General features: G+C 45.0%; 1 protein-coding gene and 1 long non-coding RNA gene across 6 annotated transcripts; both read right to left on the bottom strand.

Annotated features, from left to right (window-relative positions):
* Nucleotides 1–1234: 1234 nt before the first annotated feature.
* Nucleotides 1235–2846, bottom strand: LOC130277542 (uncharacterized). The gene is made up of 2 exons (XR_008845466.1): nt 1818–2846; nt 1235–1707 (listed from the first exon to the last, which is right to left on the bottom strand). It is a non-coding gene; the product is annotated as an uncharacterized LOC130277542 (long non-coding RNA).
* A 968-nt stretch (nt 2847–3814) lies between these two features.
* PFKFB4 (6-phosphofructo-2-kinase/fructose-2,6-biphosphatase 4) lies at nt 3815–98839 on the bottom strand. 5 transcript variants are annotated; one of them, XM_056524059.1, is made up of 15 exons: nt 98595–98839; nt 53317–53433; nt 48288–48384; nt 46253–46319; nt 43895–43969; nt 39358–39414; nt 37797–37918; nt 36174–36381; nt 29264–29410; nt 26891–26995; nt 17828–17957; nt 14728–14790; nt 13604–13668; nt 12022–12091; nt 3815–7446 (listed from the first exon to the last, which is right to left on the bottom strand). In XM_056524059.1, exons 1-15 carry the CDS (start codon nt 98632–98634, stop codon nt 7439–7441), a joined length of 1371 nt encoding a protein of 456 aa, XP_056380034.1. In that variant the 5' UTR covers nt 98635–98839; the 3' UTR covers nt 3815–7438. The 5 variants fall into 5 exon arrangements, with proteins under 5 accessions (XP_056380034.1, XP_056380035.1, XP_056380032.1 ...); XM_056524060.1 differs by lacking the exon at nt 98595–98839 and adding an exon at nt 84679–85412; XM_056524057.1 differs by lacking the exon at nt 98595–98839 and adding an exon at nt 60549–60735.
* Nucleotides 98840–121896: the final 23057 nt, after the last annotated feature.

The raw sequence follows: 121896 nt of genomic DNA, 5'->3' as shown, positions 1-121896 counted from the left end.
TGCATTTGGCTTTGGCCGATGTCGGGCATTACCGTTGAGTTTTATCTGCTGATACTCTCTGGGTATGACGTGTGCTCAGCTGGTGAGTGTGCTTCATAGACTTGGCTTCTTCTGCCCGCCCCACCAGCCTTGATTGACAGATTTTTTTTCTCTCTGTTTGCATAAAGGTAAAGCTCTGTCAGTCAAGGCCAGAGGGACAGGAAGAAGCCACCAGGGGCCACCCTGATTACTAATGGTTCAGGCAGCATGAAAGTGATGACAGGTCCTCTTTAACCCCTTAACGATCAGCAGGTCTATTATGAGAGTGCAGGAGCTGAGCTCGCTTCATATCCGTTCAGGCCTGGCTGCTAACAGACATTGGCAATGGGGCAGATGGCCGGTCTTAACCCTATAGATGCTACAATCAAAGTTAAACGTGGCATCTAAAATGCCAAAAATACACTGGCGGTAGCTCATCATGGGAAATTGCAATGTCCCGATCATCACAGCAGGAGGGCCTTTACCTCCCTTGTCGTCAGCAATGGCAGGCTGGAGCAATGGAGTACCGATAACACTGATCTATGCTATGGCATAGCATCAGGGCTCAAATTCTGCAGGCACACTTGGGAACGGAGTTCCTGCACTTTTTCCACAGCGGGAACACCATTCCCATTAGCAGGAGTCCTGCAGGACCAGCCATTGAGTGGAAATCTTGGGTGAGTGCCCTCACTTGACCCCTGCATAGCATTGAACAGTGTATGCAATCTAAGCATTGCATGTACTAGCCGCTTCTCGGGACTTAATTGTGGGGGGAAAAAAAATAAATAAATGTGAATCAACCCCCTTCCCTAATAAAAGTTTGAATCACACCCTTTTTCCACTACGAAAAAAAAAAATGTAAAGAAAAAGAAACCTGAACATGTGGTATCTCTGTGCATAAATGTCTGAACTATAAAAATGGCATGTTACAATTTTTTTGGTTTCGCCATAGATTTTTTTCATAAAATGATTGATGTCATTACAAAGTACAATTGGTGGCACAAAAAAAACAACTCATTTGGGTCGGTAGGTGGAAAATTGCAAACCCTGAGTCCTTAAAGGGTTAAATACCTGCACCCTTGTGAAACGTGAGAAGAACCAGGTCCTTTTTGTGCCACATTTTACTCAGCCTCTAACCTATAAACACAAAAAATACACTATTGTCCCAATTGTGATGCCGTTCACCCCCCCTCTTCCAAAATAAAACACTGAGCGGTCACAGTAGAAGATTTTATTGTATTTAACAGTTTCATTAAAGTTCTAAGCAGCATTATCATTACATTTATACAAAGCAAGTGATGCAGGAACCGGCGCTACAATCCCAGAGATCTGTTGTGTTCAGAGGATCCTTTTTAGCACTGAACCTATGGCTCTTGAGCAGTTGTGGTACTACAACTCCCAGAATGCCCAGATTGGGAGAGTTGTAGTTTTGCAACGACTAGAGACCATGGGGGAGATTTATCGCAACTGGTTGCACATAGCAACCAATCAGATCGCTTCTTTCAATATTCAGAAGAAGCCATCTGATTGGTTGCTAAGGGCAACCACACCGCTCTTCTACACAGGCCTTGATAAATTAACCCCCATGGCTTAAGTGATTTAACACCTGCCTTACTGTACACAACTTAATCTATCGGCCTGTTCCGTGCTATTTGATTGTTTTATACCAGTGGTCTTCAACCTGCAGACCTCCAGATGTTGCACAACTACAACTCCCAGCATGCCCGGACAGCCGTTGGCTGTCCGGGCATGCTGGGAGTTGTAGTTTTGCAAAATCTGGAGGTCTGCAGGTTGAAGACCACTGTTCTATACAGTATATTATTATTATTATATTTTCCCATCTCGCACATCATTTTGAGGGCCAAAACTATATTTTAGGTGGCACAAAATAAATACTGGTTAGAATGACAAAATAGCCTCTGCTACTCCGCATTTTACGTCCGCAAGGGCATTTGTCACCAGAATTCTAATGAGAGATTATAATTCTTCATAAAATTTACACCAGTGTTTGCCAACCAGGGTGCCCTCAGCTGCTGCAAAACTACAGCTGCCAGCATGCCCAGACAGCCTTTGGCTGGCCGGGCATGCTGGGATTTGTAGTTTTGCAACAGCTGGAGGCACCCTGGTTGGGAAACACTTGCTCACAGTATATCCTAACCAAAATGGTCGCTCATGCATTAGGTAGTTGTGCCCATGCCCAACCCTCGTACTCTACACGCCGGCAGCTGATTGGCCTCTGGTCACTGCTGAGCAACAGTAAAATGTAATTCGACAAATCAGTTGCTGAATCGGAGACGTCCCTGAGTGAGTCTAGAGCTGCGTTCCAGCCCATACATTTTTTTCCTTAAAAATATAGCTGGAGATTAAAAAAAATAAAAAAATACAACAAAACAAAAAAAAAAAAAAAAACATTTTCAAAAGCTTTTTAGGCGTTGTAACTCAAATCTCAACACGTGGAAAGTCAGTGAGGTTTTAATGAAATGAAATATCCAAGGATAGAAACACTTGTCTGCTTTCTTTCAGAAATAGCGCTACCCCAGTATGTGGGTTGTATCTGGTATTGCAGTTCACACACACAACTTGTGCATGGATGTGTTGCTGTTTTTCTATTCTAGGACATCCCCTTAGATTGGTATCCCTGAACTTGCGGCTCTTCAGCTGTTGTAAAACTACAACTCCCATCATGCCCGATAACCAAAGGCTGTCGTGGTATGAAGGGAGGGGTAGTTTTGCAATAGCTGAGGAGCCGCAGGTTGGGGAACGCTGCCTTAGACCAGTGGTCTTCAAACTGTGGCCCTCCAGATGTTGCAAAACTACAATTCCCAGCATGCCCGGACAGCCGTTGGCTGTCCGGGCATGCTGGGAGTTGTAGTTTTGCAACATCTGGAGGGCCACAGTTTGAAGACCGCTGCCTTAGACCAATCCATATCTATAAAAGGTCGTTGCTATACATGGAAAGACTTCTCTAAGCGACCCAGACAGACACATGTGAAGAATTAAACATTCAGTACTTAAAAATCTTTAAACATCATGTTCCCATTGAGGGTTATAAGCAGTAGAAGATACAGGCTTTCTGTGCATTCGCCCCCATGATAACACATCCTGTCACAATGCTCAGACAGTCCTATGTTTTGTGCCTATGACAAGCATTCACATTTGGACCAGGTCTACTCTTGCCTGTGCTAGAATTGGGAAGGCAAAATTCTGTTTACATGTAATGAGGCCCAAATGAGAATCCTAAACAACCAACACAGACAAACTATGGGGCTGGGTGCATAAAGAGTAACCGGAGCACTGAAATAGGACGTGTGGTTATGGAGAGATTGTATTAAAAGTTAAAACTCTATAATTTCCCATCTACAGCACCTGTGCAGACTCGTCTCCATGGAAACAGACTACAGACAAACCCTGTGTAGTCTGATTCTTCTCTAATAAACCCTTATTAAACTTCCTTCCACCCAACGTGTTTGTAGTCTGTTACCATTAGAGATTAGCGAATTTATAGTAAATTCAATTCGTCACAAACTTCTCGGCTCGGCAGTTGATGACTTATCCTGCATAAATTAGTTCAGCCTTCAGGTGCTCCGGTGGGCTGGAAAAGGTGGATACAGTCCTAGGAAAGAGAGTCTCCTAGGACTGTATCCACCTTTTCCAGCCCACGGGAGCACCGGATAGCTGAACTCATTTATGCAGGATAAGTCATCAACTGCCGAGCCGAGAAGTTCGTGCCGAATCGAATTTACTGTAAATTCGCTCATCTCTAGTTACCATGAAGACAACTCATAGGAGCTGTGAACACAGTACAATATATTTTTATTTCACAACATTTGCATTATAGCTGTAATATAACCTTTTAAATATTTTTTTTTCACATTTACAAAACACACCACATGGTCTTGAGTGTAGATCTTCCATAAGTTCTCGAATATCTATATACAACTCAATACTTTATAGTAAAATCTTCTATACTGTATCTGGGGGCTAAGGATATAACGCGCTGTCTTTAGGATCAACATTGTGCCAATTAAAAATAAAAGCTACATAAAAACAAAAAAAACGTTTTTCACCCCTTTATGCAAAGATTGTGGTAAATCGTCTTAAAGAACAGTACTATACGTATTGCACATTGCTCACTATCCCCAATACCCTCATCACCCAGCAGCTGAAGTGTTAAGCCATTTCAATCATAAAAATATAAAAAGTTACAGATGAACAATCGTGTGAACCTGCTGTATCAGTGCTCAATGTGTGGACGGAGTTTATATGTGAATAGTTCTGCAGTCGTGTTTTATTAGGAGCCCATACACCTTCAATAGCGGTTGGACAAAAGGTAATTGTGCCGAAAACTCGCTCACTCTCTCTCTCTCTCTCACGTTCACCTCACACATGAATGTTTGGCAGTGGCCTACCTCCTGTGCAGAAGCCAGACAGTGTTGGTGGTAGCTTGGAACATGGAAAACAAAGGTGTAGACCAGTTGAAATCCAACATGCCACATACCCTACCTCATCTGCCCCCCCCCAATATAGTTTAGACAGTGATGAAACTTCATGACCCATCAATTTCAATTGGACTGGCTTAGATTCATTTGTTAACTAACTAACTAACATGTACGGTAGCCTTCCGAAGGCAAGTTTTTGGATACAGTAGGAGAAGGATGAGGCGTCTTAGATTTCAGTATGAATGATCTTTTCGGTCTCGAGAAGATAAGCCACCACCAGATGTGTCAGGCGGTGGCGTTTTCCCATCTTCCCATACAGAATATATGCATGCTGGTCTTTGACAAGGATAGGGGACAAGTTATAGCTAGCGGGGGTGGGGTGGGGATGAGAGGTGGTGAGTCTGGTCCAAGCGCTGGGACACCCCGTGATCTCCTGAATGGGCCCCAACAGTCTGCCGTGATCGGCAGTTCCGACCCCCACAGGAAGTCACGTCCGACAACCCCTCTATGTATCTCTATGGGATGCATGGAGGGGGCAAGTCGGCCGGCGCTCCGTGCGGGGCTCAGCATGCCCCCTTCCAGCAAACTGCCGGTTCCCCATTCATGAGATCACGGGGAGATGGCGTAGTGTATAGTGGTGGTCTCAGTGCTCTGACCTCCCCACGATCTATATCTTATCCCCTATCCAAAGGATAGGGGAGAAGTTATTTTTCACTACAGAACTACTTTATCCGGACATGTACAAAATCCAGAGCACTAATGCCCTATGGACATGTCGAATATTACTGCGGCGGCCAGAATTTGAACTTCTGCACCACGTTTCTGGCACTGAAATTCCACTTTGTGCGTGGTGCAGCAGAATCCCATCAAAAACACTGGGAGTCTGCTGCAATGGAATTTCCAAACGGAATTTTACCTGCTGGATAATGCAAATAGCAGGTTAGGCTGCTTTCACACTATGAAAAAGTACCCGTTCTATAACGCCTGTTATAAAATCGTGGGGTTAAACGGCCATTAGAAAAATCCCATAGACTACAACAGGATTTTCTAATAGCCGTTTTAACCAGTTATCGCCCGTTATTCATAACGGACATTATTTTATGACGGGAGATAGTAACGGGAGAAATAGTGCATGCACCATCTCCATTCATAAAATAACGTCCGTTATGAATAACAGGCGAGAACGGGTTAAAGCGGCCATTAGAAAATCCCATTATAGTCTATGGGATTTTTCTAACGTACGTTAGGGATTTTCTAATGGTGTTATATAAGGGGTACTTTTCATAGTGTGAAAGCAGCCTTACAATTTAGTTTTCTTCAAGCTGAAAATGTGCCCGGTGGATGAAAAAAAAAAACAAAAAACAAAAAAAAAACAAATGGGTTGCCCTTCCCTAGACCCGTACCATCCAACTCTTCCTGACTGCCCCTCACTACTCCCAAATTCTCTTTAATGCCTTGATTTATGTGCAGAGGGTATAAACTAACAACACACTGCTATTTTCATGTACACCAGTGTTTCCTAACCAGGGTGCTTCAAGCTGTTGCAAAACTACAACTCCCAGCATGCCCGGACAGCGTTTGGCTGTCCGGGCATGCTGGGAGTTGTAGTTTTGCAACAGCTAGAAGCACCCTGGTTGAGAAAACAATGACTTACGCAGGGATCACAGTATATCCTAACCAAAATGGTCGCTCATGCATGTTTATTAGGTAGCTCTCCCTTTGCCCAACCAACATACTCTACATGCCGTTTTGTAGTTTTGCAACAGCTGGAGGCACCCTGGTTGGAGATACACTAGTGTACACACTACATGATTCTCTGCACAGCACAGTATAGTGTAATATTATAGATATACACACACATACATATACACACACACAGTGGTCCCTCAAGTTACAATATTAATTGGTCCCAGGACGACCATTGTATGTTGAAACCATTGTATGTTGAGACCATAACTCTATGGAAACCTGGTAATTGGTTCTGAAAATGTCATCCAAACATAGGAAAAAGTGAGGATTAAAGAAAAATAAGCAAATAACTAATACAGATAAAGCAAATTCTTACATATAAAAGTAAGAAAGATCTGCTGGAGCGGTAATCACTGTCTGTGTGGAGGACAGGAGCTTCTTCAGGGTCCTGTACAGTACACAGTGTCCTAAAAAAGTAACATGGAGCCGTCCTCACCTGGAGCAGATTTCCCTGGTACAGGTAAAGAGTAGTACAGAACATGTAGTGCCTCCTGTACTGTACTGTAGGGGGCGCTTCCAGACAGCCAATCAGTGCATACACTTCAGTAATACAGGTGTTTTACCAGTGAAGGCCCATTCTGATTGGTCAGTTCTTCCAGCCATTGACATACTTGACAGATCTGGACTGTCTGTACATTGTATGTTGAGTCTGGTTTCAAGTTACAATAGTCCGGAAAAGATCATTGTAAGTTGAAACTATTGTATGTTGAGGCCATTGTAAGTTGAGGGATCACTGTACTGCAGTTGCACAGACTATAGCTTACTATGCACACTGAAAGCCCCTGGAGGAAGAATGGCGGCACAGCCTCAGCCATCCACCGGCTACACAACAGTAATGAGTCCTACGCTGCTTGCTCTTAGATTACACCTGAAGATCAGAGGAAAAGAATGCATTGAAATGGCCAATAAACAGATAAAAACAACATCGGTATGATCCCAATATAAAAAAAGAGGAGTGTTAAAACGGAATCTATAAATCACAGTATTTCATGAGACGTTAAAAACCAAGTATACCACCCGACACTAAAGACGGAGTCTAAAGTTCTATTGATAAAATAGAGACCGTTATGATAGAGCTGCTAAATGTCCTAACCCCGTCAGCTGCCAGGGGGGGTTGGGGGGTAACACATTGCAATATGAAACAAGAGGTTTTGGGGGGGGGGGGGGGTCACAACCATGGCTAAAGGTGATTCGGTACGGTCTGCAAAGCTTCTTCACTGGAGCGATGTACATCAACGTTCTGAAAGCAGAAAGAAATAAGACTAAGTTATTCCAGTTTTAATATGTAATTTCTTCGAAGCGATACCCTATTCTGCCGAAAGATTTGGAACAGTTTTTCCTCACATCTCCATTCACTCCTCTACTACTATATATTGGGATGTATAGATGTACAGGCTTTTCGTTCTTAGGTTAACACAGTGCCAGTCTCCGGCCAATGCAATGCCCACTGCTAACTGTCGTCCTGGGTACTACCTGGAAAACCTTAAGGGTGCGTTCACACATACAGGATCCTGCACAGATTTGATGCGTAGGATTCGTAAATGCATTCCAGAAATTAAAAAACAGTTTTTTTTTTTTGTTTCAGACTTCTTGCTGTTTGTCTCCAGGTTGGTTGCGGTTCTGCAGCTCAGTTCCATTGAAGTGAATGGAGCCAAGTTGTAATACCACACCCAAAGTGGAGACAAGGAGGGCGCTGTCTTTAAAGGGATATTCCAGGAATCAACAGGCATTTTTTCTTTCAAAGGGGGTACTCCAGTGGAAAACAAATTTTTTTTCATCAACACAAAGTTAAAACAGATATATAAATTACTTTTATTAAAAATATTAATCCTTCCAGTACTTATCAGCTGCTGTACACTACAGAGGAAGTTGAGTTGCTCTTTTCTGTCTGACCACAGTGCTCCCTGCTGACACCTCTGTCTATGTCAGGAACTGTCCAGAGCAAGAGAGGTTTGCTATGGGGATTTGTTCCTACTCTGGACAGTTCCTGATGCAGACAGTGGTGTCAGTAGTAGCACTGTGGTCAGACTGAAAATAAATGTAAAAAAAATTAAAAGAAAAAGCAGCTGATAAGTACTGGAAGAGTTAAGATTTTTTTTATAAAGAAGTAATTTACACCTCTGTTTAACATTCTGGCACCAGTTGATTTAAAAATAATTGTTTTTCACCAGAGTACCCCTTTAACCAGTCCCATACTGCCAGCAGTCATTTCCAGTACTGGAGATTACATTACTGAGACCTTCACATTTCATGGATAGTCTACTGCTATGGTTATTCCAAAAGCTGCATTCCTGACTATAGGCCCAACAGAGAACATCTCCTTCTTGGATGCTAAAGTCTTCACCTTGAAGGTACATTCACACATACAGGGTCTGCTGCATATTTTGTGCAGCTGATTTTGCTACCCATTGAAGTTAAATGGGTAGCAAAATCAGCTGCACAAAATATGCTGTAAAAATATGCTGTATGTGTAAACATAACCTAAGGGTGTGTTCACATGTGCATATTTTTGCTGCAGATCTGCTGCTGATTTTGCTGCCTATTGACTTCAATGGGTAGAAAAATCTGCTATAGCAAACCTGCAGCAGAAAATATGCACGGTGTGAACATACCCTAAAAGTAGGGTCACACGTAGCGGATCATAAGCATATTTTACACTGAGGATCCACTGATGACCCGACCCTATAGTGTGTCTCCAGCTGTTTTCCACCCTGTGTTTTTCTCGCAGCTGCAATCCGCCTCTACAAGCAGCCACACAGGGATGTGCAAGTCCCCGCGCACACATGCAGTGTACTCAGGCATAGAGGCGCATGCGCACGGTGACTTGCACGTCCCTATGTGGATGCTTGTAGCGGCAGATTGCTGCTGTGAGCAGAACACGGGAGAAAACAATTGGAGGCACAATTGGATGGGTCATCAGCGGATCAGCAGCATAAAATATGCTGCTGATCCTTTGCGTGTGACCCTACCCTAAAGAGCTATTCCGTCCTACCTTCCGGTCCTCTGTGTGCTCCGGCCCCCATCTTCCTGGATACGAGTAAGCTGTCACTAGTCACTTTGTCCAGGAAGGTGGGGGCCGCTCTGTTCCGAAGACAGATAAGTAGGATGGCCCTATACAGGAGATCATGGGGAATCTGACCACTAGATACGGGATAAGAGTCTAAAAAGTTCAATTCTTTGGACTACCCCTTTAACAAGAAAAAAAATAAATAAAATCTATCAGCACTGAGGGTGATCACCACATAGAGACCATTGAGGTCAAAGGGAACTGCATTAATCCCTATTGACAGCTGTGTGGTATTACACCTTGGTTCCATTTAATGGAACTGTCCTGCCATGTTTTTACAATCCTGGATAACCCGCTTTAAATAAAGTCAGCATTTTTTTTGATAAAAATCCAGCAGCTACTGTTGGGAACAGCGGTCTACCTGTGTATATGTACGGATGCCCCCCAATACACTCCCCATTATAGAGCCCCTCTATAGTACACAATCACACATACCCAGCACAGCAGGCAGATTCTACAGAGTTTAGTGTAGTGATACGTCACATATATGCAGCAACTTGATCAGCTCCAGATTGGATTCAGAGATTCGATAAAACTTTAGACGCTTCACAAGATTGAGCATAAACCCTCATAGTCATACAATCCACAAATTATTGATTTCCATGGAATGGTTTAAATGGGATTATCCAGGATTAGAAAAACATACAAAGGAGATTTATCAAAGAATTTAAAAGGTTTTTTTTGCTTATAAAAGTCGCACAAAAAGTTGCAAGTGCGCCTAAGCAAATTTTTTAGCGACTTTTTTAGGTAAGCAAACTTTGCAGTGGTCAGGAATTTATCAAGTGCGAGAAGTCACATGTAGGGAAAAAAAAAGTGGCAAGTGAAAGACAGGTCAGACCTGGCTTACAGACTTGACTGACAGCAAACTTTTAGAAGTTGCAACTGCGACTTTTGTGCGACTTTTTGCGCAGCGCCGCTACTCGGCCAACCACCCGCTAGCTATTGCAGGACTACAACTCCCAGCATGCCCTTACAGTGAGGACATGCTGGGAGTTATAGTTCCGACAGCTTGAGGGCAGGTGGCCGGGGAGCAGTCAGCCGTCAGGAATATGAAATTACAGCACTGTAATTTCATATTTCCCGGGCAGACCGTGATTGGCCCGGACCACCTGGCCAATCACAGCTGCCAGCGGGAAATATTGAGTTACATTGCCATAACTTTATTTTACCCACTGGGAAGCCAGGGAGCGGAGCACAAGCCGCCCACCTCCCTGGCTTCCTTGTCACCCGCTCACACCGCATGACTACAAATCTTAGCATGCCCTTACAGTAAGGGCATGCTGGGAGTTGTAGTTGTGCAATGCTGGAGATGTGCTAGCTGGTGACGCTTCCCTGGCTTGTCCCCTGGCACTGGCTTTGTCAAGGGTTAGCAAGGCTAACCTCTAGTTGGCCTAACTAACCCTGGACAAAGCCAGTGCTCTGGCAAAACGTTGGGGAGGCAAGCGATTGATTTTAAGCCGTGATCTCTCTCTCTAGCGGCTTATCAAGTAGATAGATATATAGGAGGCACTGAGTGTTCATATTGCCCAAGAGGTGATGGAATGAGGGATTATAATTGCCTCATGGGCAAAGGATGGTGTGAGAGACCTCCAATTGTGATAAATTCACTCCAAACAGACAATATACCTATCAATATAAATAAGTTGTAGAAAACAGCAAAGATACTAGCCAGCTAATAACACTGAGATCACTGATATTTATAACTATAACTATGCGTTTTCGTTCTCTCAGTGATTTTAATGTATACCAATAAAGAAATATTTTAGTGTGACCCTAGTTGCAGGGTTTTTCCCCCTTAGGGGGGCTCGTTCTCTAAAGGGTTTAGTGTTAAATGTATATTGCCCTGCGACTCACATGGGATGAGTTGTGTTAAAGGGTACCTTTCATCAAAAAAACTTTTGATATATTATAGATTAATGTATGCAGAATAACTTCCCAATTGCATGTTATAAAAAAAATATGCTTCTTTCTATTTAATTTTCCACTTTGAAAAAGTCACCACTAGGGGTCTCCCTACCAGTCCTTTTTTATAGATTTCAGACTCCTAAATCTCAGACTGTATCCGGAACACACACAAACTCACCACTGCTCACTGCCAGGGAGCAATGTTGCGCTTGTCTGTGTCCCGGCTGCAGTCTGAGATTTAGGACTCCTGCATGAGTCTGAAATCTATAAAAAGGACTGGGAGGGAGACCCCTAGTGGTCACTTTTTCAAAGTGGAAAATTAAATAGAAGCATATTTTTTAATAACATGCTATTGGAAAGTTATTCTGCATACATTAATCTATAATATATCAAAAGTTTTTTTTGATGAAAGGTCCCCTTTAAACTTTATGGGTTTTTGCTTATGTGAGGCAAAATTTATCAACCCCTTGTGATAATATGATAAATATGTCACACATAAGCAAAACAAAAAAATAAAGAAAGAAAGAAAGAAAAGAACGACTACAGAACTCGCATACCAAAGCAAACAATAATATATGTCCCTCACCTTCTTTACTTTGGAAACAGCACCACTTTTGTCAGTTTGTGTGGTATTGCAGCTCATTGAAGTGAATGGAGCAGAGTTTTAATACCACACACAACCTGAGGAGAGGTGTGGCGCTGTTTATGGCAGAAAGCAGCTATGTTTTTCTAATCCTGGAGAACCTCTTAAAATTAAAACAGATGAAATTAACCAAGGATTATGATCAGTTCAGGCAGTGGGAGATTACATTGGGCATCAATAATAAAAATGAATACAAGCACCATCACTGGGTCCTCGGTGGTCAGGAACAGTTATCAGGGCTGCCTCAGAAGGCCGGGAAATATCTACGTTCTAAGAAGCAGAACATCAAGCAACAGGTTGTAAAACATTAAATTCTTATAATCTATACCAGTGTTCCCCAACCTGTGACTCTCCAGCATCGCAGTGACTGCCATGGGAGTTGTAGCTTTGCAACAGCTGCAGAACCACAGGTTGGATGCCACTAATCTATACAATGAATGTTATTTAGCACCACTTAAAGGGGTATTCCATCTTGTAAACACTTTTGGGGGAAAAGTGTCGGAACACAGTTATCTGTCCACTTGGACCCGTTGTGATCTTCAGAATGGGGGCAGATTTTCCCCTCTGAATGCTCCGGCCCCCACCTTCTGAGATGGTCTCGGTAGTGACAGCCCAATCACTGGCTGCAGCCATGTTCCTCCTCAGTTGGTGAATGGCTGAGCAGGTTGTCGAGACCAACCTGTCTCTGAAAGTACCACGGAGAGCTCAGCAGGAAGAGTCTAGCACAGTTTTCGAAGATCGCAGGGGGTCCAAGCGGTTGGTACCCCGGGATCAGACACTTATCAGAAAATTTTTTTTACAAGCTGGAATATGCCTTTATGATAGGGTCAAATCTAGCGCATAGGCAGCATATTTTACACTGCGGAAAATCCACTGCGCAGATGGAATTACACTGTGCATTTTGCTATGTGCAGACATATAAGGCTTACCCACCACAGCCCTGTGTGTGCAGTAAGGTTTGGAGGCAGGCCCCGCAGGTCACAGCCTCCAAACCTTACTGCACACACAGTGCTGCGGAGGGGAAAGCCGTGTGTGTCTGCTTATAGCAAAATGGGCAGCATATTTCCCGCCACACAACAGATTTCTCAATTAAATACGCTGCATATGAGCTATATATGACCTTAACCTTAAAGGGGTACTCCGGTGAAAACCTTTTTCTTTTAAATCAACTGGTGGCCGAAAGTTAAAGATATTTGTAAATTACTTCTATTAAAAAATCGTAATCATTCCAGTACTTATTAGCAGCTGAATGCTACAGAGGAAATTCCTTTCTTTTTGGAACACTGATGACATCACGAGCACAGTGCTCTCTGCTGATGTCTCTGTCCATTTTAGCAACCGTGCATAGCAGATGTATGCTAAGGGCAGCATGGTGGCTCAGTGGTTAGCACTGCTGCCTTGCAGTGCTGACGACTTGGGTTCAAATCCCACTAAGGACAACAATAAATAAAGCGCTATTATTATAATAACGTCAGCAGAGAGAACTGTGCTCGTGATGTCATCTGAGAGCATTCCAAAAAGAAAATAATTTCCTCTGTAGTATTCAGCAGCTAATAAGTACAGGAAGGATTAAGATTTTTTAATAGAAGCAATTTACAAATATGTTTAACTTTCTGCCACCAGTTGATTGAAAAGAAAAAAGCTTTTCACCGGAGTACCCCTTTAAAGAATATAAACATGATAAAGCAGAGTGTGAATGTATCCCCTCTCTGCATTATTACTGTATATATTTAAGGAGTGGGATGTGAATGTACAGATAATCATTGACCCCAAGTGTCTTACCTCTGGTTTATCCCTGTGCGTGTTCACTGCATCCACATTCAGATTGACTGTTTCCACTTTACAACCTAAGAGAGACCAGCAATTTAGTTGTACAAAGGCAAAAAACTGTTCATTGGTCTAATAAGATTAAGCAATGGGTCACGACACAACATAACTCTATAATATACTCTACATTAGTGATCTCCAGCTCTTGGGAAACGACAACTCCCATCGCTGTCGGGGCATGCTGGGATCTGTAGTTTCGCAACAGCTGGGGGTGTCACAGGTTGGAGACCTCAACTCTGTGTTATATTATACCATACTATATATAAAAATTAAAAAAAAGTTTTTTTTTTTTTTTTTCTTGCCAATTTTCCTCTTATGAAGGGCTGATATATTTGACAATCTGAAGGACCAGATCACCTCTGCAGCGTCCAAAAATCCAGAAGATACTCATCGGAACAGGAGCAGGAAGCCTTAGGTCTGGTTGGCAGTACTTTCCAACCAGGGTGCCTCCAGCTGTTGCAAAACTACAACTCCCAGCATGCCTGGACAGCCAACGGCTGTCCAGGCATGCTGGGAGTTGTAGTTTTGCAACAGCTGGAGGCACACTGGTTGGAAAACGCAAAACTAGACAATGCCTTTATTACCCATTCAGAACTTGGATCAGAAAAAAAAAATCCATTTACTTTTCTAGATTAAGGGAGTATTGACACATACAGTATCTTGCGCATATTTCATGCACAGGATTTGAAGCTGCAGATTTCAAATCTGAAGTTTCACATCCTGCACATATTTGATGTGCAGAATATTGTAGACCCTTAGGGTCTATTCACACGTATAGTATTCTGGGCAGATTTAATGCGCAGGATTTCAAGCTGTGTTCAGTCAGTTTACATTGAAATCTGCAGCAGAAAATCCTGCGCATCAAATCTGCAGCAGAAAATCCTGCGCATCAAATTTGCGCATCAAATCTGCGCAGAATACTGTACGTGTGAATAGACCATTAATGGTCGTTGTCTTCCACTCACAGGATCAAGAAAAGTTGCTGATGATCTTCACAACCCATAGTCCTTCCATAAAGCTGTTGATAACTATTAATCCCACTAAGTCATGGAAAAAAAAAAAAAAAGTGAGCGTCTTACCGTAAGCTATAGGCGTAAGCTTCAGAACAGTATGTAGGGGGCACTTGAGGTAAGGCAGCTCTTCTGTAAAATAAATACACAGTATTCAGTAAATTTGACCTAAAAATGATCTTTCAAAAGTGATCGCTACTATTCCAATTACTGTACCCTTAAAGGGGTAGTCCAGTGGTGAAAAACTTATCCCCTATCCTAAGGATAGGGGGATAAGTTTCAGATTGCGGGGGGGGGGGGTCCGACCGCTGGGGCCCCGCCTCGCTGGCCAGATAGCGGGTGTCGACCGCCGCATGTAGCAACGGCTGACACGCCCCCTCAATACAACTCTATGGCAGAGTCGGAGATTGCCGGAGGCAGAGTTGTATTCAGGGGGTGTGCCAGCCGCCGCTTCGTGCGGAGGTCAACACTGCGGGCTGTCGGGGCCCCGTACAGGAGATCACAGGGGGACCCAGCGGTCCGACCCCCCGCAATCTGAAACTTATCCCCTATCCATAAGTTGTTCACCACTGGATATCTCCTTTAATAACAAAATGAGTAAGTGTTCACGCCCTTCAGTATGTGGCTTAACACCACGGTTAGTCCCCACTGTTTTCTATCAGGTTTTTTACTCAAAATCGTATTCCTCAAAACCGGACCAAAACTGTATGCAACTGTGTGCTTAAAAAGAATCCATATTCGGTTTTTAAAAGTATGCGGTTTGAAAATGTTGTGTCCAGTTGCATGGGGTTTCATATGGTTTTTAACAATTACATCAAATCCAGTTTTAAGATTTTTGTTCTTTTTTTAAATAAAGTTTCAGTTGTTCTATTTGCAATACTTTAGAATCGAAATGTGCATGTGCAAAGTTAAAAACCGTATAGGGAAAACCGGATTGAACCGTAGAAACACAGTTCTCATTGAATTCCATGTTACAAAAACCGTATAAGGTTACAATACGGCTTTTCACTCGGACCAAAAACAGTGGTAGAACATGGTTTAGAGTACAGGGGGGAAAAAAAAATTATATATATATATATAAATCTAAATATATATAAATCTAAATATATATAAATATAAATATATAAATATATATAAATATAAATATATATATAAAAATATATATATAAAAATATACATATATACATATACATATATACATATACATATACACATACATATATATATATATACATATATATACACATATATATATACATATACATATATATATATATATATACATATACATACATATATATACATACATATATATATACATATATATTTACAAACAAACCGCAAGCCACCGGATGCATCAGGTTGCATACGGTTTCCAGTGCATTGTCTATGGATACGGTTTCGGATACGGTTGCATGCGGTTTCAAGTATGAAACCGTACACTGAAAACGTGGGGACAAACCGTTGGGTGAACCCACCCTAACAAAGGCATCTTCTCAACCATGAAAGTTTGAAATTCCCTTCCTTGCCACTAGGGGTCATCTGTGTCCCAGTTTTGAAAGACTGCTGCGAGTCCCATAGACATGAATGGGATTATAGCCACCATGATGGGGTTTGTATCATTCTGTTTACAATACTGCAGCAATAGTGCAGAAGTTTTTTGAGAAAGTGATAAAACCTCAATGTGTAAAGACAGTCTTGCTGCTACACTGTGGAAAAAGGGGGTTTTTGAATGGGGGGGGGGGGGTCGACTGCTGTTACCCCGTGCAATCTTCTGTACGGCACTCTGGCTCTCCTCGTGCACGGTGCGGGGAGAGCCAGAGATAAGCAAGTACAGCGCTTCAGCTCTCCCATTGCATGGAAGGCGCATGCTAAGCCTCGCTCCGTGCACGGGGAGAGCCAGGGAGCGTCGGGCAGGACGCTCCCTGCGGTTGACCACCCCGCGATTCACCTAGGGGATGAATTTTTTAGGGTCTATTCACACGTACAGTATTCTGCGCATCAAATGCGCAGGAATTTCTGCTGCAGAAACTGAACACAGTTTGAAATCCTGCGCATCAAATCTGCGCAGAATACTGTACGTGTGAATAGACCCTTAATAGGATATTTTAATCAGCCGCTACAAAGCTAAGGCTGCATTCACATCACGATTTCTCCATCCAACTTGAGTAAACGATTTTATAGCTTAAAATCGTATGAAATCGTATAGAAAGTTGGATCCATTGACCTCCTTTAAAAAATTGGATCCATTACACACATCCGATTTGATCCGCATCAGATTTCACAAGATTTTTGTTCAGGTCTGAAATCGTGGTCAACCCCGATTTCAGACCCGAACAAAAATCGTGCGAAATCGGATGCGTAAAAAAATAGTCGTTGTGATGATCAGCGACATAAAGGATACACTTACATGAATGGTTTACTAGTCCTGGCCTCTGCAGCCACTTATCGCTACAGCCGGAATACAAACACATGGCTTCCATCCTGAAACGGCACCACTCCTGCCCACAGATGGGGGGAGATTTATCAAAACCTGTCTAGATTTTTGAAAAGGTCTCTGCATGGTTGCTATGGGCAACTGGTCAACTTTTCCTCTGGACAGGTTTTTATAACTCTCCCCCCATTGCGTCTGGTAGTGCATCTTGGCCCATTCAGCTGAGGTGAAATATCACTAGTAATCTGTGGACAGGTTTTGAACTGTTATGGGAGAAAGTAGCCACATTTAAATTTAATCTTTTAAGCCGGCGTTTCCCAACCAGTATGCCTTCAGCTGTAGCAAAACTACAACTCCCAGCATGCCCGGACAGCCAAAGGCTGTCCGGGCATGCTGGGAGTTGTAGTTTTGCAACAGCTGAAGGCACAAATTTTGGTAAACTCCGCTATCAGCTGTTTCAGCAACAGAACATTATTGGGGGAGATTTGTCAAAACCTGTCCAGAGGAAAAGTTGCCCAGTTGCCCATAGCAACCAATCAGATTGCTTCTTTCATTCTTCAGAGGCCTTTTTAAAAATGAAAGAAGCGATCTGATTGGTTGCTATGGGCAACTCAGTAACTTTTCCTCTGGACAGGTTTTGATAAATCTCCCCCATTGTGTTTAGTTTCTCTACTACAGCCATTTGTGTAATGTAAGACATTTTTTTTTAATTATTATTAGATGTCCTGTTCTTACCTCCAGTCTTGTCTAAGAAATAGGCCAGAAGGCAGCGCATGATGGCTTGATGGCAGATGACCAGCACGTTCTCCTGCCGCTCCAGCTCCATAATGACCGGTTCAAGACGTTGCACCAAGTCTTCATAAGACTGAAAAACATTTCCTTTTATTACACAGACACCTTTTGTTTTCTATAATCTTGGCTGATAATGTCAGGAGGGTAAATGGATGAATTGTCTGACACTGCTAAATAAACTACAAAGGCTTCATCTAAACTAAATATGTCCAACACGGGTGGATCTCTACCACCACAGAAACACCCTGGTAAAAGCAAGTAGCTGTATTGTCTCCCAGCGTAGAAGTATATCTATAACAGATCACAAGCCAGCGCTGACTACTCTGCTTTGGGCACAAAGACAGACGCAGCCCAAAATGTATAACATTTTTTAAAGGTCTATTCACTAGGGATGTAAGAAAAAAAATCGATTCCCGCGATTATCGCGATTTTTCACTTTGCCGATACTGAATCGATTCAAAATATTTTTGAATCGATTCTTTTAGTGATGTGGAATTTGTATCTCCTGATCCCCGGAACAGCATGTCCCGGGCATCTGGAGATATAAGTTCCACATTTTGTCAGCCGGATCTGACGCGGCGGCGCTCTGGGTGTACGGAGTGGGCTCCGACTCGTGCCCGCTCCGTACTCTGCGACCCTCGGCTGATTTCAGTAGCCGGGGGCCGTTGATGCATCACCGCCGCTAATATCCAGCATGCGGTGCTCTGCAGTGTGTATGGAGCGGGCTCGGGATTCCTGCCCGCTCCATACTCTGCAGCCCCCGGCTGTTCTCAGTAGCCGGGGGCTGCTACTAATAGCCAGCATGCGGCGATCACCGCGGCTGGCTATTAACCCTTTAGATCTCCGCTGTCAAAGCTGACAGTGGCGTCTAAAGGGACATACGTATGCTCCCTGGTGGGCTAGATCGCCCCCCCCCGCAGCGCGATTGCGGGCAGGCGATTCACTGTGGAGGCAGCCGGAGGACTTACCTCTGCTTCCCTGCTCTCCGTGGCTCTGTCACTCTATTCATCTGTCTGAGGAATCTAATGATTCCTAAAAGACTAATAAAGTGTATAAAAAAAATAAAATAAAAATAAAGTTTTAATAAAAGTGTAAAAGACATTGTTTTTTAGACAGAATAGGGATATATCGCGATGTATCGCGATATATCGAATCGCCACACTGGTATCGCAATTCGAATCTAATCGCCAAATTCTTGGCGATTCACACCCCTTCTATTCACACATACAGTATCTTAAGCATTTTTGAGGCGCAGGATTTGAAGCTGCAGATTTGAAGCTGTGTTCAGTCATGTAGTTCACATTGAAAGTAAAGTGTGTTCATTTTCTATCTTCCCTGTCCCATTCCTCTTACACCTAAGGTTCACCTGATACTGTGTCACATGCATGTCTATGATGGATGCCACTGAGCGGCATCCAGAGTCCCAACCGTGAAGAATAAAGAAATAAAAAAAAAAATATATATATATATATATATAAAAATAAATATCTATCTCACAGTATGTCTAAGTCTATGGATCAATCTATCATGTGCCAGGACCTATGCCCAAGCTTACATTAAGTGGACACTGCTGGACATTGCTTGTAAAGTAAAAATAGCCTATAATACTGTATTGATTTTGTAGGAAAACCCAATTTTCAAAAAAATTTGGAGTAAAAATCACAGCAGATTTATTGCAAATTTCTTTGTCTCTTTAAATGCTAAAATGAGGAAAAGGAAAGAAAACACAGTGCAACCCTATTGCACTATTAGGACATGTTTAGACTGCGGAATTTCTGTGCAAAATTGCGCCAGAAACTTAGTCGAAATTTACTGTCTATTGACCTTAACAGGATTCCGCTGTCACATTCACACAACGAAATTGCTGTGGTGGAAATTGTGCATTTTGCATAATTTAAAAACCAAACTTTTTGCAGTATTTCATAGCAGAATCATGTAGAAGTCAATGGGGCTTTGAATTTCAGCGGAATTCTGTGTATTGAGAACACAGAATTCGGCAACAATTCCGTTCATCAACCTTTGTGGAACGGAAATTGTGCGGAATTGTAGAAATTTGTCTGTTTAGGGTGTATTCCCACATACAGTTTTGCTGCGCATATTTGATGCACAGGATTTGATGCTGCAAATTTGAAGTGGTGTTCAGACATTCAGTTTACGCTGAACTCTGCAGCATAAAATCTGCAGCTTAAAAGCCTGTGCAGCAAATATGTGCAGGTTACTGTACGTGTGAATACATCCTTGGTAGGTAAATGCAGAAAGATAAGTGATAGGTACGTTTACTGGGCGTTGTTGCACTCAGAACACAATATCTCAGTCGGCACATAGTACATCCTGATAGGGTCAGCAGCCTTGGATCTTTCAGAGTTCCAATCTGGATTTGGCAGTGATATGGTAAGTAGGCCATGAGGAAAAAAAAAAAAAAAAAAAAAAAAAAAAGGGATCTAATCAGGGCGCTTCTCTCAGAAGTAGAATTTATTGGTGTACAATATAATACACCCGGTAAGCAAGAATAAAGGCACTTAACGCATTTCTGGTTCACACAGAACCCTTTCTGCAATGTACTTAAAGGGGTACTCCGGTGGGAAAAGGAGATTTTTTTGTAGCCTTCATTGGGGGACACAGAGACCATGGGTATATGCTCTTGCCACTAGGAGGCGCTGACACTAGGAGAAAAAAAAAAAGTCAGCTCCTCCCTGTCAGGATATACCCGCCCACTGTAAGTGAGGTAATCAGTTTTGTCACAAAGCAGTAGGAGAAGCCAACCAAGAGACAAGGCCTAAGGACCCGAGAAACGAATCCCAGAGTAACACTCAAGAACTGGAAAAGGCTATCCGGACAAGAATGAAGACATGGGTGGGTGCTGTCCCCCCCCCATACCAAAGCAGTCCCTGTGGTGGGAAGAACAACATCAAATAAGGTATATGTAATTGTAATGGACCATATAAAGAACCAAAAAGGTTATATCCCACAGACTCAAGAATATACCAAAAATTATATCAAGGCGAAAAAGAGATATAAGGGGTGTCGCTAAAACTATAATATTTATTGTTACGTATCTAAAAGCCACCAGACAGAAAAAAAGTGATTACTAAAGTAGTATAGAACCCACATACAAGTGTACAAGCCACGTGAGACCTAATGGCCCAATATGCTTGGCCACATGGTGTCACATGAAGAGCTACACACTGCTTTATACAGGCAGTGTTGGTTCATTCATAATATGATGTTAGTATTTATTTTCTTGTTCCCAACGCGTTTCTATCCACGTGCCAATAACAGTGCACGGGGACGTTCTCAGGGGAACCTATTCAGGGTAGTGTAGCTCCATGAAATGTTAAATATTTGTATGATTTAAAATTTAAGTATTTTCCATTATGCGTATAAAAGGTTCAGAATGCTGTATAGATGGCCGTCCTCCATGCAGGTAATCCTTAGATATTATCAGGAATCCTGTGTAGACATGGGGAAATCCAGCCTGCAGCACCTATCACCTATCACAGGAAGGCCTGAGGTACACCCCACCAAAAAGGAGGGGAGGAAGGCTCTACATGAGCAGGGTGTCCAGAGCATATGTAGGGACACAGGACTTGGGTACCTCATGATAGTAGAGGGGTAACAAGACTGCCACCATAAAAAGGGAACAACAGACATCCAAATGTCCGGAAGCATGTAAACTAGACTCAGCACTCAATGACGTGCCACAACCATGCCCTGAGAAGACTAACATTACGCTGTTAGAAAGGGGAACCAAGAGTCCATAGAACCTGCAGGAAATGCCCACACCCCATCTCTTAATGGCACTACACACCAGAACTGCAGTTGCAGACTAAAGAGATAAAGGACGAACGAGGTGCAGGAAATATGCAGACACAATCTGACTTACCGGTAGAAAGGTCTAATGAAGCCACAGAACCACTTCTTCGGAACTTCACACTGAAAGTCAGTCACCGAACGTCTGCCGCTGGAGTGGAAGGAATGGGGAAGCTGACCTGGTGGATGAAAAAATCGTGCAGACAGTCTGGCTGATTGGCATAGGGACCGTGGACACACCGATCCCATCATCGGAACCACACACTGAAAGTGGCTTACCAGCTCTTATCAGTGATAGCAGCAGGCCTGTGGAGAGGGACCTGGGAAAGTAGGGAATCCTGCGAACCACTATGTGGTGCATTGTGAAAGGCCAATGGAGAAACATGGGGTCCCTCGCTCAGAACTACACCTCAGCAGTGGGATATCTGACCCTCCTGCCAAGGTGTGGGAAGTGTAGGTAACCCCGACGTAGTAGTAGTCGTAGTAAACCATGCAGACCACCACCTGGTTGACTGGTATAGAGTTCCTGAATGCACAAAGTCACTTCTGCGGAGCCTCCCACCGAAAGTGGGGCACTGGAGTGCAGCCGATCTGATGGGCGACCCTCAAGCAAAAAAACGGCTGACCCCTCAGTCCCATGTACCTGCAGGGGACCCTCTTCCAGATTTCTCCCACCAGCAGTGAGGTACTGAAAACCCCAGCCATGCACGCGGCAGCCCAGAGATGGGAGAGACTGCTTCGGAAACTGTGCAGACAACAGTCTAGCTGAACGAGTACACCTCCAGGTGCTAGCGAAAAAGGAACAACAGTCATATCACCGATCACTGTGCCCCCTTGGTCGCAGGTGGGAGGACGAGGAGGCTTAGGAGCCATGGATAGAATCCCGGCCACCCTCTTTGGAGATCGGGGAAGGCTGAGGTGCCATGGACGTTATCATAGTCGCCCTATATAGGGTCCATAGGACACGTAAGGGCACTTTGGACACCACGCACTGGTAGTGGGGTACCGGAACTCCAGCCCCAGAGACATCAGGCATGTGAGAAAAGACAGGCAGCAGAGGAACCACACAGACCACTGTCTGGCTTACTGGTATGGGTCCATAGTATGCAACAGGTCACTATGTCAGACAGCTCGCACTGGCTGAGGGGTACCGAAATGTCAACAGCGGACTCTGCAGATATGAGATCAGCGACCTGTGGAGGAGGGAATCATAGTGTATGCACACGCCAAGAACCCTCCCCTGATAGATGACCGTCGGAGGAAGAACACCAAAAAGGCCCTACGCGTCTCCCAGGAAGGCTAAAGCCCTGTAAGGGCACCGGACTGGAGCCATGCCCCAACAGGGAGGGACTAGGACCAGCCGTGGGCACAGTAAACATGGCATGGTACGCAGCGTAAGGGGAAACCAGGCACGGAATGTAAACCGCAGTTTGCATATGCTCCCTCACAGAATGAGAACTCTGCATAATTAGGTATGGCAGAGGCATAGGACAAAAAACATTGTGCCGATGAGCGCTATCTGGAAAAAAGGTGGACCCCCATATACAGTCCCAGAAAAGGACCCAGCAGATAATCTGATAAAAACAGATATTACAGGCAAAAAACAGCAATAGCTATGAGCTGCAACAGAGGGAGCCACAAAAAACACAATACCATTAACAGCCGCTAGAGGGAGTTTTCCACGACAAGCACCACTGGAAATCTGTGCCGATGCCTGAGCAGTAAATCGTCCACCCTGGCAGGTCGACGCACAGCTGAACTAAGCCAGCAGCTGTGTACAGCCAGCGGCGACTGTGAGCACAGGGAGCCGCGAACTAAACAGGAGCGGTGATGCAGCGTGCTGTAGGAGCGCTTGTCGCTCGGAGGCCGGGGGGTGACAGCAGTGACCAGCTAGACAGGCTTCCGCTGAGCAGGAGAAATGGCCCTGAACCAGGGAGTAAGAGAAGGGAGACAGCCTCTGACATCCCTGGTAGCGTGAACAACTACTGCAGAGCCCTAAGCCTGGAGGGCTTGCTGTGGAAGGAGGGGCGGAGCCAAGCTCCGTTCATGAGAGGCACAGAAAAGCGCTGGGCTATTCCTGTCCGGTGCTCCCAAAACAGTGCCAACAGAGGGGGAAGAGTCCTTCCTCAGTCTCCAGATTCCCGCGCAGAGTACGGGGAGAAGGGGGGCGGAGCTACCTGCCGCCATAATGGGTCCCACTGTCCAGCAAGCGTTTGAGGAGATCCGACCAGCTGAAGAAAATCAGCGGCCGCAGAAAGTCCGGGGAGCCGCTGCAAAAGCCGGCGGCTGCCCTGAGACAGAAACGGCTGCAGTTACCGTGAGTCCACTGGCGGGTGGGTGGAGGGGGAAGGGGATGATCTACTCCCTCACGGTCTTAATATACTCACCCAGACAGATTCAACCAGCTTATGGCCATGCTGCATCATACCAGGCTAAGATAGTGGGGCGAGCAGGGTTAGTGGGGGACCCAGACCCAGGGTACAACCTCCAATACTCTATGTCTGTGCCCCTTTGTCGCATATGGGGGGGGGGGAACAGGCTGCGCCATGCTCCTGAACCCCCACCTGAAAATGAGAAACAAAAGGGAGGAAAAAGCTAACTAAACAGCCCTTACTAGAAAATTATAAAAAAAAAAGACCAGGTCTGGGGAGCTCCCAGATCCATGTCTTGCCTCCTACTGACACTAGCTAAAACTGATTACCTCACTTCCAGTGGGCGGGTATATCCTGCCAGGGAGGAGACTATTTTTTTTTTTTCCTAGTGTCGGCACCTCCTAGTGGCAAGAGCATATACCCATGGTCTCTGTGTCCCCCAATGAAGAGCGACCGAGAAAACACTTTTTTTTTTTTTTTAAATAAACTGGTGCCACAAAGTTAACTTAATTTGTAAATAACTTCGATTTAAAAATCTTATTCCTTCCATTACTTATCAGCTGCTGTATGCTCCAGAGGAAGTTCTTTTCTTTTTGAATTTCTTTTCTGTCTGACCACAGTGCTCTCTGCTGACACCCCTGTCCATGTCAGGAACTTTCCAGAGTACAAGCAAATCCCCATAGCAAACCTCTCCTCTTCTGGACAGTTCCTGACACGGACAGAGGTGTCAGCAAAGAGCACTGAGGTCAGACAGAAAAGAAATTAAAAAAATAACTTCCTCTGTAGTATACAGCAGCTGATAAGAACTGGAAGGATTAGGATTTTTAAATAGAAGTAATTTACAAATCTGTAACTTTTTGGCACCAGTGGATTAAAATAATGTTTTTTTCCACGGGAGTACCCCTTTAAGAAAGGGTTCTGTCTGAAGCAGAAACGCGTCGGTAGGTGCCTATATTCCTGCTTACAGTTGGTTTCATTCTTTGAATGGGGCTTGTTGAAATAAACTTTTTCAGATGCCTGGAACAGATTTTACTCCCCCCCCCATTACGGCCATTAGTCAGGTCACTTAAGGGAACTAATGTGCGAATGTGTAGAGATAACACAACAAGCAGCTGTTACCGTGTCCTAATGGGCCCCAACATGTTATACGCTAAAGGACATTTAAAGAAGCTTGCTCAGCATTTGTGAATTATGTGAAGAGTGTAAATCACAATGTAAAAGAACAGACTGTCCCATCTGACATCCAACAATGGCACTGCTATGTCACCGGGTAATATTCACGGTACAGTAAAAAAACGCAGCGCCTGAGGACATCACATACTTTGGTTTCATATAAATGACAGGTTGATAATTCCAATGTCAATGTGTTAGGGACAAAAACAGAACTGACAGCAGTGTTTCCCATCCAGGGTGCCTCCAGCTTTTGCAAAACTACAACTCCCAGCATGCCCAGACAGCCTTTGGCTGTCTGGGCATGCTGGGATTTGTAGTTTTGCAACAGCTGGAGGCACCCTGATTAGGAAACAATGCTATAGGGTTACATTAGTGTGACAGATGCCAAGAATGCTTCCTTTAGTCCTCCATCTTGCCCCCTTACATGAATAAGTGAAAAAAATTTAAAACAGAAGAGGATGGAATAGTTCAGTAAAGGAAGCTATCTTATTCCATGGTATCCAGTAATACACAAATAAGGCTAGTGTGTCAAGTTATACACCTCAGGTTTATATTCAAGAAATAAAAACACATGTTCCCACACACTCACACAAACATTATTAAAAATACATGTAGCACCCTGGAACTAAGAGCGCTCTTAGGGGAAAAAATAAATAAATAATTAAATAAATATAAAAAAAAAATTATATCATATTTTATAATTAAAGGGGTACTCCGGTGGGAATAAAAAAAATAAATAAATAAATAAATAAATAAAATAAAATGTTTCCAATCAACTGGTGCCAGAAAGTTAAACAGATTTGTAAATTACTTCTATTAAAAAAAAAATCTTAATCCTTCCGGTACTTATTAGCTGCGGAATACTACAGAGGAATTTTTTTTTCTTTTTGGAACACAGAGCTCTGTGCTGACATCATGACCACAGTGCTCTCTGCTGACATATCTGTCCATTTTAAGAAGTGTCCAGAGTAGGAGGAAAATCCCCATAGCAAACATATGCTGCTCTGGACAGTTCCTAATGTCAGCAGAGAGCACTGTGCTTGTGATGTCAGCAGAGAGCTCTGTGTTCCAAAAAGAAAAGAATTTCCTCTATAGTATTCAGCAGCTAATAAGTCCTGGAAGGATTAAGATTTTTTAACATATGTAAATAACAAATCTGTTTAACTTTCTGGTACCAGTTGATTAAAAATATTATATATTATAATTATATATATATATATATATATATATATATATATATATATATATATATATATATATATATTATATTATATTATAATATAATATATATATATACATATATATATACATATATATATACATATATATATATATGTGTGTGTGTGTGTGTGTGTGTGTGTGTGTGTGTGTGTGTGTGTGTGTGTGTGTGTATGTTTTCCACCGGAGTACCCCTTTAATTATTTTATAGTCATCCTCTATATATTTTTATTATTAATAATAATAATAATAATAATAATATTTATTTATTATTTTTTATTTTCATCATCAATCATCAATCCATCATCATCATCATCCACAGTGTAACCTACATTAATATGTCGCAATATACCACATCATAAAATGAAGTAACCATAACTTTTACTCTATGGACTAGTTCTAAACTGTGCTCCACCTCTTCAGAGCCACTTACCTCTCCTTTTGGATAACGGTATCTGTATTTATCTTGGTCTCGCAGGGCAAACTCCAGAGGAAAGGATTCCTGGATCTCTTCATAGCGCATTTCTTCACACACGCCCTAGAAGAGTCCATTAGAATAACTGAATGCCAATGGCACACTAAACACGGTATATCAAAAGAAATCCTAGGAAGTTTAATGTACACATCTGTATTCCTGGTCAACGCTTCCCTGAACACCAATAAAAGGAAGAAAGGTAAACGGTTCTATTGGGGGTGTTTTTCTGCTTTCCCTCTGCTGGGATCTGTTCCAATACTGTCAACCCATCATGTTTCTTGCACATAAACGCTCCCTTTGCTGGATTTTGTAACATCCAACACTAGGAGGGTAATTGTTTATCTATAGAGACTGAACGGTGACGGCACCATCGATCCAAGCCTGCTCTAGGTTCTTCTTTAATTTCCATAAAAGCCCTTTAAGCCGAAGGAAAGAAAGGAGGATGCTCCAGTATTACAGGCTGTCATATGGACACTAAAACGCAATCCTAATCTATGTTGTCAGCACCGTTATACATTGGCGTCCTCACAGCTTTAAAAGGGGTACTCCGCCCCTAGACATCTTATCCCCTATTCAAAGGATAGGGGATAACGTCTGATCGCGGGGTCCCCCACAATCAGTCTTGCAGCACCCACTTGTCATTAGCTGCACGGAGCGAAGATCGCTCCGTGCAGCTAATAACAAGTGGGTGCTGCAGGATAGTCCCCAGCGGCGGGACCCCCGCAATCAGATATCTTATCCCCTATCCTTTGAATAGGGGATAAGAGGTCTAGGGGCGGAGTACCCCTTTAAACTGTCTCTAAGCTTTCAACACACTTTTTGCATTCGGCTCCTTTCACACTATATTATTGTTCCGTTTAGGAACTTACGTCAGAAGTTCCGTCACTATATCGGGGAAAGCCGGCCATTACAAAACCCCTGACGGCCGCGACTAAATCGCATTGCAGCCTATGGGGTTTTGTAACTGCCCGTTTGCACCCGTATATGCCCGTAATTCTATACGGACGTTATACAGTGACAGGACATTGTGGTGGAAAAATTAGTGTTACGAATGCTAGAGCCGAGAGCTCGTGACATCATAGCCCCGCATCCTCATGACGTCACGCCCCGCACCCTCAATGCAAGTCTATGGGAGGGGGCGTGACAGCCGTCATGCCCCCTCCCATAGACTTGCATTGAGGGGGCAGGGAGTGAAGTAATGAGGGGCGGGGCTATGACATCACGAGCTCCCGGTACCAGCTCCAGCATTCGGAACAGTTTGTTCCAAACGCTGGGCAGTGGAGTACCCCTTTAAGTGGGTCACTGCGCTGAGGCTCACGACATAAAAGAGGAATTCCGTTACAGGATAGGGGATAAGTGTCTGATCGCAAGGGGCCAGACCGCTTTGACTCCACATGATCTCCTGCTTGGCACTCCAGCTCTCCTCGTGCATGGAGTGATCTCTGCTCCATGCAAGGAGATTGTTGACCACCGCACAAAGCTGTGGTCAACACGCCCTCCATGTATCTCTATGGGAAAGCCAAAGATACACGAGCACTGTATTTCCAGATCTCCCATAGTGATGCATGGAGGGGGAGTGTTGACCAAGGTCGCTCTGAGCGACAGAAGAGCTGATGTTCTGAACACAAACGCCCAGAACACTGGGGAGCCAGGCACGAGATCACAGGGGGCCCAGCAGTCGGACCCCCCCCCATATCAGACACTTATCGGGGGATAAGATGTTATGTACAGGAGTTTCCCTTACACACTATATACAGGAGGTTATCTCTATTCCTTGGCTTGAAGGTGTCAAAATCTCCAAAAAACTTAAGTCCTACCTGACAAACTCCAACCTGGGACTTGTCCTCCTTAAAACTCCTAACTTTTTAAATTGTTGTAACTATGTCTGCTACATAGAAAAGAAGGATTGTCCAGCGCTGGGCTTGCAGGTAAAAGCTTGCTTTTATTTAGAAAATCTGACAAAAAACACTTGACAGAGGACAATGTCTCAGAGACATTGTCAAGTGTTTTCTGTCGGATTTTCTAAATAAAAGAAAGCATTTACCTGCAAGCCCAGCGCTGGACAATCCTTTTCTATTGTTGCACAAAGCCAAGGGCGGGACCAGCGTGTCCTTGCGATTTGGTTGAAGGAGTGAGCGTTATTACTTGTTGCTATGTCTGCAGTATGGATCAGTGAATTAGATGTACTCTTATACCAAGATCTATATTTTAGAGACCTTGGGCACATCACAATAATCTTCTTATTGATTTATGCAAAGTTTGTTGAACGCCAGTGACCACTGAAAGGTTTGGTGTGCACAATAAAGGATTAACTGGTGACAGGAAACTTACAGCATCGATCTCATTCAGGGTTTTCCACTGCTCGTAAGGTACGCCCAGAGCTTCGGCCGTCTGAATCGTCCTCTTCATCTGACTTGTCCATACTTTAAGATCATGGATGTTTTGCTCATGGATGTACTGACTCAACCGCTTGGCAAACTACAAATAAAATAAAATGTTAAGATCGGAGACGGAACCTTGAGTGAGATTTGTCAGTTAGGGGCAGGGACGTGCACAGGTTGACCAGAAAGGGGACATGAGCCCCTGCCCTTTTGATGTTCCTCCTAGAAGTGCTCTGGGCAGACTGGCATCATTATGTGGACATATATGAATTGCCCTTTTTTCAGTTCAGCTCCTGCCCCCCAAAATGTATGTGCACATCCCTGGTAATGGTTTTTCTAGTTTGATACATAATTTATAGGAAGTTTCAGAAAAGTCAGAAATGAGCAGCTTAGTTACTTTAGATTTGGTGAAACTCAGAAGACATCAACATTTAATACTCTGCAATAACATTTCCTAATGGTGTCGACGTCATCTAGTTTCTGCATTCCTACTCCGTGTGTAAGTCTCCTCTTGTGTAAGTATCAATCTCACTGAACAGTAACGGGCATCACATTTTACCATAAAACATGACAACGTGTTATATGTGGCAAAAATCTGCCAGCAGCAATGGATAAGATACAAACTTTAAAAGGTGTCCCTGCAGGCATGCAAGTGGTCCCCTGGGCAGGGAGCCATCCTCTCTTAGTCCAGTCAGAAAAATCTTGCAGAAAACTTTACAGCGCACATATCAGGGTTAGGAGCGAGAAGGGCGCCGGCAACCAGCAGCCTTTTGTACAATCTCGCCGAAATCTGCAGGAACTGGCTCTCCTTGCTCCTCCTCCCCACTCTATGCCTCCAAATTTTTGGGCTAAATTGTACAAAATGCTAATAGGTTTCAGTCCCCTCTTCCCTGCTACCTGCACTGTAAAGTTTTCTGGGCAGGAATGTTTTTTGGGCACGGTAAGGAAGAAGATTTTACCATATTTAATGCTTGTCACACGTTATATATGGCAAAATATGATGGAAGGTTCCCTTTAATACAATCCAATAGTGAAAAATGCCTAGCTGAGCAATCTGACAACATGGAGTCGGCGCGTGATGCATGATGAAACTGCTGCCCTACCCTGCCCACTGTCCCTACAGACACATTCGCTCTGTCTGTAGCCTATTAGTCACCCATAATGTACTATCATGCAGAGAGGAGCGAGGGTTGCACAGGTTGCATTCATTTCACACTGCATACTTATGCAAATGTAAGAGGACTACATGCAGAGCATTGCACCCTAGTGTCTGTACATTCCTATATAAGGGGTAGGGGGATGCAGAGCATTACACCCTAGTGTGTAGATTCCTTTACATATGGGGGTATGAGCAGAGCATTGCACCCTAGTCTGTACACTGCTATACCCATATAGGTGTATTATACCGGATGGTGAGGTGACAATGGGTCCTCCAGGGCAGGGTCTGGAATGGCCAATGTACGTACTACAGCGGAGAGGAAACCGCAGAACGAGAAGCTGTGCATATGCATTGCAATAAGCATGATGTTGTCTGAGTGCTGGGACCTAACTTAGAGGTGGGGTTCGCAGTGTGGAAGTGCGCAGGATTTTCGGGACAAAAAGGCATAACATTTGACCGCCTGCAAGCTTTGAATTTCGTGCTGTGGGACCCGCGGCATTCCAATCCCAATGTAAATTCCCCCAGGGTGTGCACACAGGACAGCAATACCGATGTCTCAACCTGTTGAAACACTGTGGTTTCCAAAGATGTCTTCATTCGATTACTCAAGCTGCCTGCACTTACATAAACCAGTTTTGTTGCGGCTCGGTTGGTAATAGTCATGCCTGACTGGGTTTCCCAACATTAATATCACAACTGCTTCCTTCTCTATAATATTATGAAAATGAATTTGTTGAGCGGATACAGGAAAACCTGTAATACGTTCCCCTTTCATCAGTCATGTCACAAGACGCAGACATATGAAATACAGAATGCGGTGAGGCAGGGCGAATATAAATCATTCCCCTCTTTATTATCTGAAGACCAGACTTGCCCAACAACTTCTCCCTTGAAATAAATCTAAAATTCATGCAGACGTGAATAGGCTGCTATACATCGGTGCACACCTCAATACACACATGGATTCCAAAATATATAAAATAAAACAGAAAATGGGTGGCCACACACTAAAAAATGTATCCAAGTTCAGACCGAGAGTTGCATTATACCCGATGTGCCGAAAAGAGAGTAAAAGCAATAATAACGGAAATCAGACCTCAAGGAATGAACTGATATAATTGTGTGTAATTAATTGAAAATGTAACTAGAGAGAAATACGATGATAGGATTAAGAAAACAAATATAGGTATAAAATAAAACAAATGAAGTACATAAGGAATGAGAATATGTCACCTTAATGGATTGTCTCTGATGTTATGCTGAAAGTCAATTATTAGCGTTCGTTATGTTGGATCCAATATACAGCGATAACCAGGATGACTGAATTAATATAATCAGATGCCAGTCACAAAACTTTGTTGAATAACAAGTTGATTTATATAGGTAGTTTCTATGCAAGATTGAGTAATCGCTGGATAACCAGAGATAGCAGCGTAGCAGTATAGTAGCGATATAGTCTGTCCCGCTGGATGAACTATACAGGATGGCACAGGCTACGCCCGGCCTGCAGATACACAAATGCCTGTATAAAATATGAAGATCGCAGCTTTGGTGGTGTGTGAGGTCGGGATGTGCTGACTCCGCTATGCGAGGGATTGTCTGTTGTCTCCACTGTGATAAGGCACAGATCAGTATCCAGCTCACTGCTGCGATGTCCGGGCAGCAGGAGTCACAGGTACAGCCTTCAGATGTGGCGTCCTGGTGCAGCAGTTCCTTGAGTTCTGATTTCCTTTATTATGGATTCCAAAATTACATACCAACCTGAAAAAGACTTCCATGTACCACATGTCTACAAAATCAAGGGATGCCAGGGGTTATACAGATAACTTCCCATGCACCCTTCTTCTTGCAAATTCTAGGAAACTGTATCCTATGTCATGGGGTGCCTTTGATCCACCCTTAAAGGGGTATTCCAGGAATTATTTTTGACTATGCTACAGGGACTTCAAAGTTGGTGTAGTTCATAATATAGTGTGACGGTTTTATCAATTCTGTGATTTTCACCCTAATATTTATTTTTAACAGCATACAAAAATGACTTGTCTCAGATTTTTCCCAGGTTGCAATGCGGCCGAGACCTGACTCACTAGTCAGCAGATGACAGGGAGCCTGTCTGCTTCAATGGGTGGAGCGATTGCTTGGTGGGAGAGATCAAACTGCAACTAATGCAACAGCTGTAGGCACCCTGATTGAAAACCACAGGTCTTTTGAATGGATGCAGCTCATTTATGTTTCAATGGGTGGGAGGAAGGAAAATGGAATTATGGGATTTGTAGGCAAAAAAAAAAAAAAAAGGCTAACAGGAAATACCAGTCCACAAAAAGCTAGCCACAATGTTATGGTAATCTCACAAGATCCGCATAGTCATTCAATGGAGCTATCCCTCTGCATTTCCACAAGGAATCTGTGACAATACATAGCATGCTACTGTTTTCAGTGGCACATTTGTTTCTGCATTGGTGCCATAAATCCACAATAAAATATTTTATAGCAGATTTCGGCACAAAATCCACACAGGAATCCGTGTTAAATGAAATTCAAGCAAATGGGCCCAAAAGCTCATTCTAGCCCCCACATGATACCCCACAATCACTCACCATGATTCATGTATCCAGGCATTCTTCTGTGTAATCACTAGTTTCCCCTGTGTCCCCCATCACATATTTTGATTAATAAAAATGGGGAAGTGACAAAATAGTTATAAGGACTAGCCCCATTGTTTGGACACCACCTATACATCACGGGCAGCAAGTATAAAATATCATAGAATTTACAGTGTAAATTCTGGCTGCCTGCAGTGACCACTAGGTGGAGCTTGTGATCTCACTGCATACTGCTTTATTAAATGACACCATTGTGATGACACTCCATATGAGCTAGAGCTTATATCTAGGTAATAAAAGAAAAATCATAGAATCTTTAGAAGCTTTTAAATGATACTGGGCTCCTCATTCTAGGTGCAGTATTCCTGGTACACTACTGATCTGATGTCCGGGAGAAGCATGGAAAGTTTAATTTCCTGTTTCTGAGATACTATAATGGAGGGGGAAAGCTGAAAGTGACATCAGGAAGGGGCGGGAGCTCTACCAGGCATGCTGGGAGTTAAAGTTTCGCAACATCTGGAGGGCCACAGTTTGAGACTGCTGCTGTTTGATACAATACTTTGTCTACATACACATATGTCTGCTAGATCTTTTGCAGCAGTGGAGTCACTTGCAGCAGTTGTGGAATACCTTAAAAAAGTGAACAAAAATAGTGAGTGTGGGAGCATGCAAGGTGTTTTTTTTTTATCTAAAGTGTATTTTTTTTCTTAAAAGGGTTTATTCAGCTATTACAATATGTATCCCCCCTCTCTCCAGAACAGAGCCAGACTCTCCCCACTAAACGTTCTGGCCCCCACCTTCCGAGACGTACTTGTTTCAGCAGTGACAGCCCACTGAGCCAATCACCAGCTGTAATGAAGGTTTCTACACCAGCACAGATGGGGGTTCTTTACTGTAAGAGCAGTGAGACTATGGAACCCTCTCCCAGAGCAAGTGGTCATGGTGAACTCACAATAAAAGGTCAAAAAGGGGCCTGGACACATATCTGGAGAGTAATAGCATTACAAATTATGGCTACTAGATTCATGAGGTGGGACATTGATCCAGAGATTTATTCTTATTGTCAGATTTGGAGTCAGGAAGAAAGTTTTCTCCCTAAAATAAAGAATAATGACTTCTACCTCATAGGGTTTTTTGCCATCCTCAGGATCACCATTATAGGGTAATGATTTGAACTGCACGCACGCATGTCTTTAAAGGGTTACTCCGCTGCTCAGTGTTTGGAACAAACTGTTCCGAATGTTTGAGCCGGGAGCTTGTGACGTCATAGCCCCGCCCCCCTCATGATGTCACACCCCGCCCCTCAATGCAAGTCTATGGGAGGGGGCGTGATAGCCATCACGCTCCCTCCCATAGACTTGCATTGAGGGGGCAGGGCGTGAAGTCATGAGGGGGCTATGACATCACGAGCTCCCGATGCCGGCACCAGCATTCGGAACAGTGTGTTCCAAACGCTGAGCAGCGGAGTTCCCCTTTAAGCCTTACAAACCATGTTTAGATACAAAGCTATATCAATACTCATTTGCTCATATGTGCATTGTATGTCATATGTTTTCAGATTACTGATTTTGTTGTGGAATGCAGCCATATTTTCTGCAAGGTACTCTGAAAATATTAAAAAATAAATACATTTTATAAACTATAAACACCTCATGCAAATAATCTGATGTATAAGAATAGAGACTGTATGCACAGTGTTCATTGCTGCAATGCAGAGGGTTAATCCAGCAGTCTTGGTTGGCAGCCACAGAGTTCCACGTTGCAAAACAAACTGTACTATCTCCTTAGGGCGTCGGAGAAGCAAAGAGGAAAATTCTCACTCCTTGTGTACAGACGTAAAAAAATAAAGAAAAAAAAACTCGCAGTTTTGCTCCTATCAGTCCCCTTTGTGCTGGGTAAGAAAACAGAGCAGGGTTTTCCCAGGCCACTGATCAGTATGATAACAGCCGGCTCTGGAACAAAATCCACACTTGTCTATAATTCATAGCAGATCTTACAAGAAAAGGGACACCTCTGATACAGACAAACACAAAACTCAGGTTTTACTATTCTGGTCCTAAGTGACAAGAGCCTAAAAAGTCTCAGACCTCTAGTATTCTAGGAGAGCAGCACTGGGTAACTTAACCTTCTGTTACCTCTGTTTACCTATTTTCAGCCATTGACTAATCTAGACTGATCAGTCATTGTAGCCAATGATTGTGGATTAGACCCACAGCAATCCAAAACCAATGGCATACCCCAGGAATATGCTACTAATGTCTACTAATGAGTACTTGTCATTTTGAAAGACTTGACACGTCAGAGATCTGCCAGAAGTTTTGTTCGCTTGGTGTCTCAGGATTAAAGAGGTACTCCGCTGCTCAGCACTTGGAATAAAAAAACTGCTCCGAACGCTAGAGCCTGCGCCGGGAGCTTGTGACGTCATAGCCCCGCCCCATCAATGCAAGTCTACGGGAGGGGGCGGTCTATGACGTCACGAGCTCCCGACTCCAGTGTTCGGAACAGTTTGTTCCAAACGCTGAGCAGCGGAGTACCCCTTTAACGCAGATACCCCCCACCGAACAGGAGAATGAGCGGGAAAACATGCAGTAGCGCCATTCACTCCCTGGCTCATAGCGATCTCTGGCCTGCATAAACCTATGGGGCTGTCCAGAGAAGCTGGATGAAGATCCCTGTAAGCCGGGGAGTGAAGCACATAACTGGTGGCTTCTCCCAGCTTGTTCTCCTGATTGGTGGGGGTCTCAGCACGGAAAGGCCTGACCAATCAAAACTTTTGACATGTTAAAATGTTTTTCTAAATGCCAAGTGCACTTTAAGGCATCCTCTTGAAATCAATAGTGTTAATTAAAAATACATCAGGTGACAACAGAGATCACTTTGGAAGGCAGAGGAACAAAACAAAAAAAAATTATAAATAAAAAATAAAAATATATTATACAGATCTAACCAGAGCCGAACAGAACATGACCGTGAATGGGGCCCGGCTAGGTTTAAAGTTGTAATATTTTGCAGCATTATTTTTAACAATCTTTCCATTACATTATATATCTAAAGAGTTTACATCCTTTTGAAGAAGAAAACCAAAACGTCCACATTACCTCTTTCCCTCGGTTAGACAGGCCGGAGTCTCCTCCAATACGCCCTTTGATATTAAGCTCACTCTCCCCATGTCGGCACATATAGATAGAACGTGGGGTCACATGAATATTCATGAGGTAGTAAACAATCCGACTCTGGACATGATCCATAACACGGTTAACTAGATATCTACGGCCAACGTCCATGATTTTGATGTAAGAGAGTTCCCTACAAACAAAAAAAAAACATCAACTTTACATACAACCGCAACGCCAACTGTAGAGATCCCCATATATATATATATATATATATATATATATATATATATATATATATATATATATATATATATATATATATATATATATATATATATATACACATACATATATACACATACATATACATACATATACATACACATACACACGACTCAATGCAAACCTATCAGCCAGAGGACATGTGTTCTACTGACAGGTCCTGCAGGGAATCAGGGGGTATGCTTTCCTATCAGTTCATGGAAAAACAAACCTTTGATATCGTACTCCGTACATTCTACCTTTCATTGGTTAAAGCAGTTTGCCGTGTCCCAATTGAACCTGCATGTGTGAAAGTACCCTAAAAAGGTTTTTAGGATTTTTTTTATTTATTCATTCATCGCCTATCTTTAGGATCTGATTACCAGGGTCCCATAATTGGCACCACCACCATTCTGGTGTACAGAGAATGGAGCAGGAAGCAGACAGCGCCGTACTTTGCGTAGTGGCTGGACTGGGTTACTGCAGCTCAGCGTTCATTCACTTTAGTGGAAGGTACAAACAATATATAAGACAGTTCATGGTTCTCCAGCTGTTGTAAAACTAAGTCCCATTATCCCTTGACAGCCTTTGGCAGAGATTTGTAGTTTTTGCAACAACTGGAGAGAAACAGGCTGGAGAAAATACTGCTCTATAGCAGTGGTCTCCAAACATGGACCTCCAGATGTTGCAAAACTACAACTCCTAGCATGCCAGGACAGCCTTTGGCTATCCGGGCCTGCTAGGAGTTGTAGTTTTGCAACATCTGGAGGGCCACATTTTGGAGTCCACTGCTTTATAGTATAGAATATACTGCACAGCTATTCAATATAGTGGACTAAGCTGTTTTACAACCATTTGTTAAAGGGGTACTCCGATAGAAAACAATTTTTATTTTAAATCAACTGGTGCCAGAAAGTTAAAAACAGATTTGTAAATTACTTCTATTTAAAATCTTAATCCTTCCAGTACTTAACTTCCTCTGGAGCATACAGCAGCTGATGTTTTCTTTTTGAATCTCTTTTCTGTCTGACCACAGTGCTCTCTGCTGACACCTCTGTCCATAGCAGGAGCAAATCCCCATAGCAAGCCTTTCCTGCTCTGGACAGTTCCTGACATGGACAGAGAGCACTGTGGTCAGACAGAAAAGAAATTCAAAAAGAAAACAACTTCCTCTGGAGCATACAGCAGCTGATAAGTACTGGAAGGATTAAGATTTTAAATAGAAGTAATTTACAAGTCTGTTTAACTTTTTGGCACCAGTTGATTTAAAAAATAAATAAATAAATGTTTCCACAGGAGTACCCCTTTAAGGAAATATAGTGAATTGGTGTGAAAGAGACCTACTTGTCATAGTTCTCATCCAGTGTCTCATAGGAATTCTTGTAACACTCTATCCTCTTCATGAAATCCTCTGTAGCCTCATCATTGGTGCAGTTTAAATAGTCTGGGCTGCTCAACTTCACTTGCTAAGATAAGAAGGAAAGGAAGAACAGACAGTCTTTTCAGCAATTCAGAAGTATATCAAGTGACACAACATTAATTCTTAAAAACAAGTACAGAATAAAAAGTTATAATACACACACATTTTATATATATATATATATATATATATATATATATATATATATATATAGAGTGATGACTCGCTCTTGCATATGGGTGCGGTTGCAGTATAGAGGCAAGGAAACAGGACTTTCCAAATCAAAGTTCAGTGTTTTATTCCCACTTGGCACACAGCAAACAGTCTTTAAATGCAGAACAAGAAAAAACGTAACAAAAGTCAACTTGTTTTCCTTAGGCGTTTGTTCACACCTCAGTCCATGCCCTGCGGCATCAAGCAAGTCTTTTCCAGGCCTCCAGACAGGCTGCTCACCAGCTTCCAACCTTGGAGCAAACACAGGGAACAACTCCACATTCAGCTCTCTCTGGCAGTGTGAGCTGCAACTAGCCAATCCCCCTCAGCTGGTGTGGTGTAGCAGGCCAACAAAAGGCGGTCTGGATTGTGGGGAATGATCCCCACCCGGCACTTGACCATTCCCAGTAAGAGCCGTCCCGAATTGGCCTCCCAGCCATACTACGGCCACAATGTCAGTCTGCATCGCAGCACAGACACTGGGAAATTACCGGCTCTTACTTCACCAAATCCAGGAACCTTGGTGACACATATCTCCCATCAACCACCATGCCTTTCACCTTCTCACTATAAAATGTATATAAATTCAGGTAGAAAACAGACATGGTGCACATCTACAATCTTGCACAATGATCTAGTTGCTTCTCAGCATAATATCAAAAACTAACAGGTTGTTAGTATACGTTTTGATCAAAAAGTACAAGCCCACTCGCCACGTCAAGGCCACCTATTTAGAGTGGGTCCCTAACGTCCCTAGCATAAAATGGCGTAGCACTGGGCGGCGACCACCAATGCCGCGACACTGTCCTATAAAACTGCTTGCCCACTGTTGAAGGAAACAGATATGGTGGGAGGGGCAGTCTAGCATCTGCAGGGAAGCCAGGCCCCAGCACGTGTGAGCTCTCAGTACCAACAGGTTCGTGCTGGTGATGCTGCTGACAGATTCTCTTTAAAATCAATCAGAAAGGGAGTTGCTCATAAAGATCAAACATAAATTTTGACGCTTATTGTTTTCTGATATGATACTGGGAAAATATCCCAAACTACACTGTAGCATAATGATATTCTGTACAAGTAAACAGGCCTTGCTACCTTGCAATGTATTGCTGATCCCTTTGTGCATACACAGAATGGCCCAACACCCCCCTGTTCCCTGGTAACCCCAAAACAATGAAAAGCTTACATATAAAACGTTTTAATACTACTGTATTAACAAGCAATACTATTAACATACATAGCGTATAATCGAGGGTTACCAAAGCAAATGCTTACCACAACGTTCTGCGCTACAACCTCTGGATCCACGCACACAGATTCCACAAAGAATGTCTGGTAATACATAGAATAAAGGAAAAGTGTTACAAAACATGGTTGGTATACCTAGGTAAATACAATACACCAACATCTGTCATTGCTCCTCCTCCAGTACAGGCTATTTCTTACATATTGTACAAAGTTCATTTTACACATGCAAATAAGTCAGCCACAGATCTTGGTTATTAAACCTTGCCCCTGAGGATAGCTGTGTACACAGATAATGTATATTGTACTAATAATCTGGTATTGAGAAAAAATATATATATACAGTATGCTATTTTATCACTTTTCTGAAGATTCAGATAAGTAGAATAAGAGTAAAGACATAGATAGGTGCAAAGATCAATAACCAGAAATCCTTCTGAGAAATGTATCTACAGATATTCACAGTAACCTCATCTAGTCACTAGGATCACGTGTAGGGTCACCTTAAACATATTTCAATTTACATGTAGACAGAACTAACATAAGAGAGTTGAGTCATTCCAAAAGCATGGTCTTACAAGTGCTGTACTTCACTTCACTTACTTCACTTCATTGCATGTACGACGGCCTATTCACAATCTAAGACGGATACAGAATCCTACAGGCTGCTACTGAAATTAGTGGAAACCAAGCTGACAGCAGAGCTCCTATAATCCTATAGTGGAAACCAAGCTGACAGCAGAGCTCCTATAATCCTATAGTGGAAACCAAGCTGACAGCAGAGCTCCTATAATCCTATAGTGGAAACCAAGCTGACAGCAGAGCTCCTATAATCCTATAGTGGAAACCAAGCTGACAGCAGAGCTCCTATAATCCTATAGTGGAAACCAAGCTGACAGCAGAGCTCCTATAATCCTATAGTGGAAACCAAGCTGACAGCAGAGCTCCTATAATCCTATAGTGGAAACCAAGCTGACAGCAGAGCTCCTATAATCCTATAGTGGAAACCAAGATGACAGCAGAGCTCCTATAATCCTATAGTGGAAACCAAGCTGACAGACAGCAGAGCTCCTATAATCCTATAGTGGAAACCAAGCTGACAGCAGAGCTCCTATAATCCTATAGTGGAAACCAAGCTGACAGCAGAGCTCCTATAATCCTATAGTGGAAACCAAGCTGACAGACAGCAGAGCTCCTATAATCCTATAGTGGAAACCAAGCTAACAGCAGAGCTCCTATAATCCTATAGTGGAAACCAAGCTGACAGCAGAGCTCCTATAATCCTATAGTGGAAACCAAGCTGACAGCAGAGCTCCTATAATCCTATAGTGGAAACCAAGCTGACAGCAGAGCTCCTATAATCCTATAGTGGAAACCAAGATGACAGCAGAGCTCCTATAATCCTATAGTGGAAACCAAGCTGACAGCAGAGCTCCTATAATCCTATAGTGGAAACCAAGCTGACAGCAGAGCTCCTATAATCCTATAGTGGAAACCAAGATGACAGCATAGCGCCTATAATCCTATAGTGGAAACCAAGCTGACAGCAGAGCTCCTATAATCCTATAGTGGAAACCAAGCTGACAGACAGCAGAGCTCCTATAATCCTATAGTGGAAACCAAGCTGACAGCAGAGCTCCTATAATCCTATAGTGGAAACCAAGCTGACAGCAGAGCTCCTATAATCCTATAGTGGAAACCAAGCTGACAGCAGAGCTCCTATAATCCTATAGTGGAAGCCAAGCTGACAGACAGCAGAGCTCCTATAATCCTATAGTGGAAGCCAAGCTGACAGCAGAGCTCCTATAATCCTATAGTGGAAACCAAGCTGACAGCAGAGCTCCTATAATCCTATAGTGGAAACCAAGCTGACAGCAGAGCTCCTATAATCCTATAGTGGAAACCAAGCTGACAGACAGCAGAGCTCCTATAATTCAATGCATTCGGCTGCAAAACATTCGTTCAACTAAACAATTTCTGTTCAGAATGATCCAGAAGGAGAATATTTGAAGATATGAGGTCAAAGATACGAGGGCAGCTCCGAAATACAAATAGTTCTCCCAACTCCCTGCTACAGTACAGTCCTCTTGTATCCCCTCGATGGGTCAACCATTTTGCTAGGCAACAGGTGAACAATATTAGTATCAGGAAAGACGGTCCAGTCTCCATGGCAACTAGACACAATTTGATTAAAAGGTGCTGTAATAAAGCAAGAAAGGGCCTCCAAATTTTTGCCCAAGTGTCATGTCACTGCTGTTCCTGTTCCGGTCTCTGTTCCTGTCGTTTCTTCCCATCACCTAGATCTTATCTCCTGGACCCGGACTTATTGCTAGACTCCTGCTTCTTACTTTGTCTTTTCCTGGTCTACATCTCACTTTCTGGACTGGTTCCTTAGTGTCCTGAGGCTTCTGGTCCAGTTTCATCTGACCAGTCTTGTGCTTTTGGCTGTGATCTGATCTAACCGTATACTCCTGGTGCTGACCCAGTTCATCTGACCCCACTCCACTCTGGTCCTTTGTCCTTATAGTCCACACTGCATTACTTTCCTCCAGTTTCTGATCTGGTTCTGTCAAACCATGCTCCAGGGCTCTCCTCCTGGTTTTGATTGGGTTCCAGGCCTGTTGGTGCTGCATCCAGCTGCCACTGGAGACCATTCAAGGACCTGTAGCCTGGAGATCATCCTGCAGCATAGTAATTACCACCTTAAAGGAGTACTCCGCTGCTCAGCGTTCGGAACAAACTGTTCTGAACGCTGGAGCAGGCTCCGGGAGCTCGTGATGGCATAGCCCCGCCCCTCATTATGTCACACCCCACCCCCTCAATGCAAGTCTATGGGAAGGGGCGTGGCGGCTGTCACGCCTCCTCCCCTAGACTTGCATTGAGGGGGCGGAGTGTGACGTCATGAGTGGTGGGACTATGACGTCACGAGCTCCCGGCTCCAGCGTTCAGAACAGTTTGTTCCAAATGCTGAGCAGCGGAGTACTCCTTTAAGGGATTAAAGGTGAAACCCCTACCTTTCTCACTGCTGTCTAGCCAGTACAAAACTGGTTGTGACCTTAAAGGGGTATTTCAGGAAAAAAAAATATTTTATATATCAATTGGCTCCAGAAAGTTAAACAGATTTGTAAATTACTTCAATTAAAAATGTTTAATCCTTCCAATAATTATCAGCTGCTGAAGTTGAGTTCTTTTCTGTCTGACAACAGTGCTCTCTGCTGACACCTCTGTCTCGGGAACTGCACATCACATAGCAGAATAGGCTTGCTATGGGGATTTGCTTCTACTCTGGACAGTTCCCGAGACAGGTGTCATCAGAGAGCACTTAGACAGAAAACAACAACTCAACTTCAGCAGCTCATAAGTACTGAAAGGATTAAGATTTTTTAATAGAAGTAATTTACAAATCTTAAACAGTCTGATAAAGAGTAGTTCGGCACCACTAAATTGTATCCATAGGATGGAAAACCCGTAGGCACCTGGTAAATCTCCTTGCAACTGCTGGAGGTACTAGGTTGGTGCTACCACGCTTAAAGAGAAAGAATCTCATATATCCACAGAAGAAAGAGAAAGCAGAGCACTCACCAGTGTCCTCTCTTGCAAGCAGCTTTTATTTCGGTGTGCAGATTACAACCATCAGGTCTCGAGTACACATCGGGGGGGGGGGGGGGGGTACAGACAGGGGAGTGCGACAGTGGGACGCGGGGGTATCCTCTAGGTGATGGGCCGTTGCACGCCGAAGAGCTTCCCCAGACCGGGAATGATGAATTCCCAGTCTGGAGAAGCGCTTCGGCGCACAACAGCCCATCACCTAGAGGATACCCCCGAGTCCCACTGTCGCACTCCCCTGTCTGTACCCCCCTGATGTGTACTCGAGACCTGATGGTTGTAATCTGCACACCGAAATAAAAGCTGCTTGCAAGAGAGGATGCTGGTGAGTGCTCTGCTTTCTCTTTCTTCCGTGGATATCATTTACAAATCTGTTTAACTTTTTGGAGCCAGTTAATATAATTAAGTTTTTTCCCTGGATAACCCCTTTAAGGATCAACTAAGTCCAAAAGACTAACAAGCATAGACTTACTCTAATTCAAGACCAGAACTGTTAAGTTCATAAAAGTATATACTCAGACACACATATAATGACCTGTTGGACCTATATACTTAGCACCAAAACATAGTTCATATCCCATGAGGAGAATGAAGGAAATCCTTCCATAAAAGTGTTCTTTGAAAAAGGTTTCTTTCTTCCTGACCAGTATGAGATCAAATCAAGTAAATAGTCCCAAACGGAGCTGCAATAAGTACAACATAAGTCTACTTCTAATACTGACCAAGCATTACATCTACACGACTTCTGTAATATGATCAACAAAATGACCATTGACTATTCCACTATTCTGAGGTATGTAAAAGTACAGGAAAAAATATATATATTTTTCAAAAATATAGTAAAAGCAGATCTTATTCTGACTTCTATAAAATATAATTGCCGTGTTTCAGGAGATTGTGGTTTCCAGCTGCTGCGCTGGAACATTTACTTTGTATGACGCATTGTTAGTAAGGCTCTTACTTTGAAGCCATGCTGATCCGCAAACTTAAGGATGGTTTCCCGTCGCTCACGAGTCGTGTTTGTTGCATCAAAAACCTACAATGGAAAAAAAAAAAAAGGTAAATGGAAAGTAACCAGCGGTTGTAATGGATTTTACAGAATTCCTCGGGCAGGTGTACAACTAGGATTCAAATATTTTCCATAGTGTGGAAACTGGACCATTGTCCTCTAAACTGCAACCTAAGTATACTGTGTACAGCAGACTACAATGCACATTCGTTTACATTAGAGGGGTATAATCAGACGATCACGATATAAAGCTGGAATACACCATAACATGTTAACCCAGGGGAAGGGGTCTGAACTCTGGGACCCTGACTGTTCCTGAAAACCCTTAGGCATTACCTGTTGTGCAGAAAAATGCAATGCAGATCCATTCAAGGCACTGGGGTTGTGATGCAGTTTTATGCACAGTGGGCGGTCAGGAACACTGCTGTGCAGGGAAAATCTGCAAGGAAGCCTTAAGAGTGCGCTCCCACCTGGCGTATACACAGCGTATTTCACGCTGCGCAAAATTACAGCAGCAACGGGAAATACGCTGTGTATTCCTTGCTCACGATACACACAGGGCTTTCCGGCGGCAGCCCTATATGTGCAGTGAGTTTTGGAGGTGCAGCCGTGCGTCACAGTCACGCCAGCACACGGCCCCGCCTCCAAAACTCACTACACACATAGGGCTGCCGTCGGAAGGTGAGCAAGGAATACGCAGCGTATTCCCCGCTGCTGCCGTAAATTTTGCATAGCATGAAATACGCTGCATATACGCCAGGTGGGAACGCACCCTAAAGCTTACAGTGACCGCTACTGCGGCTTCTGCATTCAGAGGATCATAGGGGGTTCCAGCCAGTTTGACCAAGTGGTCAGATATCCTAGCAATATGTCCTCACTACATATGGTGGTTAGTAAGGCCCTCAATAAGAAATGAATACCGGTCATCTAGAGCAGTGGTCTCCAACCTGCGGACCTCCAGATGTTGCAAAACTACAACTCCCAGCATGCCCGGACAGCCAACGGCTGTCCGGGCATGCTGGGAGTTGTAGTTTTGCAACATCTGGAGGTCCGCAGGTTGGAGACCACTGCTCTAGAGCAACATAGTCTATGTAGTGCCTAATAGATGAAATGGCAGAATAGTATATCACTCCCTCACACCTATAACCTCCACATGCCCAAAGCATTCCTAATTCAATGCTTTCATATTAGATACATAGAATTAAAAACCATATTTATAATATATATATATATATATATATATATATTTTATATATAGCAACAGGAACAGGAGAATACAGCAGCACACCGCCAGCACAAAGATATAGATGAAACATGAGTATATAGATAAAACATGAGTATATAGATAGAACATGAAAAGCTATACAGCTGTAATGCAATAAATGAAGATATGAAACTATGAAATTATGAGGTACTTAGCTTGCAAATTTGGCACCAAATAGCGTGGACCGTCCCACCACGGTAAGGTGACCTCATTCTGCAAGCTAAGTACCTCATAATTTCATAGTTTCATATCTTCATTTATTACAGCTGTATATCTTTTCAGGTTCTATCTATATACTCATGTTTCATCTATATCTTTGTGCTAGCAGTGTGCTGCTGTATTCTCCTGTTGCTGTATATTTGGCACAGCAGCCTGCACCTGCAAGCCAGGTTTTTACAATAGTTTGGATCAATAGTGCTGACCAATTTATTCTTTGGTTGTATGTATGTATATATATATATATATATTATATGACATGTGGTTTAACACCACGTCACATACTCATTGCCCTGGAATTAAAGGAGTACTCTGGAGCAGACTACTCCTGCTCCGTCCTGCCCGGGCAGATGGTTTATGAAAATAAACCATCACTCACCTTCCTGGGTTCCCGCGGAGCACCACTACAGCTGATCGGTCCTCAGGTCCATCTTTTTCATACTTCCGTGTGAACGAAGCGTCACATGGCGCTCAGCCTATTAAGGGCCAAGGCAGAACATCGCGGCGGCCGGCGATAGGCTGAGCGCCATGTGACTCTTCATTCACACGAAAGTATGTAGAAGATGGACCGGAGGACCGATCAGCTGTAGTGGCGCTCCGCGGGAACCCAGGAAGGTGAGTGATGGTTTATTTTCATTTTGTTTTGCAGCCCGGGCAGGACGGAGCAGTAATAGTCTGCACCAGAGTACTCCTTTAAGAACACTCTAAAAATAAATAAATAAAAAATAAGTAGTAATAAAGTTAACAACAACAGTCTAATAGATTACATTTTCTTCTGTTAAAGATAAAAAAAAAAAAATAAGTGATTGGAATAGCCATGATATACTTACAGCAACATGTCCACCTTCCTCTACAAGATATTTCTTGACATCATTTAAAGCCAGTAAGGCACATTGTCTGCAAAAAAGTACAGAAAGTTATATGTAGGTCTCTAGATCAGCTGTACACAACTGGTGGACCACGGTCCAGATTGGGACAGCGGGCATCAACCATACGGACCACCAGCAGATTCCCTGAGGAGGCATCTGCTCTCTCCATACAAAAGAATAGCTGAGCGCGTCCCGAAGCGCAGGAACACTGTTCCCTGCCCCGCCACTTCTTCAATGATGCCGGCGACACGGTTAGCACTGCCTGCACCATTCTGCTCTGGCCAGGCCTGACTAGAAGTAACCAGAGCAGAGGATCAGTGCAGGACCTGGGACAGGGAGCATTCTCGGGTGAACAGTTTCTCATGTTCCACACCTGTGACTCTCCGGTTGTTGCATCAGCTGGAAAGTCACAGGCAGATTTAGGTGCGCAGTTCATGTAATGGGGCAAAGTGGCAGTACACTCTGTGGTAGAGTGCGTGGCAGTATTATACTCAGGGGCACAGAGTGCGACAGTATTATAATAAGGGGAACAGTGTACCACAGTATCATAATAAGGGGCAGTGTGCAACAGTATTGAGAACTAGAGAGGAGCAAACTTACAGTAAATTCGATTCGTCACAAACTTCTCGGCTCGGCAGTTGATGGCTTTTCCTGCGTAAATGAGTTCAGCTTTCAGGTGCTCCCGTGGGCTGGAAAAGGTGGATACATTCCTAGAAAAGAGTCTCCTACGACTGTATCCACCTTTTCCAGCCCACCGGAGCACCTGAAAGCTGAACTAATTTACGCAGGATAAGTCATCAACTGCCGAGCCGAGAAGATCGTGACAAATCAAATTTACTGTAAGTTCGCTCATCTCTATTGAGAACATACAGGCAATAGTACATCCTCCACACTCATGCTCATTTTACCCCGTGGATTATCATTAATTTAATAATAATGTTCTTTTATAGGCAGTGCCTTTTTCATGCATGGCACTGCAGCGGTAAGGTGTGAACCAGGTCTTAGGGTTCAGCGCTAACTTTCACCGGATAAGCAGACCCTTACTAAAAATAGTGGTGTACCCTGCTCTAGATAATACAAAAAAAAATTAATAATAATAATAATAATAATAATAATAATAATAATAATAATAATAATAATAATAATAAATATATATATATATATATATATATATTATATACACACACACACACATACATACATATACACACACACGTATGCAATAAAATACAAAACACATAAGATGACAGGCTAATAGACTAGCAAAGGTTAGTTTAGTAAACTGTCCCGGCCCATGTAGATGTCCTCAGAATCAGGACAGAGGCGGCTTTGAGTGTATCTGGGTCACAGCACAGGGGGTTCCTGTAGAACACATTTCTGGCATTCTCTGGCTTAAGGTCTAGTAATCAGTACAAAGCCATGTTTTCCTGTTTAATGAGTTCTATAAAGGTTGCACAAAGCATATAAATGAAATACAACTGTATAGATAAATCATATTCTCATAGGTGCACCGAGGGCATGCCGGTTTTACCATACAATAGCCAACAATAGTGGACAGGTTATTCCATGGTCCACAATTAGATAAAGGGTTTCACTACTTCAGACAATAAATTATCCTAAATAAACTAGGAGGGAGATTTATTAAAACCTGTTCAGAGGAAAAGTTGCTGAGTTGCCCATAGCAACCAATCAGATCGCTTCTTTCATTTTTGAAAAGGCCTCTGAAAAATGAAAGAAGCGATCTGATTGGTTGCTATGGGCAACTCAGCAACTTTTCCTCTGGACAGATTTTGATATATCTCCTATGTCTAAGAACATGCTGTATGTACGTGGCATTGTTTCCTGCACAACCCTCTCCTTCAGTTCCACATTTTGCCATGTACACACCTCAGGCTCTTGGTTTTGTTGCTGAATAATCTTCTCATAAACCATTGACTGTAATTTTACCACACTCTTGTTTTACAGTTTATAAAAAACCTTTATCTCTTGTACTCACTTCCGGATTTTCTGGCCTTCTTCATTATCTGGAAGGAAAAACTCAAAGGACCTGAAAGACTTGACAAGATCCCTGCGGTACTGCCCGACATTAAACTCTGCAAGAGAGAAAGAGGAAAAAAATAAGAGGAAGCGATTACCGGACACTACGATAATACATAAGAGATGTCACCAGGATATATGACTTCAGATGAAACAACACCCACTGCCCGCAAAACACTCACGATCTGGGATCATAGATCCAAAACATTGCTATTGTGTCCTAAGAAGTCCAGCTATGGGCATATGCAGCACAAAAACATCACAATTTGAATAATTCAAGATTGGGATACAATCATAAATGGTTAATAAAGCACAACAATAGTTATGTCTCGTCCAACAGGGCCAAACACTTGGGCATTCAATCTACGGATTTGGCAGAAGTCCCACAGACTTGCATGAAAATAATACATAGTTTTAACACTGTAGTCATGCGGCGCAAGTCTTGGGCCTGAGCCATCAGTGCGCAGTATTTTAGACCCCCCCAATGTCCTACACTCGGTTTGTGAGGATATAATCAAGCAGGCCACACAAAGATACAGAGATCCTACACAGGAAGATTAAGTTAAGATCATGGCGATTTCCCTTAGCCTCATCAGTGTTATTGGTCCCTGCCTGATAAATAAACCTTGATATCCACATTAGAGACAGCAAACATACAGACAAGAGAATTATTTGAGAGATTACAGAAACTTAAAGCAGATCTACAGATTGTTCCAAAGACCCCATACCTCTCTTATTTCTGAGAAATGATACTTCATGATAAGGCTGAGAAGATGCATAATGCCTACGAACCACGGTGCACATCGAGCCAGATACATAGTGGCATACCTACACTTTGGTGCAACCGGGGGGGCTATGGTGGTGTTGGGAAGGTTGCGCAGGTTGTCAAAGTTTAGGTCCAGCACAGCGGCTTGCTCACTGGTGGGGATCTAGGACACTTGTGCCGGATCCCCAGGCAAACAAGCACCACTTTCAGCTGTATATGTGCATGTCAAGTAGGTAGACTAAAAATAGGAAGATTGTGTAGAGGAGGCACAAAAAAATAAAATAAAAATAAAATGTGGAGTCTAAGATGTTTGTCCTGCAGATGCTGAAGAGATTAATTATTGGCTGGAAGAAGACGACATGGCGGTCTGAGGCGGACTGAGATGAAAAGGAAAATGGACGACACCGATCAGAAACTGCAATAATTGAGAGTCACTTGATTTAAACTTTTATTTAAAAATCTTGATCCTTCCAGTACTCAGCTGCTGTACGCTTCACAGGAAGTTCTTATCTTTTTGAATTTCCTTTCTGTCTGACCACAGTGCTCTCTGCTGACACCTCTGTCCATTTTAGGAACTGTCCAGAGTAGAAGCAAATCCCCATAACAAATCTCTCCTGCTCTGGATGGTTTCTGATATGGACAGAGGTGTCAGCAGAGAGCACTGTGGTCAGACAGAAAGGAAACTCAAAAAGAACAGAACTTACGGTGGAGCATACAGCAGCTGATAAGTACTGAAAGGATTAAGATTTTTTTTTATAATAGAAGTAATTTACAAATCTGTTTAACTTTTTGGCAACAGTTGATTTTTAACAATTTTTTTTTCCCAGTGGAGTACCCCATTAACTGTATTGGGGGGGGGGGGTAGGGTGGCAACACAAGCATGCGCACCAGCGAGGGAAAGGGGGGGGGGAGCTAATACAGGGGCGCAAGGTAAGCATCTGCGTGCGCAAACACACACACACACACACACACACACACACACAATAGTTTTATACAAAATAAAGCAACAAAATAAAGCAAATATCCAGCATGGACATCTAGGAAAACCAAATGCCTGTCGTGCAGCCATCACCATATGACAGATATCCAAAGAGAGAAGTAGCATGCAGGGCTACATAAAAGGATGTCTAACAATGGTATTAGATACTCTCTGGACAGCTGCTCTCTATAGGGGTCTATAACATCTTGGGTGCCAAAATTCACTGAATGCCCCATAAAACAGGACAGCGCAGAGCATTCCCGAGAGGCCCTGCATGTATTCTTGCCAAAGTAAAATAATGCGTCAGAAGCAAATGTTCAGGGACAATGCAGACTCCTTGCCCACTTACTAGTCCTATCTGATGGTCACTTGTGATTTGTCAATCAGGATGTCTGAACCCACATGACAAGGTCTGGTAATGTCGCATATAAGCCCGGGGGTAGGTAACAGTCTTGCGCACACATCACATGCAGAACTGCTTACAGCGGCTTCTCCATACAGTGACGCAGGTACTAGGGGGGCTGCACATAAGACATCTTTTGCCTGGGAAGTACTCTCTGTCATAGGCTTTCCAAAATGTAACCTTTACCCTAATAAACTCTACAAATCCTGAATATCCGAAACTGCTGACATATGGGGAGGCGAGCGCCTGATTTCATTCCACTGAACCCCCTCCATATTTTATAATCTGGTGCTTCTGGTTTAGTGGCCTTTATATAGAACAGCTTTCAATACAGTAGTCATTACATAGGGCAGTGTTTTCCCAAACAGCGGGTCTGCAGCTATTGCAAAACTACAACTCCCAGCATGCCCGGACAGCCAAAGGCTGTCCGGGCATGCTGGGAGTTGTAGTTTCGCAATAGCTGGAGACATACTGTTAGGAAAACACTGGCATAAGGAAAGGTTGAACAAGCTGTTGGGCACAGGATTTGGATGATATGCCCCTAAGTCACCTGCGATGCCGCACTTTCAGAAAGGCAACCTTAAAAGGAGAACTTAACCCTATACGAATGATAGAGGATAGGTTATAGATCGTGGGGGGGGGGGGGGGGGGGGCGACTGCTGGGGCCCCCCGCGATCACCTATATGGGGCTGCGGCAGTCTGCAGGAAGCACCGCGTCACCCCCAGCAGGAAGCCGCAGCAGACATGCCCCCCTCCATGTATCTCTATGAAATACATGGAGGGGGCCTGTCAGCCGCCGCATCATGCGGGGACAGAACACCCACTTCTAGCATACTGGTGCGGCCCCGTACAGGAGATCGCAGGGGTCTGACCTTCGGATAGGGGATAAGTTATATTGCACTACAGTTCTCCTTTAAATCCTCGCTCCAAGCATGTGTAAGTAGGCATGGGGGCGGAGCCGCAGAAGCATGTCATCACACTGCCCCCCCACCCACTCAGGCTTCATTGACACCCTAAGTGCTGAGGACTTCATGCAAAGCCCTACACTCAGAGTGTCACTCAAGCCTGGGTGGCTGGGAAGGGGTGGAGGCAGCATGACAACATGCCACTGCAGCTCCTCCCCCATGACTATTTACTGGGTGTCAGGTGCAGGGATTAAATTCTGAAAATGCGGCATTGCAGGAGACTTAGGCTATGTTCAGACGGCATAATTTCCGTGCTTCTGCCCAGACTCCGTTCTGCCGAGCTGGCAGTGTTTTTTTTTTTTTTTGCAGTTTTGCAGATTCTGTACTGAATTTGTGCAGAATCCCGCTGACTTCAATAACACTCAACCCCCCCCCCCCCCCCCCCCCAAAAAAAAAAAAAATAAAAAAAAAAAAAATCTTGTTCATTCTTTTTGCAGAATCTGGAATGCATAATTTCCACAGGCAAAAATCTAGCACGTAAATGGGACAGCGGACCATTCACCACAATTTTAAAGGGGTATTCCAGGAAAAAACACATTATATATATCTCAACTGGCTCCAGAAAGTTAAACAGATTTGTAAATGACTTCTATTAAAAATTCTTAATCCTTTCAGTACTTCTGAGCTTCTGAAGTTAAGGTTGTTCTTTTCTGTCTAAGTGCTCTCTGATGACACCTGTCTCGGGAAACGCCCAGTTTAGAAGCAAATCCCCATAGCAAACCTCTTCTAAACTGGGCATTTCCCGAGACAGGTGTCATCAGAGAGGACTTAGACAGAAAAGAACAACCTTAACTTCAGAAGCTCATAAGTACTGAAAGGATTAAGATTTTTTAATAGAAGTAATTTACAAATCTAACTTTCTGGAGCCAGTTGATATATAAAAAGTTTTTTCCTGGATAACCCCTTTAACTTCATGTAGCAGAAGTGGTCTACTGAGCAGAGTGTCCGACAGCTGCAAGGTACTAGGGAGGATTTCTAAGCCATAAGGGAGCTGACTGATTTCTCCCCCTAACCTTTTTTTATTTGTTTTTTTGGAATCAGGAAGTGTTTTAGAAAATAGCTGCAGTAATGTAAACATGAAGTATCACCTAACTATATAAGTAAATGATAAACAGGGAAGAAAAAAAAAGGTAAGACAGGAACAAGACTCCCTGCAGCTACTAAACAAGACATCGTAAATACACCTAGAAGGCTTAAATAAAGAGCTATTAGAACACACTACTATCTCCACTAGAAATCTCGGCCCATGAGTAACCAAGAACAATAGAGGTTTTCCACAAGATAAGTGTATGGGAATTAGAAGATCCTTTAACCCTCGAGGACTCAAGCTTATTCCATAGGGGAGATTTTTCAATATCTGAGCAAAAGTTGACCCGTTGCCCATAGCAACCAACCAAATTGCTTCTTAAAATGTTTCCCTTTGCATAGGTTTTGATATATCTCCCCCCCCCCCACCTCACCACAGTTAAAAGCAGATACACCAGAGGGTACTGGTCAGGGTATAACGTCTGTCGTGTATTCCAAGTTTGCGAACTGACTGGTTCCCATAAGGAGCTCTGCAATAGAGATGAGCGAACTTACAGTAAATTCAATTCGTCACGAACTTCTCAGCTCGGCAGTTGATAACTTTTCCTGCATAAATTAGTTCAGCCTTCAGGTGCTCCGGTGGGCTGGAAAAGGTGGATACATTCCTAGGAGACTCTTTCCTAGGACTGTGTCCACCTTTTCCAGCCCACCGGAGCACCTGAAAGCTGAACTCATTTATGCAGGAAAAGGCATCAACTGCCGAGCCGAGAAGTTCGTGACGAATCGAATTTACTGTTAGTTCGCTCATCTCTACTCTGCAACTTCACACTCACATTGGATAATGCTTACCTTTGGTTGGAACTCCAATCCAGTTGAGATAGCGAGTCAATTTCTTGGAGATATAAGTCTTTCCTCGGGCAGGGAGACCCACCATAACAATAAGAGTGGGGCAGTTGGTCATACATACTGCAAAGAAACAAAAGAGGCAGTCAGTGTGATACCCTATAAGAAAGTGGTTCCTAACAAGTGTGCCTCCAGCTGTTGCAAAACTACAACTCCCAGCACGCCCAGACAGCCTTTGGCTGTCTGGGCATGCAGGGAGTTGTAGTTTTGCAATAGCTGAAGGCGCACGGATTAGGAAACACTGCAATATTACAAAATACAAGCTTTACATTATAAACATGCATTCAATCGTCAGTCATGCAGAGGGAAATAGCTTTTTTGGTTTATAATTTGTTAGGGATACTCCGGTAGAGTTTTATTTATTATTTTTTTTATTATTATTATTTTTTTTTTTATCAACTGGTGCCAGAAACGTAACCAGATTTGTAAATGACTTCTGTAAAAAAAAAAATTTTACCCTTCCAGTACTTTTTAGCAGCTGTATGCTACAGAGTAAGGGGCGCAGGCAAGTACACAACATATGTCCAGGCAAACGGGGGTCTGTGGCAAATCATTTCTATACAGTGATCCCTCAACATACAATGGCCTCAACATACAATGTTTTTTTTTTTTTTTTGGACCATTGTAACTTGAAGCCAGACTCAACATACAATGTACGGACAGTCCAGATATGTGATACCTGTCACAACTGGAGGAACTGACCAATCAGAATGGGCATTTTACGGGTAAAACACCTGTATTACTGAAGTGTATGCACTGACTGGCCATCTGGTTGCGCCCCCTACAGTACAGGGAGGAACGACAAGTTCTGTACTACTCCTTATCTGTGCCAGGGTTAGCTGCTCCTTTGGACACCAAGTAAAGGTGGCTCCATTTGGGACACTGTGTGTACTGTATAGGACCCTAAAGAAGCTCCTGTCCCCTACATAAACCATTGTTTCCCAACCAGGGTGCCTCCAGCTGTTGCAAAACTACAACTCCCAGCATGCCCGGACAGCCGTTGGCTGTCCGGGCATGCTGGGAGTTGTAGTTTTGCAACAGCTGGAGGCACACTGCTTGGAAAGACAGTGATTTACAGCTCCCAGCAGATCTTTCTTACTTTTATATGTAAGGATTTGCTTTATCTGTATTAGTTATCTACCTATTTTTCTTTAATCCTCACCTTTTCCTATTTTTGATGACATTTTGGGGCTTCAGAACCAATTACCAGGTTTCCATAGAGTTCTGGTCTCAACATACAATGGTTTCAACACACAATGGTCGTCCTGGAACCAATTAATATTGTAACTTGAGGGACCACTGTACATCTGAATGGCGTCGATTGTGAGCATGTGCACGTCCCATTCAGATAAATGGAAAGGTCTCAGAAATTTCTGCAACAAATCTGCTATGTGTAAATATGCCCACGGGTGTCAGCCAATGGGTGCCCTGGTATGCTGGGAGTTGTAGTTTTGCAACAGCTGTAGGCACACTGGTTGGGAAACGCTGCTCTAAAAGCTGGAGGCACACTGGATATTCCCTAAAAAGGTAAATGCTGACTCAACACTTCCACTTACAGGAAGGGAAGGGATTTCCCTTTGTGGTTAAAATGTCACTAAACCAATTTTATATAAAAGCCAAGCAAACAAGGAAAACACAGACTGGCATGACGTTCAGCACTGACCATTCGGAGGCAGTGCTCTCAATTGGAAGTTGAATCATATTTTTTGATCGCCTACTAAAGAAACACACGTGCAACATTGTATCGATTCTTAAAATATTTACAATAATTGCGCCCATGTGCGTTCTTTAAATGGGTATTCCAGGAAAAAAAAAATGTTTATATATCAACTGGCTCCAGAAAGTTAAACAGATTTGTAAATTACTTCTATTAAAAAAAGCTTAATCCTTTCAGTACTTATGAGCTTCTGAAGTTAAGGTTGTCCTTTTCTGTCTAAGTTCTCTCTGATGACACGTGTCTCGGGAACCGCCCAGTTTAAAAGCAAATCCCCATAGCAAACCTCTTCTAAACTGGGCGGCTCCCGAGACAGGTGTCATCAGAGAGCACTTAGACAGAAAAGAACGACCTTAACTTCAGAAGCTCATAAGTACTGAAAGGATTAAGCTTTTTTTTAATAGAAGTAATTTACAAATCTGTATAACTTTCTGGAGCCAGTTGATATATTAAAATAAAAAGTTTTTTCCTGGAATATCCCTTTAATTGGTGGTTATTTGCAATTGCAACATTGTATCAATTATCAGAATATTTACAATAAGGCTGTGTCAATCTAGACCGGTCCCGTTCTTCTCCCGTCAAAAATAAAAAACAGACAAAAAAAAAAAAAAAAAAAAAAAAAAACACATTAACGGATGATATCCCTTATTGTTCAGTTAATAAACCAAAACATTTTTTTTTGTCCTGAGCATGCTCAGAAGTAAAAAAACGGATCAAAAAGATGGATTGAAAAAACGGATGAAAACGGATGACATTAAAGGCTCATCCGTTTCCCATAGACTTAAATGTTAAAATTTACTGTATCGTTTTTTCTTCAGTTTTTATTTTTTATTTTTTTTTGACTGGAGGAAAAATACTGCATGCATCGTCTTTTCTCCCGTAAAAAAAAAAAAAAAAAAAAAAAAAAAAAAAAATGAGTGAAGACTGGTGCAAAAGGATGTGAAAGGATTGTAAAAAAATCCCATTGACATCAATGGAATTATTTATTTTACAACCTGAAATGGTCGCACATCCACAATTTGTATTTTGATCTACTTGCTTCTCAGCATAAATTCAAAAACTAACAGGTTGTTAGTATACATTTTATCAAAAAGTACAAGCCCACTCGCCACGTTAAGGCCATCTATTCAGAGTGGGTCCCTAACATCCCTAGCATAGAATGGCGTAGCACTGGGAGGCAACCACCACCGCCACAACACCAATGCCCACAGGGGGAACGACCCACTGGCAGAGCAGCCCCAATGCCACTCAGACCAGTCCCAGGGCTGCACCTCCACATAGACACTGCACCACGGCAGTAACAGATGCCGCACAGCACCGCACCAGTGTGAACTAGGTGTAAAGGCTCACTTACCATGTGCCCCCAGTCAAGCTGGGAGGCTAACAGAAAGGAAGGGGCTCTGTGCAGCTTCCTGCTCATTTATATAGGGCTCAGCTGAGGGGGAGAGGTAGAGTGCAGACCAAGTAAAAACAACAAAAAAAAAGAGGGGGATAGAAAACACAAATTCAAGTAGAGAAAACAGCCATGGTCGCACATCCACAAATTGTATTTTGATCGAATTGTTTCTCAGCATAAATTGAAAAACTAACAGGTTGTTAGTATGCATTTTAATCAAAAAGTACAAGCCCACTTGCCACGGCAAGGCCACCTATTCAGAGTGGGTCCCTAGCATAGAATGGCGTAGCACAGGGCGGCGACCACCACTGCCACAACACCATTGCCCACAGGGGGAACGACCCACTGGCAGAGCAGCCCCAATGCCACTCAAACCAGTCCCAGACCAGTCTGTTTTCTCTATTTGAATTCACATTGTGTTTTCTATCCCACTCGCTTTTTTTGTTTTCACTTTGTCTGCACTCTGCCCCTTTCCCTCAGCCCAGGCATATATAAATTAGCGAGAAGCTGCTCAGGGCCCTTTCCTTCCTAGCAGCCTCCCAGTCTGACTGGGAGCACATGGTAAGTGAGCTTTTACACCTTGTTCACAATGGTTCAGTGCTGTGCGGCGTCCATTGCTGCCACGGCGCCGTGTCTATAGGGAGGCACTGCTCTGGGACTGGTTTGAGTGGCATTGGGGCTGCTCTGCCAGTGGGTCGTTCCCCCTGTGGGCACTGGTGTTGCGGTGGTGGTGGTGGTGGTGACCGCCCAGTGCTACACCATTTTGTGCTAGGGACATTAGGGACCCACTACTTACAGGTGGCCGTGACGTGGCTAGTGGGCTTGCACTTCATGATCATAAAGTAAACTAACGACCTGTTAGTTTAATTAATGTTGCTGAGAAGCATTAGATCAAGGTGCATGTTGTGGATGTGCGACCATGTCTGTTTTCTCTATTTGAATTCACATTGTGTTTTCTATCCCCCTCCTTTTGTTTTTACTTGGTCAGCACTCTGCCCCTCCCTCTCAGCCCAGACCTATACATGATGTTGTTAGGGACCAACTACTTACAGGTGGCCATGACGTGGCTAGCGGGCTTGCACTTCATGATCATAAAGTAAACTAACGACCTGTTAGTTTAATTAATGTTTCTGAGAAGCAATAGATCAAGGTGCATGATGTGGATGTGCGGCCATATCTGTTTTCTCTATTTGAATTCACTATTTTACAACCGTTTGTAATCGATTTACAAGCAGCAACACTGGAACCTAAATGGGGGGGGGGGGAAACACAGTGATAGACGGCCGTGTGAACGCACTCTTAGCCATGTTTGTCAATTGGTGGTTAGTGGCTTTATAAAAAGAAAAATAATAAATAATAATAATAAGGCTATTCGGTCATGCTGGGAGTGGTAGTTTTGCAACAGCTGTAGACATTCTAACACTAAGGTAGGGTCTCACACAGTGTATAGGCTGTATATTTTCTGTAGCTGATTTTGCTACCCATTGGCTTCAGTTGATAGATAGAAATTAGAGATGAGCGAACTTACAGTAAATTTGATTCGTCACGAACTTCTCGGCTCGGCAGTTGATGACTTTTACTGCGTAAATTAGTTGAGCCTTCGGGTGCTCCGGTGGGCTGGAAAAGGTGGATACATTCCTAGGAAAGAGTCTCCTAGGACTGTATCCACTTTTTCCAGCCCACCGGAGCACCGGAAAGCTGAACTAATTTATGCAGGAAAAGTCATCAACTGCCGAGCGGAGAAGTTCGTGACGAATCGAATTTACTGTAAGTTCGCTCATCTCTAATAGAAATACGCAGAATATACGCTTCATGGGACCCTACCCTGCGGGTGTATTCACACATACAGTATTCTACGTTTATTTAATGCTGCAGATTTGAAGCTGTGTTCAATCAGTCAGTTTACACTGAAATCTGCAGCATCAAATATGCGCCGTATACTGTACATGTGACTACACCCTTAAAAAGGTAAATTAAATGGCAGACTGCAACACTGTATCGATTATTAGAACCCTTTGTGTATTCTCTAAAGAAACTAACCACCAATCTAAAGACAAAACTTATTATAAATATTCCAATAATTGATACAATGTTGAAAGCCTAATTAAGTACCATATAAAAAATTTTTTATATTATATATATGTATATATATTATATATAAAAAACACCTTGGCTTCATTATAAATAAATCTAATAACTGATACAATGTTACGAGCACAAGTAACCACCAATCATAAAGAACACACACCTGAGCTCAATTATTGTAAATATTCTAAGAATGGATACAATGTTGCAACTCAACTTCAATATGAAACCACAGCCTAAGGGTAAAGGCCATGGACACCGGCCATTAACCCTTGTGATCATAACTGGGGAGAAGGTTCAGCACCACGGAGCGGGACACGCCGGTCCAGTCAGCATCTCACCTACTGCGGTAAATGACAGGAGCAATAATCAGTGAATCTGCTGAAGGGAAGAAGTTCCGCCGCTTGTCGATGGGTAAAATTGGCAAAGTTGACGTTATTTATAGACTATTATAAGAGGAGCGAAGCTTTTCATTGTGACTGTAGTCCGAGAGATGCAGATGGTGCTGAAGCGGTCCTACTGCAGTGTGACACCAACCCCCACCCCCTTCCCCAAAATGCTCAGATACTGCGTCACCAGGAGACAGACAGGCATTTAGCTTTATTATAGGCTGGCACCTTTACCGATGCCCTGCTGCCCCATTTATATACACATGCTGGGCATAGTCCTCTCTGTATATACTGTATACCACTTTATGCTCCATAGTCACCTTCCTATATGTGTTATGCATTATACCAGGGTGCCTTCAGCTGCTGCAAAACTACAACTCCCAGCATGCCCGGACAGCCGAAGGCTGTCCGGGCATGCTGGGAGTTGTAGTTTTGCAACACTTGTTGGGAAACGCTGCATTATACATTCATCTATGTGGCACAATCTCAGGGTGCATATTAATTATTGTACCATCTCTGAATGGGCACTGTTGGCACATGAATGTGTAGTTATGCCAGCCGTAAGCAGAGATCCAATACCACCCTGTGCCACTTCAGTATGGGCATAGCAAGGGTTTTTTAATGCCCCGACACTGTTGTAGGCAACCTCAATCAATACCCTGCTCCTCCATCCTCATACAGATGTATATACTGTATATAGAACACATGCCAGGGCATAGGCACAGGGCATTATACATTCATCTCATCATACATAAGTTATTGTGCCATCTCTGAATGGGCACTGTTGGCACATGCATGTGTAGTAATTATGCCAGCCCTAAGCAATCAGAAATCCAATACCACCCTGTGCCACTTCAGTATGGGCATAGCAAGGGTTTTTCATGCCCTGGCACTGTTGTGGGCAACCTCAATCAATACCCTGCTCCTCCATCCTCATACAGATGTATATACTGTATACAGAACACATGCCAGGGCATTGGCACAGGGCATTATACCAGTTATTCATTATACATTCATCTGATCATACATAAGTTATTGTGCCATCTCTCTGAATGGGCACTGTTGGCACATGCATGTGTACTAACTATGCCAGCCCTAAACAATCAGAGATCCAATACCACCCTGTGCCACTTCAGTATGGGCATAGCAAGTGTTTTTTATGCCCTGACACTGTTGTGGGCAACCTCAAACAATACCCTGCTCCTCCATCCTCATACAGATGTATATACTGTATACAGAACACATGCCAGGGCATTATATATTCATCTGATCATACATAAGTTATTGTGCCATCTCTGAATGGGCACTGTTGGCACATGCATGTGTAGTAATTATGCCCGTCCCATACAAAGCGATATATAATGCCAATTTAATATGGGCACAGCAAGTGGCAGTGGTGTGGGCTACCTGTCTATATACATGACATGCCAGCCCAAGTGCCAGCTGATGGCAGAACAGTTATAAGTTACCCACATGCCCCATAGACTTCGCTTCACTTGTTCCCATCCCATAGACGGAGCGATCACGTGACCACATCACCCTGATACATTGTAACAACAAGGCTGTAACGCCCGCCACGGGGCACCTGTATTACCTCTCCTCTGGGCGCTGTGCGGCACCGGGTGCCCATTGTTAGAGGGAACCCAGATCTTTTTCAGGGGGTTCTGTGTGAGCTCCCGGGGGGAGTCCGCCATCACCGCGTCGGGGGGTGGGGGGGCAGCGGTCGGGTCGGGCAGCACGCGATCTGCAGTTCGGCTGCCCCGCACACAGCGAGGAGTCCGACCGGAACGCCCCGCCCAGGGGGAGGAACCAGCTTACCGCACAGGCACGAGTACGTGCGCACCACCCACCTGCCGTATTGCACCGAGATGAAGCACACTCTCTTTACAACCATCTCTACAGGACATAACTAGAAACAAAAACACATACAAGGGGAAGTTTATCAAAACCTGTCCAGAGTAAAAGTTGCTGAGTAGCCCATAGTAACCAATCAGATCGCTACTTTCATTTTTCAGAAGCATTTTTCAAAACTGAAAGAAGCAATCTCATTGGTTGCTATGGGCAACTCAGCATCTTTTCCTCTTGACAGATTTAGATAAATCTCCCCCACAGTATCTACTGGCATCAGACTTTTCCTAAAGAAGCCCCATCTAGACCATCCTTCATTTATAGTGAAGGCCCCTAAGGCCATGTTCGCACTGATGTGGTACCCGGGAGGGTAATGGTGTCTAGGGTGTCGCGGTGATAGTGTAGGTTATATTGGTGTTAACCCTTAATTGTCGTGATGCCAGGGTGAGGTTTCCTCAATGTAAGGCTGGGTTCACACTACGATTTGTAACTACGGTTCCCGTATACGGCTGGGAGCAGAGGTGGCGGGCTTAATTGCGGCGCCTGCACTCAGCCGTATAGGGGAACCATATTTAATGCATGTCTATGAGCCGACCGGAGTGAACCGCAGCCTCCGGTCGGCTGCTTTTTCGTCCGTATGCGGTTTCCCGACCGCAGGCAAAAACGTGGTCGACCGCGTTTTTGCCTACGGTCGGGAAACCGCATACGGCCGAAAAAGCAGCCGACCGGAGGCTGCGGTTCACTCCGGTCGGCTCATAGACATGCATTAAATATGGTTCCCCTATACGGCTGAGTGCAGGCGCCGCAATTAAGCCCGCCCCCTCTGCTCCCAGCCGTATACGGGAACAGTAGTTACAAATCGTAGTGTGAACCCAGCCTAATGGTCCTACCACCAACCGTCCCACAAACGGCAGGGCGAAAAAACGGAATGTCCACAGCAGATTTTATGAAGCAAACTAGAAGTAACTTTACTGCGTATTTTATGCAACGGCATGGAACATAGCAGTCTTTTTGAGAGAGAGAACCGTGGTACAGGTTCCTCACAGGTTTGCTGGGACTCCGAGATCAATGAGCTTTGGTGCTAGCCACTGTGCTACTATTTTTAGAAGAATTGGATTTGTAGTAGTCACACAGGATTTAGTAGATTGAGCTTGGATAACTCACAGTTTTGTGGCTGCTAGGTATTAGGCTTCAGGCATAGCTTGAATTGATGCTGAAGATATGAGATTAGTGCTGCTTGATAGTCCGGAACTAAGAGCGTGCCAAGAGAAGAGAATTGAGTGGCAGCAGCACCTAATGTTAAGGGGGTGGGACAAAGCTCATCAGGTATCACATGACCCAAAGGTCCTTAAACCATAATACAAATTTAATTGAAGGCACGTGACCTCTAAGGTCCTAAACAGAGGTATTCCTATACAACATATACACACACATATATATATATATATATTATATATATTATATATATATATATATATATATATATGATCAAATTCAAAAATTCCGCAGCACACCAAAAATAGATGCAAAAGGTGGTGGATTTATTAGCCTGACGGCATAGCGACGTTTCGGCTGCCCATTTGCAGCCTCTCTCAAATCCAACACCTTTTGCATCTATTTTTGGTGTGCTGCCCGGTCCTTTTTTTTTTGGTTGTGCTGCCCCACAGAGATATATAATATTATATATATATATATATATATATATATATATATATATATATATATATATACACACACACACATACATACATACACACACCCATTAAATACCATTTATATGAGGCGACTAGGGGTTAGTCCTACAGAAGAACCCTATTGACATGGAGGGACTCTGGCTGAGGGGACTTTAGACAAAGGGACAGGACCAGGTCCTGTACCGGGACACCACACTGAGAAATTACCAAGCAGAACCTAGCTTGGAGATTCCGTTGCAGCAGAGTCCAATTGTTTTCAATGGCATTCTGCTGCACCGTACAGACTGAAGAATTTCCGCGCCTAAATATAAAATTATATTCCGTCCTCCCAAGAAAGAAACGACATTGAATCCACCCAGAAATGCATCGCCACCTATGGAGACGGCGCACTTCCGAGTGGTCCTATCACGAGCATGTTCAGCAGTTATCCGCTCGGAAATATTTTGAACGGACATCCGTAAAAATTCTGCCATGTGAACATAGCCGAAGTTTATTTCTGGTCTAATTCTACGGAACTGACTGTCCGATTCCAAGCAGATTTGGGTTCCAAAGTGGCGAAACTGCTCTGAACAGTTGTTTCACCTGTATCCAATCGGGAACGTGTCTTCAGAAAATGAACTGTTCACTAAATAAAGCTTTTATATGTTAAACATTTCTTTATTTATTTATTTATTTATTTTATTTAAAGAATTTCCGGTGATGTTTTTTCTAATTTTCCCCATTTTACTATCTATATTTCATAATAATACTAAAATCATGCTGTTTCCATTTTGGCCACTAGGTTTAAATGGACACTTTCGGGGAGATTTATCAAATCCTATGCAGAGGAAAAGTTGACCAGTTGCCCATAGCAACCAATCAGATCGCTTTTTTTAGTTTTTCAGAGACCTTGTTAAAAAATAACAGAAGCAATCTGATTGGTTGCTATGGGTAACTGGTCAACTTTGATCCGTCAGCCTAGCTAGTACTAGGCAAAACAACAAAAGTAGGTCTGTGGGATTGTCTGCGTCAGCCGCGCTTTTCTCCCCACTTGTTCTAACAACTAGTTGGGGTCTAATCATTCTGATCCCGACCAATCAGAACTTGATATGTCTGATATGGCAGCCAACGGCTAAAGGATACTGAGGGTTGTAGTAAATATAAAACACCTAAATAAGAAATGCACTACATGATAGGAGTAGCCGTATATCTACTAGGCTGTCACAGGTTCTTACTAGAGCATCTAGAACAGTGGTCTTAAACCTGCAGACCTCCAGATGTTGCAAAACTACAACTCCCAGCATGCCCGGACAGCCAACGGCTGTCCGGGCATGATGGGAGTTGTAGTTTTGCAACATCTGGAGGTCCGCAGGTTGAAGACCACTGATCTAGAGCATACTGGTTTGTATAGTCCAAGCATAGATGTGGGGGCAGTAGTAGACAATAAGGCATGCTGGGGCTTCTAGTTTAAAGGGGTATTCCAGGCAAAAACTTTTTATATATATATCTCAACTGGCTCCGGAAAGTTAAACTGATTTGTAAATTACTTCTATTAAAAAATTAATCCTTCCAATAGTTATTAGCTTCTGAAGTTTTCTGTCTAACTGCTCAATGATGATGTCACGTCCCGGGAGCTGTGCATGATGGGAGAATATCCCCATAGGAGCTGGACAGCTCCCGGGATGTGAGTCATCAGAAAGCAGTTAGACAGAAAACAGCAACTCAACTTCAGAAGCTAATAACTATTGGAAGGATTAAGATTTTCTAATAGAAGTAATTTACAAATCTGTTTAACTTCCCGGAGCCAGTTGTTATATAAAAAAAGTTTTTGCCTGGAATACCCCTTTGAGCACAGATAAAATGGGGGGGGGGGGGGGGGGGGGGGGAATAGTGACAAAATGGAGAGATAGGACATGGGGGGGGGGGAATTGGTTATAAAATGGGGCGGGGGAATTTCACCATTTGTTTATCATATTGCAATCGCATATTGATACCACAATATTTTTCCCCATAAATGCAATAGGAAAAAATGTCCTCAAATTGTGCAGCCCTAGAACATACCCAAAGGGCTATCTTTAACTCTTCCCACCTATAGCGAGAACAACACTAAGGCCATGTCCACACGTTGGAATTTTAACAGCATTCTGCTGTGATGTGCGCACGACAGAATTCCCGTGTCCGCAGAAAGAATGAACACGTTCATTCTTTCTGCAGACACAGCACGGAATGCATTGCCGTCTATGAGAAAACGCTTGTAGTTTAAGCAAATATCGTGACATGAAATGGGGGGGGGGGGGGGGGGTGGTTTAATAGTGATAACGCAGAACAATCCTGTTAAATTCAACGGGACTCTGCTGCAGCGGAATCTCCGTCATGAATTCCAATGCAGAATCCGGTTCGGAAATTCAGATGTGTGAACATGGCCTAATACTGACTTTATACAGAGGCACGCACAAGATTTCTTTCTGTCGCATTCTGCATCAGAGGCTATATGACTAGGGGGCTATGTACTGCCCTCCAGGCCCTGCCATGTGCATGATGCCACAAGCTGTTAAAATGTTGCTAGGATTCAGGGAAAAGCCTGTGAGTCCTGTTCCTCCTGTTCACACAGAATGAATGGCAGCTTACCCTGTATATAAAACTCAGACGGGAAAAGCAAGACTGCAGCAGGGATAAGGTAATGACAGGGCTTCCAGCTAAGGGAGACAGAGTTTGTTTTCTGTAAGCAACATTGTATGGAGTAAAAAATAAAATAAAAAAAAATATATAATAATAATAATAATAATAATGATAGTATTGACACCGTTTAAAATGTAAGTATATGCAGATGTAGCGGAATTCCACAAGTGGAAATTCAGAAGTGTGAATGGGAGTGTGCGGAATCCCATAAGAGTCTATGGGCTTTAATTTGAGGCGGAATACCGGAAGCGGAAATTCTGCCGTGTGAGTAGACCCTTGGGCTGAGTTCACACTGCAGAAAATCTGCAGGAGATCAAGCTGGTGGCGCTAGGACTGAGCAGACTGGATTGCTGCCCCCATAGACTGCAATGCATTTCTTGGTGGATCTTTTGGGAGATCTGCTCAGAAATGCATTGTCATCTATGGGGATGGCAATGTAGTCCCCGCGGTCCTAGTGCCGACGGCTTGATCTCCAGCAGAAATTCCACAGTGTGAACCTAGCCTTAGCAGTGGCACCATAATAAGTAAATGTCATAACTTCACTGGATTATTTTTGTTACAGAGTATAAATGACAACGATTGTTCCTTGCTGCTTCGCGCACAGCTGTCTGTCACCAGGCAGAAGGGAGGTTTCTTGCTCAGTAAGTTCTTACTGCTAATGTGAACAGAGCCATAAGGGCCTTTATCTCTACACTGTGCCCCTTGCAGGACACATCCTTGCATCATATTTAAAGGGGTACTACCGCGGAAATTTTTATTTTTTTAAAATCAATTAGTGCCAGAAAGTTAAACAGATTTGTAAATTACTTCTATTAAAAAAATCTTAATCCTTCCAGTACCTATTAGCTGCTACTACAGAGGAAATGGTTTTCTTTTTGGAACACAGTGCTCTCTGCTGACATCACGAGCACAGTGCTCTCTGCTGACATATCTGTCCATTTTAGGAACTGTCCAGAGCAGCATATGTTTTCTATGGGGATTTTCTCCTACTCTGGACAGTTCCTAAAATGGACAGAGGTGTCAGCAGAGAGCACTGTGGTCATGATGTCAGCAGAGAGCTCTGTGTTCCAAAAAGAAAACCCATTTCCTCTGTAGTATTCAGCAGCTAATAAGTACTGGAAGGATTAAGATTTTTAATAGACGTAATTTACAAATCTGTTCAACTTTCTGGCACCAGTTGATTAAAAAAAAAAAAAAAAAAAAAACGTTTTCCATGGGAGTACCCCTTTAACACACGACTACCTCATTACAGAAAGGTGAATAGTCTGATGACTTTATCCTGACAAAACACACATAGTACTGTCAGCCTTGTAAATTGCATCAACCTTTGTCTACTATTTAGCAATATCCTTGGCAGTGCTGGGACATATTACAACACACAAATGATACTCTCATAGCTGGCAGACCCAAGTTTACACGTTGGGCTTGCATGCATTCAGGCAGCTTTCATGTCATTGGAACGGCCAGATATTATGTAGTAATTAGCCGAGTACCCGGCGTTGCCCGGTTTTTCCTTCCTCATCCTTGTTGGGGAGGAAAATCAACAAAAGGAGGAAGTTTTTGACTTCATATCCAATCCTCATAAATTGTTGTCATTTCCCTACCCCATATCCCAACCTTACATCCCATCCTCCTATCCCGACCTCCCATCCCCGATCCGTAATTTGTGACCAGGTATTGAAATATCTCCAGCTGTACGGAAGTTATGCGAGAACATACATTTCCCATTGATTTGCATGTGACATTAAACAAAAACCCTGACCCTCACAAATGGGGGTAGTTAAGGGTTAAATTAACTATCCTTTATTTTAAGTGGATATATAAGTAACATGTGACCCAGTATTATTGAAATATCTCCAGCAGTTTGGAAGTTATGCGGTAACATATATTTCCCATTGACTTGCATGGGACTTTAAACATAAGCCCCGCCCCTGGCAAATGGGGGTGAGTAAGGGTTAAATCACCTATCCTATGTTTGTTGTTGACATAAAAGTAACAAGTGTGCAAGTTTCATGTTAATATCTTTAGCCGTTTGGAAGTTTTTGGGGAACAAACATACAAACATAAATACGTTGGAGAGATAGAGAGATAGAGATATATATATATTATATATATATATATATATATATATATATATAGTTACTATAGTCCAGTGGTCTCCAACCTGCGGACCTCCAGATGATGCAAAACTACAACTTCCAGCATGCCCGGACAGCCAAAGGCTGTCCGGGCATGCTGGGAGTTGTAGTTTTGCAACATCTGGTGGTCTGCAGGTTGGAGACCACTGGACTATAGTCTCTTCAATTCTGCAATATTTGAAAGCAATGGCAAACATTACTCCTCTGTCTATATTACTGTATTCCACTGCTCGCAGTGTATTCTTCACACATAGCCAGTCACATAAAATTGTTTCATGTTTTGCAATAGCAACACAAATATTAAAAAGGGGGTTTCCCGGACTAGATTATTGATGGGGTATCCACAGGTTAGACCGGCAATCGCTGATCGGACGGGACTCCCATCAAATCATCAGTTTTGCGCCCTGCACTACACAGTGAATTGGGCTGGAAGCCCTGCACCATTTATCGTAAAGGGAAATCTCATCATCCAATAGGACAAGATTATGTCAGCTGCAAATTACAGGGGATACAAGCACAGCAGCCGGACCATGAAAAGACTGTGGATCCACAGACAAAATCCAGTGAGGGACCATGAAAAGACTGTGGATCCACAGACAAAATCCAGTGAGGGACCATGAAAAGACTGTGGATCCACAGACAAAATCCAGTGAGGGACCATGAAAAGACTGTGGATCCACAGACAAAATCCAGTGAGGGACCATGAAAAGATTGTGGATCCACAGACCAAATCCAGATTGTGGATCCACAGACCAAATCCAGATTGTGGATCCACAGACCAAATCCAGATTGTGGATCCACAGACAAAATCCAGATTGTGGATCCACAGACAAAATTTCCTCAGTGTGAACATACTCTCATGGAAATATAAGACGCACTGCAAACAAGGCATTATTGTGTGGCGTTTTTCCTCACTTTGCAAGTCTGGGATCACACATAGGTTAAAGGGGTATTCCAGGAAAAAACTTTTCTTTTTTTTTTTTTTTATTATATCAACTGGCTCCAGAAAGTTAAACAGATTTGTAAATTACTTCTATTAAAAAAATCTTAATCCTTTCAGTACTTATGAGCTTCTGAAGTTAAGGTTGTTCTTTTCTGTGCTCTCTGATGACACGTGTCTCGGGAACCGCCCAGTTTAGAAGAGGTTTGCTATGGGAATTTGCTTCTAAACTGGGCGGTTCCCGAGACACGTGTCATCAGAGAGCACTTAGACAGAAAAGAACAACCTTAACTTCAGAAGCTCATAGGTACTGAAAGAATTAAGATTTTTTAATAGAAGTAATTTACAAATCTGTTTAAATTTCTGGAGCCAGTTGAGATATATAAAAATAATTTTTCTTACAATTTTGGATTAGAATCCGTAAACATTTCTCCGTACCCCACATGATTCTCAAGCCTTTTGTTGCAACCCATAGTGAATGTGCCCCCCACCGACTGCATGATTTACTCCATGGCTGACAACCATTACAGGCAGAGAATGCTCTGATGTTTTGTCATGAAGATGAATGACTGACCCCCCCCCCCCCCCATCACTATTTTTAATCCTCTTAGGCCTTGTTCACACGGCAGAAACAGACGAAAAAATTTGGCTAGGAAATTGCAGTTTATTTTCAATAGAATTCTGCTGCACTGTGCACGCGGCAAAATTTCTGCAGCGGAAACATTTGCCAAAATTCCTATTCTGACCACTGACATGTCAATTCTCTCTGCAGAATCCGCTCGGAAACGCATTGCCGTCCATTAAGATGGCCCATTTCCGAGCGTTCCAGCATGTCCGCCAGAAATTTTACGGCCGGACTGGCCACAAAAAATTTGCCATATGAACATAACGCCTAAGGGTGCGTTCATATGCTGTTTGTTTTTGCAGGTTTTCCGCTGCGTATTTGAAAGTGGGCGGGCTCTTGTCTTGATTTTCCACGGAGGAATTTACGTTGCGGAAAATCCGCCACAGTCCCTACTGACTTCAACGGGGCTTGCGGTGGATTTTCCGCAGCGTAAATTCCTCCGTGGAAAATCTGCTGCGTACAGCCGACAAGAGCCCGCCCCCTTTCAAATACGCAGCGGAAAACCCGCAAAAATAAAAAGCGTGTGAACGCACCATAAGGGCTCATTTACACAAGCGGATCCCTTTTCAAACTCGCAGAGGATCTCCAGCTGCGAGTTTGAAAAGCGGCAGGGTCTCCGTCTCCAGAATGATCCCAATTTGCAATGGAAAAGATCATCAAGGGAGGTTTAGATTATTGTGTTGCAGATACTTTAGTTTTGGCAGTTTTAAAATATAAAAAAAAATTTCTCTGTGATGCAAAATGTAATTACAGTAAAATATACCAATATATTAGGATCCTGTGTATATTGGAGAGGGCCAAGAGTCAAGAAAATGTTTTTTGTTTTTTTAAATGCATGACATGTTTACATGGTCTTCTTGCACCACCTAGTGGTCAGTTTAAGGTGGTGCACTGACTAGCTGGTAAGTGATTACAGAAGCAGAGCTGGCAAAATCTACATGTATCCCTAGGGAAGCATCCTGCCAATTGGTTTTACTCCAGTCCAGTGTTTCCCAACCAGGGTGCCTCCAGCTGTTGCAAAACTACAACTTCCAGCATGCCCGGACAGCCAAAGGCTGTCCGGGCATGCTGGGAGTTTTAGTTTTACAACAGCTGGAGGCACCCTGGTTGGGAAACACTGCTCTACGCACTCACTGACTTTTTGGCAAAATATTCACAATGGGGGAGATTTATCAAATCCTGTCCAGAGGAAAAGTTGCGATCTGACTGGTTGCTATGGGCAACTTTTCCTTTGCACAGGTTTGGATAAATCTCCCCCCGTGTGTAGCTGATAAACATGCCTGTGTGGGCTGAGCGTGCATGTGTATTAACAAAAATAGGGGGAATGACTGTTGCCAGATAACAGCAGTTAACACCCTCCTGAGGAACAAAGGGGAAGGCATGCCGAAACCTGCTGCCCCCATAACATTTGATTACCAACATGTATCTAAGGGTCTGTTCACACTGCTAAACTACATGTCAATATGAATGTGGATTTGATGCAGATTTTCCCCATTGACATTGACGTGTTTCCTATGCTATTTGCGGAATGTCTGCCTGTGTTTTCGGGGTGGATATTCGTTTTCAAGGCAAAAAAAAAAATGTGGCGTTTTTCCCAGAAAAGCCATGCGACAGCAGACTAGGTCACAAAAAAAGAAATAAACATAAAAAAATAAATAAAAGACATTGATTTTTCAAATCAACTGGTGCCAGAAAGTTAAACAGATTTGTAAATTACTTCTATTTAAAAATCTTAAAGGAGTGGTCCAGTGGTGACTCAGTGGTGAACAACTTATCCCCTATCTTAAGGATAGGGGATAGGTTTGAGATCGCGGGGGGTCCGACCGCTGGGGCCCCCTGCGATCCCCCGTATGGAGCCCCGACAGCCCGCGGGAAGGGGGAGTGTCGACCTCCGCACGAAGCGGCGGCCGACACGGCCCCTCAATACAACTCTATGGCAGAGCCGGTACACTGCCTTTGGCAATGTCCTGCTCTGCCATAGAGATGTATTGAGGGGGCGTGTCGGCCGCCGCTTCGTGTGGGGGTCGACACCCGCTATCTGGCCGGAGAGCCGGGGCCCCGTACTGAGAGATCGCAGGGGGCCCCAGCGGTCGGACCCCCCGCGATCCCCTTAGGATAGGGGATAAGTTTTTCACCACTGGACTACCCCTTTAATTCTTCCAGTACTTATCAGCTGCTGTATATTCAGGGATGAGGAAACTGTATCGCCCGACGCCCGGGACATGCAGTTCCGGGTGCTGGGCAGGTGAATTCTTTAGGCATTTGGCCCTGCTTCGGTAAGCAGGGCTAAATGCCTGAGGAATTCACATATAAGGGTGCGTTCACACCCTATTACTAGCAGCGGGTTACACTACCATTAATTTAAATGGGTCTACAGACAGTCCGCAATAGTGTCAGATTTGCGGACTGTCCGCAGACCCATTCAAATTAATGGCAGCGTAACACACATCTGGTTTCCCGCAGCGGGGCGTGTGATGACGTCACTCATCGCGCGCACCTCCGTCAGGACCGAGGATGCGGTCCAGCACCATAGGGCCCGTGAGCCTGCCGGAGTGCACATGGGGGCGGAAGACAGGTAAAAGCAGGGGGAGGGGGTTTGGTGAATTAGTGAATGATGTGGCTAAGGAGGAGGGAGGGGGCTGAAATATAATGGCCCATGGGGGAGGGGGGCTAAAATATAATGGCACAGGAGAATGATGTGGCACAGGGTGTGATAAAGGGAGGGGGGTGATGAACTGGCACAGGATGGCAGCAGCCACATTTCTAATGCTGATACTGATACTACATTGTGCAATGCGATGCATGCAATTGGCAGTATAGCAAGGAGTGTGTCACCAAACTATGTAAGGGCGTCACCATGAAAAGTTTGGAAAGCTCTGACTTAGGGAGTATAATTTTTTTTAATGGGAGCGCTACCTGCCTACCTGATGGGGGTCATATTATCTGGGGAACTGTCTACCTACTGGGGGAACTCTACCTAATGGGGTCATTTCTATCTGGGGCTCTCTCTGGGAGCCCTACTTTTTTACCAACTGGGGTAGGACATGTACATACTAGGGGAGCCCTACATGCCTGCCTACCTGAAGTGGGGACTAACTATTTAATGGGGCCGACTTACTTATCAGGGGCCCGATCTACCTAATGGGGTGACATACTGGTCTGCCAATTCAAGGGGTACTCCGGTGAAAAAAATATTTATTTCAGATCAACTGGTGTCAGAAAGTTAAACAGATTTGAAAATTACTCCAATTTAAAAATCTTAATCCTTCCAGTACTTAGCTGCTGTATACTACAGAGGAAGCTCTTTTATTTTTGAATTTTCTTTCTGTCTGACCAGTGCTCTCTGCTGACACATCTGTCTATTTCAGGAACTGTGCAGAGCAGAAGATGTTAGCTATGGGGATTTGCTCTTACACTGGACAGTTCCTGACATGGACAGAGGTGTCAGCAGAGAGCACTGTGGTCAGACAGAAGGGAAATTCAAAAAGAAAAAGGTTTCCTCTGTAGTATACAGCAGCTGATAAGGACTGGAAGGATTAAGATTTTTAAATTGAAGTAATTGACAAATCTGTTTAACTTTCTGATACCAGTTAATCTGAAAAAAAAAAAAAAAAAAAATTGTTTAGTAGAGTACCCTCTTTAATAAGCAGACCAGTATGTCACCAGTTGATTTAAAAAAAATAAATAAAAAAAGTTTTCCAGTGGAGTATCCCTTTAAGTTTCTATTAAAAGGGGTACTCCGGCCCTAATACATCTTATCCCCTATCCAAAGGATAGGGGATAAGATGTCTGATCGCGGGGGTCCCGCCGCTGGGGACCCCCGCAATCTGTCATTTGGCACCCTCCTTTGCAAGCTCTCCCATAGATTTGCATTGAGGGGGGTAGGGCGTGACATCACACGGGTGTGGAGTCATGACGTCATGATATTCCGGGCCCGTGGTCGTCACGCTGCACACTCGGAGCCTCCTTTTTTAAAAAAAAAAAATTTCCACACCCCTGATATGCCAGTGTAGTTGTGTAGTTCTTTTCTGTCTGACCACAGTGCTCTCTGCTGACACCTCTGTCCATGTCAAGAACTGTCCAGAGCAGGAGAGGTTTGCTTTGGGGATTTGATCCTACTCTGGACAGTTCCTGACATGGACAGAAGTGTCAGCAGAGAGCACAGTGGTCAGACTGGAAAGAACTACACAACTTTCTCTGTAGCATACAGCAGCTGTTAAGTACCAGAAGGTACTTTAAGGGAAAAGTTGCCTAATTTTATTTATTTTTTACTTTCTGCTGTATCCTGTCAAATGATTGTCAGTCACTGTGTCAACTTAAACTGTATCTATTAAAAACAAACAAACAAAGAAAAAACACAAACTTATGATATGTCCTAGGGTAGAAAGAAACAGACAGGGAAAGAAGCACATGGCCGAAAGAAAAGACTAAGAGCAAACTTCTCCCGGCTAGTTCTAGTTCTCATATGACATATCAAAAGTTATTTTTCTTGACAGTGTCCCGGTAGTCCGGGGAACTGAACTTATCAGACACTTATAACCAATCCAAAGAGAGTGTCTGGATTGCAGGGGGTCTGAATGCTGGGATCCCCCCAATCTCCTGTATGGGGCCCCCCTCTACTTACCCATTCTCAGCATGCTCAGGCCCTCACCTTCCTGGATGTGAGTAAGTGACGGCCTTCTCAGCCAATCACCTGCCGCAGCAGTGTCCCACCTCAGCTGGTGATTGGCTGAGCAGGAAATCAATTTACACTCATCCAGGAAGGTGGTGGCCGGAGTGCACCAAGGACGGGTAAGTAGCCGTCAATAGTTCACAGCTATTCCTATGGCATACACATTCACATCTCTATCAAGATTTCATTGTTCTACAATATGGTGCCAAGCAATATGGTGCCAAGCATGTTATCACACACAACTGCACTGAATGCCGGGCTATGGTGTCCAGATCTTTGCCAGTATCTATGATGAAGACTTATGACCTCAAATGAAAATGTGAATGAGGCCTAAGATGGCTGGTTGGTCCTCCCGAAACTTATAGGTCCAATATTCATGGCCATTATTACCCTAAAAATAAAGGATTTGTTCGATGAAAAATGACTTCTCAGAGGTCAGATCTTCAAAACTGGACCCCAACTCTCAGAGTGAGTTTTGTCTGCATCATCCATTTCTATGAGAGCACCCAAAATACCAGACTACATCTCCGGCATTCCCATAGAAATGAATGGATGACCAGTGAATATAAAACTTCTCTCTCCGTTTGGTTCGTTTTCCAAGAATTAAATTCAATAATAAGGGCCATATTATTTGACGACTACGGTCTAACATAGTAAATGGAATCACGTAGTGTCTCATTGGGGTTATAAATCCCGTTTCACTGTTATTTTAGGTTTTTGACTATTTAGGTTTAAGTTGGTCAAAATGTTACATTAGACAATAATGTACAATTCATGAAAGATCATCAACCATCAGACTCCGAATATAGATAAGTATCTGGATTATGTACATTAGTAGAACTCTGACCTTTGAATTATTACCATATCAGTGGATTATAACAATTCCATTTTATAAGAGTAGATTTAGGGGGAGATTTATCAAAACCTGTCCGGAGGAAAAGTTGATCGGCTGTCCATAACCACCAATCAGATCACTTTTATTTTGAATAAAGCCTCTGCAAAATGAAAGCGCTCTGATTGGTTGCTATGGGTAACTGGGCAACTTTTCCTCTTCACAAGTTTTGAAAAATGTTCCCCCTTAATCTTTACTATAACCACAATAAAGAAGTTGTAAAACAATACTTTAGGACATATGTGAATGTAACATAGGACACTTACGTCTGCAGCATGTGCTCTTTCTGAAAGCTGGACCTGGTATAGGAGAACATAGGGGGTCTCAGTAGTCAGACCCCCACTATCAAACACTTACTGCTTATCCTGTGGATAGGGATAAGTCATTTTTCACTGGACAACCCCTTTAAAAGGGGTTATCCTAAGATTAAAAGGTATCACCTAGGCACATGATAGCAACTATCCAATCGGCGGGGGTCTGGCCACTATCACTCCACAGAGTGTCTGGACCCCCACTGATCAGCTGGTTATGCCCTATTCCATGGATAGCTGATAAAAGGGGCACTGTAAGATTCAAAAACATTTTATATGTTGGCAAAACATTAGCCCTTCTAATATACACTGCTCAAAAAATATATAAAGCGAACACAACACAATGTACCGTATTTTTCGCCGTATAAGACGCACTTTTTCTTCCCCAAAACTGGGCGGAAAAAGTTGGTGCGTCTTATATGGCGAATACACCCCTATCGCGGCGGTCCCTGCGGCCATCAACGGCCGGGACCCGCGGCTAATACAGGACATCACCGATCGCGGTGATGCCCTCTATTAACCCTTCAGACGCGGCGATCAACGCCGACCGCCGCTGTCCGGGCAGGCTATCCGGGCATATTGGGAGTTGTAGTTTTGCAACATCTGGAGGTCCGCATGTTGAAGACCACTATTGGATTCAAAATCTTAATTTTTTTAGATTTTGCACCTATAAATTGGGTGAGTCTTATACGCCGGTGCGTCCTATAGGGCGAAAAATACGGTAACTCCAAGTCAATCACATTTCTGTGAAATCACACTGTCCACTCAGGAAGCAACACTGATTGACAATTTCACATGCTGTTGTGCAAATGTAACAGACAACAGGTGGAAATTATAGGCAATTAGCAAGACACCCCCCAATAAAGGAGTGGTTCTGCAGGTGGTGACCACAGACCACTTCTCAGTTCATATGCTTCCTGGCTGATGTTTTGGTCACTTTTGAATGCTGGCAGTGCTTTCACTCTAGTAGTAGCATGGAGTCTACAACCCACACAAGTGGCTCAGTTAGTGCAGCTCATCCAGGATGGCACATCAATGTGAGCTGTGGCAAGAAGGCTTTCTGTGTCTGTCAGTGTAGTGTCCAGAGCATGGAGGCGCTACCAGGAGACAGGCCAGTACATCAGGAGACGTGGAGGAGGCCTTAGGAGGGCAACAACCCAGCAGCAGGACAGCTACCTTCGCCTTTGTGCAAGGAGGAGCAGGAGGAACCCTGCCAGAGCCCTGCAAAATGACCTCCAGCAAGCCACAAATGTGCATGTGTCCACATGTGCATGTGTCCACTGGGCTTACAGCCCAACACCGTGCTGGACATTTGGCATTTGCCAGAGAACACCAAGATTGGCAAATTCGCCACTGGTGCTCTGTGCTCTCCACAGATGAAAGCAGGTTCACACTGACGTGACAGAGTCTGGAGACGCCGTGGAGAACGTCTGCTGTGTGCAACATCCTCCAGCATGATCGGTTTGGCGGTGGGTCAGTAATGGTGTGGGGTGGCATTTCTTTCGTGGGCCGCACAGCCCTCCATGTGCTTGCCAGAGGTAGCCTGACTGCCATTAGGTACCGAGATGAGATCCTCAGACCCCTTGTGAGACCATATGGTGGTGCGGTTGGCCCTGGATTCCTCCTAATGCAAGACAATGCTAGCCCTCATGTGGCTGGAATGTGTCAACAGTTCCTGCAAGAGGAAGGCATTGATGCTAGGGACTGGCCGGCCCGTTCCCCAGACCTGAATCTGATTGAGCACATCGGCGACATCATGTCTCGCTCCATCCACCAACGCCATGTTGCACCACAGACTGTCCAGGAGTTGGCGGATGCTTTAGTCGAGGTCTGGGAGGACATCCCTCAGGAGACCATCTGCCACCTCATCAGGATCATGCCCAGACATTGTAGGGAGGTTATACGGGCATGTGGAGGCCACACACACTACTGAGCCTCATTCTGACTTGTTTTAAGGACATTACATAAAGTTGGATCAGCCTGTAGTGTGGTTTTCCCACTTCGATTTTGAGTGTGACTCCATATCCAGACCTCCATGGGTTGATAAATTTGATTTCTATTGATAATTTTTGTGTGATTTTGTTGTAAAAACAAAAAGTATTTCATATTAGTTCATTCATTCAGATCTAGGATGTGTTATCTTAGTGTTCCCTTTATTTTTTTGAGCGGTGTATTTTGTAAGAAAATGTTACTTCCTTTTTATATAAATCATGGCTTGTAAAATCATGGCTTTGTCCAAGCTGGAGCACAGGCATGGACAAAGACCAGTAAGTGAGGGTGGGTTAGCACTCCTCTGTGCTCTCTCCTGTCTGATAGGACAGGAGAGAGCACAGAGGAGTGCAACCAGAAAGGAGAGAGCACGGAGGAGTGCAACCAGAAGCGAGAGAGCACAGAGGAGTACTATCAGACAGGAGAGAGCACAGAGGAGTACTATCAGACAGGAGAGAGCACAGAGGAGTACTATCAGACAGGAGAGAGCACAGAGGAGTGCTAACCCACCCTCGCTTACTGGTCTTTGTCCATGCCTGTGCTCCAGCTTGGACAAAGCCATGATTTTATAAGCCATGATTTCTATAAAAAGGAAATAAAATGTTCTTCTTATGAAGTATATTAGAAAGGTTAATGTTTTGTCAAGATGCTCAACATATAAAAAGCTTTTGTATTTGCCCATTTAGTTTTGAGATGATACCTTTAATGTCAGGATATAATTTGATCTTTTGCAATATTTTACTCCTTACGGGAGACTAAAGAGCAGCTTTTATGGAGAGACAATACATGTTTGTAGCTTGTGTACTGCGTTATTATACTTAAAGCAAGCGTCCACCTTCTAACACCGAACTAATCTTAGGTCCAACATTCTGTGCTGCCGCAGATATGAATATATCTTTTAATGAATGTTCACACAGAAAAGAAGCCACACATCCCCAACATGAAAACAGTGGGCTAAAAAAAGAAGAAGAAAAAAAAGCACGAAGACTGTGCTTAAAAAGGATACTACAGTAGTTTTTTTTTTTTTTTAAATCAACTCTAGAAAATTAAAACAGATTTGTAAATTACTTCTATTAAAAATTTGTTTAACCCTTCCAGTACTTGGCTGATGTATGCTGCAGAGGAAGTTGTGTGGTTCTTTCCAGTCTGACCACAGTGCTCTCTGCTGACGCCTCTGTCCATGTCAGGAATTGTCCAGAGTAGAAGCAAATCCCCATAGCAAACCTCTCCTGCTCTGGACAGTTCTTGACATGGACAGAGGTGTCAGTAGAGAGCACTGTGGTCAGACTGAAATAAAACTTCACAACTTCCTCTGTAATATACAGCAGCTCATAGGATTAAGATGTTATATATATATATATATATATATATAGATAGATATATGTAATTTATAAATATGTTTAAAACTTTCTAACACCCTTTGATTTGAATAGAAAAATAAAATAAAAAAAATTGTTTTCCACCGCAGTACCCCTTTAAAAAGGTGCAACGTTGTTCCACTTGGACGCTCACATTGAAGTCCATGTTTAAACCGATGTTTTTTTTCCAAACAGCGTGTCTGCAGCTGTTGCAAAACTACAACTCCCAGCATGCCCGGGCATGCTGGGAGTTGTGGTTTTGCAACAGCTGGAGGCACACTGTTTGGAAAATACTGGTTTAAACAGTCATGTAGTTTGCTCCTTAGTGGTGTCTTTACCTCACCTGTAACACTATTACATTTCTCTGTTGCCATAATGCACACACCCTACTGTACTGTGTCTACATGACAATACAAGAAGCAAGGGTGTGTCTCAAATATGACTGCCCTTGGGAAGTTTTGGAAAATAAATAGTTACAAAATAAATAAATAAAAATAAAAACTACTATACTGATATAGGCTACAATTAATTTATAACCAGCTAAATGAACAAACTCCCAAGCAGAATGCCATATAAACAGTATCATAATGTTTACACCTCCCAACAGAACGACAGCTGAATGAAGATGATATAACTCAGGCATTCTTACCTCCTCGCAAGCGAATATTGCTGGACCTCTGCCATACTGTAGCTTGTACACTCCGGGGGCAAGAGATCCAGTACATACACTGCGTTACTCTACATGACAAGATATATACTGTGCTGGGCAATGTGTACATGTCAATCATAAGGAATCCAGACCTTACAATGCCTTTAGTCTCCCTTGTCATTTTACAGGAACAAAAAGTTCCATATGGTGTACCTAAAAGATGTTCTCGAGTAAGGGTGCATTGACACCACGTTTTTGCAATACAGTTCCCGTATCAGGTTTTTGATGAACGGATTCCACAAAACCATACTAAACTGTATCGAAACGGGTGTACAAATTTTAACCCGTATAGGTTTTTAACTTTTCACTCCATTATGAAAAAAGTTTCACTTGTTTGATTAAAATTCCAAGAAAAAAAACTGTGCAAAGTCAAAAACCGTATGGTACAAACCAGATGGAACCGTATGCACATACGAATCTCTGCGGTTCCCATTGACTCCCATGTTTAAAAAAAAAAAAAAAAACCTATACGGTTTCAATACGGTTCTTTACCCGGACCAAAAACAGTGGTAGGGTACGGGAAAAAAAAAAAACGGACAAAACCGTACAAGACGCAAAACGGATGCATCGTTTGGCATACAGTTTTTAATGAAGAGTCAATGCATACGGTTTTCAATACGGTTCCATACGGTTTTCAAATTGAAAACTTATTCGGGAACTGTACTGAAAAAACGCGGTGTGAATGCACCCTAACCCTGGCCCAAAACTATATGAAGTGCCAACATGTATCTGAATTATATGGGTATCTATATGGGTCCATTACTAAGACTGGTAATCAGAGTGCAAGATGTATTATGGAAAACCTCAAGGAAGAGGTCACATTCTAAATCTAGATTTGGATAGAATTGTCCTTAAAAAGGGGTAGTCCAGTGGTGAAAAACGTATCCCCTATCCTAAGTATAGGGGATAAGTTTCAGATCGCGGGGGTTCTGACCGCTGGGCCCCCCGTGATCTCTCTGGCTGGCTAGATAGCGCGTGTTGATCACCGCACAAAGCGGCAGCTGACACGCCCCCTTAATACAACTCTATGGCAGAGCCGGAGATTGCCGAAGGCAGAGCTCCGGCTCTGCCATAGAGTTGTATTGAGGGGGCGTGTCAGCTGCCGCTTCGTGCGGTGGTCAACACGCCCCCTTCCCACGGGCTGCCGGGGCCCCGTACAGGAGATTGCGGGGGGCCCCAGCGGTCGGACCCCTCCGCGATCTGAAACTTATTCCCTATCCTTAGACTGACTGATGGGACCCCCTGTGATCTCCCGTTCAGGGCCCCAGCTCTTCTGCCACATAGTGCACATCGACCACACGCCCCCCTCAACGCAGCGCTATGGATATTGTCGAATGGATCGCTCCGGCTCTCCCCTTCCCTCAGAATGCCAGGGCCCCATACGGGAGATTGCCGTCTGGGGGGGGGGGGGGGGGGGGGGCGGGGGGGGAGGTGGTGTGCAGGGAGACTTGACTTTTCTGGGCAAATAGGGCACTTTGGCCAAATTTTAATCCAACAGCCAATTCAACTGAATCTCAGAAAATTCATTCATCTCTAATGCTAGATTGTGTTTGTTCGACTAAGACCAAAGTGATCATATGTTCTATGCTGAGAGTGAATAGGAGTTTAGTATAAATTTCAAATTTAAGTAAATCTCAGTTCACAATAGATGTGTCGAATAGGTTTTTATGGTGAATTTGTAAAGTAACGGCAGCATCAAGGTGACAGATTAAAAGACTAAGGCAAAGAGAGAGCATTAGACCTCACAGCTTACACTGTAGCAGGAGAAGCCTGTTCTACACAATCCTCCAGTCTACATTCTAGAGACCAGTAGCTTGAAGGTCACCAGGACATGCAGCGTGTTTGTCACCGTGTGAGCTGTCTTTTTGTCGAAAGTGCTAGAACCTTCTAGTGAAGAGCGAACTGAGCTCCTGTCATCTTTCCAGCCTTGTTATTACACGGAATTAGAGGAAAGGTCACAAGGATTGGTGTTGGCGGAGGTCCAGGCTATTATACAGTTGAATATTCCACTCGGCTGGAGATGTCTGTGTAGATTTAACCAATTCGCTACAAGGATAATCATTTGCATTATACATCTTACTCTAATTTTGATGATATCTCAACAAACATTCCATAACATCAAATAGATTACTTTGTAGCATTTGTATTTTGGATGTTTCACTATTTGCTCACAGAATCTACTCTGATGACGCCCAACTATATATATCCTCCTGTGACATCACCCTGCACTACGCCAGAAATTAGGCGTTCACAGTGCCATTGTGCTCCATCCCGTTCAGCTTTTTTCTTCTTCTTTGCCAAACTGACCCAAAATTGGTCAGAACACAAATGACACCACTGTCTCCCAACAGATCCTATTGACTTGAATAGGGACCGTCAGGGATCCGGTATTTTACTGAAGTTGAGCAGAGAAAAAAAAAAAAAAAATATATATATATATATATATATATATATATATATATATATATGACATGCAGTATTTTTTTTTCCGCTCAACTCAAGTCGTTCCAACAGATTGGTTGACAGAGCTACATATAGCGGAGCCCAACGACTGTGTGAACGAGCCCTTTATTGTCTACCATCTCTAACATTGTGCCCCTTCTCCATCTGAAACTGAATCTTTCTATGGGTGCATTCTCATCACGCTTTTTACATACTAGTGCTGGGCGGTATACCAGTTCATACGATATAAATTTTTCCCATACCGCAATAACGGTTGGGCCCCCCCCCCCCTCCTCGAATTTATGAATCAGCCGCAGCGGCTGTCCCCACATCGGGGAACTAATCATATGTCACCCGCGAGTGCCGTTTTGCGTCTCTTCCACCCCCCCCCCCACCCTGGAATGGATTAATTATCAGTCCAGTGCTGCGCTGTCCCCCACATCTGGGAACTAATCGTATGTCACCCGCGAGCACTGCTTCTCTCCCCCCCCCACCAAATAATTATCAGCCACTGTGCTGTACTTTACTTTCCTGTGCCCGGGCTGCAAAAATAAACAAAATAAACTTTAACTCACCTTCCAACATTCCCCGTTACCGGCCTCACAGTCCCTCCGCTGCGGTCCTGGGGCTGGGAAAGTCACAGATCCATCGGCCTATCACCGGCCGCAGCGATGTCCCGGCCGGTGATAGGCTGAGTCCCATGGTCATGTAAGGAGCCGTCTGGCAGAGAGGGATCAATCTTCAACTAATGCACCAGCTGGAGACACCCTGATTGAAAACCACATGTCTTTTGAATGGATGCAGCTCATTTATGTTTCAATGGGTGGGGTGGCTGATGTGTGGGAGGGAAGAAAATGGAATTGTGAGATTTGTAGCCAAAAAAATAAGTCAAACAGGAAATACCAGTTCACAAAAAGATAGCCACAGTATTATGTTAATCTCACAACATAGCCATTTAGCCCCAAGACAAGTGCAGATCCTTCCTAAGCATGTCCATTACTGTCTGCCAGGTACATACTAAAATCACCTTATTGTGGATAACCCCTATAATCCTTCCAGTACTTATTAGCGGCTGTATATTACAGAGGAAATTCTTTTCTTTTTAAAAAAAATTTCTGTCTGTCCACAGTGCTCTCTGCTGACACCTCCGTCCATTTTAGGAACTGTCCAGAGCAGCATAGGTGACAGTTCCTAAAATGGACGGAGGTGTCAGCAGAGAGCACTGTGGACAGACAGAAAAGAAATCCAAAAATAAAAGAATTTCCTCTGTAGAATACAGCAGCTAATAAGTACTGGAAGGATTAAGATTTTTTAAATAGAAGTAATTTTCAAATCTGTTTAACTTTTTTGGCACCAGTTGATTTAAAAAAAAATAAAAAAAATAAAAAAAAGTTTTCCACCGGAAAGCATTCTGTCAACATTCAGAAATGATTGAAAAAGCAGAACTGTGCCAAATTGGTTCTGGACTTTGCTTCGGGCCAAACTAAAGTCACCTGAATCTCATTCACACTGAATTTCATCCCAATATCCTACACTGCTTTTCCAGACTATAAGTTCTGCAGTCATAATAAAAACCTGGATCAATGACCCATCTTGGCAAGACCTCCCTTGAACTATTTGAATGATTCAACCATTACAACATCCTGTAGAAGAGAATTATATTGTCTCATTGATCTTTCCACTAGAGCAGTGTTTCCCAACCAGGGTGCCTCCAGCTGTTGCAAAACTACAACTCTCAGTATGCCCAGACAGCTGTTCTCCTTGTGACTCATGCAGATGGATTATTGATAGGTCACCTGACCAAAACTTCTGTCAAGTCCATCAATAATTCTTTTGCTGGAATTAATCTCACGAATGTTTAAAAGGGAATCTGTCATCAGAATCACCCGCACTAAACCTGTTACACAGGCTTATAGTGCGGGTGATCCTGATTAAAACGCTTCTTACCTCATTAGAAACTGTGCAGCGGTTCGCCAGATATCTTCATTTTTAGTTATATGGTGTTCCCAGGCTTGGGACTCAGTGGGAGGTCCGCAGCATCAGCACGGACTCGCTTATGTCATTTTCGCCGGGTGGAGCGGCTGCCCGGCTCATGAATATTCATGGCTGCCTCATCGCAGTCTTCCTCCTGGTGTAAATCACGTGGGTAGCACCGTGCATGTGCCGCGCGCCGTACACCCGGAAAGGACATAAGCGGGTCCGGCGAAAATGACGTAAGCGAGTCCGTGCTGATGCTGCGGACCTCCCACTGAGTCCCAAGCCTGGGAATACCATATAACTAAAAATGAAGATATCTGGCGAACCGCTGCACAGTTTCTAATGAGGTAAGAGGCGTTTTAATCAGGATCACCCGCACTACAAGCCTGTGTAATAGGTTTAGTGCGGGTGATTCTGATGACAGATTTCCTTTAAGGGTACGGTCCCACGTAATATTTATGAAGTGTATTTCCCGCTGCACTGCAGATTTTCCACAGCAAATGTGATTAATATTTTGACAACGCCAATAAAAAAAAAAAAAAAAAGTAGTTATATTATTGTTATAATGTTGCTAATAAGGTAGCTTTCTGGCCAAAGCACTAATCCAGCTTTTGACCAGAGTTGGGGCAACCACTTTTTTAGGCCCAATTTACAAGCAGAATTCTGTTTGGAAATTTGACTGCAGAAATCTAACATTGGTGTCAACGTTAAATGTTGACCTGTCCGCACTGTGGAATTTCGGATTCTGGACCTACTGTGATGTCCCAGTACGGGATATAGTCCTGTACAGTACTTAGGCCCTGTCAGGTTGAGTCCCTCTGTGTCATAGGGGCTCTCCTGCAGTATCTCCCCATAGTAATATACATTATGTATAGTGTTATGTAAGAAGGACATTTAAGGACCTTTGAGTTAGTCCCATGATAATGTGTTCACATGATGTGTTTGTTACCCAGAGAGCACCAGCTAACCAGGTGACCTGCAGCTTGACCTATGGGCTTCTGGCTCAGCCCCCCTCTCTTAGAACCTGAGGCACAGTAAAGACCAGACATCTCAGAGCTAGCGTCCAGCATATCTGGAGGCCTCAAGCCTAACCTACAGCCACATGTCAGTAAGTCAAGTCATCTATGCTGTCATTACCTACACAGTCAAGTCAAGTCTATTATAGTCAGCGTGGCTGTCCTAAAGTCTGTCAAAGTGACTACAAGTCCTAGCAAGCTGCAAGGTCCTTCTGTGTTACTGGTTACCTCTCTGGGATCCTGGCCTAGCTTTAAAGACTGTTACCATCTGTCTACCTCAGTAAAGCTACTGTTAACCCTAACCTGGTCTTGGACTATTATTGCCCTTCCTAACCTTGGGATAGGGGTACTACCGTTCGATTGGTTACCGAGAAAACCACACCCTGGCATCATGAACATTTAGGGGTTAATAACACCTTGCCCCTGGGCTACAACATCTGCCCCATACACCTCACCTTCACACCCCGTGGCTCACCACACTACCATGAACACGTTTATCCTTTCGACAGAATTCCGCGTGGACTGCATTGCCGTCAATGAGGACGGTGGAAGTCTGTGCGATTATAGTGATGACTGATATTGGCAGCAGCTGCATTCGAAATATTCTGTGTGAATATTCTGTGGCGGGAATGGGGCCTTACAGTTTGAGATTTTTTTTTGTCACCTTTTCGTAGGCCGCTAATGTACTCATCTTAGCAATGGATGCCTGTGAGGGAAACCGTGCAAGAAAGAACTTTGCAAATGTTGTCTTGAACAAGCAATAAGAAGTGTCTGGGCCCACAGTGATGGAAGGTCCAGTCTATGGAGGTTCCTGAGGAAATGTATTTGCTTACTTATTTCCTCTTCGTGGCCAGCTCTATTGCCACATACATGTTTGGTAGGTGAAGGAAGCCAAATATGAACGAGAAAAGGCATGTTGCTTTAAGGGCCTAAAGTGATGCTAGGCTCAGAAAGTGTTTCCATAGAGACTGCACGTAGGTCAACTAAAACTCCTGTTCATGTGTAAGTGACTCATCCCTAAATCTGTGGGTTTCTTCCTTGCAACACATTTTTTCTTCCTACTCCGCCTTTATGTTTGCATGAACAGAAATATCAACTCTTGTCAAATGTGTCTGTCCACTATATATGGCTCACAGCCATACAAGGGGTCACTTTCTTCCACTTCATCCAAATAAAGATTGGGATTATCCATATAACAACAATGGCCCAGATTTATCAAACTGTGCGAGAGAAAAAATGGAGTGATTTTCCCCACAGCAACCAATCACAGCTCAGCTTTCACTTTACCACAGTTCATTAGCTGAGCTGTGATTGGTTGCTGTGGCTAAATCACTATTTTTTTCCCCCTCACACAGTTTGATAAATCTGGGCCAATGGCCCAGATTTATCAAACTGTGTGAGGGGAAAAAAAAAAAATAGTGATTTAGCCACAGCAACCAATCACAGCTCAACTAATGAACTGTGGTAAAGTGAAAGCTGAGCTGTGATTGGTTGCTGTGGGGGGAAAAAAATCCCTCCATTTTTTCTCTCACACAGTTTGATAAATCTGGGCCAATGTCTTCTGCAAAAACACTTTGGGAGATTTATCAAAACCTGAGCAGAGGAAAATTTGCCAAATTGCCCATAGCAACCAATCAGATCACTTCTTTCAATTTGCAGAGGCCTGTTTAAAAAAAAATGAAATAAGCGAGATGATTGTTTGCTATGAGCAACTTTTCCTCTGCACAGGTTTTGATAAATCCCCCCCCCCCCCCACCCAAATTTTGGATTAGAAGCTTCCACCCAGATTAAAACATCGAAGACAACTTTAGTGTGGGTCAGTAACATCAAACTATCCCTCGAAAAAAACTGTGTACTCCACTGGTGTAAACTGCTACAATAAAGTAAAATTAAAATTAAAAAAAAACAACAACAACAACAACAAGATATCAGGGGATAAGATGCAGGATACATGGACAAAAAGGCACATTTGCCCATAGCATAAGGACAGACACAGCTATCATACATAAAAGACCATTCGGACAGTTGTCTCCAGACTGTGGCAAAACTACAACTCCCAGCATGCCCCGATAGCCGTTGGGTCCACAGTCTGTAGACCACTGCACTAAGACATCTAGCAAGAAATTCTGGATATGTCAAAATAAATCTCAGGCTGGGTTCTTATAATAAAACAAATGCATACGTTGCTGGTGTTTGGTGGGCTACAGGCAGTAGAGCAGTGTTTACCAACCAGGGTGCCTCCAGCCGTTGGCTGCGAAGAGTTGTAGTTTTGCAACAGCTGGAGGCACCCTGGTTGGGAACCACTGCAGTAGAGTATGCAAATGTATACCACAGCATGTCACTGTTGCTTACTAAAAATTCTAACATCTCATAGAGACATCTCAAAAGTTTTGGTTGGTTGGGGTCTGGGTGTTCAGACCCCTACGGATCGCTAGAACAAGCTAGGGATATGCGCAAAACTGAGCACTTGTCTTGCTGTATTAAAACTCTGCTACACCTAAATCAGAACACAGTGCACCACAGACTAGATATAGAAAATGTATACATAGCTTTATTGATAATTACAAAAGGCACCAGAATACATACAGAGAATAGATATGTTGGCTAGACCCATAGGGTATAAACATACTATAAAGGAATATGTCAGGTACAGATACCTAACATACATGCAGTGCACAAAACAAGGCAAAGGATTAATTAATCATTTAGGGTGCCAAACCATACCTACACATACCCCAACTGCTGTTTCGCTAAAAGACTGCTTCCTCAGGGGGCGTGGCTTTTTAAAAACATCTAAACAGCAATTGAAAAACACGGCATATTGTAAATATTCTAATAATTGATACAATGTTGCAAGTGAAAATAACCACCAATTAAAGAACGCACCTGGGCACAATTATTGTAAATATTTTAAGAATCGATACAATGTTGCAAGTGTGTTTCTTTTATAGGCGATCAGAAAATACGATTCAACTTCAAATTGTTGGATCTTTATCAATAACGATATGTATACATTTTCTATATCTTGTCTGTGGTGCACTGTATTCTGATTTAGGAATGTGTGCACCCTTTACCTACATGCAATTGTAGGGTTTTCGTTAGCTTAGTTTTCGGTGACGATAAGATACTCTATAGCATTGTTTCCCAACCAGGGTGCCTCCAGCTGTTGCAAGACTACAACTTCCAGCATGCTGGGAGTTGCAGTTTTGCAACAGCTGGAGGCACCCTGGTTGGGATACACTGCTCTATAGTAAGGCTAGGTTTACACTACCGAATTTTCGGTCGGAGATTCTGATCGTGGCCAGCAGACAAAACTGCTACATTGCCGTCCCTATAGATGTCAACATATTCCAGGCAGATTCGAAAGAATGAGCAAAATCCCTCTTTCGGCAGCGAAATGTCCTCTTATAAAATATTGTTGTATGCATTGTAATCCAATTGTCAGCAATGGGAATCTGCTGCACTGGAATTTCAAAGCAGAAAGTCACTCAAAAAGCAGAGAAACTGAGAAAGGAGGGATCTCCCGGCTCATTCTAGCGATCTGGGGTGCTGGTTGTGTGGGTCTGAACACCTAGACCCAGACCAATCAAAACTTTTCAAAAGTTTTTGTAAGGCTGGGTTCACACCACGTTTTTGGAATACCGTTCCTGTATCAGGTTTTTGATAAACAAACTGATTGCTCAAAATCTGACTAAACTGTATCAAAAACGTGTGTACAAATTATAATCCGTATACAGTTGAAAACCATATACGGTATGAAAAATGATGTCCAGTTGCATCAGTTTTTTTTTAAAGAAAAAACGTATACGTTTTTAACTTTTCATTCCATTATGAATAAAGTTTCACTTTGTCATAGGTTTCTGGCACCAGTTTATTTAAAAACATTTTTTCCCCCCCTCTGGAGTACTTCTTTAAAGAGTACCTGTCATCACAAAAACTTTTTATATGTTGTTAATTAATGTATTAGAAACAACTTTCTAATACCATATCATTAAAAAAATTAAATTATATTTATATAATTTATTTTGACTTCTGACCACTTGGGGTCTCCCTACATGTCCCAGCCGCAAGTCTCTAATAGAGTTCAGACTCATGCATGAGTCCTAACTCTCGTAGTGCAGCCTGGGCACTGATGAGCATAGCGCAGCTCCTTGCCTGCCAATCAGACAGACGGGAGCGAGCGCTTGGCACGCTGCATGGCGCACCTCAGCTACATTGAAAACTGCCTGCAGTGAGCAAGCTTTGAAAGAGGATTAAGAAAGAAATACTGTGTGAAAATGAAAAAGAAAAGCTGCGTAGGGCAGGTAATGAAGAAGGCAACATATCAGCAGCATAATATAAAGCAATGGACATGGTGACAGGTACTCTTTAAAAGGAAAACTTTCAGCTTGTTCCCCCCGCACTAACCAGCGGTACTAGCTGGTAGTGCGGGGGACGCTGATAAGTTTGATGCCTACCGTGCCCAGATCCGCCCCGCCGTTCGGCAAATCTTACATTTTCTGTTAATGGTAATTAGGTGCTAACTGGCACAGGCGGGGTTACTGGCACTCTGACATCAGCGCCGCCCAGCTCATCGATATTCCTCCCCTCCCCCTGCCTCTATCTTCATTACAGAGTGGGGAGTAGAGGGAGAGGTGGGGGGAGGGGAGGAATATTGATGAGCTGGGCGGTGCTGTGGATGATCGGCACTGATGTCAGAGTGCCAGTAACCCCGCCTGTGCCAGTTAGCACCTTATTAGCATTAACAGAAAATGTAAGATTTGCCGAACGGCGGGGCGGATCCGGGCACAGTAGGCATCAAACTTATCAGCGTCCCCCGCACTACCAGCCAGTACCGCTGGTTAGTGCAAGCTGAGAGTTTTCCTTTACTACACTTCACCTGTGCTAACCATGCAGTTTGCTGTAAAACAGTGTGCGGTTTTTGCAAGAAACACACCTGAACTGTTATGTCTGAATATATCCTTCCATTTATATTTTCTTACTTCCTAAATAAACACTGTTATGTAACCAGTGCATAAGAAAACAAAGAAAGGTTGGCACTCACCGGATTTCCAATTCAGCAGATTTTATTGCACATTACTCACAGCCGTAGTACAGTTCTAGGGGAGACGACGGATGGTACAAAGGGGGGGTACCACAGAGAGGCGACACCTGTGTTTCGCACTTAGTAGTGCTTCAAAGGGCCCGTTGAAGCACTACTAAGTGCGAAACACAGGTGTCGCCTCTCTGTGGTACCCCCCTTTGTACCATCCGTCGTCTCCCCTAGAACTGTACTACGGCTGTGAGTAATGTGCAATAAAATCTGCTGAATTGGAAATCCGGTGAGTGCCGACCTTTCTTTGTTTTCTTATGCACTGATGTCATATTCTACGTGAGTCCGAGCACCACCGTATCCTCTCTCCGCAACAGCGACTTAGTGTCCATCCGCTTTCAGGTACAGAAGTTAGCAGTGCTGAACTACTCCTCTATACTGTTATGTAACCGCCAACCAGCTTGTATTTACGTATAATAGAAAGAACCGAGTGATCATTATGGACATTGTATCTTCAGCTGCTATATCACACATATGGATATTTATAGATAAGACAACTTCCTGGAGAAGATAGCATAAGAAATATTACTCAAAGATAAAGGCATAAACACTAAGAAGCTGGTGTCTGACCGGCTGATCTAGTCTAAAATGATAAGGCTAGGTTCACACTGCGAAATCTCCGCACATACACCGTCGTCCCCATAGATAGCAATGTATTCCAGGCAGATTCTGCCGAAAGAACGTTTGAGATCATTCTTTCAGTGGCAGAAATGTAGGTGTCAAATCTAAGCAAAGTTACTCTCAGGGATTCCATAGTGTGAACATAGCCGAACACAAACCTCCAATGTGGACACACATTGGGGTACATAACTTCCCACAAGTTACCAGATATTCAGTAAAAATATGTGGGGACAGTCAGGGGGATTTATCAATACCTGCCCAGAGGAAATCTTGCCCAGTTGCCCATAACAACCAATTAGATTGGTTATTTATTTATTTTTAGGAAGGCCTGTGAAAGAAGCGATCTGATTGGTTGCTATGGGCAACTCAGCAACTTTTCCTCTGGACAGGTTTTGATCTCCCCCAGTAGGTGCAGGAGTCTGGAAGTGGCTTATTCCTTAAAGGGGTACTCCAGTGGGGAAAAAAAATAAAATCTATTCAACTGGTTCCAGAAAGTTAAACAGATTTGTAAATTACTTATAAAAAAATCTTAACCCTTGCAGTACTTATCAGCTGCTGTATACTCCAGATGAAGTTGTGTAGTTCTTTCAAGTCTGACCACAGTGTCCTCTGCTGCCACCTCTGTCCATAGCAGGATAGGTTTGCTATGGGGATTTGCTCCTGCTCTTGAAAGTTCCTGACAAAGACAAAGGTGGCAGCAGAGAGCACTTTGGACAGACAGAAAAGAACTACACAACTTCCACTGCAGTATGTTTACCTCTCTGCGACTTTTGAACCTATTGCGCAAAAATGTGCCATCTTTTTTTAAAATGCTCTCCACAGCCATTTCTTTTGTAAGCCAGGTACCTGCAGGTGTAATTTTGTGGTGTAATTGAGGGCTTTGCGACAAACCTGCAACTTGCAAAGTCACTGCAAAGTGAAAATCCAAAAGTGTACACTTAAGTCATTGTAGTAAACAGCCCTAAAAAAAAAAAAAATTTATATATATATATATATATATATATATATATATATATATATATATAAAAAGGAGACATTTCTGCAACTAAATATAATAGACTTAGAGGCATAAAGGGGTTATCCAGGAAATTTTTGTTTATATATCTCAACTGGCTCCAGAAAGTTAAACAGATTTGTAAATTACCGCTATTAAAAAAATCTTAATCCTTTCAGTACTTATTAGCTTCTGAAGTTAAGGTTGTTCTTATCTGTCTAAGTGCTCTCTGATGACACGTGTCTCAGCAATCCCCATAGCAAACCTCTTCTAAACTGGGCGTTTCCCGAGACACGTGTCATCAGAGCGCACTTAGACAGAAAAGAACAACCTTAACTTCAGAAGCTCATAAGTACTGAAAGGATTAAGATTTTTTAATAGAAGTAATTTACAAATCTGTTTAACTTTCTGGAGCCAGTTATATATATATATAAAAAAAAGTTTTTTCCTGGAATACCCCTTTAAGACAATGGACTGTAATAGTTGACGATAGGAAAATGTATATGAATGGAGTAGTAGATATAGACAGTCCTGAGAGGTGAACGAGGTTCGTGCGCTCTCTCTCATTTTAAGATGTGATTGGAAAGAAAGTTTGCTTAAAATTGGAAAAAAGAAACAAAAACTAAACATCCATCAGCAAATCCATGTAAAGCCACATTTGTATTATGTTTTGGCAATATTTCGCCAGTGCTGTATACATATCGTCAAAATGGAATGTCAATATACCAAACATAGTTTTCGAGTGACTATGTTCAGTCCAATTCCCAAATATATATGGGGAAATTGATAAAAACCTGTGCAGAGAAAAAGCAGAGCAGTTGCCCATAGGAACAAGATACCTCTGAAAAAAGTACTTTTTCAAAGTTAAAGAAGCAAAACTACAACTCCCAGCCAGCTACAACTCCCAGACAGCTAAAGGCTGTAGTTTTGCAACAGCTAGAGACACATATCTTAGAAAACACTGCCAAAGAGTATTACAGTATCAGCAAAGTGGATGAAATTATAATAAATCTCATGCGCAAGGAGCAAAAATAAATCTGAACAGGATCCACATGGAAATGGATTTAAAATCCACCGTTTGTCAAATTATGTTGTGGACATGCTATGATTTTGTTGCAGATTTTATCTATTGACTTAAAGGGGTAGCCTACCCCTAGGCATGTTATCCCCTATCCAAAGGATCCAGCCGCTGGGACCCCCGCGAGCTTCAGGCCAGGGCTGCGGCATTACGATCAGCGAGGCCTGAGGCTTCAGGCCCCAGGCACCATAAGGCTAGGTTCAGACTACGGAATTTCCGACAGAAATTCAGTCGTAAAATTTCCGTCCTTCGGAAATTCCGCTTGCTAAAATGTCTAGTGTAGTGAATGGGTTTCCGTTCACAAATTCACACTTCGGAATTTGTGAAGCGGAAAATCCGCTTAGAAATTTCTGCCTGAAGAAAGGCGGTGCTCTTTCTTCAGGCGGAAATCCGCGTGGAACACATTGCAGTCTATTGGAGACTGCAGTGTCCGCGCGGTCCTAGCGCCGACTGATTCTGCTGGCGCTGGCCGCACTCGGAATCTCCGGGCTGACATTTTCTGCCTGGAGATTCCGTAGTCTGAACCTAGCCTTAGACAAGTTATCCCCTATTCTTTAGATAGCGGATAACATGTCTAGCTGTGGAGAACCCCTTTAAACGTGTAACTGACTTCTATGTACTGCTGCAGATTGTGCTGCAAGAAATACTGTGGTTCTGCAGCAACATCTGCAAATTTGGATTTCTATCTCATTGACTTTTTGTCGGATCCATACAGCATCTGACGGAACCAAGCGATTATAAAAAAATATTACTGAAAGCTGCGGATCTGATGTGACTGTGTTACCTGTGAGACGGCAGGAAAGCAGCAAATATATCACCAGTGAGTTTTATCGCTGGACTTCATGCTCGCATTCCAGACAGACACATTATATATTAGGAACGCCATGATGCCTGGTATCCCAGGACAGCTATTTATAGACCTATTGCACATGTCGCTCTAAAGAGATTATAGAGGTGAGGACATTAGAATGACGACCGACTAGTCAAAGGAAGATCTGGAGGTGAAATATATATATTTTAATAACATTATTATTAATTAAATTATTATTATTATTAATAATATCCTCCTCACCTCACTAGTAGTGGAAAAACCTCTAGGATGGCAGTAAGCACTAGTAAAATCATGTAGCTTCAAGGCCTGCGGTTGAGACATTGCCGTCTATTGTGATGGCAATGACCGTGTGGCCGATTGATTGAGTCAGCGCTGGTCGCACTCGGAAGCTCCGGATGGGATTTTTCCGCCCATGGATTCTATAGTGTGAACCTGGCCTAATAGCTATGATCTGTTACATAATACTACAGCTATCAACACTGCATATAAACAGAGAAAACCTTAATGATCCGTATACAAAACCTGTTGCAATCGACATTATAATGTAACAGACAATAGTATCTGTTTTATATGTAAACACCCAATATGGCAAAACTCCCAGAAAGTTTAGCCTGCCGCACCCGCTTCACCACCAGGCATCAACATTGGAGGCACATACAGCTGACTGGGGTGCTGCGGCGGAGATCACAGGCGTCCCCAGCAGCCGAACCCCTGCCATCGGCTTGCTGGGCCCTGATGACTCCAATTGACTTGAATGTGGTACATCAGGGATCCAATATTTTTTCTCCATTCAACTCCTGTCCTCTGGATAGGTTGGCTAACGGAGCTACCTTTACGGGAACACAACGGCCATGTGAACAAGCCCTTATCTGGTGGCAATAGCGCCTACCTAGGAGGGGATACATTAGGCAGAGGGTGAACAGTCAAATCTTAAAGTTGATGTGTTGGAAACTAGAAAAATATATAATAATGTGATCTGGGGTGACTTTGACAAGGGCCAAATTGTGATGGCCAGAGGACTCGGTCAGAGCATCTCTAAAACAACAGGCCTTGGTATACACTAGTTAGTACTTACCAAGTGTGTTCCAAGGAAGGTCGACCAGTGAAGCTGTGACAAGATCATGGCCACCCAAGGCTTACTGATGTGCATGGGGGATGAGACCTAGTCACTCTGGACCGATCCCACAAAAGAGCTATTCTAGCACAAATTGCAGAAATGGCTACTGCAGATGTGATCGAAAGGTAGCAAAACCCACAGGACATCACAACAGAGTGTGGGGTACAGGGTTGTGCAGCCACAGACCGGTCATAAGGGAAATTTATCAAAACCTGTGTAGAGAGAAAAAAAATTTAATTAGAGCAGTTGCCCATAGCAACTAGATTTCTCCTTTAATTTTTTTTTTTTAAAAAGGCCTTTGAAAAATGAAAGAAGCGATCTGGTAGGTTATTATGGGCAACTGCTCCACTTTTCCATTTTTGCCCCGTATACAGTTTTCTGACCAGACCTAAAACCGTGGTATACCACGGTTCTAGGTCCGGTCAGAAAACCGTATTCGGGGAAAAATGAGACAACCGGAGTCAGCATTTGACTCCGGTTGGCTCATTGAAATGAATGGGGTTCGGGCCGGATCCGGCTGGGATACGGGAGCGGACGGTTTTCGCCCCTCCCAACCGGATCCAGCAACCGTACACTACAAACGTAGTGTGAAAGCACCCTAAGTCTAACTCATAGTGCCCACGCTGACCCACTGCTGAAGGTGCCTACAATGGGCACAATGGGCATTTCAACTGGATGATAGAGCAAATAAATTAAATGGCCTTATCTAAAGCATCCGGTTTCCATTTTAGGACATTGTCAGTCGTAACTCCGTCCCGCATCAGGCGAAACAGCGTCCCACCTCCTCCCTCAGACCAATCTCCGTCAGGCGTCAGATGCAACTCCCTCATAGTCATCCTAAACTCAGTCATCCCTCAGATGAAAAATCTTCCTGCCGTGTAGCAGAGCCGAGTCAGTGTCGGCTCTCTGCTATACGGGTTCTGCTGTACACGCTATTCAGTGTCGGCTCTGCTATACAGACTCTGTAGAACATGTAGTGTTTGTAGTATACACGTGCAAGTTTCACAGTTTCCCCTCTGATATACATGCTGTGCAGCGTTGGCTCTGCTATGCGGCAGGAAGTTGTGTCTGAGGGAGAATAGTCTGTGGCATGATGGCGTTTTGGAACAGGGAGTTTCGGATGAGGGAGTTGTGGCTGAAGGATGACGGCGATTGGTGTGATGGAGGAGGCAGAACGCTATTTTGCCTGACATGGGACGGAGTTAGGGCTGGCGACTGAAGGCGATTGGTGTGATTGAGGAGGCGGGACGCCGTTTTGCCTAACATGGGACGGAGTTACGGCTGACGACTGACGATGTCCTAAAATGGACGCTGTAAAAGCATCACCTTCTCCTTTTCCTCATGTGGACAGCCTGACAGTGTGTGCAACTTTAGCACCTGGATACACAATGAGAAGAAGACACCCCGGTGGAGACAGAGTGATCACTGGAAAACCTTTCATCCTGCATTCATGTGGATGTTAGGCTATGTTCACACCTCGGAATCTCTCTGTGCGGACAATCCGGAGACAGCGGGCACTGGCATAACATGGCTAGGAGCACAGGGGAATGTGCCATATCATAGACGGCTATGCATTACATGCGGAGTCCGCAAGAAAGAATTGGAAGGTTCATTCTTTCTGGGTACACGGAAGTCGGAAATTCCGTGTCAGAAACATCTGGCGCAAAAATTCTGCCGTGTGCACACGGCCTTACTGTGAAACATACCACCTACCTACACATTATACAGACCAAGTCCACTGTTTCAGGGCAGCAGGATTGCCTAATTTCATAGAACTCCTTGTGCAAGATAAAGCCCCGGCTACATTGGAACGAGGAACATGACAAAGAGTTTAAGGTGTTGACATGGCCTCCAAATCCTCAGATCTCAATGCAATTGAGCATTGAGGCCAGGACTTACAGCAGTGTTTCCCAACCACGGTGCCTCCAGATGTTGCAGAACTACAACTCCCAGCATGCCCGGACCAGCTGGAGGCACCCTGCTTGGGAAACATTGACTTACAGGTTCTGCTGGTGACATCTTGGTCCCAGACACCACAGCAGGGCCTTGAGTCCTTGCCTTAATGCAAGTAGCCCAACCAGGGTGCCTCCAGCTATTGCAAAAACAAACTACCAGCCTTGGCTGTCTGGGCATGCTTGGAGTTGTAGTTGTGCAATAGCTGGAGGCACCCTGGTTGAGAAACACTTCCTTAATGGGTTAGAGCTGCACTAGTGGTATAAGAGGGACCTACAACAATATTAGGCAGGCGGTTTTAATGCTATGGCTGATTGAAGTTCTATTATACAATTATTATAAGGGTGCATTCACACGCTAGTAGCTAGCAGTGAGTTTCCTGCTGCAAGTTACGCTACCATTGATTTAAATGGGTCCGCGGACAGTCCGCAAATCTGACACTACTGCGAACTGTCTGTGGACCCATTCAAATCAATGGTAGTGTAACTCGCAGGTTTCCCGCAGCATGAAACCCGCTGCTAGTAATAGCGTGTGAACGCACCCCAAGTCGGATATATACTTTATATCTACCAAATGTATACCGTCTTCAGGAGCTAACACTCCAGTACACAAATCTGCTGTGCATAGGGTAGTGTTTCCCAACCAGGGTGCCTCCAGCTGTTTTAAAACTTCAACTCCCAGCATGCCCTGTGGCTGTCCGGGATGCTGGGAGTTGTAGTTTTGCAACATTCTAGGGCAGTGGTCTCTAACCTGCAGACCTCCAGATGTTGCAAAACTACAACTCTCAGTGGTCTCCAACCTGCGGACCTCCAAATATTGCAAAACTACAACTCCCAGTGGTCTCCAACCTGTGGACCTCCAAATATTGCTAAACTACAACTCCCAGTGGTCTTCAACCTGCGGACCTCCAGATGTTGCAAAACTACAACTCCCAGCATGCCCGGACAGCCAACGACTGTCCGGGCATGCTGGGAGTTGTAGTCTTGCAACATCTGGAGGTCCGCAGGTTGAAGACCACTGGTATTGGAGGTTATACTCAAAAAAACTACAACTCCCAGTTGTAGCAAAACTACAACTCCCAGTTGTCTCTAACCTGCGGACCTCCAAATGTTGCAAAACTACAACTCCCAGAATGCCCGGACAGCCGTTGGCTGTCCGGGCATGCTGGGAGCTGTAGTCTTGCAACATCTGGAGGTCCGCAGGTTGAAGACCACTGATCTAGGGCATGCTGGTTTGGCAACACTGGCATAGGAAATAGAGCGGAATTACAGGTCATTTTTTTTTTTTTCACTTCTACAAACTTTATAAAGTCTATTTGGATTCACACAGCGACGCTCCTGGTGTGTGAGTAAACAAAGGCAGAATGTACAGTATGGGGCTGGGCTGCTGCAAGGTGGATCCGATACAACATAACATGAGGCAACAGCCACAGTGCAACAAAATATAACTAAAATACAACACAACAGACCCGTAGATGCCAAAATTACTTTCTAAGAGAAAAAAAAAAAGTCTCAACGTGATAGGAACATATGTCGTGTACAAGCCCCATACTGTTACATGTCCTGTGTGCTCCACAAGGTGACAAATAACCAAACCATAAAAATGGTCTCCACTGCAAGTATGTGCCAATTATAAACCGCCTGTGCCAATTAAACACTTTTTACCAAACCAAAATGTATTTATCAAAAGTATACCCCATTACATTACCATGCAGCCACTTATCCCAATATACTGTTTAGTATGTCCTCCTTACGTTATATACGGTTATCCCGGGTAGGTTACATACACTTACTATGGATTTACCAACCACATCTGCTGGGAGCTTGTTCTGGGCCTCTACTACTTTTTCAGTAAAATAATATTTATCCAAAAAGGACACATACACCATTACAGGAAGATAGGAAAAACGGTGCATATGTTGGACAGGTTGGGCCTGTTGTACGCACTCCGGACGCGGAGACGGATTAATAGTGGTTGTCGAATTTATGTCATGTGACATTTTGAGGAATACACCCCCCAAAACTGACAATAAACAGTGAGAATGCTACAACTGTCTAGGATAGATAGAAACCAGAACACAAAAAAGGAGGAGGGCAGCAATAAAGAAATGAACACACAACAACAACACAAGCATAAACAATACACAATACAGAGGGCATGCGCACACAATATAGAACAATTCACAAGACATGCACACAGAATATACAGAGCATGCACAAACACATACATGAGACACATGACATGCAAACAATACACAGCACAACCATACACAAAGCATGCACGCGCACACACACAAACATAATACACATGACATGCACAAACAATACACAACCAAACACAAAGCATGCACGCACACATACACACAAACATAATACACATGACATGTACTAACAATACATAACACAACCATACACACGCACAGTACAAAACCCAAACATACACAGGGCATCCACAAACAATAAACAGCACAACCATACACAAAGCATGCACACGCACACACACATACAAACATAATACACAGGACATGTACAAACAATACACAAAGCATGCACACGCACACACATACATGATGCCCAGGAGATGCACAAACAATACACAACACAACAATACACAGGGCATGCACACACGTATACATGCCCAGCAGCACGTACACATCCCGTACACATCCCGTATACATGTCCTACCTCTCCGCCCCCTCTCATTGGTGCCGTTGCTGCCCCTCATTGCTCCCGAGCTCTTCCCTCCGGGGTCAGCAGAGCGGGGCTATGGAGGAGCCGGGCACTGCCAGCCGCATGTCCTCAGCCTCCCGGGTGTAAGTGACCCCAGCCTGCCATGTGTGACTGCCCCCTCCTTATTACAGCCCGGACAGGACACCCGAGGAATGTAGCCGTGTGGACCCTCCCAGGGGCCTGGCTGTGACACCCGGGCCGGTAATAGGACGGGAGCTCGGAGGGGAGGAGAACACACACACACTGGGCTGTGTTTACATACACGGGAGGCTCGTCTGTAACCCCTGCACTGCCGTACTCTGCTCCTCCTCCTGTCAGACGAGCCGATGCCAGTCACAGGGCAGAGGAGGGGCAGAGTAGATGCTGCCAGTCACAGGGCAGAGGAGACGATGCCAATCAGCGGGCAGAGGAAAAGGGTCAGAGGTGATGATGCCAGTTACAAAGCAGAGGAGATAATGCCAGTCACAGGGCAGAGGAGATGGGGCAGAGAAGACGATGCTAGTCACAGGGCAGAGGACATAATGCCAGTCACAGGGCAGATGAGAAGCGGCAGAGGAGATGATGCCAGTCACAGAGCAGAGGACATAATGCCAGTCACAGAGCAGATGAGAAGGGGCAGAGGAGACGATGCCAGTCACAGGGTAGAGGACATAATGCCAGTCACAGGGCAGATGAGAAGCGGCAGAGGAGATGATGCCAGTCACAGAGCAGAGGACATAATGCCAGTCACAGAGCAGATGAGAAGGGGCAGAGGAGACGATGCCAGTCACAGAGCAGAGGACATAATGCCAGTCACAGGGCAGAGGAGAAGGGGCAGAGGAGACGATGCCAGTCACAGGGTAGAGGACATTATGCCAGTGACAGGGCAGAGGAGAAGGGGCAGAGGAGACGATGCCAGTCACAGGGCAGAGGACATAATGCCAGTCACAGGGCAGAGGAGAAGGGGCAAAGGAGACGATGCCAGTCACAGGGTAGAGGACATAATGCCAGTCACAGGGCAGAGGAGAAGGGGCCAAGGAGACGATGCCAGTCACAGGGTAGAGGACATAATGCCAGTGACAGGGCAGAGGAGATGATGCCAGTCACAGGGCAGAGGAGAAGGGGCAGAGAAGATGATGCCAGTCACAGAGCAGAGGACATAATGCCAGTCACAGGGCAGATGAGAAGGGGCAGAGGAGATGATGCCAGTCACAGGGTAGATGAGAAGGGGCAGAGGAGATGATGCCAGTCACAGGGCAGAGGAGAGATGGCTGAAGGGGCTGATAACAGAGAGTAATAGCTGTATTCCGCTGGGTTTCTCAGATTCCCTCTGAGGGCTGATGTAAGTTTCTTATTCATACTAACAGGAAGGTATTTCTGTTTTTGAACTGGTTCATGAATTTCATGCAAAGCTTTACAGCTTCTTCCTATTGTCACATCTGCATGAAAAATGAAGCAAATTTTCCAAAAGATCTTACTTAACCCCTTCCCCCCAGGGTGCATACTGGGTCACTAAAGGGGTGCTCTATCAACAGGGCTTCTGTACATTGCCGAGCACCGAGCTCCATTCATTCCATCAACATTTTTCTCCCCATTATAAGGATCGGTGAGGACCACTAAGTAATCCCTTATCCACAGTATAGGGGATAACAAACTGATTTTGGGGATCAGCTTGTTATACTTCATACCAGTGTTTCCCAACCAATGTTCCTCCAGCTATAGCAAAATTACAACTCCCAGCACGCCTGGACATCCAACACTGCCTAATACTGTGGACATGGGATTACATTTGGAATGAGCACTGTCAAAAGTTTTTATCAGGAGAACAAGCGGGAGAAGTACATGGTAGCACACTTTGTCTCAGCAATTCTTTAAAATGACAGGTACACTTCTATGACCAGGTAAATATTTCTGATATTTTTACATATACTGGTTGAATGGCTTCAAAGTGTACCTTTCATAAGCAAAAACTTTTATATAATTTAGAAAATAATTGTATATGTATATTTGTAATATAAATTGGTTAAAAATGTGTATATTTTTGTCCCTGGAGCTCTTGCCTGTGTGTGTCCATGAGGAGACTAAATACAGGAAGTGTGGGCAGTGAGGACAAGCAGGGCTCTGTACACTGAGGGAAAGCAGGGCTCTGTACACTGAGGACAAGCAGGGCTCTGTACACTGAGGACAAGCAGGGCTCTGTACAATGAGAACAAGCAGGGCTCTGTGCACTGAGGACAAGCAGGACTCTGCGCACTGAGGACAAGCAGGGCTCTGTACACTGAGGACAAGCAGGGCTCTGTGCAGTGAAGACAAGCAGGGCTCTGTACATTGAGGACAAGCAGGGCTCTGTACACTGAGGACAAGCAGGGCTCTGCGCACTGAGGACAAGCAGGGCTCAGTACACTGAGGATAAGCAGGGCTCTGTGCAGTGAAGACAAGCAGGGCTCTGTACACTGAGGACAAACAGGGCTCTGTACACTGAGGACAAGCAGGGCTCTGTACACTGAGGACAAGTAGGGCACTGCGCACTGAGGACAAGCAGGGCTCTGCGCACTGAAGACAAGCAGGGCTCTGCACACTGAGGACAAGCAGGGCTCTGTACACTTAGTACAAGCAGGGCTCTGTGCAGTGAAGACAAGCAGGGCTCTGTAACTGAGGGCAAGCAGGGCTCTGTACACTGAGGACAAGCAGGGCTCTGTACAATGAGGACAAGCAGGGCTCTGTGCACTGAGGACAAGCAGGGCTCTGTATACTGAGGACAAGCAAGGCTCTGTACACTGAGGACAAGCAGGGCTCTGTACACTGAGGACAAGCAGGGCTCTGTGCAGTGAAGATAAGCAGGGCTCTGTACACTGAGGACAAACAGGGCTCTGTACACTGAGGACAAGCAGGGCTCTGTACACTGAGGACAAGCAGGGCTCTGTACACTGAGGACAAGCAGGGCTCTGTATACTGAGGACAAGCAGGGCTCTGTGCACTGAGGACAAGCAGGGCTCTGTATACTGAGGACAAGCAAGGCTCTGTACACTGAGGACAAGCAGGGCTCTGTACACTGAGGACAAGCAGGGCTCTGTGCAGTGAAGATAAGCAGGGCTCTGTACACTGAGGACAAACAGGGCTCTGTACACTGAGGACAAGCAGGGCTCTGTACACTGAGGACAAGCAGGGCTCTGTACACTGAGGACAAGCAGGGCTCTGTACACTGAGGACAAGCAGGGCTCTGTACAATGAGAACAAGCAGGGCTCTGTGCACTGAGGACAAGCAGGACTCTGCGCACTGAGGACAAGCAGGGCTCTGTACACTGAGGACAAGCAGGGCTCTGTGCAGTGAAGACAAGCAGGGCTCTGTACATTGAGGACAAGCAGGGCTCTGTACACTGAGGACAAGCAGGGCTCTGCGCACTGAGGACAAGCAGGGCTCAGTACACTGAGGATAAGCAGGGCTCTGTGCAGTGAAGACAAGCAGGGCTCTGTACACTGAGGACAAACAGGGCTCTGTACACTGAGGACAAGCAGGGCTCTGTACACTGAGGACAAGTAGGGCACTGCGCACTGAGGACAAGCAGGGCTCTGCGCACTGAAGACAAGCAGGGCTCTGCACACTGAGGACAAGCAGGGCTCTGTACACTTAGTACAAGCAGGGCTCTGTGCAGTGAAGACAAGCAGGGCTCTGTAACTGAGGGCAAGCAGGGCTCTGTACACTGAGGACAAGCAGGGCTCTGTACAATGAGGACAAGCAGGGCTCTGTGCACTGAGGACAAGCAGGGCTCTGTACACTGAGGACAAGCAAGGCTCTGTACACTGAGGACAAGCAGGGCTCTGTACACTGAGGACAAGCAGGGCTCTGTGCAGTGAAGATAAGCAGGGCTCTGTACACTGAGGACAAACAGGGCTCTGTACACTGAGGACAAGCAGGGCTCTGTACACTGAGGACAAGCAGGGCTCTGTACACTGAGGACAAGCAGGGCTCTGTGCAGTGAAGACAAGAAGGGCTCTGTACACTGAGGACAAGCAGGGCTCTGTACACTAAGGACAAGCAGGGCTCTGTACACTGAGGACAAGCAGGGCTCTGTACACTGAGGACAAGCAGGGCTCTGTATACTGAGGACAAGCAGGGCTCTGTGCACTGAGGACAAGCAGGGCTCTGTACACTGAGGACAAGCAGGGCTCTGTACACTGAGGACAGGCAGGGCTCTGTTCACTGAGGACAAGCAGGGCTCTGCGCACTGAGGACAAGCAGGGCTCTGCGCACTGAGGACAAGCAGGGCTTTGTGCAGTGAAGACAAGCAGGGCTCTGTACGCTGAGGACAAGCAGGGCTCTGTACACTGAGGACAGGCAGGGCTCTGTACACTGAGGACAAGCAGGGCTCTGTACACTGAGGACAGGCAGGGCTCTGTACACTGAGGACAGGCAGGGCTCTGTACACTTAGGACAAGCAGGGCTCTGTGCACTGAGAACAAGCAGGGCTTTGTGCAGTGAAGACAAGCAGGGCTCTGCACACTGAGGACAAGCAGGGCTCTGTACACTGAGGACAAGCAGGGCTCTGTACACTGAGGACAAGCAGGGCTCTGTGCACTGAGGACAAGCAGGGCTCTGCACACTGAGGACAAACAGGGTTCTGTACACTGAGGACAAGCAGGGCTCTGAACACTGAGGACAAGCAGGGCTCTGCACACTGAGGACAAGCAGGGCTTTGTGCAGTGAAGACAAGCAGGGCTCTGCACACTGAGGACAAGCAGGGCTCTGCACACTGAGGACAAGCAGGGCTTTGTGCAGTGAAGACAAGCAGGGCTCTGCACACTGAGGACAAGCAGGGCTCTGTACACTGATGACAAGCAGGGCTCTGTGCACTGAGGACAAGCAGGGCTCTGCACACTGAGGACAAGCAGGGCTCTGCGCACTGAGGACAAGCAGGGTTCTGTACACTGAGGACAAGCAGGGCTCTGTACACTGAGGACAAGCAGGGCTCTGTACACTGAGGACAAGCAGGGCTCTGTATACTGAGGACAAGCAGGGCTCTGCGGACTGAGGACAAGCAGGGCTCTGCACACTGAGGACAAGCAGGGCTCTGTGCATTGAAGACAAGCAGGGCTCTGTACACTGAGGACAAGCAGGGGTCTGTACACTGAGGACAAGCAGGGCTCTGTACACTGAGGACAAGCAGGGCTCTGTGCAGTGAAGACAAGCAGGGCTCTGTACACTGAGGACAAGCAGGGCTCTGTACACTAAGGACAAGCAGGGCTCTGTACACTGAGGACAAGCAGGGCTCTGTACACTGAGGACAAGCAGGGCTCTGTATACTGAGGACAAGCAGGGCTCTGTGCACTGAGGACAAGCAGGGCTCTGTACACTGAGGACAAGCAGGGCTCTGTACACTGCGGACAAGCAGGGCTCTGTACACTGAGGACAAGCAGGGCTCTGTACACTGAGGACAAGCAGGGCTCTGTACACTGAGGACAAGCAGGGCTCTGTACACTAAGGGCAAGCAGGGCTCTGTACACTGAGGACAAGCAGGGCTCTGTGCACTGAGGACAAGCAGGGCTCTGCACACTGAGGACAAGCAGGGCTCTGCACACTGAGGACAAGCAAGGCTCTGTGCAGTGAAGACAAGCAGGGCTCTGTACACTGAGGACAAGCAGGGCTCTGTGCAGTGAAGATAAGCAGGGCTCTGTACACTGAGGACAAGCAGGTCTCTGCGCACTGAGGACAAGCAGGGCTTTGTGCAGTGAAGACAAGCAGGGCTCTGTACGCTGAGGACAAGCAGGGCTCTGTACACTGAGGACAGGCAGGGCTCTGTACACTGAGGACAAGCAGGGCTCTGTACACTGAGGACAGGCAGGGCTCTGTACACTGAGGACAAGCAGGGCTCTGTGCACTGAGAACAAGCAGGGCTCTGCACACTGAGGACAAGCAGGGCTTTGTGCAGTGAAGACAAGCAGGGCTCTGCACACTGAGGACAAGCAGGGCTCTGTACACTGAGGACAAGCAGGGCTCTGTGCACTGAGGACAAGCAGGGCTCTGCACACTGAGGACAAACAGAGCCCTGCGCACTGAGGACAAGCAGGGCTCTGCACACTGAGGACAAGCAGGGCTTTGTGCAGTGATGACAAGCAGGGCTCTGCACACTGAGGACAAGCAGGGCTCTGCACACTGAGGACAAGCAGGGCTTTGTGCAGTGAAGACAAGCAGGGCTCTGCACACTGAGGACAAGCAGGACTCTGTACACTGAGGACAAGCAGGGCTCTGTGCACTGAGGACAAGCAGGGCTCTGCACACTGAGGACAAGCAGGGCTCTGCGCACTGAGGACAAGCAGGGTTCTGTACACTGAGGACAAGCAGGGCTCTGTACACTGAGGACAAGCGGGGCTCTCTACACTGAGGACAAGCAGGGCTCTGTATACTGAGGACAAGCAGGGCTCTGCGCACTGAGGACAAGCAGGGCTTTGCACACTGAGGACAAGCAGGGCTCTGTACACTGAGAACAAGCAGGGCTCTGTGCATTGAAGACAAGCAGGGCTCTGTACACTGAGGACAAGCAGGGCTCTGTACACTGAGGACAAGCAGGGCTCTGTACACTGAGGACAAGCAGGGCTCTGTACACTGAGGACAAGCAGGGCTCTGTGCAGTGAAGACAAGCAGGGCTCTGTACACTGAGGACAAGCAGGGCTCTGTACACTAAGGACAAGCAGGGCTCTGTACACTGAGGACAAGCAGGGCTCTGTACACTGAGGACAAGCAGGGCTCTGTATACTGAGGACAAGCAGGGCTCTGTGCACTGAGGACAAGCAGGGCTCTGTATACTGAGGTCAAGCAGGGCTCTGTACACTGAGGACAAGCAGGGCTCTGTACACTGAGGACAAGCAGGGCTCTGTACACTGAGGACAAGCAGGGCTCTGTACACTGAGGACAAGCAGGGCTCTGTACACTAAGGGCAAGCAGGGCTCTGCACACTGAGGACAAGCAGGGCTCTGCGCACTGAGGACAAGCAAGGCTCTGTGCAGTGAAGACAAGCAGGGCTCTGTACACTGAGGACAAGCAGGGCTCTGGGCAGTGAAGATAAGCAGGGCTCTGTACACTGAGGACAAGCAGGGCTCTGCGCACTGAGGACAAGCAGGGCTTTGTGCAGTGAAGACAAGCAGGGCTCTGTACGCTGAGGACAGGCAGGGCTCTGTACACTGAGGACAAGCAGGGCTCTGTACACTGAGGACAGGCAGGGCTCTGTACACTGAGGACAGGCAGGGCTCTGTACACTGAGGACAAGCAGGGCTCTGTGCACTGAGAACAAGCAGGGCTCTGCACACTGAGGACAAGCAGGGCTTTGTGCAGTGAAGACAAGCAGGGCTCTGCACACTGAGGACAAGCAGGGCTCTGTACACTGAGGACAAGCAGGGCTCTGTGCACTGAGGACAAGCAGGGCTCTGCACACTGAGGACAAGCAGGGCTCTGTACACTGAGGACAAGCAGGGCTCTGTGCACTGAGGACAAGCAGGGCTCTGTACACTGAGGACAAGCAGGGCTCTGTACACTGAGGACAAGCAGGGCTCTGTACACTAAGGGCAAGCAGGGCTCTGTACACTGAGGACAAGCAGGGCTCTGTACACTGAGGACAAGCAGGGCTCTGTACACTGAGGACAAGCAGGGCTCTGTGCAGTGAAGACAAGCAGGGCTCTGTACACTGAGGACAAGCAGGGCTCTGTACACTAAGGACAAGCAGGGCTCTGTACACTGAGGACAAGCAGGGCTCTGTACACTGAGGACAAGCAGGGCTCTGTATACTGAGGACAAGCAGGGCTCTGTGCACTGAGGACAAGCAGGGCTCTGTACACTGAGGACAAGCAGGGCTCTGTACACTGAGGACAAGCAGGGCTCTGTACACTGAGGACAAGCAGGGCTCTGTACACTGAGGACAAGCAGGGCTCTGTACACTGAGGACAAGCAGGGCTCTGTACACTAAGGGCAAGCAGGGCTCTGTACACTGAGGACAAGCAGGGCTCTGCACACTGAGGACAAGCAGGGCTCTGCACACTGAGGACAAGCAAGGCTCTGTGCAGTGAAGACAAGCAGGGCTCTGTACACTGAGGACAAGCAGGGCTCTGTGCAGTGAAGATAAGCAGGGCTCTGTACACTGAGGACAAGCAGGTCTCTGCGCACTGAGGACAAGCAGGGCTTTGTGCAGTGAAGACAAGCAGGGCTCTGTACGCTGAGGACAAGCAGGGCTCTGTACACTGAGGACAGGCAGGGCTCTGTACACTGAGGACAAGCAGGGCTCTGTACACTGAGGACAGGCAGGGCTCTGTACACTGAGGACAGGCAGGGCTCTGTACACTGAGGACAAGCAGGGCTCTGTGCACTGAGAACAAGCAGGGCTCTGCACACTGAGGACAAGCAGGGCTTTGTGCAGTGAAGACAAGCAGGGCTCTGCACACTGAGGACAAGCAGGGCTCTGTACACTGAGGACAAGCAGGGCTCTGTGCACTGAGGACAAGCAGGGCTCTGCACACTGAGGACAAACAGAGCCCTGCGCACTGAGGACAAGCAGGGCTCTGCACACTGAGGACAAGCAGGGCTTTGTGCAGTGATGACAAGCAGGGCTCTGCACACTGAGGACAAGCAGGGCTCTGCACACTGAGGACAAGCAGGGCTTTGTGCAGTGAAGACAAGCAGGGCTCTGCACACTGAGGACAAGCAGGACTCTGTACACTGAGGACAAGCAGGGCTCTGTGCACTGAGGACAAGCAGGGCTCTGCACACTGAGGACAAGCAGGGCTCTGCGCACTGAGGACAAGCAGGGTTCTGTACACTGAGGACAAGCAGGGCTCTGTACACTGAGGACAAGCGGGGCTCTCTACACTGAGGACAAGCAGGGCTCTGTATACTGAGGACAAGCAGGGCTCTGCGCACTGAGGACAAGCAGGGCTTTGCACACTGAGGACAAGCAGGGCTCTGTACACTGAGAACAAGCAGGGCTCTGTGCATTGAAGACAAGCAGGGCTCTGTACACTGAGGACAAGCAGGGCTCTGTACACTGAGGACAAGCAGGGCTCTGTACACTGAGGACAAGCAGGGCTCTGTACACTGAGGACAAGCAGGGCTCTGTGCAGTGAAGACAAGCAGGGCTCTGTACACTGAGGACAAGCAGGGCTCTGTACACTAAGGACAAGCAGGGCTCTGTACACTGAGGACAAGCAGGGCTCTGTACACTGAGGACAAGCAGGGCTCTGTATACTGAGGACAAGCAGGGCTCTGTGCACTGAGGACAAGCAGGGCTCTGTATACTGAGGTCAAGCAGGGCTCTGTACACTGAGGACAAGCAGGGCTCTGTACACTGAGGACAAGCAGGGCTCTGTACACTGAGGACAAGCAGGGCTCTGTACACTGAGGACAAGCAGGGCTCTGTACACTAAGGGCAAGCAGGGCTCTGCACACTGAGGACAAGCAGGGCTCTGCGCACTGAGGACAAGCAAGGCTCTGTGCAGTGAAGACAAGCAGGGCTCTGTACACTGAGGACAAGCAGGGCTCTGGGCAGTGAAGATAAGCAGGGCTCTGTACACTGAGGACAAGCAGGGCTCTGCGCACTGAGGACAAGCAGGGCTTTGTGCAGTGAAGACAAGCAGGGCTCTGTACGCTGAGGACAGGCAGGGCTCTGTACACTGAGGACAAGCAGGGCTCTGTACACTGAGGACAGGCAGGGCTCTGTACACTGAGGACAGGCAGGGCTCTGTACACTGAGGACAAGCAGGGCTCTGTGCACTGAGAACAAGCAGGGCTCTGCACACTGAGGACAAGCAGGGCTTTGTGCAGTGAAGACAAGCAGGGCTCTGCACACTGAGGACAAGCAGGGCTCTGTACACTGAGGACAAGCAGGGCTCTGTGCACTGAGGACAAGCAGGGCTCTGCACACTGAGGACAAGCAGGGCTCTGTACACTGAGGACAAGCAGGGCTCTGTGCACTGAGGACAAGCAGGGCTCTGTACACTGAGGACAAGCAGGGCTCTGTACACTGAGGACAAGCAGGGCTCTGTACACTAAGGGCAAGCAGGGCTCTGTACACTGAGGACAAGCAGGGCTCTGTACACTGAGGACAAGCAGGGCTCTGCACACTGAGGACAAGCAGGGCTCTGCGCACTGAGGACAAGCAGGGCTCTGCACACTGAGGACAAGCAGGTCTTTGTGCAGTGAAGACAAGCAGGGCTCTGCACACTGAGGACAAGCAGGGCTCTGTACACTGAGGACAAGCAGGGCTCTGTGCACTGAGGACAAGCAGGGCTCTGTACACTGAGGACAAGCAGGGCTCTGTACACTGAGGACAAGCAGGGCTCTGTACACTAAGGGCAAGCAGGGCTCTGTACACTGAGGACAAGCAGGGCTCTGTGCACTGAGGACAAGCAGGGCTCTGCACACTGAGGACAAGCAGGGCTCTGCGCACTGAGGACAAGCAAGGCTCTGCACACTGAGGACAAGCAGGGCTCTGCGCACTGAGGACAAGCAGGGCTCTGCGCACTGAGGACAAGCAGGGCTCTTCGCACTGAGGACAAGGAGGGCTCTGTACACTGAGAACAAGCAGGGATCTGTGCAGTGAAGACAAGCAGGGCTCTGTACACTGAGGACAAGCAGGGCTCTGTACACTGAGGACAAGCAGGGCTCTGTACACTGAGGACAAGCAGGGCTCTGTACACTAAGGGCAAGCAGGGCTCTGTACACTGAGGACAAGCAGGGCTCTGTGCACTGAGGACAAGCAGGGCTCTGCACACTGAGGACAAGCAGGGCTCTGCGCACTGAGGACAAGCAGGGCTCTGCACACTGAGGACAAGCAGGGCTTTGTGCAGTGAAAACAAGCAGGGCTCTGCACACTGAGGACAAGCAGGGCTCTGCACACTGAGGACAAGCAGGGCTTTGTGCAGTGAAGACAAGCAGGGCTCTGCACACTGAGGACAAGCAGGGCTCTGTACACTGAGGACAGAGCCCTGCTTGTCCTCAGTGTACAGAGCCTTGCCTGTCCTCAGTGCACAGAGCCCTGCTTGTCCTCAGTATACAGAGCCCTGCTTGTCCTCAGTGTACAGAGCCCTGCTTGTCCTCAGTGTACAGAGCCCTGCTTGTCCTCAGTGTACAGAACCCTGCTTGTCCTCAGTGCGCAGAGCCCTGCTTGTCCTCAGTGTGCAGAGCCCTGCTTGTCCTCAGTGCACAGAGCCCTGCTTGTCCTCAGTGTACAGAGCCCTGCTGGTCCTCAGTGTGCAGAGCCCTGCTTGTTTTCACTGCACAAAGCCCTGCTTGTCCTCAGTGTGCAGAGCCCTGCTTGTCCTCAGTGTGCAGAGCCCTGCTTGTCTTCACTGCACAAAGCCCTGCTTGTCCTCAGTGTGCAGAGCCCTGCTTGTCCTCAGTGCGCAGAGCCCTGCTTGTCCTCAGTGTGCAGAGCCCTGCTTGTCCTCAGTGCACAGAGCCCTGCTTGTCCTCAGTGTACAGAGCCCTGCTTGTCCTCAGTGTGCAGAGCCCTGCTTGTCTTCACTGCACAAAGCCCTGCTTGTCCTCAGTGTGCCGAGCCCTGCTTGTTCTCAGTGCACAGAGCCCTACTTGTCCTCAGTGTACAGAGCCCTGCCTGTCCTCAGTGTACAGAGCCCTGCCTGTCCTTAGTGTACAGAGCCCTGCTTGTCCTCAGTGTACAGAGCCCTGCCTGTCCTCAGTGTACAGAGCCCTGCTTGTCCTCAGCGTACAGAGCCCTGCTTGTCTTCACTGCAAGGCTCTGTACACTGAGGACAAGCAGGGCTCTGCGCACTGAGGACAAGCAGGGCTCTGCGCACTGAGGACAAGCAGGGCTCTTTACACTGAGGACAAGCAGGGCTCTGTACACTGAGAACAAGCAGGGCTCTGTGCAGTGAAGACAAGCAGGGCTCTGTACACTGAGGACAAGCAGGGCTCTGTACACTGAGGACAAGCAGGGCTCTGTACACTGAGGACAAGCAGGGCTCTGTACACTAAGGGCAAGCAGGGCTCTGTGCACTGAGGATAAGCAGGGCTCTGTAGACTGAGGACAAGCAGGGCTCTCTGCACTGAGGACAAGCAAGGCCCTGTGCACTGAGGACAAGCAGGGTTCTGTACACTGAGGACAAACAGGGCTCTGTACACTGAGGACAAGCAAGGCCCTGTGCAGTGAGGACAAGCAGGATTCTGTACACCGAGGACAAGCAGGGCTCTGTACACTGAGGACAAGCAGGACTCTGTACACTGAGGACAAGCAGGGCTCTGTACACTGAGGACAAGCAAGGCCCTGTGTAGTGAGGCTCTATGATATGCCCCAGCTAGCAAGAAGATTGACAAGCCAGGAGCCAGCACAGAGCACTGTTTGTCCTATCCTCACTTCCTCAATTTGGTCTCCGCATAGAGACACACAGGCAATAGCTGCAGGGACAGCATCTTTTCAACCAAAAATATACACATTTTTCAACCAATGTATATTACAAATATACATATAATGGTATTATCTATATTATATAAAAAGTTTTTCCTAATGACAGGTACACTTTAAAGGGGTACTAAACTTATAAGACACTTTTCCCCTATCCACAGGAGTGTCTGATTGTGCCGCCATGATAGGGTTCCTTCATCAAAAAAATTCACTTTTTTATTGGTTGGTGTATAACCCATATGTGCACAGTCTTCGTTAATCCTTTAGGGTACATTCCCACACGGCGTATTTGCTGCGTATTTGCTGCTGCGTATTTTATTTTCTCTGTTGAAGTCAATGGGTAGGAAAATACGCAGCACCAAATACGCAGCAAATACGCAGCAAAATACGCCGTGTGGGAACGTACCCTTAGTAAGGCTGCATTCACACCATGTTTTTACAATACAGTTCCTGTATACATTTTCAATTTGAAAACCGTATGGAACCGTTTGAAAATCGCATGCATTGACTCTCCATTGAAAACTGTATGCCAAACGATGCATCTGTTGTGTCCATTTTGCATCTTGTATGGTTTTGTCAGTTTTTTTCCCGTACCCAAAACCGCAACCTACCATGGTTATTGGTCCGGGTGAAAAAACGTATTGAAACGCATACTTTTTTTTACATGGGAGTCAATGGGAACCATACAGAACTGTATGTGTGTACGGTTCCAAACGGTTTTTGACTTTGCACAGTTTTTTATTGGAATTTCAATCAAACAAGTGAAACTTTATTCATAATAGAGTAAAAAGTAAAAAATGTATACAGGTTTTTTCTTAAAAAACAGACATCATTTTTCAAATGGGATAAAATTTGTACACATGTTATGATACAGTTTAGTATGGTTTTGAGGAATCCGTTTTTCATCCAAAAACCTGATACGGGAACTGTACTGCAAAAACGTGGTGTGAACCCAGCCTGACAGAACTAATTATAGCTATAAAGGAGGTTTTCCTATTGTACGATAATTAGCTATATTATGACCCCTGGGCCACCCCTCGATTTCAAGAATGGGGGACCTTCCATTCTTCCATTAGAATGGAGCTGCAGGTCACTCATACTTACCACCGCTTACTGCTTTGTTTGTTCTCTATAGGAGACGCCGGAGTACAGAATTTGCCTCTGTGGCTCCCAATATGGAATGGTGACAAGCATGTGTGACCCACCGCTCCATTGTATTGGGAGACTTCGGTCCCCATTCTTGAGATGCTTGAGGCCTTAGCAGTCAGACCCCCATGATCAGATAGTTATTCCCTATACTGTGGATAAACTATGTAAATTTGGTAACATTAAATGAGAGAGATGCACTTTTTACCTTCTCTCCACTTTGAGTTTAAATTGGGGATCTTAAAGGGGTATTCCGGGTTTATACATCTTATCCCCTATCCAAAGGATAGGGGATAAGATGTATGATTGCAGGGGTCCCGCCGATGGGGACCCCACAATCTTGGTGCAGCCATCGGCATTATGTGCTAGACTCTGCTTCCGAGACGAGGACGTGATGTCACGGTCACACCCCCTAGTGCCGTCAAGCCAGGCCCCCTCCATTCATGCCTATGGGAGGGGGTATGACGGCATGTCCCTGTCCTGGAAGCAGCGTCTGGCACATAATGCTGGGGGCTGCACCAAGATCGCGGGGGTCCCCAGCGGCGGACCCCTGCGGGTCATACATCTTATGCCCTATCCTTTGGATAGGGGATAAGATGTATAAACTCAGAGTACCCCTTTAAACAGAGGACCCCTCCCCCCCGCCCCGCCATTTACTCAGAATTCCCTAGGGTATAGGGTATATGTGAGTTTTCGAAAATGGATGATCCCTTATATCAAAAGCAGAATACAAGCTGGTCTACATACTGCTAACAGTGTCAGAGCACCCATGATAAATCAGGCCTCCTCGCTGCTCATAGAGGGGATGATATCATGCGGATATACAGAACAAAATTAGCTTGTAATCTGCAAGCTGTGATGAGCTTCTACCAGAACTGCGGCTCAGTAACTAAAGGAAGACAATGGTAACCACATCTATACCCATTTGTATAATTGCAATATATTAAATGTATAATTATTTTCTATAACACTCACATTAAATAGATTATGTCTGAAAATCTGAATACGCAACTCTCATTAATGCCTTTATTTCAAGAAATAAAACTTAATGCAACTATAGAAACCCATTAAGCTGTTATCGAGTGATGGATGAATTTTAGTTAAACTCTGATAAAATAATTTAAATGGAAAAGAAAATCCAGGATGATGCCCTAGTCATTGAGTTAGCCTTGTCAGACTCATTCTTCATGGAGGGAAAGAAGAGAAGAGAATCTGCTGGGCAAACAGACTCCTGATTCTGCTGCAATGAAGCTGAAGAATAGCAACCCCCAAGGAATAGTGGTCAGGAGATGTGAGGGGGGGGAAGAGTCTAAAACTGGAAAGTTTAGGAATAAGGAACTGAAGCCAGCAGCCCATCCCCCACACACAGACAAACAGAACATAACAGTCCTTGGAGTAGTCTCCTTGGAGATCTGTTAATCATGTTGGGGCTCATTCACACTGCTGGTCTGCTCCTCTAAGGAAAGCACCATCGGCCAATCTGTACCAGACCGCTGAAGGACCCCATTCAAGTCAATGGGATCTGTTGGGACCCGGAAGTGTTAGTTGTGCTCTGACCGGTTCAGGGTCTGTTCAGCATAAAAAAAAAATAAAAAATAAACCTGAATGGCTCCGAGCACAGTGGCAGCGTAAATTTAGTCATAGAATTTGGATAAAAAAAGTAGCTTTGGGTTTAGCAAACCAATTTTAGCTGGGGGCAACAAATTATTTACGTGTGAATGTACTCTAAGGCACAATACACAAGGCCGAATTTCAGAGCAAAATACGGAGGAAGAATTTCTCTCTGAAATACTGTTGCAGCAGACTCCCAATAACCATGTTCATTCTTTAGGTAGAGTCTAGAATTTAAATTTCCACTTGCAGTGTACATGGTGCAGCAGAATCCCATTGAAAACACTGGGAGACTGCTCTAAAATTCTGCAGTGTGAATGCGCCCTGAGACTTGGAATACTGTTGCTAAAAACATTGTAATGTTACTCGCGTCTCCCTGCTCCAGGGCCATCTTACTTTGCTTTCCATGTGGCTAATTACATAGTTGATGCAGAGTCTGGTTTTAATCCATACAGGGCATAAATCACCTATTATTCCTAAAGGGTTTGGAATAACGTGCTTTAGCCCCCTTTAGGCAGCACATAGAGCCCCCCTTTAGGCATCACATAGTTAGATTCCCCCCTTTAGACAGCACATAGATTCCCCCATATTGGGCAGCACATAGTTAGATCCCCCTTTAGGCATAGTTACATAGTTACATAGTTAGTACGGTCGAAAAAAGACATATGTCCATCAAGTTCAACCAGGGAATTAAGGGGTAGGGGTGTGGCGCGATATTGGGAAGGGATGAGATTTTATATTTCTTCATAAGCATTAATGTTATTTTGTTCCAGGAATGTATCTAATCCTGTTTTAAAGCTGTAAATTGTTCCAGCTGTGACCAGTTCCTGAGGTAGACCGTTCCATAAATTCACAGTCCTCACGGTAAAGAAGGCGTGTCGCCCCTTGAGACTAAACTTTTTCTTCTCCAGACGGAGGGAGTGCCCCCTCGTCCTTTGGGGGGGTTTAACCTGGAACAGTTTTTCTCCATATTTTTTTATGGGCCATTAATATACTTATATACGTTTATCATATCACATAGTTAGAGCTCCCCTTTAGGCAGCACATAAGATTCCCCCATATTAGGCAGCACATAGTTAGATTCCCGCATGTTAGACAGCACATATGAATCCCCCATATGAATCCCTGCAAGGCAGCAGTGCTAACCTCTGAGCCACCATGCTACCCTTAGCATACATCTAATATCCACGGTTGCAAAAATGGACAGAGATGTCAGCAGAGAGTACCTGAAAAATGAAGCATGTACACATGCCTGAAAAATTTGGTATTGTTGCAGCCGCTTCTGTAGCAGCGGCCATAAAAATTGCAGCACCATAACAATTGCAGCAGCAGAGGCCAAAAAAATTAGGCATGTACACATGGATGAAAAATTGGGTATTGTCGCAGCCGCATCTGTAGCAGCAGCCAGAAAAATTGCAGCACCAGAAAAAGTGCAGTAGCAGAGGCCAGAAAAATTAGGAATGTACACCTGGCTGGAAAATTTGGTATTGTCGCAGCTGTAGCAGCGGCCATAAAAATTGCAGCACTGTAACAAGTGCAGCAGCAGAGGCCAGAAAAATTAAGCATGTACACATGGATGAAAAATGTGGTATTGTCTCAGCCGCAGCTGTAGCAGCAGCCAGAAAAATTGTAGCACCATAACAAGTGCAGCAGCAGAGGCCAGAAAAATTAGGCATGTACACCTGGCTGGAAAATTTGGTATTGTCGCAGCCGCTGAAAAATTTCTGTTTGTTTTGCCAGGCAGAAAGTGCCCTAAAACATTGTGGCTTGAACCCTAGTTGGTGGCGGATAAGTCACGCAAGTCATCCGGCATTCAGAGTTCAAATACAGCAGCGTGTGAACCATTTTTAGGCCAAGGCAGGTCATCTGATCAGGCCTTGTTCAGTCAAATGTATCGCCCAGTGTCAGTCCCTTCGGGATCCATCCCTCATTCTTCTTAATAAAGGTGAGATAATCCAGACTTTTTTGACCAAGGCGACTCCTCTTCTCAGTGACAATACCTCCTGCTGCACTGAAGGTCCTTTCTGACAGGACACTTGAAGCGGGACAGGCCAGAAGTTCGAGTGCAAATTGGGATAGCTCAGGCCACAGGTCAAGCCGGCACACCCAGTAGTCAAGGGGTTCATCGCTCCTCAGAGTGTCAATATCTGCGGTTAAGGCCAGGTAGTCTGCTACCTGTTGGTCAAGTTGTTCTCTGATGGTGGACCACGAAGGGCTGTGGCGATGCATAGGACTTAAAAAGCTCCGCATGTCCTCCATCAACAGCATGTCTGTACAGCTTCCTGTCCTTGCCGGCGTGTTCGTGGGAGAAGGAGGATTACTTTCACCTCTTCCCCTGTTAGATCCCTGTTGTGCTGTGACATGACCCTTATACGCTGTGTACAGCATACTTCTTAATTTATTTTGGACCTGCTGAATCCTTTCCGCCTTGCTGTAATGCGGTAACATGTCAGGCACTTTATGTTTATACCGGGGGTCTAGTAGCGTGGACACCCAGTACAGGTCGTTCTCCTTCGTCCTTTTTATACAAGGGTCCTTCAACAGGCACGACAGCATGAAAGACCCCATTTCCACAAGGACGGATGCCGAGCTACTCATGTCCCGTTCCTTGTCCTCAGTGATGTCAGGGAAGGTATAATTTTCTTCCCCCCAGCCACGTACAACACCACGGGAACCAGATAGGTGACAAGGAGCACCCTGGGATGCCTGCTGTGGTTGGTCTTCCTCCTCTTCAAAGCCACATTCCTCCTCTGACTCCTATTCCTCACAATCCTCTTCCAGCGTTGCCGCAGGTCCAGCAAGCGATGCTGATAAGGCTGTTTCTGGTGGTGATGGTGTCCACAACTCTAGCTCTTCACGCTCATCTACTGCCTGATCTAGAACTCTTCGCAGGGCACACTCCAGGAAGAAAACAAACGGTATGATGTCGCTGATGGTGCCTTCGGTGCGACTGACCAGGTTTGTCACCTTCTCAAAAGGACGCATGAGCCTACAGGCATTGCGCATGAGCCTCCAGTAACGTGGCAAAAAAATTCCCAGCTCCGCAGATGATGTCCTAGCACCCCGGTCATACAAATATTCGTTGACGGCTTTGTCTTGTTGGAGCAGGCGGTCGAACATTAGGAGTGTTGAAATCCAACGTGTCGGGCTGTCGCAAATCAAGCGCCTCACTGGCATGTTGTTTCGCCGCTGGATATCTGACAAGTGCGCCATGGCCGTGTAAGAACGCCCGAAATGGCCACACACCTTCCTGGACTGCTTCAGGACATCCTGTAAGCCTGGGTACTTGAGCACAAAGCGTTGTACAATCAGATTACACACATGTGCCATGCACACCACATATGTCAACTTGCCCAACCTCAATGCCGCCAACAAATTTGTTCCATTGTCACAAACCACCTTGCCGATCTCCAGTTGGTGCGGAGTCAGCCACTGGTCCACCTGTGCGTTCAGGGCCAACAGAAGCGCTGGTGCGGTGTGACTCTCCGCTTTGAGGCAAGTCAACCCCAAGATGGCGTGACACTGCCGTATCCGGGATGTGGAATAGCACCTGGGGAGCTGGGGGGGTGTCGGTGATGTGGAGCAAGATGCAGCAGTGGAAGAGGACTCGGCCGAGGATGTTATGGAAGAGGATGGAGTAGGAGGAGTAGAGGAGGTGGCAGCAGGCCTGCCTGCAAGTCGTGGCGGTGTCACCAACTCCTCTGCAGAGCCACGAATTCCATGCTTGGCAGCCGTCACCAGGTTTACCCAATGAGCAGTGTAGGGGATATACCTGTCCTGACCATGCTTTGCAGACCAGGTATCAGTGGTCAGATGGACCCTTGCCCCTACACTGTGTGCCAGACATGCCATAATTTCCTTTTGCACAATGGAGTATAGGTTGGGGATTGCCTTTTGTGCAAAAAAGGCGAGAGACGGAGAGACGGATGGTTGAAAGGGGGCAAGGAGGGCAGCAGTTGTTGACCTGGCTGAAGATGTTGCACCAGGAGGAGGATGGCGGCTTTGACTTTGTGTGCTGCTTGTACTGACGTGTTGATCCCATAGGCGTTTGTGATGTGACATCATGTGCCTTCGCAAAGCAGTTGTGCCTAGGTGGGTGTTGGACTTCCCACGACTCAGTTTCTTCTGGCACAGGTTGCAAATGGCCTCGCTGTTGTCAGAGGCAGACACACAAAAAAAAATGCCACACTGCTGAGCTCTGCGATGATGGCATTCTGGTGGTGGCAACAGCATGCGTTGATTGGCATCCCGTCTGGCTGACCCCGGGTGCCGATGCATGCTGTCTGACTGTGCCACTAGCTCCTTGAGACGACCTCCCCCTGCTTCCAACTCGTCTCCTCCTCCTCTTTGTCTCCCCATCTGAACTTTCCCCTTCTTCTTCTCTTCTAGCAGGCACCCACGTGGCATCCACGGACACATCGTCATCATCAACACCTTCACCGCTATCTGACACCTCAAGAAAGGAAGCAGCAGCAGGTACAACATCATCATCACACCGTATGTCCATGTGTGTAATGCTGCGGACTGAGACATACATATCCCTGTTAACTACATCCTCTGGCAATAATGGTTGTGCATCACTCATGTCTTCTTACTGATGTGTAAATAACTCCTCTGACGGATCAAGTAAAGCTGCTGTGGTGCTAGTGTTAGTGGTGGCGGCAGGCGGGCAAGTGGTAGCATGAGAGGTGCCCGAAGCTAAGCTAGGGGAGGAGAAGGACAGTGCGTCAAGGTTCCGAGCGGAAGCTTTAGTAGTAGATTGGGTGTCTTGTGATAGCCAGTCAACTAAGTCCTCAGAACTTTGGGGGTTCAGGGTACGTGGCCTCTGAACACTGGCCATTCTAGGGCCAAAGCGAATCCCAGCACCACGACGGCCCCTGCGGGGTGGCCTTCCTCTGCCTGTCGTTTTGTTGGTTAAATTTACACAAGTGTCACACCTAATGTGATTTGCACTAGGGTGACACAATTTGCCCTGCAGGCAAGAAAAATGGTACCTACAGCTGTTGTAAAAGACACGGACTGATATCTTTCAGCCCTTTGAATACTGTAGTAGTTAGTTGCTTGAAGGAACTTAAGTTTGATTCTGGAGTACCCCTTTTAACCAGCGGTTCCCTCCCAACCAGGGTGCCTCCAGCTGTTGCAAGACTAACGGACTGATATCTTTCAGCCCTTTGAATACTGTAGTAGATAGTTGCTTGAAGGAACTTAAGTTTGATTCTGGAGTACCACTTTTAACCAGCGGTTCCCTCCCAACCAGGACTGATATATTTTTATTTTTTGGTGCTGCCCTTAAAGCAGATGTTACACTAGTGCTTTAGGAGTAAACTGGACCCTGAATACACCACATAGCAGCATCCTAGCTATTGCTTTCCCTATACAGCAGGAGCAGCTTCTCTAACCCTCCACTTCCTAAGCCTGCAGCATGCTGAATGAGGCTAAAATGGCATCCGTGCAAGAGGTAGGAGGGTCTGGAAGGAAGGGACTGCTGCTGATTGACTGTAATGTGTCTGCTGACTCTGACTCACAGGGTCAAAGTTTACTGCAATGTTAAAGTATAGGGGGCGGATCGAACTTCACATATGTTCGCCCGGCGATGCGAACGCAAACATTTTAAGTTCGCCGGGAACTGTTTGCGGGCGAACAATTCGCAACATCTCTACTGCAGACATCATCGGATAGGTGTTAGCGTAGAAAGGAAACTACAGTACATCTTTCCTGGAGCTGATGGTGTTCACCAAACTTGCTCGCCCTCACCTCCCAGCCTCTCCTTGACTGATGTACAGGGTTCGGCTCTCCAGACACCAACCATCTCCAATTATGTTGCATCATACAAGATAATATTTCCTAATAGCGTATTTCTCGGCGTATAACACGCACTTTTTAGGCTAAATTTTTTTGCCTAAAGTCTATGTGCGTGTTATACGCCGATACACCCCCAGGAAAGGCAGGGGGAGAGAGGCCGTCGCTGCCCGCTTCTCTCCCCCTGCCTTTCCTGGGGGGTCTAGAGCCCTGCTGCCGGCCCTCCTCTCCCCCCTGGCTATCGGCGAGGGGGAGAGAAGGGACAGCGGCACCCATTGCCGGCGCCGCTGCCCCGTTGCCTCCCCCCATCCCCGGTTGCATAATTACCTGGGTCGGGTCCGCGCCGCTGCAGGCCTCCGGCGTGCGTCCCCGGCGTCGTTGCTATGCGCTGCACAACGCGGCGCATGACGTCAGTGCGCCGCACCGTGCATAGCAACGACGCAGGGGACGCGCGCCGGAGGCCTGCAGCAGCGCGGACCCGACCCGGGTAATTATGCCACCGGGGATGGGGGGAGGCAACGGGGCAGCGGCGATGGCAATGTGTGCCGCTGTCCGTTCTCTCCTCCTGGCTGTCGGCGCCGCTTCTCTCCCCCTGGCTATCGGCGCCGGCACCGATAGTTAGGGGGACAGAACGGGCAGCGGCGCCGATAGCCAGGGGAGAGAGAAGGGCCGGCAGCAGGGCTCTAGACCCCAGGAAAGGCAGGGGGAGAGAAGCGGGCAGCGACGGCCTCTCTCCCCCTGCCTTTCCTGGGGGTGTATCGGGGTATACACGCGCACACACGCACCCTCATCTTACCATGGATATTTGGGTAAAAAACTTTTTTTACCCAAATATCCTTGGTAAAATGAGGGTGCGTGTTATAGGCCGGTGCGTGGTATACCCCGATAAATACGGTATTCCCTGCTAGAAAAATGACAGCAGGTAATCTCAGTGAATCTCAAAAGAACATGCCATTACCAGATCGGTTTTAACGATGTCAGAAGCAATGTACATGTCTGGATAAGGCTAGGTTCACATAGCTGTTTGCATCCCACCCGTTAAGGGTAAGTTTCTACTTGTTTTTTTGTGGCCCAAAAAAATGCCACAGCATTTTCCTGTGTTTGGCATTTTTTTATTGTGTTTTTTCTGCGTTTTTTGGCATTTGAGTGATAATTGCATTTTTTGCATTTTTGACATTTTTTTCGGTACCCAAGTTTTGTTATGTACCAAAAAAAAATATTTTTTTTATAAAAAAAAAAGGATGCCTTAGTGATGGAAAAAAAAATGTTTTTTTAACGAAATTTAGATTTTTTATAACAAAATTTTAATACATTTTTAATAAAGTGTGTGTGTGTTTAACTTTTTTTTTCTCTATTTTTGAATAATTTTTTTTTAGGTAGTTCTTCTACTCCCAGCATGGAACAGACTGTTCATGATGGGAGTAGCAGTACCTGTACTAATAGACATATCGCCCTGGGTGTCAGTCGTGACACCCGATGCAATCGTCCATAATATAGCAGAGATGTGGAGTGGCTCTATACAGCGCTCACATCTCTGCTCTGTACTCCGGCCAGTGATGTGAATAGAACATCACTCATTCATATTTTCTGCCCAGAGTGGGGATTGGCCAGATTCACATCACTGGCCGAAGTACAGTGCAGAGATTCTGAGTGCTCCTGTATAATGTATAGATGCGGCCGGACGCTCTTCTATGGTCCCCTGCACTGCCGTATATATACATATATTCATATTTCCCACAGAGAGTTGTGATTGGTTGGAACCATCTGGCCAATCACAGCTCTCTGCAGGAAATATGAATAGGTGTATATACGGCAGTGCAGGGGACCATAGAAGAGCGGCCAACCGCAGCTATATATTATACAGGAGGATCGCAACGGACCTGGGGCAATCTGTCAATTAGTACAGGTACTACTACTCCCCTCATGGAAAAGTGTGTACCTAAAAAAATGTAAAACATAAAGAAAAAAAAGTGAAAAACACACACACACTACATTTTTATTATTGTCGGGTACATTTTTTAGTGCCCTGCCAGCACACATAAATTGATCCCTGTTTTAAAAATGTATAAAAATTTCGTTATAAAAAAGATAAATTTCGCTAGATACAATTTTTCCATCACTACTGTATCTTTTTTATTATTATTTTTTTAATGGTACCCTACGGAATTTTATTTAAAAAGATATCTCCATCACTTTCTTGGATCGCTAAAGTCCAAAAAGGAATAAAAACCGCCTGCAAAAACACCAAATGGGAGAAAAACGCTATGATTTCAAGGAAAACACCGCCATTGGCTCAACATGCTGTGACTTTGCAAAACCGC

Source organism: Hyla sarda, chromosome 6 (assembly GCF_029499605.1).
Source record: "Hyla sarda isolate aHylSar1 chromosome 6, aHylSar1.hap1, whole genome shotgun sequence".
Taxonomy (NCBI): domain Eukaryota; kingdom Metazoa; phylum Chordata; class Amphibia; order Anura; family Hylidae; genus Hyla; species Hyla sarda.
The sequence above is the reverse complement of the archived record's forward strand: the minus strand, read 5'-3'. Positions and strand labels throughout refer to the sequence as shown.

Excerpts from the sequence above, each read along its gene's own strand:
- PFKFB4 (XM_056524057.1), bottom strand. The coding sequence starts at position 60,648 with ATGGCGGACTCCCCCCGGGAGCTCACACAGAACCCCCTGAAAAAGATC. Across the intron at positions 14,791-17,827 it reads TTTCTTAGACAAGACTGGAG|AAGAGCTGCCTTACCTCAAG; the intron begins GTAAGAACAGGA and ends TTTATTTTACAG. Across the intron at positions 13,669-14,727 it reads GCTTACGCCTATAGCTTACG|GTTGTAAAGTGGAAACAGTC; the intron begins GTAAGACGCTCA and ends GGTCTCTCTTAG.